Source organism: Phaethon aethereus (assembly GCF_964289735.1).
Source record: "Phaethon aethereus genome assembly, chromosome: 2".
Classification (NCBI taxonomy): domain Eukaryota; kingdom Metazoa; phylum Chordata; class Aves; order Phaethontiformes; family Phaethontidae; genus Phaethon; species Phaethon aethereus.
In genome coordinates, this window is record NC_138582.1 from 78,525,774 (window position 1) to 78,669,952 (window position 144,179).

The 144,179-nt window shown below is 41.2% G+C and overlaps 2 protein-coding genes across 18 annotated transcripts in view; one reads left to right on the plus strand and one right to left on the minus strand.

The window, feature by feature from the left end:
• Positions 1-6,372: 6,372 nt before the first annotated feature.
• FIGNL1 (fidgetin like 1) lies at positions 6,373-71,115 on the plus strand (the record flags this gene model as incomplete). Its single annotated transcript, XM_081996447.1, has 17 exons — positions 6,373-7,232; positions 13,124-13,237; positions 13,913-14,032; positions 20,559-20,693; positions 24,156-24,299; positions 31,976-32,042; positions 34,178-34,272; positions 36,120-36,187; positions 40,767-40,843; positions 44,647-44,666; positions 45,406-45,504; positions 52,850-52,951; positions 57,211-57,419; positions 57,659-57,725; positions 63,202-63,328; positions 64,274-64,462; positions 69,053-71,115. Exons 1-17 carry the CDS (start codon positions 7,032-7,034, stop codon positions 71,113-71,115), a joined length of 3,897 nt encoding a protein of 1,298 aa, XP_081852573.1. The 5' UTR covers positions 6,373-7,031.
• Positions 71,116-92,231: 21,116 nt separating this feature from the next.
• Positions 92,232-144,179, minus strand: part of IKZF1 (IKAROS family zinc finger 1) — a gene marked incomplete at both ends in the record, with an annotated part of 54,170 nt that continues 2,222 nt past the window's right edge. The window contains 7 exons of one of the 17 annotated variants that reach the window (XM_082014528.1): positions 92,232-92,938; positions 97,188-97,322; positions 101,716-101,841; positions 103,395-103,562; positions 108,834-109,094; positions 111,038-111,097; positions 138,464-138,583. In XM_082014528.1, coding sequence (XP_081870654.1) covers positions 92,232-92,938; positions 97,188-97,322; positions 101,716-101,841; positions 103,395-103,562; positions 108,834-109,094; positions 111,038-111,097; positions 138,464-138,583 — 1,577 coding nt within the window. The remainder of the gene's footprint in view (positions 92,939-97,187; positions 97,323-101,715; positions 101,842-103,394; positions 103,563-108,833; positions 109,095-111,037; positions 111,098-138,463; positions 138,584-144,179) is intronic. The other 16 variants (XM_082014538.1, XM_082014537.1, XM_082014543.1 and 13 more) reach the window with 16 other exon arrangements.

Here is a 144,179-nt window from a genome sequence, read left to right on the forward strand (position 1 = left end):
CATATCCGAGAATGTTAATCCCATGTGTATACCTGTTCAGAGCATGCAGTCACTTGAGTGGCATTTCAACTGCATCTGTGTTTCTTTCCTGAAAATAATGTTTCACAGAAGTGGTTCAAAGCACTTGCTTTTACAGCAACAGCCACAGCAGAAATGTCCCGGAGCGTGTAACGCAGACCGGGCGCGTGTGATCAAACAGTCACTGTCAGACTTGTTAATGGAGTTCATGGAGGGAAACACACACCAGCTCCCAGTTAACATAGGCAATGGCCGTTTCTCAGTCAGAGCAGCCTGCCTTTCGGGTAGCTTTTTGTGCCAAGCGTATTTTGGAGGAGGTGTGGGAGGAGGGGGAGATGCTGCTGCTGCATGTTGAATGCAAAGCGCTTGGCTGTGATAGGCTGAGGGGACGTGGGTACTCTGCCTATATATGCTGGCAACAGCATCCTCTGCGCTTTATAGCTGTCACTGAGGAGCAAAGACGGACAGACGAGAAGGAAAAACCTTACCAACTCGCTGTAAGTAACATTTTTGTCCTCAAAGCTTTGTGGTTATTGAATTCAAGTAGGTACATTTGGATTAATGCAACAATTGGTTACTTAGAGTGGGAGCTCAGCTAATGAACTCTGTTATTTTAGGGATAATCCAGGATGCTCAAAAAGCATTTATTTTTAACTGGTTTGCACAATGTAGTGTGCACCTCTCACTTTGTCTTTGCTTGCTTTTACATAAGTTGTATGTATGTCAGCTGTAAGTGTTTATGTACATTTATGCAGAAACCCATGTACCCAAAAGTTTGTATCTTGTCTTTCCAAGTGCAACAGTTCTGAACAACCAAGCAGACCTTGAGAGATTCTCTGCCAAATATTTTGAATAATAAAATTTTCAATATAAATACAATGCATGACTTTTTAGGGTGAGGTTTTCCTCAGAAATAACTGTTTCCCACCACTGTAATCAGACCTCAGAAGGGAAAATTGCTAAGTTGCAGACTCTGCGCCAGCGACAGCAATGAACAAAACCAGCAACTTCTAACTGGGAAATGAAATTTCTAAATAAAATGCAGAGCCTATAACATATATACCTAACACTTGGCTTGTGCAAAGGTAGAAGTACAAATTAGATCCAGTTCCTTTTTATTCATGCTGAAATAAAATTAATCCTGCCATCCTTATTCAGGCAATACTCCTATTGCCAACTGTAGAAGTGTAGAAGTTTAGCCTAACCATAGCAACAAGCTGCAAAAATCTTCAGCTTGTTGGGTTCAATAGCAGAACATCCTCATGGCTTCAGCGGTGTCACTGTGGCACCACAAGCCTTTAAATTACATTATATTGTGCAACTATCAGTTAGCAGAATAGGAAGTGCACTTGTCTTATTTATTGGAAAAATATACAGTTACTACTTTTTTTGAGCCAATGTAGCTATCAGTTTAAGGTGCTATTAATGTGTCTGTGCATTCTTCCTTTCAGTATTTAATAATAGGAGCTGCTAAAAGATTTTATTATGTTAGCTGTTTTTGATTTTACTTTGATGAACTGGAGAACTGGCACTCATAAAATTATACGTCAAATATACCTCTCTCCTCAGTTTTTCTCTTTTTCCTCCTTTTCCTCTTTTTTCTCTTTTTCTTCCGCATAACAAATTTCCTGGTAGTATTTAAATATCTTTTATATTTATATTTAGCTAATGCAAAACCAGATTCTAAACTAATAGAATGCTTTTTAACAGAAATAATGAATAAGCTGAATGTTATCTATATAATATTATACCTATAAATGTATTTAATACTTAATTGTGTGTAAACTGCTTATTTGTATGGTTTAGTTTCAAATTAAGTAGAAAATGGTTTGCAAATGAACATTATTCTGAATATACAATCTAAGACTAACAACAGTTTTCTGTAACTTCACTAAAATAAAATGTTGCCATCTTCTAATTTCAGTGCACTGAGGTAGAAGTAGTTTAAACAAAGCAGCAAAGGGTATGTTAACTTCAGATTGCGTAGTGTACTTGTCCTATGACAAAATAAAGCACAAAGGGTTTATATATGAATAATAAAAAAATACATTGATATAATTTAAGGTTTAACACGATTGTTCTTGTTTTTACCTGAAGTTAAGAGCAAACCTCAATCTTCTCCAGTAAAGTACAACTTGATCTGAAGAAGTATGCAGTGGTGACAATATCCATCAATTCTTGCTGGGAAGAAAAGTACTCAGGCATAATTTATGTTTGGTAAAATTGTATTTTATCAATCAGAGTGAGGTGGTCGATGAATTTGAATACAGACTGTGCTTACAAAGTTGTAGAGGTTGATAATTAGGCAGGGTGACTCCTTGGAAGCTGCGCTCTCCTCACTTGGGGTTCAGCTGGCAGATGTTGAATATGCAGAAATTCATCCTGGGAGGTGTGGGATCACTGAGAGCATGGAGCCTTTAGCGGTCTTTATGGGCCTTCAAGAAAACAGACCACTATTAAATACTTTAGAAAGAGGCTTTAATTTCTCTGTAATTTCCGTTTAGTTTTGGAAACTCGGCCTGTACTATTTTGCACTTGAGGTCGCTCCAACGTAGTGGATATTTCAAGTACACACAGATTGTAACACTCAGCCCTTCAGAAAATATGGATGCTCTCAAACAGTGTTTTCATTTTAGATGCTAAGGGCTGAGTTGTCTGAGGTATTTTGCTGTTTAGAAAATCACATTCTATATTTCAAAAAATATACCAGCATAGAGGCAAGATCTCTATGCATTGTGTTGTTGCATTGTATGTGTGTTGTATGTGCATGTGAGAGGAAGAAGAGAGAAATATTCTGTACTGGTAGAGAGGTGAAGTAATTTGCATTTTTATAGTACTAACCGGTAAGCATCACAATTGTCAGATATTCAGTCTACTGGATGTGGCTTCCATAGCAAGTAATACTTTCAAGCAGATGAAGTGAAATCTATAATGAACAGTTAAGGAAGAGAATAACAATAGGGATGAGAGTGTAAGCGGGTCTTGTCACTCACAGAAGAACAGTTATAAAATATGAGGTGAAAAGGAAAATTTAAATGACCACTGTGTTCCTGCAAGGATTATGCCTTCACAGTTCCCGGTGAGTTTTGTGTACTACAGTAGGTAAGGAATTTTCAGGCAAGGACTGTTAGGAAAGAAGATGCATGGATACCTAAAAATAGATGGATGTTATTTTAATTTCTCAGTATTGTCTTTGGGGGAAAGAAGAATGAAATACTTTGCTTCAGATTGAAGCAGATCAATGTATTTCACTGGATCAAACTGAACTGAAAGTTCATTAGAGGTTAACTAGATATTAGTTTATATCAATTTATAACACTGCTGCAACTGTGGCAGATTTGAGATGGATGGTTCATCCTCCCACTCTTTATGCTTAAGCTTGCTGGTTCAGTTACCTCTCCCATGCAAAACAGTGGGCTTCCCCTGTAATTTAATTCTTCATCCTGAATTTTGAGAACGCTATTGCAACAGTGTTTTATGACAGAAGTAGTGCAGCCAAAACAGTGTTAGGATGAGCCAGGGAACCTCCAGTTCTTGGGAAGAACTATAGTTAGCAAATAACAAATAAGATCTCTGTGATTATCTAAAATGTGTATTTTGTCAGACTGAGTTGACAAATTTCAGTTCCATGGTCATAGGCTGAAACCACAGAATGTGTTACTGATGTTTAGATCTAAATTTTATTGGATTATCCTGATACCCAAAAAAAACTTTGTCCAAACTGCTAATAATAAAAATGACAATAAATTATATCAGCATACTATACAGGAATAAGATGATGCAAATATTACTTGGAATAGAAAGAGATTTCAGATCCAAAAAAATCTAGGTGGTAGAAAAATGGTCACAAGATATATAACATAGTATCTATGTTGTGGTAATATGATAAAGTAAATTTATTTTTGTCTGTGTGTTTGTGAGCTGTTTTGAGCTTTCACATGATGCTATTTAATTTATGCCATTTGATTTATATTTTGGGTAAAGACCAAGCGATCCACAGAAGCTTCTATGTTAAATGATGCCCTATATTTGACTGATACAAAGTAAAGCTAGAGAGTGGTATGGTGATGCTCTTAACCTGTTCTGACATTGTACTGACAGTTCATTGGACCCACAGGTACTGAATGAGATGTTCAGCTGAACTGATCCATGCGTAAAAGTCTGTAGGAACAACTGTAAGTCAGTGGTGAGCAACTGCAGTGCTGGAAACACCGAATCCTCAAGTTCTGAGTCAGTTCGGACTTGGGCAACTCCCACTAATTTGGCAGTTATGGGTTAAATTCGTATTTTCACGGCTTTCATCTCTGAAACCAGAGAAAAAAATAACAGGTTACCACTTGCAAGTTCTTTAGAGCAAGGCTATAGCAATAAACTGACGAATGAAGTAGCATAAAAGAAATAATGACAGCCTAAGTTAAGGGTTAAGTTAGAGATACCTTGAAAAAGAAGTGAAAGTACAATATTTACATTTCTTCTGGCAAAAATGTCTAAACCAAAGAACTGTCCCTTAGGGTGTAATTAGATTGCTGCCACAGAGATGCATATTGATTGCTGCAGTTCATGCTGACTTACTTAGAAGGTGTATTAAAATTTTGAACTGTGATCAAAGATGTGCTAAATGAAGATGCACATAAGATTTTGGTTCATGAAGAACCATGGACTCATCTTGATTGTAAAGGAGTACAAACAAAACTGCTTGCTTAAACACAGTCTTTCAAAGGGGAGGTGACACACACAAAGCTGCCCACCAGAATCCTATGAGGACCGTAATGACTACTGGTAATGCGTTTCCGGCAACTTAGTAGCATGATCTGAGAAAGGTCCTAATTCCCCTTTCAGAAAGGCATAGAGAGAGCCAAATAAACACTTACACGATGGTTAAAGAGAGTAATATAACTCTAACAAGATAGCAACAAGAACAGCTATTCTCTGGGCGGGGCTAGACGTCCCTACTGTGCAGATCCTTGCTTTCCCAAGTGGTTGGTGACCTACAGCAGCACCCTGCCTTCTTAAATAGCAGCAGCAGCTGTGCCACACAAATCCCAGATTCTCTATTTGTAGCAGCAGAGATGTGTCTAGGATGGTGTTTATCAATGATGTCTTTCTTTTGTAATGTGACAGTACTAATTCAAATATAATAAAGACCAAGAGGGTCTCTCTTTTCTCAAAATTATGTCCTCAGTTACAAATCCTTAGCACAAATAACTGATATCTAAGGAATTGTCTCTTAATTACATTAATATTCACAGTGTGCTTCATATCATTATTTCCTTACAAAGTGAAGATCTGAAGGTACGTGAACTAAGCATAGTAATTCTTTACACCAGCAGTAACCTTGTTTCACTTGCCAATTTTCTTACTAGGTCCCAAGGAACAGTATCACTCACTCAATCTGACTGTATAAAGACTCTTGGATTTTTTTTAAATACTGTGGTCTCAACCTTGTATTCACTGAGCACTCAAAATGCACAGCCACATACAGTAAAAAAGATGGGCAGGCCAGGATGGCAGGAGCAGACACCCAAGCAATATGAATTTATGTTTGCACAGCACTTGGCAGGCAAACTGCAGCCCATCTCAGCCGAACCATACAGCGCCTTGGGTGTGCTCACACAGTCTCTGCCTAGCTCGAAGCACACCTAGAACTCCAGCCCAACATCTTGGAAATAGGGACAGCCCCAGGCAAAGAGCTTCCTCACATCTGCCTGCAAAATACAGTACAGATCAACTGTAAGTGAATTCTAATTGAAACCTCAGTAAGAAATAAGGTTTTGTAAATGGCACAGCATGTGCATTTACAGTAAAAGAGTAAGAAGCTAAATTTTGAGGCAAGACAGAAGGCAAGAGGTAGATAAAATGACAGGGCAGCACAGTGGATCACTGTGATAACTGCGATTATTATAGCTTCTTGTTATAAATTATAACAGACACACAGCATGCTGTTTCCTTAGACCTCCTCTTTATAAGGCGGGAGGGAGTTGATTATGTGCCGCGTGACAGTGCCACATCCTTGTGTCAACCAGCAGCAGCAGGGATTAAATCTGTGATACTTGAATCTTCATCGATGTGCCTCTACTGCTCTTCTGTGCTAAAGATACAGCCTATCTGTATTAAGCTAATTTACATCATGACGTAGGCATCAAAGATTTAACAGTGTGATTTACTTCTGTACAATGTCCAGCTAATACTGGAGTGGAGCAGAATGAAATGCTGTGTGGGCATTGGCCTAATATGCAGAAATAACAAAGCATATGGTCTTTTCAAAAAGGCCATATGAGTGTCGTGGTTTAACCCCCAGCCGGCAGCTAAGCCCCACGCAGCTGCTCGCTCACTCCCCCATGGTGGGACGGGGGAGAGAATCAGAAGAGTAAAAGTGAGGAAATTCATGGTTTGAGATAAAGGCAGTTTAACAGGTAAAGCAAAAGCTGCACACACAAGCAAAGCAAAACAAGGAATTCATTCACCACTCCCCATGGTGTTCAGGCAGGCAGGTGTTCAGCCATTTCCAGGGAAGCAGGACTGCATCACGCATAACGGTACTCGGGAAGACAAACACCATCACTCTGAATGTGTCCCCCCCTTCCTTCTTCTTCCTCCAGCTTTATATGCTGAACATGACACCATATGGTATGGAATATCCCTTTGGTCAGTTGGGGTCAGCTGTCCCGGCTGTGTCCCCTCCCAATTTCTTGTGCACCCCCAGCCTACTTGCTGCTGGGGTGGTGTGAGAAGCAGAAAATTCCTTGACTCTGTGTAAGCACTGCTCAGCAATAATGAAAACATCCCTGTGTTATCAACAGTGTTTCCAGCACAAATCCAAAACATAGTCCCATACTAGCTACTATGAAGAAAATTAACTCTATCCCAGTCAAAACCAGCACAATGAGTCATCCTAGAAATCATCTGAGCAACAGGTTTAAAACTAGCATTATTTTCTTTCAGAAGTGACTTCTCTTTTTTTTTTTTTTTTTTTTTAGGGTTTGTCTGATCATAAGTCCTAAATTCTGATACCCATGGATGCTGCAGAGTTCCGCAAGAGAGGGAAGGAGGTGGTGGACTATATTGCAGATTACCTGGAGAAGATAGATAAAAGACAGGTTTTCCCAGATGTGGAACCAGGATATCTAAGGCCCCTCATTCCGGACTGTGCACCCCAGGATCCCGAGAGCTTTGAGGATGTCTTTAAAGACATTGAGAAGATCATTATGCCAGGGGTAAGAAAAATGGATCTGTAGTGTACCGTTCAATACTGCATTTAGATTTTCAAATACTTTAAGCAAAGCGTGGACTGAAGGCTGTGCAGCTAGACCTTACGAACATAAGAATCCATGTTGATTAGCTTTTAGAAGGCAGGAGCCTGCTTACATCCATAGTTAAATATGATCTAACACTTTACACAACTAATGTTTTCTGTTCTTGCTAGAAATAGTCAAATCATTCTTTTGCTTCATGTGAAGCTTGCTTTTGGAAATAATTCCCTTTCCTCCCTTGAACTGGTTAAGGCAAAACTTCATAACTTTCAATTTCATGTGATATTTTTGCTACTTGCAAAGCACAGTAAATATTTTATAAAATAGGATTTTTATTAGTCTGCTGTGCCTAAAGTGTGCCTTCAAGCTGATCTTTAAATGTTAAAATTCTCTTAGGAGACTTCTTTTTATTAGAGAGTTGACTAGAAAGGATTGTCCCCAATACTTGTTCTGTTGACTTACTCTCCTAAATGTCAACTACTTCTAGTACCTTTTACGGCAGATGGCCACTACCTAAATATTAGTCCTTGGGTAGATCAGTGTTGGACAGAGAATGCAAAACAAAGTGTCTGGCATTTGTCCAGTTCTGAATCTTTCTTGTTTTCCCTCTCATGGTATACCTTTTTTATTTTAAATCTATGCTTGTCTCTGAAGGCCTGTAAGTAGCTTGAAGAGGACTGGGTTATTAGTAAATATTAATGAGGAATCTCTCGTTTGAATTTCTGCAGTAACCACTTTGGGTTGCTTCTCTGCATGTAGCTAGGTGATATGATGGCAATGTGACTGGACATGGAACCACTGTTCTGCAAATGTGTTTAGTCAGTGTACTATAATACCAATTCTTTTTCATTGACCAGTGTAAATATTTGATATTCAATATGACCTTATCTTGTTTCCCTTGGAGCCAACCTTGCTGTCCTTTCACAGGCAAAAGCTCCACTGAAGTCAATGGAAATCTCTCCAGTCTTCTCAAAGATTTATGGATGAAGTCTTAAATCCAACAGAATTAAATCAGTGCAGATTAGATAAGAGAATTATGTCACACACATGCAAATACTTTAATTGCTTGCTCATAGATACAATTGCTTTTCCTTTTTCATTGGAGGAAAATACTAACCAATTTTTTTTGTCTGTGAAGTAGAACAGAAAACACTTGGCTTTGAACACTTGAGAACATTCAATAAAATAATATCGAATTAAAAAATAAGGGATGAATCATTTGAGAATAGAAGGTGAGACATTCAATTCCAGTTAAGTCATCAACATGTCATGTTCCCTCTTAGCTAAATTGATTTTTTCTTGGTATTTACATGCCCTGCAAATAAATTTACTTTTACAAAGTGATATATTCTGAAGAAGAAATGCTTTATCCAAAACTTTCCTCTGGTGTGAAATGTTAGTGTTTGTGACACAAAGAGCACAAGTGCATGAATCCCCATTATTATAGTAACTCTGATTCTGTCTGTGTTGTTTATACTAAATACTGAAGATTCACATGAGCACAGAATCACAAAGTCATAGTATAGTAGAGGTTAGATGACACCTCTGGAGATCATTTAGTCCACCCCCACTGCTCAAAGTGGAGTCAGTTAAAGCAGGTTGCTCAGGACCATGTCCAATTGGGTGTTGAATATCTCCAAGGATGAAGTCTTCACAATCTCTCTGTTGTCCTGTTCCAAAGTTGACCACCCTCACCGTAAAAAAGCTTTTTCTCGTGTGTAAGTGGAATCTTCTGTATTTCAGTTGGTACACATTTCTTCTTGTCTTGTCACTGGATACCACTGAGAAGAATCTGGCTTCATCTTCATTACACCCTCCCATGAGGTGTTTATACACATTAACAAGATACCCCCTGAGCTTTCGGCAGGCTGAACAATCCCTGCTCTCTCAGCTTCTTGTCATGACAGGTGCTCCAATCCATTAATCATCTCCATGGCCCTTCACTGGAACCACTCCAGTATGTCCATGTCTTTCTTGTACTGGAGAACCCAGAACTGGACACAGCATTCCAGGTGTGGCCTCACCAGTGCTGAGCAGAAGGGAGAGATCACCTCTTTTGACTTGCTGGCAACAGTTTTTCTAATGTGGCCCAGGATGCTGTTGGCCTTGTTTACTGCAAGGGCACATTGCTGGCTTATGTTCAGCTTGTCCACCAGGACCCCCAGGTCCATTTCTGCAGAGCTGCTTTCCAGCCAGTTGATCCCTGGCCTGTACTGGTGCAGGGGTTTATTCCTCCCCAGGTACAGGATTTTGCATTTCTCTGTTGAACTTCATGAGAGTCCTGTTGGCTCATTTCTGCAGCCTGTTGAGGGTCCCTTTGAATTCCAGCATGACCATACAGTGTACCAAACGTTCCTCCTAGTTTTACATCATCTGCAAAACTGCTGAGGGTGCACTCTGTCCTATCGTCCAGGTCATTAATGAAGATGTTAAACAGTACTGGACATAGTATTGGTTCCTGGGGTACACCACTGGCCTCCAGCTGGACTGTGCCACTGATCACAACCCTATGAGTCTACCAGTTTAGCCAGTTTTCACTCCACTGTCCACTTATGTAGTCCGTATTTCATCAGTGTGTCAGTAAGGGTGTGACAGGAGACAGTACTGAATGTCTTAACAATATCCTGTGCTCTCCCCGTGTCCGCCAAGCCAGCATCTTGTAGAAGGCTGTCGGGTTGCTTAGGTATGATTTCCCCTTCATAAATCTTTGCTGCCTAGCCCCAATCACCCTCTTGTCCCTAATATGTTTGGAAATAGCTTCAAGGTTCTGTCATCTTCCCTGGGACTGAGGTGAGGCCTGTAGTTTCCCAGATCCTCCTTCTAGCCCTCCTTGAAGATAGAAGTGACATTTGCTTTTTTCCAGACCTCAGAAACATTCCCCCGTTGCCATAACCTTTCAAAGATATCTGAGAGTAGTCTCAGTGACATTGTCTAGCTCTTGCAGCACTTGTCAGTGTGTCCCATTAGGCTCCATGGACTCCTATTCACGAGGGAATGTCTTATCTCCATTTTATAAATGAGGAACTGGGCTTCTTCAGAGAGAATGAGTAATACGACAGAGGTCATAAAACCTTGTTTTGCCCATAAGCTATCAGTGGCCCATAAGTGATTCTTGTTTCCTTCACGTTGACATCTTTACTGTGTTAGTTGTGTTCGGATATTTGCTACTTATTGGCTGATTTAAAATGTGAAAATGGTGTTCCTTCAGAGGAGCAAAGATATTGTGTAAAGTAACAATGCAGTATCCATTGCTGTCTTTACCTTATAGGAGAACAAGCATTCATGAGTGGTAAAACTTCTTTATAGAGACTTCTTGTGAGATTGGATGTAGACCTTCAAAAGGCAATCCACTACATGATGCTAAGTTCCTAATAGTAATGCAGGAACTGAGGGAGCAACTGCTAAACTCTGATCTCCACAGCAGGAAGCCAAGGTGGAAGGGATCTGCATATAAAAATATCAGTGGGAGTCACCTTTCTCTCTGAGAGTTGCTTTGTTCTCTTGAAATATATCTCCTTTTTCAGAGCCAAAAATGATCAAGTTTAGTTCTAACTGCAAATAGCAGTACTGAAGACGCTAGTTTTCCTCACATTGAATCTTTTATTCGATGAACTTTCAGCTGAAATACCTATCCTTAGCACGTGGTAAAGGAAGACTCTTGCTTAGACTAAGCAAGCCACAGAAAGACAGACATCCTCAGAAGAAATCTGGGAAATGAAATGTCTCTGAGAAGCATTATAGTGGTAATTATTGAATCCAAGACACTTGTGTATCACTGTTTATCAGCAGAGGGCTGAAAAAACAAGCATCAATTTTGTCACACTCTTTGCAATATTTGACTAAGTGTGTCTGTTCCAACATGGCAAAAGAAATGAATTTTACAGCTGCTTCAAGCAAAGGGGGAAGGGAGGCGGGGAAGAACCGCAGCTGCACTTGCCCTAGGGCTTTTGGCTTTTTCGCTTTGTGTGAGTGGTGCAACTGGAATCTGCTGTGTTTCATCAAACAAATGGCTCCCAGCAAGTACGCAGTTTAACTTGATTAACCCAAGATGAATGTCACAAGTCTTACAGATCACAGAGGATTAGAGCTGGGGAGATGAACAGTGGCAGCCCTGGCTCATTATGGACGTCAGTGAAAGTCTGTGCATGTGGGTCCTATCAGAGACTGCTGTTTATTGGGTATTTTTAAATCTGTTTATTATTTTCATGTGAAGAACCAAGTCCCATTCTATTTTTTTCTGGTTTGTGAAGGAAGGTGTTTGCCACAAGTGCTCTAAAACTTTATTACAGCAAAGAAAGAGATCCTGACCAGATATAAAAGATACAGCTAAAAATGTTCACAGTGGCTTGTCTTTGGATACCTGATTTGAGCAGGTTTTGATCTAGTGACCAGTAAAAGTGAAATCCTGAACATACCAGGTACCGGGCTAGTTTAGACTGTGCAAAATTGTAGTGGATAGGAGTTGGTTTCATATGAAACAGATAGGGGCATCCAAAATATTATATATGGTATTCTACAGCAGAGAAAGAGATATCTGATTCATTGTGTATACAACTGTCTTAACAGTTTCCCCTTAGCATGGAGCATGTTCCTTAAAGAAGAGCTGGTTGTTGGCATGAAAGATATTAGAAGAGGAAATAAAAGGGATGTTTGCAGCACACAGAACTGTGCAGCGCAGTGATCCCTGAGTTAGCTCCAGAACCAGAAACGTTATCACAGACTGGGAGAGAGGGGAGTGTGAAAGGTAAAATTCATTAGAGGTGGGAATGTGGAACAAAACAGTAAGGAAACACTGAGCTCAGGCAAGTGATGCTCTCGAGATGCTCTTACCATCCTCCAGTTGTAACAGAACTCCAGTATTTAAAAAAAAGAAAACAAAATGGTACAAGAAAAGGCTAGGCTTCAATAGCTCAGCAGCTTCTGGATTTCCAGGCAAGGAAAGATCTTACACACATTCTGCTGAATTCTCGTTTATAGTCCATCTGATCCTCTAGAAGCACTTTTTTCTAAAATTTGCCTTTTATCTTGAATGTGAAAGCTGTTTTTGCCAAACATATCGTATCACATTATTTCTACTGAGCATTACAGTGTGGCAGTACATGCCCTGTTTTCAGATTTTGTTAGATTGGAGCTGTGGAGCACTATCAAGTCTCTCACAGATGCATAAAAACTGCTTAGACATTGCATAAGATAATTCTAAATATCGCTGCTGCAGGACAATTGACTACAATTTGTGCAGTTATTGTGTTGTTCTCTCATATTGGTACATATAAAGTGGAATTGTACATATATCACAACTTACTATAGGGAGATGATAGTTTAATTTTCTACGGAAGGTACTGGATACTGGAATGGATTGATTCATTTTGTCATGAGGAGCTGTTTGGCCAGATTCTATGCCTGAATTTTAGCAAATAATGCCAGAGTGTGGGCAGGAGAGTTCTGTGGACCTCTGCTGCACTGAAGACACTCTCGCTAAGTCCGTCACAGGACAGAGATGAAAGAACAAAATACTGGAGTCCCTGAAAGCACAGGCTCAAAAACAGTGCCCTACACAGAAACTCACACTGCCACTGTCCATGCGATTCTTGTCTTCTAGGCAGACAAATGGAGAACTCTGATTTTGGAACTGTTGGGAGGTGGGGGCAAGAACTAATTTATTTCTAATTTGAGTAAAAGATAGATAAAAAATTGAGAAAAAACAAGGTGAGCCTTTCTAAAAAAGGGGATCCTGTGTTACAGCCAGGTAGTTGAGAAGCGTTGACTGGTCCCAACCTCTCATCTTTTCTGATTTTGTGACTATTTGTTTCTGCTTCCTGAATCAGTTAAAAATTACTGTTTTTGCTTTAATACAGATGACTCACTGGCACAGTCCGTACTTTTTTGCCTACTTCCCTGCAGCCTCTTCCTTCCCAGCTCTTCTTGCAGATATGTTGTGTAGTGGAATAGGATGTATGGGCTTCTCTTGGGTAAGTTTACTAGGGTATGTACTGCTATGTGGTAATGGTGTTTCACCTTGCCAAGATTTTAAGCATTTCAGTAACATTCTTCAATGAAATTATTGATTAATAGCAGTGAAGTCACGGCTATTTTTATAGATAAACTTCCTTGACTAATTAAGAGTTTTCACCTGAATGACTCTAGTAATAAAAGGCTATTTCCTCTTAGAAGTTTTGCCCTTGAAAAATCACCAGCATTTAGAATTAGTGGTAGCAGTGCAAACTTACTGGTAATTCATTTAGTAGTATGACTGTTGCCTGTCACCTGGTGTTGTTACTTCTCATCATGTGGACGAATGGAAAACTGTGTTAAAAACCCCCACATTCATATGAGATGGGCATTTCTCGAAGGAGGTTAATACTTGATGTCGAAAAAAAAAATATGAAAGATGCAAATCCCAGCTTTGACATTTGATAATCATGGTTCTCTGTGAGGAACAGTTTGATTTTTTTTTAGTAAGTATTAGAAACAACATGCACAAAATGGTCTTCAGGTCCCTAATTTAGCTGGTGAAGTTAGTCAGTTAGTCTCTTCCTCTATAGTCAAAAGAGAGAGACAGAGAGTTATTCTTGCTCTGGTGGATCCTATTTTTCTTCATGGTCTAGTAGATTAGGTTATTCCCTCTGTTCTATTTTTTAACACAGGCCGCAAGTCCAGCTTGCACGGAGCTGGAGACTGTCATGCTGGATTGGCTAGGGAAGTTGATTAATTTGCCTGAAGAGTTTTTAGCTGGGAAGGATGGCCAAGGTGGAGGAGTCATTCAGGTAAGAGGGGACATGAAAAAAGAATATGGGGTGAGTTTCTGGGCTTCATGATTTTGTAAAACCTTCATATCAAAACACTAATAAAGGAAAGATGTATTTTTTCTGCCACATGGGTTCCTTTCAGATTTTCAGAAAAATTTATGCTCTTTGAGGATGTCCATAGGTGGATAGGATCATTGATGAAAGTAATGGTTTTGTTTTCAGTGCAGCCGAATTCTGAAACGCTCCTCTATGTGAAGAATTGTTAGTAGTTCAACTTAACAGCATAATTTGGGCTTAAAATTCGAATCATAATATTGAAAAATCATATAGGATGGAAATTTTAATTTGTTGATCAAGTGAAGTGAGCTCATACTTACCAGCAATGTGCAGCAATGTTTCATGGCTGAAAATAGAAAAAAAATTCTCAAATAGAAATATATCTGAGGATTTTGAGTACAGCATCATGAAAACTTGTTACAAAGGCTTCTCTGAATTCCACCTTAGACATGTTCAATTATTTACCTTGGTCAGTTTTCAAAAACAGCCTTCCTTTTTCTCAGGAGAAAAGTGTCAGAGATTAAGCAATGGATAAGAACATAGGAGAGAATCTTCTATAAGTAGAATGTAGTAGAAAGTCTATTAATCTTTGTCAAAGAAGTTGAACTTATTTTAAGAAGTTTTCCTTATATAACAAAATGAAATATTGGAATATTAAAATAAAATTAAGAGATGCTTAAAGTTTGAACCTAAACAGTTCCATCAGTAGATAATACCATTTTCAGACTACACTGCAGTATCCAAAATAGAACAAAACCCTGAAACTTTGACGCTGACTGCTTAATGAAAGCCTACAATGTCTGAACAGATTAACTGTACAATAGCAAATATATCATCAGTGAGCAAACTTGCATGCATAATGAAGTGATATTGTTTGTCAGCCAAGGCTCCACTAGCGCATGGTCTTTCTGCAAATGCAGACTCTGCTCACAGCTATTAATCTAACTAAAATAGGTCTCTACTATGAAAAAGACTTAATTTTAAATAGTTGTTCTGTGCTCCTTTGAAAATCTCTGGAGACCGGTCATGGGAGGCCAGGGCACAATCCATTTTATCCTGAAACAGGCTTCTAAAATACATCCGAATTACATGCTAGAAGTGGGGGCTTCTTTCTTTGATCTCAGCTGCAAATGCTTACAGCATATCCCAATGAACTCTTCCCACATCTTCCAAGGCAAGTATGAATTTAACCCAATTGCTATGATTCTCCTAGGCAGAGCTGCACCTACACCAGTGTATTTCCAGAATAACTCCTTACTCATCTGCTTGCTTTGCTAGAATCTTTTTCATTATGTTTACTAGGGAGGGGGTTATGCTCAAGAAATCAAGCTTTCATCATGCGTCTCAACAGCATTTATTTTGTACCAGTGAAAGCAACCAATTGTGCCTGATGGTTATCAGCAGGAAATATTGCCCATCCAGGCTGACAATGCTGGATTGCCCATCATTTTCATCAGAAACCAGTCAGTTTCAAGAATCAAAAGTGAGGTCTGTGTTCCTGCTTACGATGAAGTCATTTGTGCTGCAGATCTTTTTGTCTTGCTCTTGAAACAATAATGATACAAATAAGAAAGCGTGAGGCAAAGACAACATGAGCGTGTGAAAGTGCCAGTCATTCTCTTGGTAAATACCAAGTAATTATTGTGGTATTGGGTAAAACTGAGCCTGGGAAAATTGGCTCTTAATTACATTTGGAAGTTTGTGTCAATACGAAGCACTTTGTTGTTGTGTGCAGGATGACACTTCAATATGGCAAAAGATGAAAGAAAATTTCAGTTCAGAGCTCTGATGGACATGAACATCAGCTCTTGCTGGTATTTCTTCCGCCACTTGAGCCTGCTTGCCATGGCAACCTTTGTTTACTTGTAGTAAAAGGAAAGGTATCATCATCCTTCACTTAATGCAGAATACAGCATTCAAGAGGAGAAAAAAACAGCTTTTAAAAATAAGTGAGAAAGCAACTTTCTTCCTGAAGCATGTATTCTGCTGTTCATTCTAGATAAACTGCTGAAAAGTGTACCTACTTTAAATTTTAAAGAATTTTCTTATTCTGCAAAGAAAAATTATTTTACAGGTAAAACAAAACGAGAGACAGCCTATCTTTGGCCTGGCAAAGAACACTGCTGATTTACCTTTCTTGTCAGTGAGCCAAGTAGTTAAAGAACCATGTTTTTTTTTTCCTCTAAAATATTTTGTGCAAGACTTTAGTGCCGAGTGGCTAGAAGAGCCCAAACCAGGTTCTGCAAATCCTGTAAGTTTCAGTATAAAAAAGGTGACTTACAGAAACTGGGGCAAGGTGAAAAAGCCTACATCTATCTTGAGACCTCCAGAAGCATTTCAAAGTTGCTGGATTCAGGTGCCTTTAGGCTATGTCCCAGCTCTATATCAGGAGGCAAGATTCAGCTGGGCAGCAGGCCCTTTCCTGTTCATCCTTATTTCTGTGTAAGAAAATTCATACAAGAACTGTTGTATACACTTACTATGCACCAGCCTGGATGAACAGCCATGATGCCAGGACGTCTTGTGGCACTCCTCAGAAGGCTGAGGCTATTCTTAAGCCTAAGTCGTTTGCCCACCTAGCAAGGCAGTGTCCAGAATAGCGGGGGCTTAAATTTCCAGATATCAAATTAATGTCTTCTTAACCTTTGGAATTTCCTACAGCCATTTTCTTTTATATATTTGTGTGCATTTCTTTAATATGAATATTCCTTACATGTCCTGGAAGACACTTAACAGTTTTACAGGGCTTTATCATTGCCAAAAAAAAAGAAAGGAAAAAAAGCCATTTTCTCCACATATATTTGAAAGATTTTAATGTATCCCCTTAAATATATATTTTAATAAAAGTAATAATATTATTTCCCACATATTAAATGCAAGGGTGATAGAGTGAACTTTACTGTGAAGAACCCAGGTTTAGAAAGGTTGTTTTGAGTGACTTTCCCAATATGAGATGGAATTAGGTCTTGCACACAGGCTTTACGTTGCCCAACTTCATTATGAGGACGTACAACTTACCTGAAAAACTGTATGAACATCACAGTAAGTTGCAGTGGTTTGCACAAATGAAAAGTATTCTCACCTACTGAATTGCTGGAAAGGGTATTTCAGGCAACATTGTCTGATAGTATACGCTCATTATGCAGGTCTTCTGATTATGTAGCGTTCATTAGAAGATTATATACTGCTTGAAAAAAAAAATAGGAAAAAAACACAGCTTCTTAGAAAATAGGCGATGTTGTTGACTGTAAAACATTCCTTGCATCTGCTGGACACCCAGGACTCGAGTCATCATATTCTATCTCACAGGACTGTCAGGAAGTGCAGGCATATTTTTTTCACTGTTAGTTAGATAATATTGTGCTGAGCATGGGAGAAATTGTTTTTCTAACAAAGACATCATGACAGAGTTTCTCATCAGGAACCTTATGCTTACTTTGTGAGATTCATCTCACGTTTTGTCAGATGAAGTTGAACATACAAGAAGGTACCTTTAGAGGAACCATTTATCTCAGTCCAGAATATTTGCCTAAAATAGATGGAACTATTGCATTCTGGATATGCTTGCCTCTCTCCACTGAATACTAAGGGACCCTAAGCAATTATTTTATCTATCATCTCAGATGTTTAATTTTTTAGACAGATAAAATAAATGAATTGGATCTTGAAAGTTCTTTATGTGTGAGATGGAGATAATTGTGTGCACATGCTCTTGCATCATGAGTTTTGAGAACTACGAGCAGGCATGACTTCTCAGTGTTCAGATATTCCAATGAGTATTCTGAATATCTGGCTACAGACCATATGCAGATTAAGACTCAATGGGGAGATTGCCAAATTATATTTTCTGTAATCAATAGACAGAATTTCCTTCACCCCTTGCCTCCACATGGAAGTTCTATTTTACTTGACCCAAAGAGGGATATTTGTTTTCCAATACCATTCTGTATCTGTAATATTTCCCTCAGTTGCCATAATGCTGTATGCAGCAGCAGCTATAAAAAATGCACAGAAATGTCTCCAGCTCGTGTTTGTGGTCTGATGCGGACCCTGGGGTCTACATTCCTCAAATCCCACACCACTGGAAAGGCAGATAAAATATACTCGCCATGGCAGTACATTTAGTAAATGTTTAGGGACTGTCCTTTTTCCTGCTTACCCCATTCATGAGGCTGTTGAATTTCATCTGGATTGAGTTACTTACTGTTGAGATGTTGACATGTGTAGAAGGCAGCTTTCTCTCATATAAATAACTCAACTAACTTCAGTATTAGAAGAAAATCTGAGGTCACTGCGATCATTCTCATGTATGAAATCTGTAGGATCAGGCCCACCTTCAGGGAAGAATATTTAAACATATGTTGTAATTAGTAAGTATACACAGGTCTTCAACAGAGGGAGGATAGAGGGAGGATAAGAAACATCACTCCAAAATTAGCTTGTTGACACTGGGGATATTTCAGAGACATACTTATTAATATAAGCAACTGTATTCATTACACTGTTACGAGCCTGGCAGAGGAAGATTGACAAGACAGTTGTTCAACTTCGAAAATACCTAAAAACTCGATCTTGCATATGGACACCCAAAACTATTGAAATTTATGAATGTGTGTTTACAAACTGTTACTTATAGTTTAAAAGAGCAATTTAGAGCATGTTTCATCTTCCTGTTGTAGAGGAAACCCATAAAAAGAATTTGGGGGAACTTGTATTCTCTTGTGAAATTTACAGATCAATTGATACAAAAAATTCCCCTCTTCGTTGTCGCAGAGCATCCAAGACACAATTTAAACTCATGTTTTGTGAGTCAAAGTGCAATTTAGAAATAGTGTGTGACTGTTCCTTTCATCTGTGTTTTTGATGAAGAAAACGTACATAACGAATACTTTGAAATGCAGTTAGCTATATTGAATCATAGCTTTTTTGCTTTTTCAATGTTTTTTCTCTTTTAGCCACAATAATTGACTTGCCCGGGGTAACTCTAAATGTTAAATAAATGTTACAATTATGCATGTTGCTCGACAGAAATGAGAGTTGACAGTCAGATTCTGATGGAAGTTAAATGTGCGAAAACCCAGAGTAGCAGAAATCAGCAGTTACTTTGCCATTGTTACTGGTCAGCAAACAAACGGTGCCTGGTTCGAGCGCCTTTTCACATGGTCTGTGAGTCCAGCTCTCTAGCAGTGATTGCAAGGCTGGTGCCTAAACTGAACAAGCGTAGAGATTAAAGAGAGCAGACAGAGGTATCAGGAAGGAGGAGACCGACATCAAATAGAGATTCCTCCCTTGCTGTCACACATATTCTTAAAAAGCATGAGATTGCACAGCTTCTTATATGAAAGTTCTATTAACAACTTCACAAATCCATACATGTGGTGGGTTGACCCTGGCTGGAGGCCAGGTGCCCACCAAAGCCGCTCTGTCACTGCCCCCCTCAGCTGGGCAGGGCAGGAAAATACAAGGAAAGGCTCGTGGGTCGAGGTAAGGGCAGGGACATCACTCAGCAATTACTGTTACGGGCAAAACAGACTTGCCTTGGTGAAACTTAATTTAATTTATTGTCAATCAAATCAGAGTAGGATAATAAGAACTAAAACCAAATCTTAAAACACCTTTCCCCTACCCCTCCTTTTTTCCTGGGCTCAACTTCACTCATGATTTCTCTCCCTCCTCCCCCCGAGCGGCACAGGGGGACGGGGAATGGGGGTTGTGGTCAGTTCTTCACACGCTGTCTCTGCCGCTCCTTCCCCCTCAGGGACAGGACTCCTCACACTCTGCCCTGCCCCAGCCTGGGTGCCCCCACGGGTGCCGTCCTTCAGGAACAGACGGCTCCAGCCTGGGTCCCCCGCGGGGTCACAAGTCCTGCCCGCACCCCTGCTCCAGCCGGGGCTCCTCTCCCCACGGGGCCACAGGCCCTGCCAGGAGCCGGCTCCAGCGCGGGCTGCCCACGGGGTCACGGCCTCCTTCGGGCATCCCCCTGCTGCGGCGTGGGGCCCTCCCCGGGTGCGGGTGCAGATCTGCTCCCCCGTGGAGCTCCATGGCTGCCGGGGCACAGCCGGCCTCACCAGGCTCTTCCCCAGGGGCTGCCGGGGAACCTCTGCTCCGGCGCCTGGAGCCCCTCCTGCCCCTCCTGCTGCCCTGGCCGGGGGGGCTGCAGGGCTGCGGCTCCCACACCTTCTCACTCCTCTCTCCGGCTGCAGTTGGTGTTGCCGGGTGTTTCCCCTCCTTAACCCCGTCACCCCAGAGGCGGTGCCACCGTCGCTGATGGGCTCGGCCTTGGCCAGCGGTGGGTCCCTCTTGGAGCCGCTGGCACTGGCTCTGTTGGGCACAGGGGAAGCTTCTGGCAGCTCCTCACAGAAGCCACCCATGTAGCCCCCCGCTACCAAAAGCTTGCCACACAAACCCAGTACAATACAGAAGAAAACGCTGCTTTTCTTCTTCTGCAATGTCTTCCTTTTGAACCTTCCTTCAATTTGTCCCACAGGGCAGTGCAAGCGAAGCCACCTTGATTTCACTGCTTGCTGCAAGAACAAAAACTATCAGACAGATGCAGTCAGAAAAACCTGAGCTAACAGAAGCAGACATCATGGGCAGGCTGGTGGCCTATACTTCTGATCAGGTGAGTACCTCTCAAAAACATGGAAACGTGAGGTCTATGCTTAACAATTTCAGCCATCTCAATAGGCAGGTGAATTAAGTATAAACTCTTTGGATTGGTGACTATTTGGTTTTGCTTGTTTAAATCTTCTTGTCCATCATAAGCAAGCTGGAATCTCACGTGTGCTACCGTAACACAACGAATAAATATCCGGAGGTCCATGTTATACAAGTAGTGCTTCTTTACAAAAAGAGCTCATTTTATGTAAATACACTTAGAATCACAGAATCATTAAGGTTGGAAAAGACCTTTAAGATCATCAAGTCCAACCGTCAACCCAACACCACCATGCCCACTAAACCGTGTCCTGAAGTGCCACGTCTACACGTTTTTTGAACACCTCCAGTGATGGTGAGTCCACCACTTAGTTTCAGTTGTGTTGAGTAAGTCTAGACCATCTTTTGTTGCATCTAGGCTTGTGTGCCCCTGTGTGTACACGTTATTTTCCTCCTACATACATGTGTAGACAAACACATATACATCTTCCCCCTGTAAGCATGCATGGGTGCAGGTGCATGCACACAGACAGACCTAGTGCATGAATATAAAGCAAATTGGTCATAGTACTTGAAGAAGCCCAAAACATTTTTTTTTTTAAGAAAAAACCTCCTAAGATCTCCATGTATCAATCCAACTAAGAAATCTGTAAGAAAACAGAAAGCATAATCCTTGATTTCTGACTGTGAGTGGTATTTAGCAGACTGAGTTAGGCTAAATTCTCAGCAGGCCAGGATCACAAGAGGCTTTTACTGTTAATGAAAGCAAATTTTAGCCTTGTGAATTCTGCTCCTACCTTTCAGACACACTAATTCTACTGAAGGGCCAAGCAATGTTGTTTCTCTCAGTAGCAGTGACATTTTCTTATCTAAATGTCAATGAGATAGAAGTCTTAGTACATGATGTTTAGTTTAAAGTAATATCTGATTATGCAGAACAAAATGGCTGGGTTTAAGGCTTACCTTGTTTTACTGCTGAGTGTATGTTAAAAAGCACTGGAGAGCAAGTTAAAAGCACACTTGTTCTCTGTTGGTGGGAAGAGGGACTACACTTGTAGGGTGAGAAGAGTCAGGACAAGAAAATATGAGGAAAGATAACTGTTTTCAAAAGGCATAAAAGCTGTTTGTCCTTTTTTGCCCTAAGGTCTGTGTTGCACAGAACGCCAGTCCCAGAGCTCAAACCCTGACCCAGTGATGCGCAAAGCCTTTTACTTGTTTTCATTTTTTGACCCGTATAAGTGGCTGACCTGAAATGAGGACTGACAGGCCTTCCTGCTACTGAAGGTCAGAGGATCTTATGTTTACAGAAGGATTTGCCTTAAGATATTGCTGACCTTTCAAAGCAGATTGTTGTAGAGCTCACCGGTCTTTCTGCATTAAGAACAGACCTGTGTGACTCATAGGCAATAATCCGCAAAAGAAAGTAAGCCTAAGCCGTTCTGTGGGAGAGCAAAACACGGACCGGCAGAGCACAACGCTGCAGGAATGCATTAGAAGGGAGGTAAGAAGTTGGCCAGTAAGGAGACTCAGAGCAGAAAGCTCAACTCAGATCTCATATATCTGGGGAGACCATTTTAGCTTCTCAGCATTTTGGGAATACCTGTATCCCATTTACATAATTTTGCTTTCTGTTAATGAGTACAGAGCAGTACTGGCAACAAAGCTTTCCTCAATAACTACTTGGGGTTTTGGAGACAACAGAAGAGGATCCCCATCTGTTTCAGTGCCTGGGCTATGCTGGCTGAGCCTTCTCTTGCAAGGGACACTGAATGTGAGACCTCAGAGCTGAGAGGAATATCCAGCTACCCCTGACAGTAGACACCTGACTGTTTGGGACCAGGACAGAAGTCAGGATAGTTTTTTGATATTCTCAAATTTTCTCAGACCATTCCCTTCATCAGCCTTTTTTTGGCCGTGTTTCTTTGGCTACTTTAAGCAGCTGCCCACTCATTTCACTGATTTCTCTTTGGTTCCTTGCTCTCCTCCTCAGTACTTTGCTGAGGACTAGGTATTCCATGGAGCAGCAGGTCGCTAAAGATTTGTTACAATGCAAAAGCATCTTGGCAGTTTTAACCTTAAGATTGTGAATGGCTGTAGTTATCAGACAGCCTTACTACAATTTTGGAGACTTGAGAAAGGAATTCTGAGGTTCTGACTGGCTAACAACCTCAGTGTATAAATCATCTACAAAATACCTCTTTCTATTTCACACTTGAATGAAGTATGGGATCGCTATGGTACACACATTGTTTTCTACTTCAAAAGCAGTTAGTTATATTTCAAGTCTAGGCTTCTGTATTTTCTCAAGCTGGTGCCTAATTAGTTTGACAAAGTACTTTAACAAGAGGCATTGCTGAGGTACAAGTTAATAGTGAATCTGCCTTTAAAATGTGTCATTCTAGGGATATGTGAAGTTTAAAGGTAGAAACTTTATCTTCATCTGGTCTTGTTTAATCTAAGTTTGGCCTTAATCTTTCCCATGATTATATGCTAAATTAGAGTAGAATTAGTAAGTGCTCTTGTAGGCACTAGCAAGAACCAACAAGGGTAGGATGGAGCTTATGAATGAGAATAGTCATGAAAAGTGAGGAATTTTTCAAATTAATGATGATTAATGAAATTGTAGAAGTTGGAAGGTAAAACAGTTTTATTTGGTTTTAGTCATGCTCTAAAGGAGAGTCTTTTGTGGCTAAACGTACCTTTTATTGTTAATAGAGTTATTGTAGTATTGTACTTCACAGTTTTATAAGAATTTCTTAGTGGTATCTTTGTTTTTATTTACTGAGATGTACTTTATGTTCTAAAAAATATTATTTTAGGGGAATTCACATAAAATGGGTTATAAATAAAATAACATATTGGGAATGAATGAATGATTGAACCACAATTTATTCAGTAGGTAATCTAAAAAAACAATGGTAATGTAAGAAAATATCTCAGTCTATACCATACTATGATGGCATATCATTTAAGGTTCAGCAAAGCTGTAGGCCCTAAAAATATGCTAGTGAGCAACTGAATCATTATCAGGCAAGCTGATTATCTGCATGTCTTTTGGTTGATTTGGAGCCAAATCCTGAAGCTCTTAATCAATCCTACCTAATTGTGAACCTGTTAATTAAAGCTCTCGCCAAGGTTAATTGAACTCTTGTCTGAATGACGCCATGGCAAGGGTTTCAAGAATACTTCAGTGTTTCCATTAGTGTTTTGTGTGTATGTATATGTATGTATGTATGTGTGTCCGCCTGTCTGTCTGTCTATCTATATGAAAGAGAGAGCGGTAAGTGCCTGTTACATACCAGCAACAGTCCCAGAATCTCAAGTACTGCTCTACTTGAAAGAAATTATTTTTTATTTTCAAATTCAAATGAACATCTTACATTCCAATAAAAGTTATCTGTCTTAAAACCTGCCTCTTTCCTTGTAGGCTCATTCATCAGTGGAAAGGGCTGCATTAATTGGTGGTGTGAAGATTAAACATGTTTCTTCAGATGATACGTTTAGTGTTTGTGGTTCAGCCCTAAAGAAAGTTTTGGATGAAGACAAAGCTTCGGGTCTTATCCCATTCTTTGTGAGTACTGGATTTTAATTAATCAGTGGATTTATTGCTCTGGTAAGCTGTTCTTGACATGAGTAGATGATCTCATCTCTAAGAGAGGGATCAATAGGCAGCATAGGCAGAATACCAGGACAGGTTCCATGAGTGTTCTTCATGCACTTTTCTATGGAATATAAGCAACTCCTTTGCTGGTTGCAATTCTCAGCAAAAATTATGTTTTAACAGGAATTAAAGTTATATTAGACAGTTGAATTAATGCGGGTGAATTTTGTTGTTACATGTAATCCTGCAAGGTTATAATCTCCTAACACTTGAATTCTGAACTGCCTCTTTTACAAAGGTATACTTTTATTTTTCAGGTTCTAACTTACACATAAAACAAATTTAAAGTCAATAAATTAAATGGTGGCATTACAAACTTAAGTATTTTCAAGAAAAAAAAGGTTCTCTCTCTCACTACTTTAGCAAAGGAATCAACCTCCATAACATACCCCAAATATCAGCAACATCAGACATTGTCAGATAGGTATTTGTGAGTATGTGACTTATCTCTAAACAGGTGAGCTATAGGGAATCTGGCTGTGGAAGTTTTAAGGTGTCATCATTTCTCGTTATCTGCCCACTTTCCTTTCCAGAGGTTCCTGCTTCCACAGCAGTCCAGCAAAGCAAATGTTTATACCTCAGAGGCTAAAGCTCATAATCCCCCAGTTTTTGACACAGAACAGTGTCAGATTGGATATAATTCTAAGTTTGTTTCTACTATGAGAAGTACCTGATTGAAAAGAGTATTTGCTTATTCATCAGATCTCCTCCACCTGTCAGTTCAGAATGCCACCTTATTATTTCAAGTTAAATCAAGATTTTACCATTTGTTTTTTCATAGAGTAAATAACCTCTGTTGTGTTTTTGTACGTCATCAACAAAATTTTTTGCTCATTTCCAAGCATTATGCCTCTACAAAACTTGATATAGACCATGATCTGTATAGAGCTATAAAGGGGTCTAATATGCTACCAATAATATGTTTTTGCTGGCCTCCACTGAAGAAAAATTGGAGGAAAAAACCTCCTATTTTAGAAACTGAGAACTTTAGAAACAGGATTTTTTAAGAGAGTCAGAAATATGTCACAATTTTTTCAGAAAAGTCATGTCTGACAACAATTTTTTCTTTCATGTGATAACGTTTTCAAAAGGGCTAACATGAGTTAAATTTCTATTAAATGTTTTCAGAAGAATTAGCAGATTAAGCTTGCTTATAGTCATGGATAAGTGCCAAATAGGACAAGGAAGCTTAAATATCAAGCTCTTCTGAAAATATAATCTTTTTTACTCTTCTTGTTATTAACCTTTAGTGTCTGGTTTTATGCAGTATGAGAATGACTAAGGTGGAAAGTGTTTTTCATATGTGCAGAATGCTGATAATTTCTAGCCTGCCTAAAACTAGCAAGTCCTTGGGATGACTGAGCACATCCCGTCAATTGCTTTCCAACATAAGACGACGATGACTGAGAAACAAAGCACCTAAAAGGCTGCCTGAATGAAGTTTCTTCTGTGGGCTGCACCTGTTGAAGTGGAGATGTGCCATAAGGCATGTTTTATTTCTCTGTTATGTGGTACCCGCTCATAACATCTTATGTAGGATTCTACTTGTTTATCTTACTATTAATTTCAAACAATTACAAGTACAGCAGCATATCACATCTCCATAGACTAATTACAAATTTAGTGTGTTTTTTCCTCATCTCTTGTCCTTTAGCAAAAAAAAAAACGCAACTTGCCCCTCAAAAATATTCATTCCTTATTATTTTTTCCACATGTAGCAAGAAGAAATAAAAAATTCCATTTTATGCATTCAGTTACACTTTTACAAAAGGTGATTTAACTGTTGTTTTTCTTCCTCTGTTTGCTTAGCTGTGCAAAACAGGCTTTCAAAGACAGTAGAGGCTCAGTCTGAGTTAATATGGCCTGTGCCAGGTCTTCCATTTATTTGTATACATAAAACATGTCAGCTTAGATTAAACTAGATCTCATTATCCTTATGGTTGGCCTCTTAACTCAAAAGGTGTGTTAATTCTCTGTCATGCTGAGCAGCAGTCCATGCACTGTATTAGTGCTCCCTTTTCTGGCTTGCAGGTTTCAATAGCCTTTGTTCATTTCTTTTGTTCTTGAGTAGTTTGGTGCTATTTATTTTTTTCTGGTGACAAAGGTAGGCACATTGCCAAGGAAACACCTTACGCCACTTTATTCCTTGTCTCTCTGTATTCACTGATCCTTCACTAAGGAGTGATTCAACATCAAAGCAAAAACTTTAACAGAAGACATTCTGCCTGAAGAGACGCCAGAGATATCATTCCTAATGAAGAGATCTTGGTTGCATCCAAGCTGATGCGGTCTCCCTTACCAGCAAAAAAAAAAGTTTTGTAGGTGATTAAAAAGAAAATGCAAGCAAACTACAATGCCTTATAGGCATGATTCTCCTCTTATATTTAATGAACAAATGAGGAGTCATTATACCGAACTTGATAGAAGTGCTTTGCTTATAGAGGTGAGTGGAGAATCAGGGGTGCATTTGCTTGATGTGAAACAGGTTCTTTCATTAGAGCAATCTGGCAATTACAGGTTTGCTTTTCACATACATAGGATTTGGCAGTCAGCCTTTTTTTGGGAGGGGCATTGTCTTTAAAATAATTCCTATCCACCATCAATATCTTATAGCACTAGTAATTCATATATCGTTTTGTTCAGTGAAGGCTATTGCTCACTAGTGTACCCAGACCTCTACTTTTGTATCCTTTTTTTATTTCTAAGTTCAGACTTATTTTAAGTTGTTTCTTTCAAAATACTTTGACAAAAATTGAAACAGAGATATTTTCATAAAATAAAGCAAAAAGACTGTGCAAACAAAGCAGGTAACCACGGGAGGTATTGAGGCATTGAAGTTGCCACGATTTACCGAGGAGCAATTTCCAAGTATGGCTGATACGCAGTCCTTCATCTGGCCACCAGTTAGGGAGGAGCTTTAAAGCATGTGCTGAAGTCATGTCCATTTCATTAATTATAAACACTAACTGGTGGTTACGCGCGTGCGTAAATGCCTTTCTTGGTTGGGCCCTACGCCCCCAGCTTGAGACAGGCCTCTACGCTGGATGAATGTTGACCGGGATGCTCAGATGTGGAGACCACCAAGTAAAGCACTGCTAAATTCAGATGTAGGGTCTGCTGTGTTCAAGCCTAGTTCACCTGAATGTGTGTAAGCGGCCTGTAAGCTTTATGCTGTCTTTCATAACTCAACACTGGTAAGTTGCAGCTGGCGTGTAAAGAGTACAATATGCTTCAACAACCTCATCCAGTATAAAACTGCTATAACATGATTGCCTTGCTGCTGAGCAAAGGCCCAGCACGAAATCAGAAACCTTTCTGATTCTAGCTGAAATGACTCTTCTGAATGATGATCTGCAGGATATTAAGAAGGAGCCTGTTTGTATCCGGACTCACTCAGGAAACAATAAATCAGAATTAGACTGACAAAGGAGCCATCTTTTCAGTAGAAGTTAACACTTAGATCCTGACCACAGATTCCCATTTGGAAGAAGCATTCTCGAGACATGTACAGATGTCTGGGGCGATGTTTCTTAACCCACAGTTTGTGAATGATTGCTGTTTTGTAAAATAGTGAATGGTGGTTTAGTAAGTGTTGCCGTTTTCTTCAAGCCACAGACATTGTCATGAGTCCAAGCTGGCGAACAACTGAGTAGGAGAAAAAAAAAATACGAGAACATTGAAAGTTCTGCCTCATTTTATTTAATTGCAAATGAAAAGCTTCGTGGTAAAACTGCGCAAAATGTGCCCACATCTTTTTCAAAAGCTGTAGGAGGTCTTCCAGTTGAAAAGATGGAGAGTCATCGCTCTCAGGCACCATAAAGATCCATGCCTGTTCCCTGCCATAGCTCTTGGTTTCAGGAAAGTAATACATGAGATGACTGATGCAAGCATTTTAGCTGCTTTGTATTTGCAGCCAGGGCTGGGTCAAATCCGCCGCGCGCAGCCTGAGAAGGGTAAGGCCTGCAGGCTACGCTGAGCCATGCGCCCCTTTTCTGTGAGGCAGCCTGCCCCCCGCCCCTTGCACAAATGTGATTTTGCCGCTGTTGCACAGGTTACAAATTGAGTTACATTCATTGTGCAGTGCTGAGAGCCCTGACAAGAGCAGATGCTGTCACTTTAAGTGGTTTCTGAGAATTGAAACAAGTCGCTTTGAGGCTTAGGCACCTGCAGAGGGAACAACAAAATTATTTAGAAACTGCGGTGTACTTTACAGAATAAGCCATTACTTAAACAACTACGTTAAGTTCAAACATAACAATATGTTTGAACTCATATCAGCAACATACACCTTATCCTGATTAGAAGGAGGATACTTTAACTGCAGTACAACACTAATATGAGTTCAAACATATGTCAGCAGCAAAATTTTGTTAAATATATATTCAACGTGCTTCTAATCTTCGGAACAGTATTTGTTTCAAACTCAGGTTCATAGTAGCTTGATATGGAAAAAATACTGGATTGTGCCTTTTTTTATTTTAACAATAACTTTTCCTGTAGCCAGTAGTTTTTATTGGTGCAATGAAACATGATTATAGTTATCAATATTGCTGTAATTGTGAAGGTGGGGAAACATGTGCACTGTCAGGGATAAAATGTTTTCAGCGGTTTATATGACTACATTTAATCAGGTCTGCCCTGTAAAAAGGCAGGATATGAGCTCCTCTAAGAGTGTATATAAATTTATATGAATTGAGTACTGAGTACTTTCCATTAAACAGAAAAATTCAGCTCCCTACAACAATTTAAAATATCTCTGATGTATATGGTATAATATACACAAAGTGTACTTAAAAGAGAAGTTTTATCTCTCTAGCAATACATTATTGAATTAGTTCAATATTCTTGGGATGTATGATTTCATATTGCTGGCTTTTTGAATAAATATCCACCTGCCCTTTTTACTGAATGTTTACATTACTGTGGGATTTCCTAGAAATTTTGAAAAATCTAGTTTAATAAGTAGTAAAACAACCATGTCTCGCTTTGCATGAATCCTCTAAAAAACTTGCAAATGAAAATCCCATCACATTTATCCAACTATTTGTCTCATAATCAGATTTTTTTTTTCCCAAGATGTCAGGCCTTTCTAGTGTGCTGTTGCCACTTTATTTCATAGAATGAAAAGAAGAAAAAAAAATCTTGATGGGAAGTGTGAAAAGCAAAAATAAACAAACATGTTAAAACTTCATGAGAAGTTATTGGGAGGACTGTTTAGGGAACCCCCCCGAAGGAAGACCAACTCTTAGTCCTGAGATGTATACAGGACCTGCTTCAAGATGTGACTGGAGATGATTTGTAACAGTCTCCAGTATCCGATAGCTGGTAGAAGTGAGAAAGTCAATAAAATCTCTAGCTTGAAAGCAGGTGACAACTTATGAATGAGAATAAGTGTTCAAGGGAACAAATTAAAGGGTAAAATATTGATAGCTATCAAGCAGTCTGTTTAATTAGAGCAGAAATACTTAGTGCAAAATTGTATCACCTTTTAAAGAAGAAGGAAAAAAGACCCTCCTGAAAAAGCTGTCATCGTCTGAGTAACGGGAACTCCTAGAATTAACGAGGTAGCAGCGAAACGCAGGAGAGACAGCATGTGAATGTCTGAGCTAGAGGAATAGAAAAGAGTGTACACTTGGCAAGTGAAACATGATACTAGGCTAAAACAGAGTATAAGGTTTTTGGCAAACAATTTGCTACTGGCATAATAACATGAAATTCTTTTTCTCAAAAGTAGAAAACTTCTTATGCTAGAGAGACACGAAAAGCTGAAAGCAGATAAGGCCACATCAGGTAACATAAATGTGAGCAAACCCTTTGCTACAGAAGTGCGTACTCACATCACGATGGCTGTAACGGGACAGGCCAAAAGTCTGCCCTGTCCCACACCCTCAAGCCACCAGCTGCACCTCTCAGCTGGGCACCGGCAACACGTCCCCATTGTGCAGCAGCGCTGCAACCAAGGCAGCAATGACAACAACGCGTGCTGCTCTTCAGCGAGGCCATTCTCTAGTAGCACAGGGAGACCTACTGTACTGGACAAACTAAGGAGATGCTTGGGGAATAGAAGGTATGACTTGGTGTGCTGGATGAGCCAGAGAAGTCCCACACAGAGAAGGAACCACTGGAAACACTTCCCAATGGCATCAGCCCTGCTACAAGGGAGAGCAGTGAACCCAAGGGCCCTGCATACCTGCTCGTTATGGAGCTGTGGGACAAAAAGGCACTGTATGGAGGTTTAATGTATAATTGTATCTATGTTTTGCTATGACAGTATGTTTGTTTCTTGAAAGGTCTTAGTGGATGGACAAGTACCGTCTAGGCGTTCCTTTGTTGTCTTACAGGTCTTGCACGAATTCACCGAGGGACGTGTGTGCGCACACACACACAGAGAAATGTAGATGCAGATATATAGGGAAAAACAGTGAAAGCAAAAGATAGTGCATTGACAGTGTACTTGGCAAAAAAAGTAACAGGCAGTACAAAACCAAAAAAATAACATTCTGGATTTGACATATTTATAGTCAACTCCTGGCTGTATTATAGTTTGTGTGTGACCTTGGATAAATGATCTAATTCCTTTGTACTTCAATACTCTAAGTAAAAGCCAGCATACTTTATTTGCCTATTTAAGCTGTAAAATGCCCTTTATTATATAAAAATTCACCACAAGGCAAAAAATCCCAACAGACCCAGCCTTTATTAGTGCTTACAAAAATGAGACGAGGTGTTTAAAACATGAGTGTAGCAATGAAAAATAAAATAATGTCAGTTTATATGCACTTGGTAGTTGTTTTCTGGGGGTATAATTCTAACTGCATATTCCCAGTACATTACCGTAGCTCATTTTCACCTAGCTAACCTTTCCTTCTACTGTGAAACTTCAGCATTTATGTTGCCTCTACTTTTGGCCCACTGGTCATGCAGCAGAATACATTAAATGAGACGTTAACAGAATGAAGGAAGAATGGTTCCAGTATTTTAGGATGAATTTGGGAGAAAAAGTTTCTCTGGAAAAAGTCTTGCAAACCTAATACTGGACATATACTACTAGTGAACAGGTCCCAGGCTGTAGATCTATCGAGAACAAATCAGTTACAAGTCTCTGTCACAGAGCTCTGGCTCTTTAACTCACGCAGTAAGATTTAAGATTCATTCCGTCAACAAGAATTCCAGCACCTTTAAGTTGCTCAGGCTCAGAGCTTGCTTATATACCACAAACTGCAAATCATTTTGATGATAATTGTGTATGTGGGGTTAGTTCTGGGCCAAATGGTAAGCATGTGGAACACATAGAAAATATATGAAATATAGTATTAATATAATACTGTGACTGTATACATTACCTATCAGGGAAATTCATATTAACATTTGATTTTAAGCACTTGTTTCAACGAATGCTTATGGGAGCTTTGCAAAAAAATTAGGTTCTCAGAAGTTCCACTGAAGGATAGGTATTGGCTAAAATGAATTTATTTTGCCCTGTATCATCTATTCTCTCTGTTTATTGTTGCCTTTGCAGACAGTTTTTTTCATTTGATAATTTTCTTTGCTTAATTTTTTTTGCCTTTGTTTTTTTGTCTCTGCAGTTCTGTGCAACACTTGGAACCACACCTTGCTGCTCCTTTGACAAACTGTTAGAACTGGGTCCTATCTGTAAGTCTTTGCTGCTACTTTCTAAAATTGCAGATACCAGTTTAAGCCATGCTGAGTCATTTCCAGGTCATTGTGCAGCATCAGTGTCCAAATCCAATAAGACCACTTAGAGATGAGACCTTCAGTTACAGGTTTTTTTCTAATATTAGGTCAAGCAGCAGGCTTGCATTCTCAAACTGTTAAAGAGTATAGCGGCCACTGCCTCAAGGGAGCTTGAGGGGGTGTATTTTGGAACACTGTCAGGTCAAAAATACTGTAAGTAAGTGCTTCAGTTTGTAACATTTTTTTTCACACTCTTCTACCTGCAAGTGCACCTAGAGCAGTGGTGAAGATGAGGGAGAAACTGAACTCTTAATTCTCCTCTGCACCAAGTGTTTCGTTTCTGTCTGGTTCTAACGGCTCTAAAAAGCAGGGGAATACGCACAAAGTATCCACATGCACTCTCCTTAATCGTTCCTCTCCCTTCCCTGATTTCCTTCCTTGTGCAAGAAAACAAGATGAGTACCAGGGTGTTTAATACAGTGACCGAGGCATGGACTCTTCGTAAGTGTCCCTGTGTTACGGTCTGTGGTGTCAAGCTTTCATCTGCAGCAAGGCTTGGTCAAAAGCATGCACTTGCTGGCTGATGAAAATGCAACAGAAGTGCACCGTATCTATTCAAGTGTACATTTAGAACAGGGCATTTATAGCTGTAAGCAACTGGAAGCAGCCTCATAGAAACACAGCCAGGTTTGATGCTCTGTTAATTTATTCAGGTGGGGCTGAAAACATGGGGGGTTTCTGTGGTGGTGACTTGCCCTGTGAGGTTTTCTACCCTTCAGCACAAGCCCCAGAGACTCAGCTTCTCCCAGTCCTCCTTTCTAAAAAGCTTTCTGGTAGTCTGCTTAGCAGCTAGAGTTTATTTTGCTGTTCAGGCTACTCCTATGGACCTGCCCTAATAAAATAGTGACACCAATACTTTTAGGTATAGCAACTACTCATGTGTTTCACCAGCTGCTCTGAACGAGCTCCTGCTCGTGCAGCAGAGACCAGCAGAAGGATTATACACAACTCAAATCATAAGTCTCATGCTAGCTTTTCTGCATGTAGGTGCATTTTCTTCCTAATATACATGACCAGTAGTCCTATGAATTAAAGACAGTGTCTCAAACCAAGTATATTTAAAAATTAATAATCAGTTAACTTTGAACATCTTTTCAAATAAACCGGTCGTGGATGTTATGAATAATATTTTATTAGCCTTTTCTAGACATTTATGCAAAAAGAAAATGTAGTTCACAAGAATGCAAATTCCAGTATGAACTTGGTGCCCAATCGGAGATCTGTATGGATACACCTCTATATGTGGAAATACCCATCAGAATTATTTGGTGACCAGTGTAAAGGTGTTATATGGGGCTTCAGTCATCAACTCGTAGACCAGAATAATTACCCTGTGCATTAATACAGGTGATCTGTAGCAGAGTGTGAATACTAAATTACAGAGAATACTTGAGAGGCTCATGCTAAAATATTTCTGCAGAAACCATTCAGTGACTAATTAAAACTATCACTTTCTTAACCTTTCAGTGCTTGCTCTTGCATAAGTGTCTCAGTCCTTGAAATAGTTTGCTGTACACAGTTCAAAAGCTGCGTGCTTTTGAATATATATGCACATGCACATGCACATATATCAATATGTAAAAAATACTGTTTAGAAACGTGTATGTGATTCATGAGTTAAAAGTTGGGAGCAAAGCTGAAACTCTAGCTCCTCTTGCTAAAGCAGATAGTTTTTTTACCGTAGAAATGGTAACTATCTCTCTAGATACATCTTTTTAAATTACATTTTATAGTGGTTCTTAAATAAAAATAATTTAATGTTTTATGTTGCTTAATATTAATAAGGTAAACCTAGACACGTAAGGACTCTGTTCCAGTAGAAGTGGGGAGGAAGAAGTTGTTATGTATACATCTTTATGTATTGCTGGAAACCCAGATGGTAGAAACATTTGATCTCTTACTTTAATTTTAAATTGGGAAAATAATAACATCAAAGAAAAATCTCTCAGGCACTTGGTTTCATGCAAATTAATAGGGCTTTTTAATCTGCTGTTTAATTTATTTCCCCTTCAATTACTTCTTTTTTTTTTTAGGTAATAAGGAGAATATCTGGATGCATATTGATGCAGCCTATGCTGGGAGTGCATTTGTCTGCCCTGAATTCAGGCATATTTTAAATGGCGTGGAGGTGAATGAAATGTTTGTTCTCTAGCAGCCTGCTAAAACCTTGCTCTTCCATAGAACTTGTGTGTTTCTCATGCATCCAACATTAATGGCTCTTCTAGAATCTCTGAGTATGCTGCACTTCAGTTTGCACTACAAATCCTTGTATATTCTATTACATTCCTTACGCTTATATAATTTTTACTGGTTTATTCTGGGAGTATGCAAGTTATCTAGTATGTAAAGGCTTGTCATTTGGAATAGCAAGTAGTAGTGAATCAACAAAGTGTCTTACAAAACAGAAATTAGGAAATTTTCCCCAAATATCCAAAAATGCATGTTTATAACACACTAATTCTACATTACACAAAAAAGAAAAAGAAAAGAAGTTCAACAAATTAATGAGCTCATGAAGTCTGATTTTTTAGCTTATATCCTGAAAGTCATTTAGGATACAGCCAGTAGCTGTATCTCAAACAGACAGGGTTTAATAACCAAGAGAGCTAAATGAAATATTCCCCCAACAGCACTCCTGTTCCTTTCTTCCCCCTCGCTGAGCTACTTGGCATTCAGTTGCTTAGATAAGAATACTTCAATTTCCTGCTGCTCCCCTCGGACAGTCAGATAAGTCCTTGTCTTCCATGTCAGTGGAGAAAATATTACTGTTTGGTAAAGCCAGAAGTTTAAACACAGCACTGATAGCTAGTGACTAATGAAGAAATGGAGGGAAACCCCCCTCACAAAGAAAGCATTTCTTTCTGTCTCTTTTTTATCAGCAAATGAAGCTTGTTGTAATTTCCTGTGGGGGAATATTTTTTAAATTATTGTTATTGGTTCCTGAAGGAAATGAAACAGCATCCCTTGTCTGGGCCAGCATTTGTCAAAAGAGTCAATATTTAACAACCATGAATAGGTTTCCTACCTTACATAGTACAGGGGGATAGCTAGATAAATGGATAGACAGACAGACAGACAGATAATCTCCTCTTATGAGAGCAACTGTTAATTGTTTACAAGTGAGAGGGAAGGTTATGAGAAGCAAATGAGAACAGAAAAGTGCTATATGGAGTAGTCAGACCCTGTTGCTGCTAGGCCCCCATCTCTTTTTTAAGGCTTATGGTTTCTGTCTTTGTTAACACACAAAACACGGATGAAGCCTTTCCCACACGATGTCCATCTCTCCATCTTGTTCATCCATCTACCTGGGTTTCCTCTGATGCCACACCTAAATATGTCAAGTAAAATGGACCTGTTACATGATTTATATAAACATGTATCACGAATGTTTATTCTGTGTTGGTTTTTCTTTTGACTTAGATGAAAAAATGACTTCTACTAAAAGAAAATACCCTGTCAGTAAAAAAAAAAAAGTCATTTCCTGTCAGTTGTAATTTTATGAATGAGGGTGATATGCAGATTCTGAACTAAAGATATAATTTGTCTCTCTGTATGAATTCTGTGTGCATATGTTTAATATTCTTGGAAATAGAAAGTTTAGTGAATTGTTATTGGGAATTGGGATATAAACCACAGTGGATGTTCCTCAGTATGCAGATGATTTTTTTAGTTTACACTGAGATATATACTTTTCCATAACATATGTATCTAAAAAGTATAATTGTTAGCAAATGCTCAAAATGTTGATAATACCAATAGCCTAGCTGCACACCTAACCTGAATTCCATTCCCAAAATAAATGAAGATTGAACTACAATAGCCATTAAGTAAGGTGACATCAGCATTATCTATAAAGCCCCAATTCAGGAATTCATTCGTAGTTAAGGTGTACTCAGACAATTTCACAAAGCTGTATCATTAGCACATGGATCCTTTTATTGTTCATAATTTTGTTTTTTATTTATCCATTCTCAGTTTGCAGATTCATTTAACTTTAATCCTCACAAATGGCTCCTGGTGAATTTTGACTGCTCTGCTATGTGGTAAGTATTACAGTAAAAGAAAACATTCCAGGAGACAAAAATAACATGTTAAATTAGTCTGCCTTTCTAGCAGTAGACATTTATTTACATTTCTCTATTGAAATGAGGAGTTCATGTCAATTATTTACAAAATTCACTCTCTCATTTAGTCCCATTTTCAAAAAAAGTAAAATTTAGAAATAGACCTGAGCTCTGTGTTATGTTCCAGAGAGAGAGAAAACCTGAAAAGTCTGCAGATTCATACTTGCTCCATTTCGGGACTGTTCAGAACATAAATGAAAAAAACTTCATTTAAGGATGTTAATGCAATGAACGGAGCTTTTTCTTCTTTTCCATAAAATTTCTTTTTGTTTGAGCCTTGATTCTTCAAAAGCCTTTCTAAAAATTCTTGGGATTTGGCTGATGAAAGGCAATTGTTTTCAAAAAGGGCTATTTATGCAATTTTGTACTGATTTTCAATTTCCCCCGATGACAGCAGAGATGACATTTTGAGATAAAAAGATGCCAAACTAGAAACCAGTAGACATACTTTGAAACAAAGCAAAGTATCATAGCAGTAATAATAACGTCCCATAATAGATGATCCTATTGTATCCCAAACTGGAATCTCCAGAACCTAGTGTCTACCTGCATCACGACTAATGATACTTATTAGCAAAGCAGCTATTGAGTAAATGCAGACTATTTATCAAAATAAATGAAAACTTTAATTTCAGTTATAATAGAACAAAATTTGAAAAAATGAAAAAAGAAGGAAAAACTAATGTTAAAAAAATACTCTAAAACATCATCCAGAAAAAGGTCACCTGATTTAAAAGAAGAATAAATGTGAGACAATGATCACTCAGTTGCTTTTGGTTAACCTTCAGCTCTTTTAAAATCCTCAGCAAAGTTGACTTTTGCACAAATTTGTATATTCTTCAGATAATACATTAAATTTTTGAATTTAAGAGTTTTTCTGATGTAGGCACTTCAAATATTCCAAGCCATAATGAGATTTTTCTTTTCCTTAGAGTAAGTGGCTTACAATTTGATCCCGATTCATCTGTAGTGGCAGTGATTAACCCAAGACTCCAGTTTATAAGTACCTCATAAATAGCCATCTCTCTCTGTATATGGACACAGGGAGAAGATGAAACTCCTTTGCTAGTTTCTCCCTTCTTTTTCTCATCAGTCCAAGTCATTGTTAACAAAGCAGCCACTCAGAAACGAGAAAATACATCATCATTCTCTTTAATGTTTGTAGAACAATTTAGGGGCTAGAGTCCAGTCCCTACCAGTTTAATTTCTCATTAATTCTACCTTCCCCTATAATCTTTTAGAACTATGTTAAAAGTGTTTTACCTGGCTTTCCAGGAAAACAAGGTATATATAATCACACCATCTGGAAAGACTTAGGAAAGTATTTTTCTCCATTTTGTTTCTTTTTTTTAGATAAGCCATTGCATAAAATGCTTGTTTCTGTAAGTAGGAAGATTCCATTACAAGGAATCTCAAGAGACCTTGCAACATACTTCCTTACTCAAAGTGAAAGCTTCACAGCTATAGCCATTCAGGCTTCATTTCAGCCAGGCATTTATGTAGAGGTGTTATTCACTTAATAAAGAATGAAGTATACATTTAAAGTTAAACTCTTTGACTTGAAGCCAAATCCGTCACCTGACTAATTCTAAGGCCCATATCCAAAATTCACCTCATCAACTGTAGCACTGCCTGAAACAGTGAAATGCTTGAAGGAACCTGGTGAGAAAAAGTAACTGTAAAGATCACATAGTCCTCTTAGGACCCATGGGAAGTATTAACCATGATATTGTAATAATACGGAAAGAGTTCAATAAACGGTGAACACCATTTCAGAATCAAATTACGCTGAGACCTGATTAAGCTGAGCCTGGCCTGATGGACAGGCTTCTAAATCACCCAGGCTCCTCAGCACTTTCTCCAACAGACACTCCCATTTCTTTTCCCTGCAAGTTCATTAAGATAATCTATCCATTAGATCTGTAATGTAATTATTTAACTACTAAGTGCAATATGTAGCACTGATGTCGTTTGGAATTTGGAGGCAATTTCATTATAAACCTTTTGTAAAATATTCTCAGACTTCTCAATGTACAGAAAAGAACAGTCAATTTCCCATAAAAAAGGAATTTAATAAAGCCACTCTGAGAGGGGTATATTTTCCATATTCAAATGTTGGGGTCCTTTAGAGACTCTGCCTTGAAAATACCAGTCAGTTTTGCCAGACTTGTTTAATTGGTGCTCTGGAGTATTATAAAATAGGAAGAAGTGTCTTCTTTCAGAGAGAGTGAAAATAATAATCTTGAAATATCTCGGTATTTTTGCTTTTCTAGTACTCTTTTCAGGGTTTCAGTGTTAACTTCTGGTTGGGAGAGTTATTTCAGTATTTGAAAGGAAGGTGCTTATAGGAAATGGTTAACTGTAGATGGAAGTGAAATTTTCCTGTCGGTTTGTAATATGGTCACCTTTTTGGTCATTGTATCTATCAGTTAAAATGGACAGAATAGAGTGAGGCTGTTAAAAGCTGCAGATGTGCAATCCAAGTAAGTCACTTATCACAAATTTTCATTTCCTTATTCACCAGGAATTCTATTGTGCATTTTGTATTATGAGTAGTTAATATGTGAATCTGTGCCACTCAAGGTAGACCTTAGTAGTTTTATTAGCATAACATCAAGCCTTAAAAAAAATTCTAGTTTCAATGACATTTTCGAAATATATATTCAGGATCCTTTGGTCAGCCAGGGGTATTTGCCAAGGAAGTTAAGGACACCACTTCTATCCATTACCAGACCACACAAACACTTACTGCAGAGAAGTTTAAATACATAGGGTGAAATCTAGACATGGTGCCACTCAACTGGTTCATATACATTGATGTGCAGGCTTTGGATTTATGTTAGTAATCCTTTTAGATAGTTTTTCATGGTTGCCAGATTAAGACCTGTGAAGTCGCCAGATGGAACAGACACCATCTTTTAAAAAATCAGTAACATCACTAAGGAAGTGCAAGATGGCAGCATTTTTATAGCTTCTAAGTGACCAGAGGTTGCTGCAGAATAGTTACGTGTTCCATTGTTTGGCACAGCATATTACAGGAGAAGAAATGAAGCTCTCACGAGACAACTAAAGATGTTGCTTTTAACTTGGGTTAGTTGCATATGGAATGAGCTACTGAAACACCAATATATCAAAGTAATCCAATATAGCAAATAAACTACAGTAGAACAACTTAGGGTTTGTTCACAATATCTACCCTAATTTAACCTGCTTTCAGATAACAGTTTCTTCCTTTTGTCCACAGGATATTTTCAAGACACAAATAGATTATCAGTTGTTTTTACTGAGAGTATTCTGAATGTCTTTTAGTATTTTTCTTGTGCATAAGCTTACTTCTCTTCAGCTATGTACTCTCCATACCTGAAGGCAAGTACTTTGTTAACCTTGGTACTCTCCTGACCATTAAAGTGAGAGAAGGGCTTTTTCTTTGAATAAGGTGTTTGATGAGCATAGTCTAGATGTGGATGAGACTGGGAGTGGCCTGTGTGTTTATACATACACACTAAAATGTTGGAAATTAGATTTTTACTTAGAATTTTATAGTAAAACATTTTAAACATTAAAAACCATAAGAAAACGGATGCGCAGAAAATAATACAAGGCTTGGACTTTCGTCATTTAGAGTGTCCCCATGTCGACATAACTATTGCTTACTTTGTGAAATATCTGTAGGCCTAATATAATTATGTAGCAGTCTCTCCCTTTTTGATTTCTGGTTTCTACTTTTTCTGCCTCTACAAACCCCGTCATTTGTAGAGGTCAGTCAGTCTTACACATAGAGCGAAGCATAAACCAGCAAAATCTTGTTGCTACGCACTGGCAAATCATAGCTTATTCCCTCTAAAAGGGACACATTGGCTTTTGAACCTCAGTCCAGTCACACCACCCTCTATCTGGCAACAGTACGGTATGCATCTCAGTTTTACATTGTGCTGTACCATGTCTGACAGCAATTGTCTATTGGATCCAGCCGAGGGCAGGGTGGTAGAAGAGGGAAGCCCGAGTCTGGACCGGGTGGCTTGTCCCTACCAGTGGCTGCTGCTGCCACCACCGCAGCATGGAGGGACAGTGGCCAGCACCCACAAAGCCTCACCGCGGCTGTGCACGGTGTCTAGGAAGCCACGGCTCTTCCCACACAGCTTCGTGCCGCGGTAATTTCAAAGCGACTTCTGTTGACTGCAAACATTAACATTGCTTTAGTTAGTCTCACATTCTGGTGTGAGTGTCTGTCACCATAAAAAGATCCTCCGTGTCTGTTTCTTGTCTGTTTTTAAATATGCAGTCGTGCAGTCATGCTGCCCGTTCCTGCTGAGCCTTACACTTAACTACTTGCAAGTACAGTACTGATACGGCTGTGAAAAAGCGCTGAAAATGGCACAGGCTGTGCTCAGGAAATACGCCAGTTTAAACACATTCAATTTGCATTCACTTCTTGTGGCAATTTAATCCCTTAAATTTTAATTTTTAAATTTCTCTATTTGATTTCTTTTTTATACAGGGTGAGAAAAAGATCAGATTTGACCGGTGCCTTTAAATTAGAACCTCTTTACCTGCAGCATCACCATCAGGAGTCTGGTAATTTTATAATTTAATGAGATTATTATTGTTATTATTTTGTTTGCACACTGATATTTAATGGAAAAAAGGACTTAAGATGAAAACTGAAATTCTTAAAAACCACCTAAGTTGTTTAGGAGCTTATTTCCATTTTCAGAGTGCCCTAGGGAGTTAAGCTTATTGAAGTGCCAACACATGTCTAGTGAGATTTTAGTTAGTATAAAAAGCAATTGAGGGAAAGCCATTTTATAAAGCATTATATTAATACTTTTGTATTGGGATTTCCCCAGCTTCAGACTTACCACTGACTCTTTGTAGGAGTGTTGAGAAAATTCTTGATGATCTTTTGGCAGTCACATAAACATATTATTGCGTGCTGCATATCAAGTCCCTTAACCTGCCTTCCTCAACATATCTTTCTCCAGAATGGTTTCAAGATGCAATTTGTTTTTAACGTTTCTAAAGTCTGTGACCTTTTTTCTTAGCTATTTGTGCAAGGTCTAATTAAACTTTTCAAAAACCCATGTCAGGAGCAAGCACTCCCTGAAACAAAGAAGAAGCAAAGAAGAGGTGAGCTGTGTTTGATACTTGTGCTCTGTTTTGAGTGATAGCTATCTGGGACGTGATCCTGTTGTTCTCACATTCTTACATTGATTGTAGAGAAGACAGTAAGTGCAGGCTATCCATCTTGTACAAAATACTCATGGAAGCTCTTCACAAAATGCTCACAAAGAACTTACAAATCTTAGGCCCTGTACAAAGCTCCTTAATGGATTAGTGCTGCTCCTTGCACATACCTAGCAACTGCAGAGTGGCATTTGCCATCCTGAAGCCTGTTTTTACACATTCGGTTATTAACTGATTAATTGTGAAGAAGGTCACAGCAGTGCAGTGTCAACATGTGGTGCAAATTCCCTCATAACTTTCTCAAGAGGGTGAATCACATGTGGATGTTTTTACCATTTACTCTATCTCGTATTTTTCTTGTAATTGCTGGTGTTCATCTGTGTTTGGAAGTGTATCCTGAGTACTTTTATCTTCTCTCTGTTATGGCTATAAACTCATTATCATTTAAATGAATACCATCCAGAATTCCACCATTCACTAAAAAGCACTAAGAAAAATGGATTCCTGTGCCTTAATCCTGAACTGGCAGAAATTTTGTATTTTATTATTTTTCTACATTTCCAAGCAATGCAAATATAGAAGAGTAAAATGCAGTAACTCTGGAGCTGAGGTTCACCCTCCAAAGGCTAGAATTGTTAAGAAAAAATATGTGCTGGGCTTTTTTTTTGTTTTTAAATGAAAAATACAAGTTATAGCAAATACACGTGAGTCACTAGCTTTTACTTAACGTACATGAAAAATATTTCTCTTCAGGAGAAAAAAATCCAACTTTAACTAACGTGAAAATATGTTCTTGTGACAACTGACAGTGCTGATATGAGAACCTTGGGTCTTCCTCAGGTTAAATAACACCATAAGAAAATCAAACCTTTACTAAAACTAGATGCTTTCAGTAAGGCCACCTAGTTGACCTGAAAACTTTTTCTCCCCTGTTGGATAAGAACTTCTTCAGCCTTCGTCTGCCTTCAGAAGCTGTGATAGCATGTTATGCAATCTGGACATAATGATTTCAAAGAGATCAGCTGATTACTAGCAATCTAGTGATGCTAAATTTTTCTATGCTCTATTCCCCTTTGAAATCAATTTTCCAAAGAGCTGGACAACACTTTTCAAATGCAAATGCGTCTAGTTAAACTGTTAAATCCAATCCACACTTACGCCTTCACTAAAAATAGCCAAATTTGCACAGGTGCTAGGCTGTTACAGTCCCTACTGATCCCTGTGTGATTTATGAGATGTCAGTACTCCTGGAAATATGACTTGTCTAATGGCGGGTCTTATTTTCTGAGTATGTCTCAGGTCTGAGAATTCCCATCATGGTTTACGAGGCAAATGAAGTAGCTTTTTTGAATTCGCTCATCTCTCACTCAAGAATTTAAATGAGCGGAAAAAAATATGTATCTGTGAACAACTACTCTTAATAACCATATGACAATTATGTATGCCCCCAAGGGGAAAGCCTTTATTTTGTCATTAATTATAATTTTATGTGATTTGCATCATCACACCAGGAAGATTATACTGGATTGCCTGGCAACCCAGGATATAGGTCAAATCCCAATGGCAGTGTTAGAAGAATGCAGCTTTATACTCTATTGTGAATGCCACATGTGCTCCCACAATGCAATTCCTCCGGGTTTAATACAGATGTAAGACTAAGGCTTGTAATCAAGGACTAATCATTGATTGCATTCTGCTTCACAGCTCGTGAAAGGCGTTGTTGTGGATCGTTAGACATAGCCCCTTACAGGAAGGCAGGATTATTTATCTGTCACCCGTTGCTTTACTCCCTTTGCTACCAGCCTTGCAGCTATCAAACAAAAATGGCTGCTACAATGCAGAAGAATAGCAATGTTGTCAAATTACCTCGTTGCTGAGCTGAGACAACCATGTTCATTTTCTGAAGTCCAGGAACAGGTTAATGATTGTTGGTTGTTGTGTGGGGTTTTTTTTTTTCATCTGGAAAATTACCTAGTAACAGGTTAAAGAACCAAATGTTATGTGTTGCAGGGAGGAAGAACCATGTTTTTTACCATGTTTTGACTGCGTAGATGAGAGAACATTGGCAAGAGAGCTTGTAACACATGAAATACAGTCTTTTTTTTTTAACGCCTAGAAAATATAAAGGCTGAGAACTACGTAAAGGACATAGGCTGGTCAAATTCAGAAGCTACAGTTCTATACAGTACCTTGTGGTTCACAATTCGAGGAGCCCTTCAACCCCTTCAGCACTTTCCCATGGAATTTAAGTACATATATGAAGCTTATTTTCCACTGCAGAGTAATAAAGCAGAATAAGGCTGCTAAGCAGATGCTTCCACATTTTCCTAAAGAAGTGCTTTGAATTTTACATCAGTTTAGTTTCTTTCACTGGCTTACTGCAAGTAGTCCAGTTTTATGTTACAGTTTCCTTTACTGCACAATCAGTTTATTGCCTGAGTCGAAGAAAAGGTAGCTGCATCTTGACTCTGTATGCTTATGCAAAAGATAACCAATAATGCCCTCTGCTTGCCTCCCTGGACTGCTTTGCGGCTTGGTCAATCCGTGTTTGTAAAGGTCTTTCACTACATCAAATGAAAAGCCATAAAAAAAAGCAGAATACTATTCTTCAAGCAGGAAGAGGTCAATTCTGAGTCAAATTTTCCAGTCACTTATTAGACATGCTGAAGAATTAGCAACAAATATGAGTTAATATAAAAGGTAGTTAGAAGTGGATTAGATTAAAAAGTGTTACCAGTTCACTAGGGTAAAGGTGACATTTCACAGCAGAGAATGAGTGATGAAGTGAGTTTGGGGATTCCGCAAACTGTTTAAAACAAAACTAATAATAGTCATTTTATCTACTACTACTTCTCCTCACAAGAAGAGAATAAACATAGTATTCCATCCATCATCTCCACAGTATCTGCAGTATAACACGAAGGAAAATTGTGTTTCTTCTCCTGTAAACTGTTTACGTTCTTAGTGCTATATTCTGACTAGCTAAGGAATGAAGCTCATTACAAGCACCTTCATTTAGCATGCTGCCAAGTATCCTAACTAGGTATTTAGTGGTCCTGTTGACACTGATGATGCTGAACTTTGTAGCAAACATACAGGATAGCTAAGATACAGCTTTCTGAATAATGTTAGAATGTTTGAAGGCTTTGGCTGTTGTGATGAAGAAATGTGAACATTTTTTCTTTAACTTCCAGGCCTTGTGACAGATTATCGGGTAAGTACAGCATCAGTGTAATAATTACTACTATTACTTGTATATATACTGTTATTTTCAGGACTTTTATTGTCCATTACTGTCATAAACCTAAAAAATCTCATGTTTCTTTCCAGGAAGGATACAGGTTGCTAAATTTTTAACATTCCTCAAGCTGAAACTTTAAACTCTGTTTTTTTGAAAAAAAAAAAGTTTAAAAGCAGACATTGTCTTGCATTGCAATACCTCAAGGTTCAGGCAGTAGAAAGAAATGTCTTAAAGATTTTTTTTTCTTTAACATAGTGAATAATGCAATTTTTAAAGAAAAGCATATGAGTTTTAATCTTTAACCAATAGAAACGCTGTTGTTTGGAAGTGGAAAATGGGCCTGTCATTGTAGATGCTAGCCCCACAACTGTAAACAAGCCAATGTACATGAGCTTCTAAGATACTTATTTTTCTAAAGCCTTCAAGGAGAATTCAAGATACATAAAGAAAATTTGATTTGCCCTGTGACACTTCCATTGTGACACCCACCTCCCTTTCCAATTTTAATTTGAAAATTTTGAGTATTAAACAGTTACACCAGGGCATTAGCCAGGAATAGACATTTCTACTATTATTTGACCCACCTCTAGCAACTGCCTGTAGGATGTGGCAATTGGTACGCTTCAAAATCATTGCAGAATGTACACTTTCTGCAGTGTCACTGCAGCGGTGACTTCTAACATGGGTGCCCTCCCTTCTCCCTGGCTTGCAGCACTGGCAAATCCCCCTGGGCAGAAGGTTCCGCGCCCTGAAGCTCTGGTTCGTGATGAGGATGTATGGGGTCACGGGACTGCAGAAGCACATCCGCAAGGTGACTGGAATTTGCTTTCTTGGGTAACCTGTGGTGGGACAGCACGGGAGAATGAGCTGGCTACCTGTCTACTTCCTATGACTTCTGTACACATCAGAAAGCATGGGCAACAGCTTTTAAACAGCTCAGTTCAATAGGGGTGCTGCTCGTTTGCCCCACGTAGTGTCACAATTTCATATCACGGCAGGATCAAAACTGTCATCTGTTTTGGGGCAATCTTGTGGGAAGACAAATCTAGGAATTTGGAATTTCTACAATGTGGAACCATAGTTCCCTCTCAAATTAAGCCAGAGCATATCCATAGTTTTATTGTGGAAAAACATGTTTATTCATTACTTTATTTTATTAATGAGCATGCATTGATAGCATGTTTAGATTATGATTAAGGGATACAGCAACTTACTGGGCATGTCCTCCTCTGCTGCTTCTTTCTTTCCTGTTTAAAATACAACTTTTTTTTAAAAAAAGAATGTGTACAATTTACAGTTTGTTAACATTGTTATGAATAAGTACCGAGTTTATTCTTGATGTAAAAAGAAGGGCTTTTTCAACCACTAAAAAACACATCTGGCGCCAGTCTAAATTATATATACACTTCCTCTGTAGCAGTAAAGTCAAATTCAAGCATACCTTTCATCTTTATAAAGTAGGGAAGCTTCTATTGAGGGGAGATCCATGACTTGGCTCTAAATATTTACAAAAATGTCCATTAGCTAAGGGTCTGGTCTAGTATACCAAACTCCCTGCAGACACACATTCCTTTCTATTGTAGTAAACAGATTAATTCCTCAGAAAGACTTTTTCCACTGGTGTAAAATCAGTGCATGAGGAAGTCTCTTTTGATTTGGAAAGGTTCTGGGATGGAAGGTATCCTCTTTGCCTCTCATTTTTATCACACTAGAATTTTCAGTTGACTCTACAAATATAAAAATTAGATTTTTATCCTTAATGAGGCTTTCAGAAATAAATTTTGACAACAGTGGCACTCCTGATGTTCTGTTATCCTTGGGCAATCTGATATATTTCCTTCTGATCAAAAATTGCTACAAGGCTTGTTATTGCTTTACTAGGCCACCATTACAGTTTCTAGTGGGATTCTCTCTTGGCTTAGATTTCTGGAGACTGCAATTATTTCAATATGATGCCAAGTTTTTAAGTGGGGCCAAATCTCTGAATGGGAAAATAGAGGGTTGGAAGCTTCATATCAGTTACACGGCCTTTATCAGGCTGGTTTCCACAGGTCAGTATTTACATTCAGCAAGGTCCCCCTTAGCCAAAAAGTGCCTGTCTTCCTATATTTGTAGCTGAAGACCAGGTTTTTATATTTTCTGTGACAACACAGTTCAGGAAGGCTAAGCAAATCAATCTTTTCTTAAAGATACTGACTCCAAAGTAAAACCCCAATATGTTCCCTTATTTGTAAAGGTAATTCAAACAGCTATATTTCCAAGGGCTTGTTGAATTGAGGGTGCACATTTAATATTTCATTAAGGACTAAATTGTTCCCTGAAAAATAAGAGAAAAATAAGTTACGACGTAATGTTTGCAATTTCCAAAGGGCAAGAGGGGTAATTAAGTGCAGAATTTGGCTCACTGTATACATCTGTCAGACTGGAACCATTAAGTTAGTTTCCCCTCATGACCCCTCCCCAGGATGAATGCTGTTTAAATTCAGTGGGTTCCAAAGCAGCTTTAAAAAAAAAAAAACAAACTATCTCTGGCAGTTCTCTGTTGAACTTAAATTTCAAGAAATAATTTAATTTCATTTGCTCCCTGCTCTAGCAGAATTTAAGATACCTCTTGCGAGTTTGCAGACACGTTGGTGAAGTTATAGCAGTAGCTGCAAAGTAACAAGTATAAATGTGTTTCATATCTTGCACGTTTTCCTCTCTCCTCAGGAATTATTGTGGGTTCCGGATATATTGCAATGACTTTTCTTTCGGTAGCGTAGTAATAAAGTATGTAAACCAGCCTGACACTGGTTTATATTTTCAAACCTATAGACAAGTTTCCAAATGAAAAGTAATTTGGAATTTGACTTCACATGTTAACTTTACTTTAATATTGCTTATCCCAGTGCTTGGCCTTGAAAAGTTACTTTCTTTTAAACATGTTGTAGCATCTTGCAAATAACAGTTTTTATATTCCCATTGCTGGCAAAGGCTATCCTGGAAGACAATAACTGGTACCGTACCTTATGTACTTGGGACTTTTAGCTGGGTTTTAAGGGAGCCCCTGTAGATTCCAGAATTACTTCTGCAGCTGCATTTATTACAGTGGGTGATAGAGTGCTCATAGGTAGAATGAGAAGCAACCTAGGAACAGTGGCAGAAGGAGGTATTCCAACCTTCAAGTGGAGAGCAGAGCCGCTGGAGCTGGGGAAGCGGGAAGAAGTGCGCGCTCGCTGTTGTGTTGTTAAGGAGTTGCCCCGGAGAAAGGGCCACACAGTCAGGCAGAAGAGCAGAGGTTTGAAACCGCTCCTTGGGCTGGAACCTGGGGAAGGGGATGCCTATGTTTGGGATGTAGCATGCAGTCGTACACCACGTAGTTTTCTATACGTCAGCATATCTGTGTGTAGGGCACATCATCCCCGTTCAGGCTATACAACAGCAGCTAAGGCATACCTGTTCAGATGCAGACCTGGGCCTTATTGAGAGATTTGGGACCTAGGGTTTCAATTCCTTTCTGAGTTTATAAAAATCACAATACAGATGCTGTGATCACCTAGAAAAAAAGAGAAGACACTTCAGCTCCTAAGTCATAGAAAACTGTAGGAAGATTTATCCAGTATTTATAGACTTCTAGTTAGGCTCCTTTTGCACAGCCAGGTGTTACTTACAAAGTGGTTTGAGATTTTCAACAGTGATGAGCTTCTGACACAATATAGAGGGAAAAACCACTGCATATCCTTAAGAAGCCACCCTACTTGCTGTGTGATTAGCTAACTTCTATATGGAAGACTAAAGATACCTACAACTATCTCTTCACAAACTTCTTTTTTTCTGGATGTAAACTGCCACCAAAAAAATTTGTCTCTTTCATTCTGTTTTCTTTTTTTTTACCTCTTTTATTAGTATGTTTTAAGAAAAAGATGTTTGTTACGTTTGCAGCCTTAGGGTCTGCATCAAAATGACTAGATAAACCACTGCAGCCTGGCACTTGCTTGTACTGAGGAAGGCATTTAGGAACTAAAATATTCCTGGGAGATGACAATGTGTGACTTGGATTTAGATACAGTAACTTTTTCTGTTTTCCAAACCTTCCAGTTATGCACTCTTTTCCCACACACCATGTAATATTAACCTATTGCAAAGTATAGGTTTTAAAGCAGTGGTAAAGGGGAGGACAGTCATCTCAAGGATGTGGGGAGACAAAAATACAAATTTTGGAGGTAAGTCCCAAAGCCACAGAGGATATGTACAAAGCGGGCAAAACCAACAACAATAACAGTCTTCTGGACTGATTCCAAACACTCCGAGTCAATATCAATGTGAAACCCAAATGTCCCATTTGTAAATGGTCCGTTTGCAAACTGCCTGACCATCTGTTACTCCTTTGTTGGTTTAAGTCCTGTCAAAGAGCTCAGAAGTCATTCGAGAAATTTATCAGTTAATATTTTTCTTATGTGATCCCATGAACATTCTGACTCAGATAAATCCTCTGTAGGACCAGAAGAAATCAGTGTACCGCATCCTTCTTTCTTTGCTGAGGATAATGAATTCCATTAAAAATTAACAGCAGAGACCAAGAAACTTGGAACAGCATAAAAACAGCAATGCCAGAGATAGGATTTCAGTTGGAGAGTGGCATAGTCCAAGTGGCTGTTGAGAGGACTCTTTTGACAGCATTTTCCATCAGAGTGTACTGGGATGCAAACTAAGGCAGGCAGAGGTGAAATCTATAGGAGGAAAAGCATGAAGTCATCAAGGCTAGGCAGGTATGTTTATATGCATATACAAACTAATGTACTCTCATGCTTCAGAAAACCTCCCTTCAGTCAAAAACTATTTTAGTTCTTGAAGGCTTTGCCCAAAAATCAAAATTCAAACACCTCAGCACAGAAGCATTTATATTCATACTTGTACTCACACATATACATACGCAAATACACATTTTTTAAAATAGGGACCACTTCTTAATGCCTCAGTTTACTGCTCCCATTAGTGATTAGGTAAGGCATTTCCCTTAATCGTAAATAACCAAATGAAGCGAATCACTTTCTTATTTCCCTTCTCACTACAGAAGGGCAATGGTTATTTACTTGAGAGAGATAGTGATACACAACAATTCCTTACAAGCTTCTTTTCTTCAATCTGCTAAATTTCACTGTGAAGAGAAGGGCTGGTGTTCTGTTCCTATATACCATGACTTTTCAGGCCACTAACGCAGTCCATGTGACTCCACGTTGGGCACCCATGTGTTAAAGGCATTGTACAAATGATACTGAAACAATATGGCAGTTGGTTTGTGTATGTCCGCTTTTTTGTTAAATTATATAAGGGCATTAAATAAAGTAATTTGTAAAGGTTAAATAATATTTGAAGGTCTACTTTGAGTTAATGGTGCTAGGGACACAGCATGACACAAATGTAAAAATCAAAAGCATTTGGAGGCTTAAAATATCCATAGATCAGGCTTGGTATGTACAGAGTCAGCAGAAAACTGAGACCAGCCCGTCAGTTTTTACCTCTCCTTCTTTCCTATCCTTAGTTTCAGTGCCCGTAGTTCTGCAAACAGGACTTTATTTTCACAGTTTACCTGCCTGTCTTGAAAAGTTGAAGCGCTAAAGCCACGTGTGTCCTCCTGTGTGTTATTGCCATGCGCACGTCCAGGGCGTGGGTACAGCCCTTGGACTCACAGAGGCAGGGGTGATACCTAAAAGCCCTCTGGTTTTACAGGGTTTGAATTTCCAGGCTTAATAACGTTTAACTTTATTGGGTTTAATTATGTTTGGTTGCAACAATTTTTGTAAAAGCAATTCAGGATAATGGCTTATGGTTCAAAGGTGCAGGGCCTTGGGTAAGCGTGTGAAGCAAAGCTGTTACAGGTGAAACGTCAGTTAAAGCTCGGCTTTTCCTCCTTCCAGGTCTCTATCATTTAAAACACTTGGTGCCCTCCCGTGGCCGTACAGATTATTGCTACTTGTTAAGACTCGCTATGGATAAAAGTGCTTGCATCCAGACATGAATTCAAAATACTTCCAGAATTTTGATTTGTGTTTCACTGAATATTCTCTGTTTTTCCTTGCTTTTATTTCTTTCAAATTCCTGAAAAATCCTGTAGTGCAAAAAGTGGACATAAATACTTGTTATAAAATGTACAGCATGGGTCTGGAGTTTTCTTGTAGAAACTACTTGCAGTAAGCCAAATCTTAGATTTTTGTTTTATTCAGTTCTTACCCAGGTACATTTTGATTAAATTCAGTTGGTGATTACATTCAGCTGAACAGTTGTGGAATTCTCATCTCATTGAACATGACTTTTTTTATGGCTTTGATTTCCAAGACCTAGTATATGCAGTGTGAAATTTTGCAGAGCTGTGTAAAAGACACCAATTTGGTTAAGGCTATAGAACATGAGGATAGGAGGAGATAGTAAAAGATGATTACAACACGTGTGCATATTTCACACACGTTTTCCATGCATGTATGCGTACAAGTATCTGCATGTATACACATACTTCTGGTCAATTTTCATAGCTGTAAACTCATGCTATTTCTATTAGCAGAACATTAAATGCCTTGGAAAGGATTGGGCATTTTATTGGTCTCGTTCCTGACTCAAAGAGCTTTCAGTCTAATTTTAGAGGGAGATGATAAATGGATGTAACAAACAGCAGAGAGGAAGTGGTAACAGCAGAAAGATTGGCTGGTTGCATAGGGTACCAGTATGCCCAGTCTGAAGGTTTCAAATCAATGTTTTGATTCAATATAAACAACATTTTTCTATTTTAAGAAATAAACAAACATCAGAAAGCTATGATTAAGATTGCAAAATGTGTTTTGGTTTTTTTGTTTTTCTGTAATTTTTGTTTTGTGTTGCTCTTGCCTTTTAGAAAAACGTTCCTGTGAGATGAAACATTCCACATCTAACCCTGGCCCAAAGTGAAATGTTTCTGTTTTGTTTGATATCTGTCCTTGAACTTGTAAAAAGGCAAAGTGCAAAGGAAGGAGAAGACATGGAGTTAGTTGTTTAATTTTATAAAATTATTTGCAATCATAAATACATAATACATGTAATCAAAATAACAAAATGTTGATTTTATAAAAAATAATAAAACAAATACATTAATTCCTTTAAAAGTTAAGGAACTTTAAAAGTTAAGGAACTTTTAAACATCATTTTAGACATTGCTAATAACTTCTGGTGTAGATGGCTATTGCATGAAGACAAACTGTAATTCTAATAGCCAGTTGCTGCTATCTTTTTTTTTTTTTTTTTAGGGTAGTGAGCACTAAACTGATGATAGCCAGTGAGAGGGGGACTGGATAAGGTGCTGCAGGTACCTGATGAGGATATGGGTTCTTTTTTGCCAAGTGCTTTTGAACTCATTTTGTTTGGAAGAAAACAAAATGTGGTATGAGTGTGCAAGCATCACTGACTGATGTTAAGATCTCCCAGCTGAGTATTAGTATGATTGTTGGTATTTTTCCTATTTGTTTGATTTTGGAAAAGCACTGGTTTCCTACGCTTCTAAATAATTGGCTTGGTGTCCAATGTCACTCTTTTTTCCCCAGTAACTTCTGAACAGGTTGGCTGAGATTTGCTCTCCGTTTTCTTGATTATACTGCCATTACCTTTTTTTTCAACTGTACATGAGCACCCAGGTCAGAAGAGTGAGCAAGTTCTCCCCTTCTTCACAGTTATTCTCATATTAAGTGAATTATTCTAAAAAGAGCATCTTTCCAGCTCCTTTTGCACTGGAATTGTGATGATTTTCTCTCCATATATCTGTGCATCTGCCCCTTTCCCCGCAATAGCTTTCGGACTAATTAGCCATTCCCAGCCAAAACCGTCAGTGGTAGAAAACGTGAATAAGAATTATTACAATTATTTACTATTAATATGGTATCATGACAGTTATAAAACTGTGCCAAAATGTTTCATTAAGAAACAGACTAGTACTGCCTAAGATAGACTGAGCTACTAATATAGTAACGGCTCAATATGGTCTCTGGAAGTCATAAACGGGATGTAAGTTAACATAAACAGATGGTGGTATGTGAATATTATCAGATATCAAAAGAGGGAACAGAGAAGAGAGATTTGGTATGGAAACAATTTAGCACATCTTTTCTTGTGATGAATCCAATTATACAACGTAGATACTATCTTTCTGTTCTCAGCACGTCAGGCTGTCACATCAATTTGAACATTTAGTCCTTCAGGATGAAAGATTTGAGATCTGTGCTGAGGTTGTCTTGGGACTGGTCTGTTTTCGGCTGAAGGTAAGGTAGCTAAGCCCTCCTATTTATTCTGTCATGTTTTACAGCAATACAATAACCTGCAATTGAATATAGACTTTGTAGTTAATATACTTAATTATTTTTTAAGGAAAGTAAACGGAGTTCCTGTAGATCAAAACAGATTAAAGAAAGAAGCTTTAGACAATTTCGTTAAAAATTAGTCAAATGCTTAAGAGAAATTCCAGCATATTAGGATATAGAAATATAGTCAAGGCAAACAAATGGTCTACCCAGTCATACAAAATGACTGCTATATTCTATGCTTGATGGGCTTTGATGAAGATTATTGTTTTAATATATTTCCCTAGATATTTGTATATGATGTGTGAGTGTATGTGTGTATATTAGATGTTTCTTGTCAAGTTAATTTTTTATGTTGCATATATTTACTATCCCAATTTTTTAATATATATATATATACGATCATGGATGAAGATTAGAGTAGTAAACACTTTTTAATTGTTTCCTTTAAAGAATACATTTTGATTTATAAAATCCTACAGTCAGACTGGGCAAATTGGAGCAAGATAGGAGTAAGAATGGGTTGCGTGGGAGGCCAGCTTCACAACTGCCCTTGGCCCTGGTCTGATTTTTTTTGCTGACCGTGATCCTTTTGCCCCTCTTGGCTTTTCATTCCCCAAAATCTCTGTAAGTGCCAATCTCATTGACGTAGAGGCCTTGCCCAACAGAAGGTCTGCTGCTCTCCACTCAGAGCATAAGACCTGCAGTAGTTGGGAGGGTTCACTTGTTTAATCAATCAATTACAAGGGGATCAGTGTCTTGTTTTAGCTAAAGAACTCATTTAATAGAGGAGCTTGCAGCCGAAGCCTCTGTAAAGGGCTGGATTGTAACACTGAATCTGAACACCAAGCACTAATAATAGCAGCACCAGTGTTTTCTAGCTTACATGATACCTAAATCAGCTTTTAGCTTTTCTGAAGGCTCACAAGCACATCTTGGCTCCTTCTGGGTAGTGTGGTATTATTACTTTTCACAAATTCTTTTCTTAGTCATTCAGTTGCCCCAGTTACCTCAAGTTTGATGCAATTGGCTGAAGGAGCTAACAAATCTTTAACAGTAAGATAATGGTAAATTCCTCTGGAATAGGAAAATGGTTTTGTTTGAATTTATGTTGTTTAAAACAAAAGATAAAAAAAAAAGATCTGTTGCTAGGGGATCCGATAGATTCCAGAATGTTGAGGTTTTCCAGTAAGTGGAAATGTAAATATAATTTCTTTTCTAACAAGAACTTTGTAAGGATTTTGAGGAATAGGTTCTGTGGCTCTTATTGCTCAATAACAAGATGTTGGTTGTAGTGTGCTCCCTCATGTGGAACAAGCAAACACTAGTTTTGCAGATCCAGAGACAGCTGTTAGTCAGTGCTCTACATTTACTTTAAAGGAACAGTTCTGGTGAAATAGAGCATAGCAACACAGGAATTGTCACTTTTGATCAGAGCAGTCGTTCATCTACATCTGGTCTCCTGTCCCTGATGCTCCAGTGGAAGAAATCAGATCAACAGGGAATGACAATTTTACAATAGGAGGTAAATATTTGACACCTAGCTAAGAAACTTTTGGACAAGTTGTAGAATAAAGGTGTGATTCTGCTGAAAACCAATGTTGCGACAGCAGCGTTTTCATCACTTGCCTTCCCTGTCCAGAAAAAGAAAACAAAACTAACAAGCTTTTAAATGACAAGCGTTTTATAGTTATTTTTGCAACTTTATTTGCTTTTAAAATCAATCTTTCAGAAATCTTCCTGTGGTTTGTGTAATTTGCATTAAAATGCATCTTAAAAGTAGGATACTTGCAATTTTCATGTAGTTACAGTAAAACAAAGGGACAGGGGACTTGAACTCTAATGCTGAACAGCTATAAAAGTATGAAATATTTTTCCTTCCTTTGTTCTTGAGAAATCCTGTTGGTTTTTTTTTTTTTGCTTAGCTGTAACTTTTAATTTTTTTGCTTTTCACACTGTTGACCAGATGGACTAATAATCTGTGATTTTCATATTAGAACTATTTCATCAAATATCAAAGAGGGAATCCAAGTATCATGCCAAAGGGTTAACTTTTGGCCTCCTTGTCATGTCTGCAGATGAATACAAGTCAAGCTAGTAATTTCTCCAAAGGGATGAGAATACTGCCTTATTGAAGCTGACAGACTCAATCAGAGCTGGCTGCTGGCTTCTCAAAGCTCTGGGAGAGGATTAATCACCACTAACTTCAATTTGATGTGACACCCAAGTGTCACAGCAGCCCCTAGGTGCAGCTGTGAGAGTAGAATGGAAGAAAAATACATAAATCTTTCTCCCTCCTCCCCTCACCCCTGCCAAGGGCATTACCTTAACATCATCTAACCTCTTGTATTGCCTAAAAGTTAGTGCTGTGCATTTCATATTAAAGGCAAGGACCATCATTTTATGGATTACCTTTGATAAGAAAGCAGTATATCATTGTCACCATTGACTGACCCATAATGGGTAGGGACTTGCAAAACACCAAAGTTGGTCCTTTTCTTATTTGGGAGCATTCAAGTTGCATAAGTATCTCCTAGAAGACTAAGGCTAAGCCATGAATTTCAAGCTGCCATCCAAATTCCCTAACAACTTGTGCTAAGTCAGAACAAGGTTTTGACTTGGGTTCAGCTCTAACTCAAATATGATCCAAAAACATGAGAATAATACATTTATCCTCAGTGCCAATGGGAAACTGTGTCTCCCTTATGCTTTGTTTTTGTATGGAAAAGGCTAAGCAGGCAAGTCACAACTGCACAGATTTGAGAGAACGTGTTTTCTGATACGGATGTTTTCAAGAAGACATAGGCTGCTGCAGTAACAAAACCACTGCTGAACAGACAGATTTGTCCATTTGTGAGTCCTGTACTGCAGCGTTCAGTAACGGAACATGTAAAAATGCACATGCTTCTAGTGTCTCTTGCAATTCTGTGTTACCAGCAGTGTAATAGAAAGAATAAAGGCTGTACAACAGCTAAGATACTTCCCCAAAGAATAAAATCGTAGCACTCAAGATCAACATGGTATATCCTAGGCTATTACGGCAAACTGCCCAGCAAAGCTGAAGCCATCTCCCGGTCTGGTGATAGAGAAGGTAGACAGATGGGTTCCTCTAATTCGGGTAACAAAGACTGTCAAAGATGTGCAGCTAGCACTTCATCCTGTGTTGCTAAATCAGACAAAAATCCCAAGATTTCTGGGATCTCTTCTTTCATTGTTTTCATTTAAAGCAATTTATTACTGTTTTTGAAAATCTGATGACATCTTTTATTTTATTTTCAAATGCTGATGGACATGAACTAGGAAAACCATTGATCCAACATTAGCTGAACCTGCAAAAGAAGCAGTACTCCTCCGTGCAGTCCAATTCATTTTAAGAGCTGATATTAAGAGCGTAGAGCCACACTAAGGGAAATCCTCACATTCACTATTTCAGCACAAGGAGAATGAAGTACACTAGAAGGAGTTACATTCAATACTGCATGCATGTAGAATCCCTCTGACGTTCTGCAAGATATTGGAACTTTTATATCTTTGTTTCCTGGAATGCAGAAGACTCTCTACTTCCAGTGGGCGGGCCAGTTTACCACTTTCCTAAAATCCCCCCAAAAACCCCACTCCGTAGGATTCTGTGGCAGACACTTCCTATAGAACTTGAGGCAAATACTTTTTTAGGGTTTCTACTGATAGTATGAAGTTACTTATGCCGGGGATACATTACCTTAACTATTTCTTAACTACGGGTAAGATTTCCATCTTCATAGTCAAAAGACTCTCTCACAGCAGCCATGCCTTTTCATGCCTTCACTTAAGAAGACTAGAAGGTTTGTTTACAAAAAAAAATTTGTTTTTAGTATAGTTTATTGCACAACTTCCTTCCACATTTGTTTGACTAGGTTTAAGAAAAGCATCATGAAATAGATGCAATAATGAATGCTTTTACATGAAGCTACATAGGTTATGACCTTAGGTGGCAAAAAAGCAGTCAGCTATCACAAATGCCCCAGTGTGAATGCTGCTTCTAAACCCCAGGTAATCCATAAATCTTTGTGGCTGAAAAATTATCTCTTGTGCCATCATCTTTTGATTGCAAAGCACTGAGAGATGAGAAAGTGGCTGCATGTTACTGGTGGTACTTGGGCTGTGCTGCTTGGTGGGATTTATATATTCCAAACTCGTTTTTGAAATTCATCACCATATCCATTGAATTACAATGATTTCAGGGCTCAAATGAACTAAATAAGGCACTTCTTGAGAGCATAAATGAGGCCAAGAAGATTCATCTGGTCCCATGCCACCTGCGAGAGAAGTTTGTGCTACGTTTTGCTGTTTGTTCCCGCATAGTGGAATCCACCCACATCAAGTTTGCCTGGCAGCACATCTCACAGCTGGCAACTGATCTTCTGAAAACATGGGAGCAAAACCACCACTAGCAAGTAACAGCAGTGAAGTAGCAGTGGGGAGGAGGTAATTAACTGGCTTTCTCTGTCTTGCCAAGTTTTAAGGTAATTAACTGGCTTTCTCTGTCTTGCCAAGTTTTATTTTAGGGGCAGGTGGGAAAGTCAAATTATGAAGGAAAAAAATACAAACCCTGTTGTTATATAGCTAGCTGCAGTAGCAAAAGCCTTGCCAGCAAGTTGTAACCTTAGTCATTCCTTCTCTGTACTGTAGTTTCATCTTGCCTGTTTCCAGGATGCACATAGCCATGGGGACACGAGCTGTCATTTCTTACCAGTTCGTAATCAAGAGCATTTATTGAACCAGGCAATGAAAATGGAAGGGTTAGTGCTCCCTCTGTTGTCTCCATTAACCTCTAGCACACGTGCTCCTTTCTTCACAGATGAAACTGTGAAGTGTTATAACCAATTAATTTAACATTACTATGACTTCAGAAAGAATCCAAGTTGGGGGAAGTTCAGTAATCTGGTTATAACACTGTTCAGGTCCTACCTAAACAGGCATGCACAAATGTTGTTGTCATGATTTGGGGCACTACTGTGTCACGACACTACATGCTGCAGTAATTTTGCAGTTAGGACTTCAAGACTTCCTTCATTACATAGCCAGATAAGGGGGGAGCGAGCACTAAATGAACACTAACTGTCCTTATGGCAGGTTCTCTACTTGCTCCTAAAGGGTTTGCTTTAAAAACAGCCATTTTGCCAAATCTTAGCAAAAAGGTTATGCTGGCTATTGGTTTGCACTTTGATCATTCATAATGAGGCCTCTTAAAAGCTCCTTTTTAAATTTGGTCAAAAGCCATGTGCTACCTGGTATTCTATATTTTTAATCAAGTAATTATAAGCAGCGATTACTTGAAAATAATCTGTAAGCTATGTTCTGTGAAATAGAGTTGTGATTTCTTTTTATGGTTACCATTCTGCTTACTTAATTGTGTAAAATCTTTGACAAAATGTGCTAAGAAATGTGATGGCAAAAATGTTACTCTTTGTTTCTCAAATTAGCTAACAAACAAGATATCAAATTACGATAAAAATAGAAATTAAGAGAAGTAATATCCAAAATATGCTGTGGTCCCCCCATCAGTGGTTTTCTTCCATTAACAGTGAGGCATGGAATATGAAAATATTGGAAAACAATTAGCCTTCAGAGAAAGTCAAATAATGTGTACTTGACACAAACCATTGATAGGTCATCCTGTTAAAGGCAGGTACAATAAAGAGGTGAAATGAAAGTCAGAAACAATCTCTGACTTTAATAAGTACTTCTGCCATTTTGAAAACATAAATTCCAGACAGTTATCTCTACACAAGTAAAAACAAAATAAATAGCTACTCCAAGAAAAATAATCTGTAGGATTCATTTCTACATTTGCATTTGTTTTAATCTTTTCCTTTTACTGCTCAAAGTAACTTCTAAATCATCTTGAAAACTTGCACAATTATTCAGCTTTCTTCCTCCATCCCTTGCAAGTATACTTCCCACATTTGGGAAGTTGCAAGTAGACCATAAAACATGCACGGGGACAGTTAATTTGGCATACAGTCTGCTCCTGCCCACTGTCTTTCCAGAAGGGATTAAAGCACCTGACTATGGACCAGATGGATTTTTCTGGTGATTCCTAATCACCTCACTTTTGCGGTGCAAACTGGGGAAGGATTAGTATTAATGTGTGTGCAAGTGGTACATAAGAAATGTGCATGAATCCTGACACTTAGGAAAAAATGACCAAACTCTGCATTTCCAGCAGGTCAAACTATGCAACTAGGGGAGGCAATGGCATACTGCCCTGCTGTAAGGCTAGCCAGAGGCTATGTTATCCACCCAGATGGAAAAGCTGGTTGCTATTTAAGGAATTGATTTCACAGGTAACAGATGAAGCAAGGGATGACAAATTAATCTGGCAAAAACAAGTAATATTCAAGCAGGTGACTGAAATTTTGATAGCATCATTCTCTTTAGCAGAACCAGTATGACATTAAGCTTTTCTGTAGTAGCACAACGCAATAGATTGGTAGACTGGAGAGAGCAGAAAATGCTGGCAGTTGTTTCCTTTCTCTGTTAGCAGTTTTTTTTAAAACAACATTATTCAGTTCTCATGACTTGGGAATCAGTGTTCATCCACAGGACATATGGTCTACACTGATAAAATTTTACAGCTTTTATATTATGAAAACACTATAATCTAGAAGCCAGAGAAGAATTACACCTTCTCTATGAGACAGACCAGTATTTTGTAGGTGAAAGATATAACCAGGTCTGCCCAGGAAAAAAAATAAAGAGATCAGATTCTGATCAAAGCAATCATAGAGTAAAGCCAGGATAATTCCACTGAAATTAAATGAGTTGAAAATTTGGGCTTATGTGACTGTAACTGAAATTAAAATCTAACTAATAAGTATTGGAAAAGAAAAGCATAAGGTAAGGCAACACTAGACTGAACATAAGAGGATTTTGGTGGAAATCCTCTCCATGGAAACCAGAGCAGAGGTGGATGATGCACGCCTCTGTGAGCCTCAAACTGCTGTAGAACAGGGACGTGGGCAGGATGCACATCCAAACCCAGGAGAGGTGAAAGGCTCTCAACAGCCCAGAATTAGAGATAGGTCCCTCTAGATATTTCTGGGAAAATGTTGCCAAAACTGTCATTCAATTAAACATTTTTCAGCATATCAGTATCACTTTTAGAAGAAGCTGTTGTCCACATACCAAAACTCCTTTTGGCAGAACCTGTAGAATCATAGAATCGTTTGGGTTGGAAGGGACCTCTAAAGGTCATCTAGTCCAACCTCCCCTGAAATGAGCAGGGACATCTTCACCTAGGTCAGGTTGCTCAGAGCCCCATCCAACCTGACCTGGAATGTTTCCAGGGATGGGGCATCTACCACCTCTCTGGGCAACCTGGGCCAGTGTTTCACCACCCTCATTGGGAAAAATGTCTTCCTTATATCTAGTCCAAATCTGCCCTCTTTTAGTTTCAAACCGTTACCCCTTCTTCTATCGCAACAGGCCCTGCTAAAAAGTCTGTCCCATCTTTCTTAGAAGCCCCCTTTAAGTAGTGAAAGGCTGCAATAAGATGTCCCCAGAGCCTTCTCTTCTCCAGGCTGAACAACCCCAACTCTCTCAGCCTGTGCTCATAGGAGAGGTGTTCCATCCCTTTGATCATTTGTGTGGCCTCCTCTCGACCCGCTCCAACAGTCCATGTCTTTCCTGTGCTAAGGGCTCCAGAGCTGGACGCAGGACTTCAGGTGGGGTCTTCCCAGAGTGGAGGAGAGTGGCAGAACCCCCTCCCTCCACCTGCTGGCCACACTGCTTTGGATGCAGCCCAGGTGGCAGTCGGCCTTCTGGGCTGTGAGTGCACATTGCCAGCTCATGTCCAGCTTTTCATCCACCAGTACCCCCATCTCCTTCTCAGCAGGGCTGCTCTCAATCCCTTCATCCCCCATCCTGGATTGAAACCAGGGTTGCCCCAACCCAGGTGCAGGACCCTGCACTTGGCCTTGTTGAACCTCATGAGGTTCACATGGGCCCATTCCTTGAGCTTGTCCAGGTTCCTCTGGATGGCATCCCGTCTCTCAGGTGTGTCAACCGCACCACTCAACTTGGTGTCATCTGCAAACTTGCTGAGGGTGCACTTGATCCCACTATGTCATTGATAAAGATATTAAACAGTACTGGTCCCAATACAGACCCCTGAGGGACACCATTCATTACCGATCTCCATCTGGAGATTGAGCCATTGGCCACTACCCTCTGGATGTGACCATCCAACCAATTCCTCATCCACTGAACAGTCCACCCATCAAAACCACCTCTCCAGTTTAGAGAGAAGGATGTTGTGGGGGACCGTGTCAAAGGCCTTACAGAAGTCCAGAGAGGCAACATCGGTAGCCCTTCCCTTGTCCACTGATGTGGTCACTCCGTCATAGAAGGCCACTGGGTTCGTCAGGCAGGACTTGCCCTTGGTGAAGCCACGCTGGCTGTCTCGAATCACCTCCCTGTCCTCCATGTGCCTCAGCATAGCTTCTAGGAGGATCTGTTCTATGATCTTCCCAGGCACAGAAGTGAGGCTGACACGTACGTAGTTCCCAGGGTCTTCCTAAGTACCCTTTTTTAAAAATGGGTGCAATGTTACCCTTTTTCCAGTCTCCAGGGATTTCACCTGACTGCCAGGACTTTTCAAATATCATGGAGAGTGGCTTGGCAACTGTATCAGCCAATTCCCTCAGGACTCTGCAATGCATCTCGTCAGGTCCATAGACATGTGCATGTTCAGGCTCCTCAGGTGGTCTTGAACCTGACCTTCTCTTTCAGTGGGAGGGACTTTGGTCCTCCAGTCCCTGTCTTGCAGTCCATCCACTGGGAAGAGACACCACCAGTGAAGACTGAGGTAAAGAAGTCTTTCAGTACCTCAGCCTTCCCCTTGTCTGTTGTTAGCAGTTTGCCAGTCTTGCTCATCAGAGCAGTATGCTTCTTTGACCTTCTTCTGGCTGACATACCTGAAGAAGCCCTTATTATTTTTTGCACCCCTTGCCAAGTTCAGCTCCAGTCGTGCCTTGGCCTTCCTGACCCCTCAACCTGGCAGTGTCCCTGTACTCATCCCAGGATACCTGTCCCTGGTTCCACTGCCTGTGCACTTCCTTCTTGCCCTTTAGTTTGACCATGAGGTCTCTACTCAGCCATGATGGTGTCTTTCCTTCCTTTCCTGATTTCTCACACCTGGGGATGGAGAGCTCTTGTGCTCTATGGAAAGCATCCTTAAAGATCTGCCAGCTCCATTCTGCTCCCTTGTCCCTGAGGGCAGCTTCCCAAGGGGTCCTATTGATTGACTCCCTGAAAGAGCTGGAAGTTTGCTTTCCTAAAATTCAGGGTCCTGACTTTACTTTTTGCTTGCCCCATGTCCCTCAGGACTGCAAACTCCAGCAGTGCATGATCACGGTGCAGCCCAGGCTGCCTCCAATCCTGATATCACCAATTAGCTCACTTGTGTTGGTGACCAACAGGTCCAGTATGGCATCCCCTCTGGTAGGGCTGTCTATTACCTGGCACAGGCAGTTATCCTCCATGCACTCCATGAGTCTCCTGGATTGCCTACAGCTCCTGGATTGCCTACAGCCTACTTTTCCAGCAGATGCTGGGGTGGTTGAAGTCCCCCAGCAGGCCGAGAGCCTGTGAGCGTGATGCCTCCTGTAGCTGGAGTGAGGCGGCTTTGTCAATAGACTCTCCTTGGTCAGGTGGCCTGTAGTAGACACCAACCACAAGGTTCCCTTTGTTGCCTCAGTCTCTGATTCTTACCCATAAGCCTTTGACCTGCTCATGGCTATTCCTCAGAGACAGCTCTTTCCACTCTATCCATTTCTTGACGTAGAGGGCAATGCCTCCACCCCTACTTCCTTGCTTGCCCCTTCTGAACAGCCTGTAGGTATTGATGGCTGCACTCCAGTCGTAGGATTCATCTCACCAAGTTTCAGATCCCAACTGAGGATAAGGATTAATTTAAAATATTATAAATGTAGTAAAAGTTTTTTTTGTTGTTGTTTGTAAAGAAGTGACATAAGTAAACCTTCTAATAAACAACAGTGACAAGACCCACAGAATTACATTTCCCCATGGCCAGCTCAATACAGAAACCTGAAGTCCATAGTTCTAGTTTTTCTGAAATTCTGGGATGATTTGAATATGTAATTGGTGAAGGCCTTCTTAGTAATCAGTTTTTCATACCCTCTTTTCCCCCTACGATAATTCCTTTGTAGACTATTGTAGCTCATCTGAAAATGAAATTTGGGCTATGTAACCAACTCAAGAACAAAAGTGTTGAAAAGAACATTGTGAAAGAGGAACATAACTGCTGTTTCTGTTCTGTGGATTTGCAACATATCTGTAAGTGAGAAATACTGTATTTATGAATAGTTAATATGTGAACCTGGATTTATTGTGCCTTGTGTGCAAAAGCTAATACAGTCTGTGCCAATTAATACTGTTTGATGTTAAAAATAATTACAAAATCTCAGAATTGTACTTTAGAAGAATATCCACATCTCACATGAGACAGTGCGGCTACTAGAGGAGGAGGGAAAAAAGTAACTTTTCAGTAACCATGCATATTTTTTTAGAAACTAATAGAGTGCTAGTACAATACTTACGTTCTTAATAATAATGACAGATTATAAATATATTTTATTACTGATGGTGAAATATTGAAAAGATATGTATTTATGAAATTATTGCTAATATATTACACTCTGAACTGCATTATAATTATTAATCTTTTAATTTTCTCTTGCCTTTACATATAAGATTGTGCTTATGATTGTTGGGTTTTTGTTGTTGTTCTTGTCTCCTGTAAGGACACTACATTTGATGAGTAGTACTCATATTGCAGTTGCCTTACAAGAGCAGTCTAAACCTTGAGACATGAGTAAACTTGAATTGCTCAAAGACAGGAGCAAATGAGAAATAAAACTGAGAACCCTGAAGACTGGGTGGTGGGGTCTGATTAAATAAGCACTGATGAATAATATCTACATAGCATATGTGGAGTCTGTATGACCTAAATGGAAAAATAATCAGAGATTTAGTGCTTTTTTATTGTAATTTGTGAGCTGTTGGGTTCCTTTAAAATCTGTATCCAAAGCCTATTAAACAGACATGTAGGTTTTAATTTGCAGCATTAATAAATGGAAACAAAACTACGACTACTCTGTGTTTTTGCTATTACTCAAGCTTTTCCCATTTTATTCATGCGAGATGCACTGTAAGGGGTCTAGCTTCCCCACTCGGGTCACGTCAGTGCCCTGCTTTTCACCATTGGTGACTTTTTCTCAGTGTTCTTTGAACGAACTACTTTGCAAATGAGAGAAGTTTCCCCCTCAGCAACACGAGTCTTAAAATGCCTGGCCAAAACAAAGGTTGATGCTGACCCTTCCACAAAGTTCTGCACAGTCCTGCAGCTGGATCTGCCACTGGAGCCAGCCACCCAGCTTCAGCTTTGCTTTGCAGCTCAGGCGCTGTCAGGTAGGACAAGGCAGCAGCTCATTTCATTCGGCCTGCCTGGCTGCAGCTCCTGTTCCCGCGGGGAGCTTGCAGCTGCAGGCTCCTTCACTCCCTGCCCCTGTGCAACCCAAGGGAAATCAGGCAAGTACGCCTTGGGGGAGAATTTGATGGCAGCAGTTGTTACAAACTATAAATGTTAGCCCAATTTGGTCTTAGATGATAGCTTGCATAGGAGCACAGACAATTTAATGTGCTGTCTGCACTAATGGTATAACAAGCTTGATGTATAACAAAAACCTGACAGTAACTGTAAGAAATATTTCTCATGGGAAATTAAATGTTCACGCACACAGAAGTGACTGTGTTAATAGCAGAGGTGTAACTGCAGCGTATTGTGCTAATTTGCATCTAGTTTGGTGCACTAATTTGAACATGGGTTGGTGTGATCCAGCTAAGAACTCCACGACCAGGTTCAGTTCATAGGATACATCTACCCGGGCCACCATCTTTTGCCCTGTGAGGCATCATCTTATTTACCTCATCCCTCTGCCAGAGAGTCCAGCTACTGCTGCTGAGATCTTTTGCAGAGCTGTTTTCCCAAAAACGCCTGTTCAGCAGCTGTTGCTCCTGAGGCTGTCAGACAGGATCAGCTTGGGACACTGCTGTGGTGGCTGTGGCAGCCTTGCAGCCTGTGCCACGGTGGCAGAGGTGAAACAGGCGGCCGTGGAGGTCAGGTGCCACGTGCGCAAAGGTGCGGGTGCCCATCGCTAGCACCCCAGCCACCAGGTAAGCCGGGGCTGGCACTTGGGCACATCTCCTGTGGAACTTGTCTCCCGTGGAGCTCGACCTGCGCAGAGGGCGGTTGCTGAGGAGAGAGCCCAGGACACCGCTGGCCCACCCACCTCCAAACTGAACGAAGGGCATCCAGGCAGCCTTCTAACTGAAAGGAGAGGAACGAACAGCGGGCAGCTGGGGTATGCTGATGGCAGGCGGCCACCCCACCATTTCGCACAGCCATTGAGTTCGACACAGAAAGAGCCGCAGCACTTCTGCCTCTACAGTCACCTAACGTGTGTCAATGCAGGAGCGTGCCTCCTCGGCCTCCCAGGAATGGCTCGTCTCCATGTTTCCATTTTCTGCTGCTACCGAAAACGGGTAACACAATAAACGCAATAAAAGCTTTTCCGTTGTCTAGCCTCTTCCTTCTTGACTGCTCTGTCAGCTGCAGAACCACGCTGAGGCTACCACAGACGGGCCTCCCGAAGCGTGCATGGGCCTGCCTGGCTACGAGCACCCCGCTGGGCAAGCAACGGACACCGAGTCGCCCGCCCGCCCGCCCGCCCGAGGGCCGGCAGTCGCCAGCGGGGGGCGGGGCGAGGAGGAGAGCGGGGCCTGCGGGACGCGGCGCCACACGCGCCCACCGTCCCGCGCGCCGCGGCCGGGGCGGGGCGAGGCCGGGCCGGCCCGCCTCTTCAAGGCACGGATCCCGCGCCTATTGGAGGGCGTACGCCTCAGGCGCAGCCAATAGGTAGCAGGAAGGCCCGCGTGTGGAGCTCGTTCTCCCGCCCTCTCACTCTCCGACCTTTCCAGAGCGCTGGTAAGCCGTGAGCGGATGACGACAGCGCAGCGAAGCTTCCCACTTTATGCTCGGCCCTCTCTTATGATTTTTGATTGGCTGCGCCTCCCAGAGCCCTGTTATTCGATTGGTGGGCGGGAGCGAGGCGGGTCCTGGGGCAAAGCTGGGCGGGATCCACTGAGGCGGCTGGCGGCGGCTGTGGCTGGTGGGTGTGCGCGCGGTGGCGGGCAGGGGGAGAAGGGGCAGGAGTCGGGCGACTGCCGCGGCCGCGTTTCGGGACCCATCTGCCTTCCCCCACCCCCGCCGAGCGGCTCCCTCGCTCTCCTCGTCCTCCCCTCTGCTCCCCCCGCCCCGCCTCCGCTACAAGGCGCTGAGCCTCGGCCGTTGGCGGCGGTTGGCGACCGCTGCGCCCCCTCCCCTCGGGCATGAGGGCCCTCGCCGCGCTTCCGCGGCTGAGCCCTCACGGGCGGCCCGCGCAGCCCAGCAGATTCCGAGGCGGGGGCGTCCCTTCGCCCCGGTGTGGAGAGACAAAGGCCGCTGGGGAAGCCTCGGGACTCTAGTCTCGGCTTCCCCTCCCCCGGTGTGGTTAGGGGGTTGACTTGCTGGAGGGTGTGCCAGTGGGGGCTCCTGAGCTGAGGGGCCCTGCCCGCCCTGGTTTCTTGCCGGCTGGATGGTATCGGCCTGTGCGTTCTCCGCTGCAGCGCAGAGGGCTAAGCCTTACCCGGGCAGGGCAGCTGGCGTGCTTCCCTTCTGGTTTTCTTGCCTGTGGGCAGGCAGGCTTTCCCCGTGTTTTGAATGGGTGTATATGTTCGTGTATGAACGTAGTGACATCCAGCACGCGTGTCAGGTAGTTACTTACCCCCTCTGTTTGCTTGAGGCCGAGCACTCGCCTGTCAGTGCCTTGATAAACCCTCGACGTTAGACACTTACATGAAAGTATGATGCCCACAATATTTAGGAACAGTTTTGGCTGTTGAAGAAGGACTGACTGTCCATGTACGCATTTGGCTAGCTCTTGGGGAAAAAACAGTAAGGCTATGAGGACAGCTAATAGGAATTAGAATAGGGAGAGAATGTGATATTGGAAGATAATGAAGAACACTCAAATTGAAATTTTAAACTAGCTACCTCTGTTCACTTATGATGACCTCCTCTCAGACCTGTGAAGATGATTACTAAATCTTTAGGTAAAGTGGTGAAGAACCTGAGATTTTCTATTCTGAATGATGTAAATCTATGGAAATATTTAATGGGAACAAATGTCTGATACTAAACTTTTTCTAAACTTAGCTTTTATGTTTAATAAGATGTTAAACGGTGACAGTTTATTTAGTATGCTGTGTAGTAGTTGTTTAGAGAAAAGAAATAAAAGGTTGTAGCCTTCCATCTCTTGTTCACCTGTTGCTCAGCTGTAGATAGATTATGGTGGGAATTTGCACCTCATTCAGTAGGCACAAGTTAGACTTCTCACAGTACAAAAGTGGACAGCAATTTTTCAGAGGGAATCTTATTTTTGTGGTTTTTTTTAAAAATTGGCTTCCCATGTAAAGGCACTGAATTTGCAGGTAAAAGATGTTTTGACTTTTCTAAACAAAATTGGGCTGAAGTTAAAAAAAATCCAAACCAAAATAAGTTATCTCCTTATTGTTTATTATGTGCGTAACTCCTCCTGCCATAATCATATTGTTGTCTTACACCGATGCAAGACTTTTTGAAAGAAAGTAGAGAGAACCTCCCTGCCCCGCCCCATGTTCCTTATTCCTTCAGCTGTCTCCCCAGTCTTGTATGTACATTACATGTGTAAATTAATTGGCACTCATACATGGTTTGCAGCTGATTCAGAAGACTGCAGGTTGCCTTGTATTCTGTGGGAAGGGGTGCAGAATATATCAACCTCTACTTTAACAGTTTGGTTTTTTTAGTAAAGTATTCTCTGGCTGGAACATCCTGTTACATATTGAAGTTAAAAAAAGAGAAATTAGAATTTGATGTATTTCAGTCATATCACATATTAGATGTATGTCCTGTATGGACAGATGAGAAGATCGAAATTACTGTGTGTTAATTGCTTTCTGCAAACCCTGTTGAGGCAATGGGGGGTTTCTCATAATTTTGCTTGCGCCTGTTTCTTTTCTGAAATCATGCATTCTTGACTTGACCAGAAATATCTCTTCACATGATGCGTTGCAGAGAAACGCTGATTTGAAAATACATCATAAATGTGAGCATATCTTTTCAAGTCTAGAAAAATGCTGCTTTCTAGCCAAATGTCATTTTTCCTATTTCTTAAACTAAAAAAATACTGGAGGAATTTAAATCCCACTTTCTAAAACTGAGAAACAAGCATCGCTTTAAAACACACGAGAGCTTTGTTTCTTTAAAATATAAAATGGGGAGATTTTAGTATGTTCTAAATGGAATAAATAGTTTTGGGCATTTGCTATGAATCTGTAAATATTTTCTTAGTCTGAAAGTTTACTAAATTCATTATATTATTCATTTCACTTTTAGCTCCCCTCACAGACTTCACATATAGTTTTATTTATTAGCTTTATTGTTTAATTTTTATTACTATCTCTGCCATAAATGTCATTATTCTGACAGCGATGTATAACGTGGCCTCCTCTGCACTGTGCCGCATTCTGTCAAGGAAGAGTGAAAGCACTGGTGATTTCATTTAACAAGGCCAATTTTTGTTTGGCCATCTGTTACCATTCTTTGCAGTCTACTTACCTCCCCAGGAGACCTCTGGTTAGAAGTAAGCTTTCCTTCCCCCCCCTTCTTCTTTTCTTTCTTTGAACTAGGAAGAAAAGAGAACCTCAGTTGAAATGCCTTTACACCACAAAGCCGGTTGCATTTTGAAAATGGTAAAGTGTCCAGACTGGCTAAGTAGCTTACAAGATCTTCTGCTCTGTTTCTCTCAATTAAAATAATGTATGTTTTCATGTGTATGTATTTAGGAAAGGGGGAAAGCAGGCAAAGCAAATAGCTGTGAAATGTGTTTTATAACAGCAGGTATTTTATGTATGTTTCAGTGGCAGTGATGGAAACCCCCACTCACAGCACCGTCCACCTGAGCGACTGGCAGAAAAGTTACTTTGCTATTACCTCTGGCACCTGCACACCCGGACAGAAGGCAGATGAGTACCGTGCCAAAATCCTGCATATTCAGTATGCATGGGCAAACTCCGAGATCTCTCAGGTCTGTGCTGCCAACCTGTTTAAAACATACGCAGAGAAATACTCTTCAATTATTGACTCTGACAACATCGAGACTGGCTTGAATAACTACGCTGAAAACATTCTGACTTTGGCAAAGTGTCAGCAAAATGACAGTGACAAGTGGCAATCTGCCTTGACAACAGATAATGTATTTGAATTAAAGTGTGTGCAAGAGAGGATGCACACTGGCAAAAATTTCCAGAGCTCTCAGATGGCAGCAACAGATGCCTGTGTACTAGCTGATAAAGGGGTCAGTGCCCCTGCTGCTCCAGATCTTCCTAAACTCAGTATCTGCAGCAGTGACAGAGAGACTGAACTCTGTGCTGGCTCAGCAAAATGTGCTGAGCATCCCTCATCTTCAAAGTCTCTTCAAAGCAGTGTGCCTCCTGTGACCAAAACTTCGGATGTGCTTCCTGCCTCTTCAGCCTCCTTAAACGAACAGCTTCATACAGGCTCCCAGGCATCTCCACTGTTTGGAAGCAAAGAAGCGACAAGTAGTAGTTCCCTGAAAATGTCAGGTGACTGTCGTGATGGACAACATTTGTCTCTTTCCAATCAGTCAGCTGTACCTGCGTGGTCCACAAGTTCTGGGAAAAGAAAAGCGTTTTATGGTCTGGCTGATGAAGGCAGCACAGTGATGCCGAGCCTCGCTGCTTGCCAGGCTTCCATTAGTACAGAAACAAGTAGTTTTTCAGGGTACAGAAACAGAAATGAAGAGAGCGGTGTTCCTGGTTTTAGAACTGCAAAAGAACAGCTGTGGGTGGATCAGCAAAAGAAGTCTCAAAACCCACCCCAGCGTGCACCAGTCTCGTCATATGGAGGTGTAAAAAAGTCACTGGGTGCAGGCAGATCTCGGGGTCCGTTTGGCAAATTTGTTCCTCCAGTTCCAAAACAAGATGGAAATGAAAATGGAGGAACACAGTGTAAACCTCATGCAAGAGGACCAACGGATCCATCGCTGCCTGTAGATGAACGACTGAAAAACATAGAACCAAAAATGATTGAACTCATTATGCACGAGATCATGGACCATGGGCCTCCTGTCAGCTGGGATGACATTGCCGGAGTTGAATTTGCAAAAGCTACGATAAAAGAAATAGTAGTCTGGCCTATGCTGAGGCCAGACATCTTCACTGGCTTACGCGGTCCTCCTAAAGGAATTCTCCTCTTTGGTCCCCCTGGGACTGGCAAGACTCTTATAGGCAAGTGCATCGCGTGCCAGTCTGGAGCGACTTTTTTTAGCATCAGTGCCTCTTCTCTGACTTCCAAATGGGTGGGTGAGGGGGAAAAGATGGTCCGTGCGCTGTTCGCTGTGGCACGATGTCAACAGCCAGCAGTGATTTTCATCGATGAAATTGATTCTCTGTTATCTCAGCGTGGAGATGGGGAGCATGAGTCATCAAGAAGAATAAAAACTGAATTTCTGGTCCAATTAGATGGGGCTGCAACCTCCTCTGAAGATCGTATTCTAGTGGTTGGAGCAACAAATCGACCCCAAGAAATTGATGAAGCTGCCCGAAGGAGGCTAGTGAAGAGACTGTACATTCCTCTTCCAGAAGCCTCAGCTAGGAGGCAGATTGTTACCCGTCTAATGTCAAAGGAGCACTGCTCGCTAGATGAAGAGGAAATTGAACTCATAGTTAAGAAATCAAATGGATTTTCTGGGGCAGACATGACACAGCTCTGCCGAGAAGCTTCTCTGGGCCCTATCCGCAGTCTTCAGTCCATGGACATTGCAACCATCATGCCAGAGCAAGTACGGCCTATTGCTTTTCTGGACTTTGAGAGTGCCTTCAGAACCGTGCGACCTAGCGTCTCCTCGAAGGACCTAGAGCTGTATGAAACCTGGAACCAGATGTTTGGCTGTGGTAGATAACAGCATCCTAACTGTTTCACCAAAACATTTCTCAAGTGCTGCCACATATTAAACCCATGATCATTTTGGGTGTCTGCACTTCTTTTTATTTCTGTCTTTGAAATAAATCTTCTTGTGTTATGCAGGCAGATGTCTAGGCCCTGGCCTGAGGTTTAGCCAGCTGAAAAGACCGTGAGAAACTGCTGGTCACGAAACGAGAAATTGCTGAACACAAGTAACAGAGTGAGAAGCTGACAAAAATTACAGATAGCTGCTGTGAAAGGTGGATGAATTTCACTGATGTTTAAGGGGAAGATGGTCAAACCTCACCTATAATTAAAGGGAGTATTGGGTGGAATCTTGCAAGGCCCACTGGACTCTATCAGTAATGCCACCCAAGGCTGAGGGGACTCAGGTAATGTTATCAGGAGTACCAAATTTGGGTAGGGGTGTAACAAAACTGGGACTGATGGGGAAAAGTTGTTAGGGGCGCATTGTTTGGGAAGAGACAGGAGCAGAGGAAGGAAAGAGTCAAGGTAGATGTGGGAAGATTAGAAGGGGAGATAAATGGGAACGGCCTCACGTAAGCAGTGCTCTTGTCCGACTGAGCCCTGCGCCACATCTCTGCAGTCTATCCCAGCTTCTTATTAAACCTTTTTTCTGACAATTTGCTGCTTGACCTTGCTTTCTGTGCTGCATCTGCATGTGTGGATGTGTGTCACCAGGAGGTCTGGGCACCTGCAACTGGAGAACAGGCCATGGGTCATAGGAGCTGTGGGATCTGAGGGCCAGCCGTGGGCTAGCTAGTGTGTTCAGAGCCAGGTGCCATAGGGATCCTGATGCACATGCAAACTTCACTAACAAAACTCACTTCCAACTTCAAGCTGGGCTAGCTGGCAAGTAGGAGGAGACCAGCACCAGGAAGGAGCCCAGATAGGAGCCAGAGGCAGGTCACAGGGGCTCAGGGTCTGGGCCTGGATATTAGATGATTTTAAATCCCATGGCAATGTTTGAAGGCTCCGTGAGCGTAGTGTCTGTGTGAAGCTGGAGAGTGCAGGGACCGGTGTGTCTCGCTGGTGAGCTTCTGTTCTGTTCAGCTGGACATGAGGGACAAGATGGGGCTGTGTTGTTGGATTTTATGTGAGCACATTCACTGCATATCTGTGTGCTGGTAAAGGCACTGCTCGCCCTGTTTTTGTCTCTGTGTGTGTCTGTGTGTTTGTGTGTATCTGTTGTTTTGGACTAGGGGCTCAGCCTCGCTTCTGGCTGGACCCACAAGTAAAAACAGTGGCAGCTGCATCCATCAAACGAAGATGGGAGAAACTTCAGGCTGAGAGCAAACCCTATCAGGCTGTAGTGGCCAGGAAGGAGAATACTGTGTGCCAACGTGGACTGGGTTCCACTGCTCCTTAAAAAATCTTCATCTAACAATGGTAAAATTCCTAGTTAGCTTGTACTTGGTGTTCTTACCTCAGGTCTGAAAGAAATGCACAGCCTTTTGTTTGCAGAATCTGTCCCCGCCCACTGGCTGGACACAGCTGCCCCTGAATGGAAAATAAATGAAAAGCTTTCTTTTGAATTCTTTTGTTAGCGTGGCAGAGCTGGCTGCTGTGGTGTCCATGCTTTATTTTCAGTTTCTCTAAAGCACTTTTTCTCCTATTGGGGAAAATGCAGAGCTTAAAAGCTAGTCGTACATAGATTTTCTAAAAATGAATACATGCTGTTTAGCACTTTTTTAAAGGCATTTGGGAACTACATGGGGGGGGGATATGAGTTTATAGTGAACCTTTAGTTCAGAATAATTTGGAAGACTTGGCATTTCTTGGAGTTCATTCTTATTTAAACATTTAAAAAGTCTGTTCTATTCTTAGCTTATGTTTTTAGTAAAGTATGGTATGTATTAAAAATTGTTCTTCAGAAATGTAAAAATTCAGGTATGCGGTTTATCTTAATTTCTGAAATACTGAAAGTAGAATAGATTATTTTGTAAGAATAAATGTGTGATGTCCAAATTGATTGACTTTTTTGCCACTTATCTGAAGATTATGAGATTAAATCTGCTCTTACAAGTTTAGTGTTGGAGAGCTGTGAACGTGTACTGGGTAAGACTTTTGCTCTCTCCAAACATCTCTCCAACCCTAGTGAAAACATGTTCTTTAAAATCTTTTCTCAGGCAAGTGAATGAACACTCCAGAGGACTTTAGTTGTTTAGTAAAACCTAAGGGTTGCTCAAGGGTAATAAAACCCTTACGTATGATTAAATAATTGCCTTATTTATGTTGGGAATTATTCTAGTATGCTATGTGAGCATAGTGTGCTCATCTGTGTATCTGCATATTCATATTTTAATGGAAATGGCTCTACTGACAGGACCAGTGAGAATGCAGGTGGTGACTGAGACCTAAAATGACAGGGACTGGGAGAGAAGTGCTGTGCCGCTATGTTTGTCTCCGGCAAAGTGGAACTCATGAACGCGGTAAAAGATAGAACCACAGCACCGGGTAGGAGTATTTTTCCTCCTACTTCTTACATTATTCACTATTTAGCACTCTCTTGCATTACATGAACATGCTTTTGTTTTAGAAAACACATAGAAATAGTGAAAGGGAACATTGGGTACAGTTTCTTCTTTCTCTTTTTTTGGTAATGATGTTGGTAATGCGACTATCTCTTCAGCTATCTAACAACATTCAGGCTTTGCTGCAGGACTCACAAGTCAGCAGGACTTCCAGTATTAGCCCTATCTGTATTTCATAACCCACTATAACAGTGCCACCAAACAAGAGATTAGATCGCCGGTAACGTAATTTCACAAAATACAGAAAATTGCACAGAAGTAGGGCATGGTGGTAATTTAAGGGAAATGGTGCAGATAAATCCACTTTAATGGATCTGTTTAGTGTATGCAGAAACCTATGTACTTCGTTAGTTATTCTTTTTGGCTGGCTGAACTTTGTAAGAAGAAATGCAGGACCCTCCTCTGGTTTTGTGGTTCAGTGACATTTGGTGCACCATCTCTTCGTTTCCCTTAAATAAAGGTAAATAATTGCTGTCCTGGAACGGTGAGGTCTTATTAATAATCCAGGCAATTCAGACTCTTCATTTTCCCGGTGCATCTTGTATTTGAGTTAGCTAAATTGTCTCAGAGCCGTGTGAAATCCCCAGATGAATTTTCATTTATAGCAAACTGTGCCAAGACAAGTGGGTATAAAGCTGATGAAGCAGCAAAGATCCTCATCTGCTACTGGCAAGTGGATGAAAACCTGACTGGCCTCCAAGAGCATCAGTAAGATTGTCCCACTGAAATAAAACAATTTCTGTTTTTCTAATAGAAATTATGGAACTATTCCCAAGCCTGCAAAAAACCTCAACAAACAAATGAACAAAAAACCACTTTTCCTATTAAAATTTATAATTTTGATGGCAGTGAGGGATTGGTCTTGGTGAGCACTTGCATTTGCTAAGCCTTAGGACTGTAGATACACAAACCACTTGTCTTCAAACTTAGGAGTGCGTGTTCCTTTGGCATTTAGCTGAAAGCTCGGGCTCGGGAGTTCTGAAAGAAGGCTCGTGAGTAGTTTTCTTACCTAAAGAGATACTCTGGCACGTTAACCTTGGCTAACAGCCAGGTACTCATGCAGCCCCTCGCTCACTCCCCCTCCTCAGTGGAACAGGGGGTGAAAAAAGGGGATGAGAGAGATCGTGGGTCAAGATAAAGATCACTTACCAGCTATCACTGTGGGCACAACTCACTCGGCTTGGGGAAAGTTAATTTCTTGCCAATTAAAATAAGTTTGGGTAGTGAGAAACACAAAAAAAGGCAACCATTGAAATACCACTATTCCTCCCTGCTGTCCCAGACTCTACTTCACTCCCAACTCTCCTGCCCTGCCACCATGGGGCGGGGGTTATGGTCAGTACACAGCAGTTTCTTGCTGCAGCCCCTTCCCCCTCGTGTTTTTCCTCTGCTCTGCTGTGGGCGCTCCATGGGCCACACTTTTTTCAGGAATATCCACCTGCTCCGGCACGGGCTGCCTGTGGGCTGCGGCGTGGGTATCTGCTCCACCGTCGGTCCGTTGTAACCAGCTGTGTCCCGCACGGGGCAGCCCCTGGCCTCTCCCCGCAGAGGTCAGCCCTGCAGCCCCGCTCCCCAAAACCTTCACACCTGCACCCAACATAGATGCCTTCAGCAAAACAACTCACGTAACTGCAGTGCTTTGTGAAAATGCTGACATAAAATTCCCTAAGACTAGATTTCTTAGCCTTACTTTTTAATATTTTATTGCCATTCGTTATCTTATGTGCAGGAAAGCAATCATGTATGGTGCTGTAAGCAGCTGCAGTACTAGTCGATCTCTAGTACTTGTTTCTGTCCCATTAGGTCAGAAACTTCACATAATCTTGTCTCATCACGTGAAGCCAAAACTGTATTATCACAAAGTTACGGGTCTGGAAAGGACTCTTAAGAAATCATCAAATTTTCACTTCATGCAGGGCGAATTAATTTCTGTGATTCCTGGTGCATGTTTTGCCTAGTTTGTTCTTTAAAACATTCAGTACTTCTAAAAGTCTTGGTCTCTTTTTGGACTTAAACCGTTTTTAGTATTGAATGTTCATACCCACACCAGTGATGATACGAGCAGACTCAGGACTGCCTGTATATGGTATATGCTGCTATGAAAACACAATCTGATAAACACTTAATGTCAGCCATTAGTAAAATGGCTTTCTGGCCTGGATTCCTCTTTAGCAAGATCGAAGACAGGCAAAATTCTTCCCCAACTCCTCCTCTCCGTTGCTGTAATGTAAATGTTTTGTGCCTTATTCTGTCCTTATTGCTCACAGACATGGGGAAGTGTTTAATCATCCCTTTTGCTGCAGATACCTAAAACAGTTGAGATCTGTTGTCACTTGGCGTTGCAACGCTACCTGGACTAATTAAATGTCTCACTCTTCCCCTCTCTTTAATAATGCCCTGTTGGTTAGACTTCTGCTCGCTTCAGTGGATTCACGTCTCTCCTGAGTTGTGATTCTCCGAACTGGACAGTGCCCCTAAGGCCAGGGGTAAAACTGGAGCAGAGCAGAAGGCCTGAACATGGGTGTCAGGGTGGAAGACAGGTGAAGTTTTCACTGGGACTTGGTACTTCGTTTTTCTTTTCAGTTTGTAGGTCACCTTCAGCAAAGTTGTTCTGAAGTGACCGTGTTTGCCCATGTTTCCCAGCTTGGTTTCAGCAGCGAAGTTATGCCATGGACTCTCTCTCTTCCATCACTTAAGTCACTAATGGAAAGCATTGACATTGCTGCAGGAAAGACCCATGTGAAATCGTCATCGATATGGCCTTTCCCATTGTCTAGAACTGCACTTTGAATATGGTTTTACAATTAACTGTGCACTGGTATTACAATAATAATTTCTATCTTAAGAAAATGCCATGCAAGAGTTGTGAAGGACTCACAGAAGGTAAGGTATGTCTTGTATACATATCCACATATTGCCATGGCACATTACCTCTTCTAGAGGACTATTAGGTTGTTTCCTTGCGGTGGGGGAAGGTGCAGCAGCAAGCAAAAGGCCATATTGTTCTCTTTCAGAAGCTGAGGGTGGAGGGAAGCGTGTGACAGCTGCAGGGATACTGAAAAGATAGAGAATCTGCTTTTTGGCTGGCAGAGAGGTGATGATATGCTCCCTCAGCGTAGGTTACTGGGGAAGGGGGAACAACTGCCATTTCTCCACCCGGGCATGACTGGGGTCATTAGCTGGGCAGAGCAGAGGGGACCGGAAACGGGGAACCTTCAGCTGTGCAGGCTCAAGCAGGGGCAAGGCTGCTGCTGTTCTGGGTTTGGCTGTAGCATCACAACCATGTAGTTCATCCTGACTTGGATGTGCGCAGCGCAGATGGTCTCTCAAATTCCCTGGTAACACCCCAAACCTGAGCGTGCCCCTCTGTGAGTTGAGTTAGCTTGTAGACTTCATGGGTAGGGTGGCGTCTTGTGTTCTGCCGTACTTCTGAACACGCCCCGCTTTCCTTTGGCTACCGGTGTATGCAGCATGGTCAAACATCCAAGCTAGAAATACAGCTGGGCTGGGCTGAGCTTTTCACCAAAGCCACGCTGAGGCTTTCCTTACATTGTGCTGATAGAAAATTCCCATTTCAGATTAGCTTGCCTGCTTTTGGAACCGGAATACTGCATCCTGAAATTCCCACTGGGCTTTGTAAAGTGGAAACACCTGGGCAGATGAAACTAAATGATGGGTCTGCTAATGCATTGCTTTGAAAGACCATCTAGAGTAACTGTGTATTTGAGGTTAGGGAAAAAAAAAAAAAAAAGGCTTTTTTTCTTAGAAGTAGATCACAAAATTCCAGACAGTGGCTTGTGGAAATTCCTCCCCAATTCTTACAGTTTTTGAGTTCTGTACTGTGGGTTAAAATGTAATGAGAGGTGAACTTTCTTAGGCTTCTCCTTTTAAATTTAGAGTAGGTTCTATGATTTTTTTACTCTGTTTACTGATATTAATAAAGCTGCCTTTTGATAGCTTTTTACTTAAAGCCAGAGGAAAGGATGTCTGTGTCAGTTGGGATCGTCCTTCCACCTGAACCTGTTACACAGAATAATTTTGGTTTATAGGCATCACCAGTTAGAAATATTACTCCGTGGTGATTAAGACCTACAAGTCTGTTTCTTCCTTTTCCAAATGATTTTATTTTGTGCCAGTTACAACTAGTGACTGCTTATCCTTGCAGATCTGGTGTCACCAATGAAATTTCTTACAAGAGTTGTCATGAAATTTCTTGTATTTGTATATTTAATTCAATATTCTGAAGAAGGAAAACTCGGGCCTTTGTTATTATTTCACCTATGGGTTTTTTTTCCAAATGTGAAAAGAAAAGAAATAAGAAGAGGTGCGAGATATTGACATAGGGAGTTTGAATGCTCTCGATATATTGTATTTCTTGCATAACAATTCTTTGCACTACAGAATGGATATAGATCTGTTATAGTGAAGACTATAGCCATGTAAGTAGAATGAGAGAGACCTGTTTTTTCTTAAATTGTGGAGAATTTTTTTCCAGAGAGGACATAAACTGGTTTCTGCAAGCTGTTCGGGTGGCAGCTTCTCGAAGAATGCTGTAACTTGGCATCAAACTAGAAAAAAGGGAGAAAATTCGAAAAGAATCAACAGAGAAAATTGAAAAGTGTTTTGGGTAAACTGATTATGTGTAAAGATGCAAATAAACGTGTATGCTTTGAGGTTATTAGGGCAATGATGATAACTTTTTCAATATCTGTTGATGGCTGGATGTTGTATAAAAGCGTACATTTAGCGGTGATGGCATAAAATCAGACAAAAGGAAAACTCCACCTTCAAGCAGGTCACAGAAACTCTGGGCAGGTATAGCTACAACACGAGTGAAAGAAGAGGTAGAAAACATGCTTGCAGTGACAAGGGAGAGGAAGTAATAGGTAATTTGTTCCCAGGTCCTGTGATTATTGTGTTATTTTCTGAACATCCCTTGTGATTTTTTTCCACAATTTTAATGATAAATTTAAAAGGTGCCACCCTGCTTATTGTGGTGCCTTACTGTCATATGACAGCAAGTCTCACAGTTGACTGCAAAAATTTAACTGGGATAACTAAAACAATGTGATATCAGAGGTTCCCAGACCAGAAGTTGTCCACCAAAGAAATGCAAGACAAGTCAAAGTGAAATTTTCTGAAACTTTTGCTGTCATTTACTAAAAATAGATACTAATGGTCTGTCTGTAAACGTCTCAGAAGGGACAAACTTGAGCATCTTGGGGACTGACCCATTGTAGTTTCATTCATGAAAATGATTTCTCATGTGCTTTTAAGAATAGTTATGGTAGTATAACTCCCCACATAGTTATGATAGTAAAAACCCCTCCTCTAGTGGCCTCAGAGAAGGGGTAACTCATACCAGAGAAGGTCACCTGTTATCTGTATAACGTAATCCCCATTAAAAAAAAGGTATCTTTTGAGAGTCGTTTTGTCCTTACAGCAGTGGGACAGGAGTACCGCCTTGTTTACGTCGCTGTAGAGGGGTAGAGCCATCGCCTCTAGGTGAGTCCTACTATCCTGGACAAATCTGCTTGCAGTGGTGGCGATGGTACTGCTGCTTCGCACCATCCATGGGCAGGGGGTGTCTTCCCCGCAGCGCTGTCCACAGGAAAAGTTGGGTGGTGGGCAACCTGAGCCAGATGAGCTCGAATGCTTTCGCTAGACGTGCATTTAGGGCAGACTCAGCAAGACTACAAGGTGCCCTGCTCAGCCTATCTTATATTAGAAATTTATGGAGGAAAAAATTATCCCCAAGAAATTCACTCCATTCCAGTAGCAGCAGTCTTTTCAAGGGAAAGGAACACCTCTTGCGGCGTCGACTCGATCTCTTTTATAGCCTGCCACCAGATGGAGATCTTTTCCCAAAGAAGTCCACCCAGTTTCTTAAGGAAAGCTCAAGGGTGGTCAAAGTTATTCTTCCTTCTTTTGTCACTTAAAATCATCCAGTATTAATGACTTGTTACTGGTATTTTATTAAGGATTATTGTTGATTCGTTGGGTGGACTTTTTAAGAAACTTTTTGTGGAGGGAGTTGTGAAAACCAGCCTAGTATCTCTAGAACTCCCTATTTAACAAAGAAAGGATTTTAAAAAATTGATTTTACCTTGTGTCTCAGGCTGTAAGACTACACTGGGGTTGGGAAAAGAGGTGAAAATCCCGATACAGTGCAATTGCGTTGAAACTGATCCTTGATCTTAGGAATTTTAATCGCAGAGTAAATGAGCAGATATGAGCGGTCTCCCAGGCTGAAGATACTGAAAATGCATTGAAATGTAGGTACATAACAGGTGAGTAACAGGGGCTGAGTCCAATTAAGTCAACAGTCTCAGTTCATTTGAGTTTTGCTGGGTAGCAAATGGCATTTGTTGCTTTCTTCGTGTTTTCTCGCAGGTAAAAATCATCAGTGCTGTCGTAACAGGGTGGAACATCTGGCACCGCTCTTACCTCGGCCGTGCAGGGACCTTCCCCTGACCCTCCTGAGAGAAGTCGCAGAAGACAGAACTCCTGCGTGCCGCGTAGTTAGTTAACTTTCTGGGTGATTCCTCTGCTAATGTTCGACTGAGTTGTCTGGGCAGCCTCAGGCATGCTCGTTTGTGGTTGGCACTGTAGAGAGTTTTCGTGACTGAAGAAACCACCCGACTGATTTCTCTGGAGAATTCGTTCTCCAGAGCTGCTGCAGACTTCAGCTCCTTGAGCACATTTCAAGTGAAAATCAGTGATGCCATCTGAGATCATTGATCAAATGTACATAAAACCCCGATTATATTTAGATATAGGTGGCTAATATTGCTCTATCTTCCCGAGTCCTACTGTTTCTCACTTCCCTGCTTTGTGGGTCAGATGCCCTGCAGCCAGTTTACATCAATTCCTGGCACTGTTTTTAAAGGAAGCAAGGGGGAACGGCGTGAGGTCTCGCTTTCTGCCAACAACAGGAAGCGTACGCGCTTTGAGTCAGGCAGCTTGCTTCAGCCATGCCTCCTGCTGAACCAACAAGCTACTGGACTATAGATTCGGTCTTCAGCACGGTAGTGCCACTCGGCAAATCCCTGGAAAGGCAACGGCACGGCGCGGCGGCGAGGGTGGTCGAGGGAGAGCCGTATGGCGCTGCAATTCCCTTTTCTGAAGGGAGCGTTCGCCTTAAAGCCCAGTCGTCTGAGGGAAGAGAGAGGAAATGGTGATACCATCTCACTCTTCTTCTTGCCTGTGGTCTGAACGTGCGCTACTGAAGTCTTGCTAGGGGCGACCGCTGGAGCAGCCTCCTGTGTAACATAGCTGTTCTGCCTATGGGACGGAGAGAGGTGCACTCTCAGATCCTGTGCTCGATTTTTGTGTGTAAAGTGAGCTAAGGTACTCTGGGGGGTCTGGGAATTTGTTATGTAGTGTTGCAAGACTTCCATAAGTCAAACCAAAATCCCTATTTTATTTTTTTTGTTTTCTTCATATATAGTTAAAATTGAAACTAATATGAGGCTACCCTAAAAAAAAAAATTAAATAAATCCCTTCTCTAAAGCATGCATCTTTGCAGGACCTGTTTCCAAGCCCACTTTTTTTATGTTGATTATACATAGCATTCATTAGGTTTGGGGTTTTATTTTCTTACCACTGAAATAAAACTTTTCAGGAAGCTAACTGCAAAAGCCAGTGTTTTTTTACGTTTACCTTCTTCATTCCTCCCAGCGTTTTCCTGATGCAGAGGCAAGCTTAGTCGAAAGAAGCCAAAAATGAGCAAAGTGCAGTTTTCCGAAGAAATTATTTTTCGTATTTGACTGCTCCCCCAATATTTTTTTTTTTTATATCGTGTAAATTTACTTTCCCCTCTCCACTGCCACCAAACCTCTGTGTGTTCCTTTCTTCCACGTATTTCCTCTCCAGCTACAGGCTCGCGACCTCGCCACGGCGCGCTGTGGGGCTGACCGCACCCCCCGTCCGGCAGCGAAGAGGGGAGGCGGGTGAGCGCCCCTGAGGCGGCTGGCTGGGGGCTCAGGGCGGGGGCTGGGGTGCTCCTGCTTCCCTCTGGCGTCGCCCCGTGCCCTTGCTCCAGCTCAGGCCCTCGAGGGGCTGACGGGCCTCGGCAGGCCGCGTCCCAGGCGGGCGACGCCGGCCGTGCGTGGGCCGGGGAAGGGCCCCGGGTGACGTGCTGCCGGGAGGCGGTCGCCGGGGGAGAGCTTAGAAAGCGAGTCCCTGCCAGCCCACCTACGAGAAAGCATTTATTCTGCTTTTCGGGAGAAAACGCTCCACGGGCGACCAGAAAACACCGAGGAAGGCGGGCTGCCTCGCGGCCTGTGTTGGTGCGAAGCAGCGGGGGGCCGTGGCCTGCCGGCCCTGCACGCCTCTTGGCGAGGCGCCGCTGGGGGCTGCTGAACGGCACCAGCCTCCCGCTTCACGCTGCCCCGGCGGCTCTCCCTTGCCCGAGATTAGTGCAACCACGCAAAACCCAAAAATTTTACTGCAGTGATGGGAAAATAAAACCCCAAACCTGGCAAATGCTACGTATAATCGGCATACTTCTTTGAGAAGAAGTAAGGTATTGGTATAATTACAGTATTCGTAATATAAAATTATGCAAGTGGCCAGAGGCTCGGTGGCAAACGTAGCCAGCGCAGTAAGATATGGAGAGGATGGGTTTTTGAGTCGAATATTTCTCTAATTGCAAAGGAAATTAGGCAAGCAGTTTATTTAGGAGAAGCAGAACCAAAAGGAAAGCTCTTCACTTTCCCCCTCTGCACACAGTTTCTCCAGAGAAGCTGTGGTGATCCTGCAAAATTTGACAAGGAGGGTGTAACAAGTCCTTCCCTATTTTCTGGAAATCCCACCCTCTTTCCACAGCTTATCTGAAGTTTCTATTTTGCACGTTGGTATTTGCACAAAGTTTCCAGCAAGGCTTCTGTTTTCTGTTGCAAATTAGCCGGCTGACCAAAGCCATCATAGGTTTCTTTTTCTTTGGCGCATAGTATTTGCACCGGGGCTATCGCCCTGCTGGGTCTTTTCGTTTAGTTATTTATTTTTACCCGAGATAGTGGGGAGGGTAAATAGAGTGATCTCGCATTGTGTGTTTAAGGCTTAGCAGAGCATCCCAATTTGTTAATTGGTTGCCATAAAAGACTGTTATTTGAGTAGCTCCTTACGTGTCCATAGGAGAACTGGAAGAGGGTCTGCAGTGCCATACAGCAGGCCGAGGGCCCCTTTCTTCATAGTGTTTCCCTTTCCTTGCGTTATTTAAAGGCGATCGCAAGGCAAAAGCTGTCTAACTTCACCAACTGATTGTGGAAAGCATTACGTATCTCTGCATGTCTGGCCAAAATATTCTGTATGTTTAGATACTGTAAGAAGTGAAAGGAAAACTGGGAATTGTTGGTTGAAAATATAGAAATTGTTCAGTATTTTGAGTTAGACACATATAGTGTATGTATATATAATATACACACACTTTGATGTCATCTAAAGCCTGATTTGAATTCTTAGACTTGTAGCCTTTTTACAGCTCTTAGGAGTTAGTGCAAGGGTCTGCAAATGTGGATTCTTGCATTTACTACCCGCTGAAGAGGGTAGCCGGAGAGTAAGAAGTGTTAGAACACCTGGCTACCGATCCTGATTTTGTCAAAGTCTTGTTGCAAGATCTTGCGTAAGGAATTTGGGCTTTTTTGTGCTACAATTTCCTTTTCAGGGAAGGGGAAAGGATATAATAGTTTCACAGTAGTGCTGCTGTTTACCAACATTTCAGAAATTGTATTTTGGAAACTATAGAATAAATTTAAAGATAATAAGATGAAATTATATTCATTTTTGGTTCAGAGACACAAAAGAGAATTCCACTTATTGTAATCACCCCCCCCCCCCCCCAAGTCAGGAGCTACACACTGCCTGTATTTGAAACAAAAATGGATATTCTCTAGAACTGTGCATCTCCAGAGACTGGGATATTAAGAAAAAAGTGATTTTTTTAACATTAATGACAACATGAAAAGGATTGTTAAAAAAGATTTACACTATGTGAGCCTCTGCTTTGTCAGGGATTGAAGAAAAAAGGAAGTATGAATGAATAGCGAGAACACCTGCGTTGGCTGTCTGGATTTGGGGGGCGGGGGGCGAGTTGCTAAAGTCCAAAAAAACATAGTTTCAGTTCACAAACTGATTTAACATTTAAGGATAATCAAGAGAAGAGGCCAACTCTTCCATAATATAAAAGACATGCAATTGTTAAGAAGGGTATAATAATTTTTTTTTTTTCCTGAAACGCACGGGTTTTGGCTTTTCTTAATTCCATGGTAATAACCCTTGTGGTAGAGAGCAATTTGTTCACTGCTGAACTTGATGTGTTAATTTTTCCACCCAATCTTCTACCACCCTTCATTTCCCTTCTGGTCTTCCTATCACTTCTGGTACATTTGCCCCTACCTCCAATGACCAAATTACGACTCAGTTATCAAGAACTACTTAACAAAACTCAGGCAGACACCTATAGTCTCCTTCTCCTGGTCTGGGCTTTGGAATTTTTTTGAACATCCTTAATTTTAGGCTCCTTAGTCTGTTAATATTGTGTTTCATGATCTTCCTAAAACCACCCTAGCTTTTCTTCTTGTGCACTCTTTCAGCTGATCAGGATCCGATCTTTCTTTAGGGTCAGTTAAATGCAGCCCAGTTGTGACTGGGGGAGAAGCAGCGTGCTGTGTGTGCGTGAACTGCAGGGCCGGTTAATGCTGTGTGTTCTTCAGCAGCTTGATTATTTTCACTTATTCCGGTTTATTCTGGTTACTGCAGTAGAAACTCTCCTGTCAGGTACTATCATACTAGCAACATTAGACCTTATAAACTGGTTTGTGTCTCAGGCAGCTTACGTTTACAGAGGGGTAGTGAGACAGATGTTTCCAAAGCAGAAGTAATCATTCTAATTTGTACCAATATTTAATGAGTCCAAAAAAAACCCCCTACATATATGCGTATGTGAAGTGCATTTCCCATGTGCATTTGCTAGACTATGCAAATAAAATACTATATATATAATTAGTCTAGAACTAAGTGACTGGATGCGATGCAAAAATGAAGAGTTGGCGAATGTTTCAGAGTGGGACTTCTGAGGTGGGGAGGTAACACATGTGCTGTGCTAAAAAAAAAGTAAAGTTCGTATAACAAAGCTTCTGTTTAGTGCCTGCAAATACGTGTTTTCAGCAGGTATTTATTCCTCTTCTTCTTCTCCAACACAATCAAGAATGGGCCTATATTCTCTCCCATGGCTACGTGCAGGAATCGCCCTAAAATGATAAAGGTTTTTTTTTTTTTGTATACTACAACTGTCAGTGAAACAAAACTGGAGTGTTCGAATCCAGATTTGAACCTCCCTAAATGCTAAGAGCTCTTTGGGTCTCTGTTTTAATTTTTATAATGTATTAAGGCTACAGTATATTTAGTCCTTGTCAATGCAACAGGAACGCTGTGAAGGAAAAGCTGTAGTCAAATAGGCATTACGCTGTCCTTTGAAACAAAATAGGGAGGAATAGGAAAAAAGAAACCCCTCCTTTACTTGTAGTACCTCATATCTACGTGCTAAACTGCCCCCTCAATATTCATGTTATTTTCCCAGATTTTTTAGCAAAGTTTTTTTTTGCGGCGCTGGCGGGTGCAAAGGCTCTGACAGGCTGGTGAGGCTTTGTGGCCAGAGCATCTCCTGGTGCCCCGGGGGCCACGGGCAGAGGTGCTGGGCTCATCCGGGGCTCTCGGCTCGGCTCTCGGCAGTGAGGATCTTACAAAGGGCGTTAGCCTGGGCTGGTGCTCTACCCGTGCCCAGGCCCTGTGAATTCGGGTGCGTGCAAATAGAGGGTATTCGCTCAGGCTCGGTCTTGCTGGGTGTTCACAGGATGACGTGAAGTTTATGGACCTCAAATGGAAAATCGGAGGCAGCTGAAATTGGTCCCTGAAATTTTGACTGACTGCAGAGAGATCAGGGTTCTGGCCCCAAAAGCGTCAGCGGACACCCGCCGAGTCTGCCCTGCCTGCGTGGCGGGTTTCCCTAGAAGACAGCCAAGAGCAACCTCAGGCAAACAGTGGGCTCAAAACTAAAATTTAATCTGGTTGAACATTGAGTGGGAAACAAGAAGTGAAAACTGTCAACTTGTGCCCAGATCCATTCAGATCACTTCTAGGGACAGTTTTGATACCAAATTATCCTTGTTATGCAAATTTCCTCACCAACCGGCTGGTTCCCGGTTATGCATGGGGAGAAGCGGTGGCCACATCTGCTTCCCGTTTTGCCATTTCAGAGACGAGCCATCTGTTTGGCCTCATCCCGAACAGCCTGCTCGCTGCTGATTAACTTCCTCACCCGCCAGCCCCGGGCTCACTGTCTGCTGCAAGGTGTAGATTTTTTTTTTTCTTTTTTTTTTTCCCCCCCCTTCTTCTCTAACTGCTTATAAACCAGAACCTTCACTTCTCTCCCAAGGGACAGGAAGGCGTTGGTTTGTGTGATTTGCAGCCGCCACCAGCGGCAGCGACAGCAGCAGCTGCCCTCTATCACTCACGTGTTTCATACGTGTGGTCGGGACAGATAAAACCGGGAATTGTTCCGTGTCCTGGGACAGGCTTTAAAGCAGTGAGACCTTACTTTATACCCAAAAAAAAAAAAAAAAAAAAGAAAAAAAAAGATGTAATGCTAAATGCAGCAAAAGTCTCGCTGCAGTTACCAGGGATCTGCTCCTTTAGCAAGAGCGGGGTTTCAGCCGTGCTCACCGCATCCTTTTCTTTACGTGTGATGAACTCCTGCCGTCTGCAGCCCGGCTTTGGATTTCTCACTCCTGCCTATCCCGTTTTCAGTGAAACTCTGCAAATTTTTAGCCGTCCTGTTTTCTGAATACCCATCTTCTGGCAGTTATGGCAGGATTTCAGAAACGCTGCATGTCTGCAGCTGCCAGTGACTTTAATGAGAACTGCATGTTCAGCAGCCCTGAAAATTCCAAGTCTGTGTAGCCAAAAAAAGGAGGCATCAAAAAATAAAATTCAGGAACTGGGATAATCGACCTCCTTTAAGATTAAGACTTCTGTGGCCTTCCACAGGCCAGGTCTGAGGGATTTTTTTTCTTTCATGATGCATTCGGACCAGAATTTGTTCTCATGCACCATTTTCCTTCCAGACAAGGAGCTGACTGTGTGTTTTGATGATGGACACGGCCTGGCTGGCCCGTAGCAGGGAAGGATGCCCTGGAGCTCTGACCCACGAGACAGGCAGGAACAGTTTGTTTCAGAAATCAAACATTTTGGTTTTCTAGTTGCAACATTTTCAGCTTGCAAATTGTCGCTGCTGCTGAAACTTGAAGCTTTCAGTGAAAGCTTCTCCTTTATTTTTGACCATCTCACAAGCTGACAAAACCAGTGCATTGGTTTTATATATACCCTCAGTGGACTGGCAAAGTCAGGAGCATCTCTAACCCCTTTTTCCCAAATAAGATGTTGAGCGATTTCCCCCCCGCACCTAAAAAAATAGGAAATTGTTACATTATCAGATCTGTGTGCTCCAGGTCTGGCTCCGAGTTCTCATTTTGATACCTACTAAAAGAATCTTGTGTGTTTTAGTGTGTTTCTTGATTTCAAAGACTAAGTAGAAAATGTTGGTTGCTGAGCACGTCTTAATACTCTTTTGGTGTTTAGATGCTTCTGTCTGGATTGGGAAGCCTGTCTGGGGACTTGAGGCTGAAAATACTCACTCCTGGTAGTTGTGTCAGTATAGCAATTCGTATCTTGGCGCCTACAACAGTTTCTGAGGTAATTTTATCAAGCTATGGGAGTAGGAAGAAATATAAATATGATGTTTTTAAGAAAGTCTTTGAAATGGAATAGATAGATAGCCAGAATAGATTGTTAGGTACACAAACTTGCATGTAAAGCTGTGCATGTCTCTACTTTGGTTCAAGGCTTTAATAACATTGATTGGGAATATTACATTTGGTCTATTTTTGTTGTTATTGTTATTATTTAAACAGACCATCTTTACTTTGCAGAAAAGCCACCTGCTGAAACAGAAATTTGTAGTTAATTATTTCATTTACTGAGAACTAGCTATGATGGCGAACAAGAGAGTTAGGACGTTAAGAGGTTCCTTCTTATAGAAAAGCAGTCATAGTTTATGATGAAACCATATCACAGTAACTTAAGGAAAATTTAGATTTTGGGAACCTGTAAAAGAATTGATTGCAATACCATTAGAGTTTGGTGGGGTTTTTTTAATCTCTCATTTTGTTCATAATAATACGGTTTTACAAATGGAAATATTTCTAAAACTTTATAACCGGTGTTTGCAATAAATACGTGATGTGAAATTTACTGTGCGGGAATCTGAAGGAAACGGGGCCACCTGCAGAGAAATCACCTTCATTGTGGCAAACAGTAGAAACAATTTCTCAGCGTTCTATTTTGAATTACCATGACTCCACATGCAGAAGTAATTGTGTTCTGTAATGGCTCCGGCTGGCTGGCGGGTCGCGAGGAGAGGAAGAATGAGCTCGCCATGATGCGGGCTACAGGTGCGGCAGCAGCGGCCGAGGCCGTGCAGGACGCTCGGCGCTGCCTCGCTGCCCGCGGAGCCGCCCGTCAGCATCTCACCACCCATTGCCCCCACGCGCACAGGGCCTCCCGCTGCCCCGGACGGCTCCTTCGCCCACCGGGAGCATGCCAGGAATGTTCTGGGGTTGGGGTTTTGTTAACCATGTTCTCCTGTCTTAAAAGATGCGTCTCAATTTGCAGACATAATTTAATAACATTTCCGATTTTTATGAAGTTTGCTGCTTTTTTTTTAAATACAATATTCTCAAAGAATGATGAAGTTACAATATAAAATCACAGCAAAAGAAGAAGTGTGTAAGTACAACTTTTCTATTAGAAAAGGCAGTGTCTGGGGAAGGGCTGGGAAGCGGTTATTTTTTTACTTTTTTAAAACGGGTATAAACTTAAAGACATTCACCATATTTACTAAAATATTTACATATTTTAGGGTTCAGCTAAAACCATATCAGGGTATTGCAGCATAGCAAAAAAAGAGAAAGGGGGAGATTACCCTAAACTATTTTTCTGAGGGCACAGTTTTTCGATGTACGCATGCACAACGTCCTAATTTCTTGCCATCCTTTCATATGTTCATAAATAAAATTATTGAAACACTTGTTTCTAAACAAATTGAAGACGATTTTGTGCAAAAAAGAAAAAAACACTGAAAAAAGCAAACCTAAAAAAGCCCCTTCATGAACAGAGAATGCTGTTTGTTCCTGCCTTTAGACTATGCCCTCGGATACACTGTGTCTTAATATACTTACTTATACTACTGTACTTTTTAATATACAACATCAACATATTCTGCTATAGCATAAATAAGAGAACTCCAGACCCAGGAAACAAACCCACTGCGATTGACAGTGCACCATCATGTCATATGAACCATTTTAGATATATACACACATACATATGTATACAAAATGTTAACGATACACAAAACCACAGACAGGGCATGGGCATGTCGACGAGAAAAGCGACACAGAAACTCATACACGTGCGTGTGTGCACAGAGATGTGGCGAAGGCAGTGAACCTACCCGGCAATCGGAAATCACGTTTAGAAGCCAAGTTCAAGGCAGTCTCAAACTCCACTGGAGCTATGCTTGCTTGCACAGTTAATGAACGTGGCTTTCTTTGTGTTGGATTTTAGTAAAAGCAGAGGAACAAACCCACCTGCGTAAGCTTCTGTCCCCTCCCCTTTATAGCTTGGGGCGTCTTAAAATGAAGGGTTAAAAAAAAAATATGGCAAGGGGTATATAGTGGCCTAAATTGAAGAGCAGTAGGAAAGAGGTGTCTGAGCAATAAAAGCAGAGTGTTTCTGTACAGCCAACATCTGACTTCACACAGAGCATTGCAGCAGCGCTGGGAAATTACTTTGTCCCTTCGTGGTTGGTATCAGTCGGAAGTGGAGAGGGCTAAGAACAGCTAGGTGTACCCCTCCCAGCTGTGAAAAAATGAACCCATTTCAACTTTATTAAAAAAAAATTTAAAGGAAACTCATCACCGTAAGCTCCCCGCATGAAGGTCCTCTTCAGGTCGTTCCTATACAAAATATTTGGAAAATATACCTGCCCGGTACAGCCTGCCTTGAAGCTGAGCGTGTAGCAGGCACCGATGGCAAAACCATAGCTGGGGCGTGAAAGTGGCCGGCGATTCCTTGTGCCCAGCCCCTGCACGGCGTCTTGGGCTGAAGGCACCAAGCAACAGTGTCTCTTAAGGCAACCGAGTTGTAATGTGGGAGTAGAGGGGCTTGCCCTTGGGCCTGTCGTTTACGCTACTCATCTTGGAGGGGGCCATTGGCCATCCTGTATGGACTAGCCTACCTGACGTGTACTAGTAATTTGTTTTTGCTGCTGTGGGTGTGTGTATCAGTCTGTGGGTGTTCATACAGAGCATTCACACCTGGTGACAAAGCTCCTAGGGAGGCAGGCATGCCGGCACTGCCAGTGTAAACGCACCTCTGTGCCCATGTGTCTTGTGAAACAAGTGTCTCACGGTTGGCATGAAAGGCTAAGACATGAGGTTGTAAAAGCTTGTATTCGTAATTCGTCGTTTCATCAGTACCGTTCCTCTAACTTCACTGTTGTTGCTCCTGACTTACACCTGCAAAAGCGAAAGCAGAAGAAGGAACTCTGCGTGCCTGCAACAGTATGTATGTATAGGAAATGTATCTCAAATATAGCTACGCATATCAGGCCAGCTTGGCCTAGGTACAAGCGTTCATGGTTCCATCAAATCTCTTTTATAATAAATACATGTGCTTGCATGCACTTGTGGATAGAGAACAGGTTACTGTACGACAAGGCTGCTGGTCTTGTTGGTTATATGATTGTGTTTATTGCAGAATATCCATTTATTATGCAGAGCTGAAGTATTTATACATTAAGGTAATAAGACGGGTTATTTTTATGAATGTTGCCCAGGAAGTATTGCAGCACCAATGACAGGTTTTTAGGTGGCTGCAAAAATTTCTTTTTTGCCCAAGCTTCAAGTACGAGGGTGTTCAGGGAGAGGAATGAACTATTTGGAAGAGGAAGTTAAGTTGAAGCTTTAAAAAAAGTATTTCTTTTATATCAGCTGTGTTTGGGGTTAAAATCTATTTGTCGTGGAAGTTTTTATTCTAACTGAAGTCACAGTATCTGCAGCAGAACCCACCATGGAGAAAGCTCTTGGTGGGCTATACCGCACTCTGCAAAGTGCTGCAGTCTCTGGCCTCCATTCAGTGAAACACTACTTTTTTAACCTTAAGATTGCTTCCACTGAAGTAAAAGCAACTTAAAGCACATGGTGAAATGATCTGTTGAATAGGAAGCCAGGGTTCTCAGCACCTTTGGAGGGCTTGGTCCCTCATGAAACAGCAAGTGCCAGGAAAAAAAAGGAGAAGGCTACAATTTTGACTGGCTGGTTTAATTCATCTCAGTGTTTTAAAAATAACTAAGTAAGTAAGTGCAACACTTACGAGTAGAGTCACAATAGGCCGTCCTACAATAGGACGTCTTCTGTGTAAGCAAAATGGGATTTTTTTTTCATATGTAAGCAAGAGACATTTGAATGTTTTCCAGGCAGTTTAAAAAGATGAAAAATGTGCATAAGGAAACTTTCCCCACACTTATTTCTAGCTAGTACTTTTCTCAACTGGATATCATACTTTCGTAAATAACTAAAACTTAAAAAAGAAACAAAAATTAAATACATTGTAACTTGTTTATGCAGCGAGAGGGAGGGGTTGCTTAATGAAAAGTGGGGCTTTATTGAATAGGGAGAGAAAACATTTATTCAAAGAAGAGCCAAGAATACCCTTTTGCTATACATTAAATGCAGTTCATACTTCACATAGTATGTTACAAGGGTGTTCATTCTATCTGTCACATACTTGCTCGCCTGCCTAGTGACACGGACAAGGCATGCCGTGATGTCAGCACCAGCAGCACCCTTGCAGGTGGAAACATTCTGCTTTTTACCGCCCAAGCAACTCAGAACCCTCTGGCTGGGGGGTCCCATCCCACCCCATCTGTCCGTGAAGTCATCTGAGATGGGCCCCTCCATCTTTAGTTGAGTTTAATCTTCCCAAAAGGGTCAGATAATACCAGGAAGTCAAAAAACATACATCTGGCGTAAGAAAGAGCCCTGCGCTCAGGGTGTTAAGAGAGAAAACTTGGCCACTCCTGCCGGTTGCATCCTCATCGTGCATCCTGCGCATGGGTAACAGTTTTGGCAAGGGAGGTTTGCAAGAAGCATCGGTTAAGGGAAGGGCTTTCAGCTATGTGACTACAAAAGCTCCTACTTACATTATTAAAGGTTTTTGGTGATCAAACATTTTCAGTAAAAACTTTAGTACTCATTTTAGAAAACTGAGTTGCAATGCATGCTACCAAAAGGAAAAATCTTTTCTTGTGGGAGAAGACAGCTGAACTGTTGATTCTCTTGTACTTTTACTGTCCAGCTGACTTGCACTTTGTTGCTGTTGTGGCTCGTGCAGCTCCAGTAGCGCAGCTGTTGAGGCTAGATCTGTGCCGGAGGAGTTTTAACTCATGTGGAAACGGTGCTCCCCTCGAGTTATGTGGGAAGAGAATTCGTACCTGTCCTGGCTGTGGTAGCCACACATGTTGCATTCAAAAGGATCACGGAACCCGTGGCAGCCCATATGGATCGTATACATCACGTGATCCAGGAAGAGGACTCGACAGTGTTCACACTTGTAAACTTTCACTTGCTCCCCATTGCTGCTGATCACTTTGAAAGCATCCTGAGAATTGTCAGTACCTGCCCTCAAGACATCATATTGCCTGTTTTCTTCTTTTATAGAGATGCCATTTCTTGCGTGGGGACCTATGTGGTTTGTCAGGTAAATTAAACCACTGCGTTCCTCATTATTGCTCTCTGTATCTGTTGAGTCTTGGCAGCTGTTGCTGGGAGAGACATCTCGTTCGGAGGAGACAGATTTGGCTTTGGAAAGCAGCAACAAGTTTTCCACAGCGCTGTCCTGAACTGTATGGTTGGAGCGAGCCTGATTGTCCCCCAGAGGTTTGTGGAGCTGATACATGGGGCTGATGACAGGCACCACCTCAGAACCACCTGGCGGTGTCTGGACAAGGGGACGCAAGGACTCTGCCCCCAGGTAACTGATGGCGTTGTTAATGGCCTGGTCTATAACATGCGTCTGCATGATCTCGTTCTCCTTCTCATAGTTGGTGGTGGCATCGTATGGAAGATCGGGCAGACATTTCTCACCTGCAGTGAAAAACAGTCAGGAGTTAAAGGGCTGATTCCTACATGATTAAGGGACTGATCATCATGGATTAATAAAACAGCAACATGGAAGAAAAGAGTTGATCAAATCCACCCCTGAAATTTGGCCTGAGGTACTCATAATTCTCTAATATAGCTGGTCAGAAACATGGTTGGTTGGTGGGGTTTTTTTTAACCTGCAAAATAATTTGAGGCTTTTGGAAAAGTAAATGGTTGAAAACAGATTCTGGAAATAATTATAATGGGACTCATGGGAGCTACAGATGGAGTACTTCATCCTCTCTTTCTCCTTTCTAACAGAATTCCCTCATCTGCTTCCTACAGTGAGCTGAGGCATGCCTTTGTGGTTAGTGAAGACAGTGTACCAGCACACTTACGGTGAGACTGGCCTTCGTGCTTCAGAGCATGGAGCACATTATCAATATTTTTCCCTAAAATATTACAATGTTAGACTGGAAAATTTTATGTTTTAGTTTTACACCTTCAGTTTCTTACAAATAACCCACGTCAGCAATGTGGTCAAATGTCATTTCGGAGAAAAATCAACAAAGACTTAACTTTTCATATTGCCACCTCCCCCCAACACCTTATTTTTAAATAAGCCATGTTAGACACATTACCAGAAGATACTCATGATCCTAGAAATTTTGCGTCAAAAAGTTATCATCTACAGGAACAGCCAAGAAAAACAGCCATGGAAAAAATTTAATTGCATTTGTAGTTGGAATGTGTTTTCCCTATGAGGTAAAAAGCCCTATATAGGGCAATATTACTTGTTACTTGTAACTTCGACTCTGATGTGGGATGCCAAAAGTAAGGGGGGGTACTCCTAATTTTTTAAAAATCAGACTGCACTAATGTATTTCTAGCTGGATACCCTAGTATTGAACGCTGAGTTTCACTACAATTTCTCAAAATTCCTGGACAGATAGGACTAAGCAAAACACAGAAAGTAAAAGTTAGGAGTGGGAGAAACTATTTAAACACACAGATACAATTTTATGAATCTGAACAGTCTTCTCAAACAGTATAAACCTTCAAAGTTGTTATCAGGCCCCTAATAAATTTGTGCAAATGCAAAGGGGTAAAAAAATTCCCACAGGTTCCTAGGGACTACCAATAACACATTGTTTACAGTCCAGATGGATTTTCTAGCTCTGCAGATCTTGGGAAATTCATTGAAAGCCACAAACACCTCTGTAAGGTGCTGTCACCATTTCCTAATCAACATGACATTTGCTGGCAGGCCTTGCAGAGTCCTGATTTATCTGAAAGAAATGCTACTAGGAGCATGGAAAATGTAACCAGATCTGCAAATGAATTTATGAACAATTTCCCACCCAGTTCCTACTCAAATTGACTATTCAAAGTCAATGAAGAGCCCAGAAAACTTCTAGCGTGACACTATTGCAATGATGGGGCTAAAGTGTAGAAAGTCCTGCTGTCTACATTTCCGACAAGATACGGTTTCATGCTAGTTTGTCCAGGCTCTGCAAGCAGAGAAAGAAATACTGAGCATTGCGAAAGTTCCTATAGGGGATGTAGGGTACAGACACCTTCTAGCTGCGCTGCACAAGCTTCTACTTCCTTCTTGTTTCCTTTCCCTATTATTCTGCCAGTTTGAGCACCCCTCTACTGGGGTGCATTCTTTTTTCTTTAGATTTACCCTTTCTAATACTATAATTTTCAGGCAGAGTTTGAGGCTTAAGCTTCAAAATAGGCATTGTGAAATACTCTTGAATTACATATAGAAAAACTCTCCTAATATGAATGTATACTCTTGACTCAAGGAGGAAAAAATGGGGTCGAAATCGTCTATATTCCATGGGCGCTGTATACCACTGAAACGTGGGACTGATCTTCGTTATACACAAAATTTTGGGCATCCAGAAGGCATGATTTTAATAGCTGTTTCTTGGGTAGGATTTGCTTTATGTAGCATAACTAGTTGGTAGTTGGACTGAGAGGATCAAGTGCTCATAAGAAAAATTAATTTCCAAGCAGAGTGTCTGAAAAGACACAAACTTGAGTAAGGCAGGTATCATTTCTATATCTGGGCAATGCAGGTAATACTTGCACTCATTAAAAATAAAAGTTCATTTCATTGGAGCATAAGTAAATTAAACTGCTAATGGTTTGATGCACTCCAACCTTTGCACTGCTCAGAGTTCTGCAGCTGGTACCTAAATAATAAAAATTCACTCAGTGCATGTGGGCTCTTTTTACTTTTCTTGTTTGTTTATTTTTAGTCCCTCTCTTTTCTTTGCTGCCTATTGTTTTAACATGATAAACATGTGTCAACCTCACCTGCAGTTCTCACTTTCTAGTTTGGATGGCCCAGTTCTGCTTTCGGGTCTGGGAGCTATTCCAGTTTGGAATACAGAGAGTATTTTACAGATAACTGGCTTAATTTGGTGAACAGTCTCACTTTTGAAAGGTAATGAATTTAGCCCTGAGAAAAATGAGTGAGGCAGCAGACATTCCTTCCCTTATGCAAAGGATGCCATTTGCTCCTTCTCCCTGGAATTCAGCGTGGGGATTGGGATGACATGGTAATCTACAGGAGCAATAAACATGTTTTATTACCCAAAAGCTCTCATGACCAGCTGGCCCAACCTTGTGTTAATCAGGAATGTACCTATTACATGAAGCAGCAGGTGAGTATTGGAAAGGAAAGGATTTGGGAGCATTTTCTTGTCAGAAAACTTTGTCCTTTTGAAGGTTAGCAAATTTCCATAAATATCTGCTGTCAGTAGGTTGTCTTCCTACACCGCACCCTGAATAACTAACTGACAGGAAACTCTGCCCTCCTAAAACTCGTGGTTAAACTGGCTGTCTTTACTGTTTCTCAGGGTGAGGAGAGAAAAGGAGAATGAAAAAGGCAGTCTACGCCCATGGACACATTGCCTATAGGATACTTGCTAGTGCCTTCTAAATTTTAACGCTTCTGGTCTTCCTGGAGCTTTCATAGAGTTAGTATTTTGCCTACTGCAGTCAGTTATTAGAGTGTCTAAATGAATCAAGTTTGCCTGATAGTCCATGTATTTTTGGTAATTACCTCTACTAAAACTTTTGTCCTTTTATAAGCATAAGCTTTTCTTATCCTTGACTACCTCCTTGAATTGTTGCCTTTGGACTTGAAAACAATCTCGGACTTTCATTTCAAACCTTTTGTTGCACCTCCTGACTTAGCTGAGATTTGTCTTTGTTTCAGAAATACTAATTTCCCTTTCACCCTTGTGTCCTCATTGAAGAAGGTATATTTGGAATTTCTGTCCCATAATCTTTTTTGCCTTGACTTGACTGAAGAACTTCTTAATGTGTGTTTTCTTTCAAAGACTTGAGTTTTCTCTGATTGTGTCTTATAGAATAATATTATAAACAAATGTGCAGAGAATTATAAAAGAATCTAACTAGGCATGAGTATATGCTGTCCTCTGATCTCCCAGGTTTTTATTCATTTAAGACTAATTCTACATAGCTGACAAAATATTGTCTGAGGGTCTCACTATTACAAAACTGATGTAACCACTACTTGGTACAGGCTTACCAAACACAACAATATAGGTGTAGCCTCCATTTTTATAGGTGTAGCCTCCATTTTTTCATTGTTAGGACAAAAACTACTAGGTGCAAATGGGCATGAAGTTTTTGCATCATTTATACAATGTACCCAAAGATCTTTTCATTTAGGTATTATGTGCAGACCTAGGTTTATTGATCATTTTGGGCTGTAAAAATATACAGACTTTATGAGGGGGTGAAGAATATTAGCCAGCCTACGCTCAACTATTCACAAACGCTTTGACAAACACTAATATGCACAGATCTGGATGTCATCCAAGAAATTAATAGAATAACCCTGAAACTACGGTCAAATGCTTTCCCAATAGGAAACTTCTATTCCTATCTTAAGGTTCTTAAGGCAACTTCAAGTGCTTGTCCAGATCTTGTAACAATCTGGTTCATAAGCATTAGAAAAATACAGAAAAAAGACTTAAAATCAATCTCCAGATGTGGAAAATTAAACATGCAGAAATGTATGCTGGAGAAGTTCAGTTGTTTGGTTTTTTTTCCCCAACACATCACTGTATCTGCTTCTATAGAAATAGATATTGCTAATTTAGTAAAACAAGTAAAATCATAAAGCAAAAGTAAAAAATCCTGTGAGATGTTTTTTGGGTTTTGTTTTATTTTATTTTTTAGGAGACAGCAAACGTTTAACTCTTACCAACAAATTTCTGAGGCATAGAGCTCTTACGTTTGGCGACGTTACTTGCTAGTCTATCCAGCACGAGGGATCTTTCTGACCCTATCTTGCACAGGTCTTCAGCCATTTCACTCTGGTTAGTTTCCTCTTTTATGACTGAAATCAAATGACATCAGAAGGGTTAGGCACACTTGTTCCATTTTAATGGAACTATTGTCTTCAGGTTATTGTTTCTCAGCTAATGTCTTTTAGCACCCAACCAGCTGGAAGGAGGAGCAGGCAGAGGCTGATTCTGACTCTTGGTAGCAAAGTCCCTCACGCTGATTAATCTATGCACATGTTCACGTTTCCCTTGTTCGGGATACAAAAATGAGGTTGCAACTGCAAGGCGGCTGCCTGCATGTAACGTCATCACTCCACCCTTGCTCTACAGCGACTCTGTGTTTCCGTGAATAATCGAGGTCCTGGCATTATACTGGGCACAAAGCAGTTCACCTCTTCGCCCTCCCGCTGTCACCCCGCATGGTCCCTCTGCACCTCTCCCGGTGGAACCGCAGGTATGATCATTGCTGCTCTAGCAGGAAAAACGGACAAACTTCTCAACTCCAGCAGTGGAGGATGTATTTGCAAGATACACCAGCCCTTCTCCCCGTGCCCTTTTTTTTTCCCCTGGTAAATACTTCTGGACTTCCTTGATGCAGTTTGAGACTTGAAATGACAATTTAAGTTGCTGAAGTCGCATCTGTAGTGGAGCACTGATTTCCAATACTTAAACCTGTTTCCCAGCCTCCTGCTGCTGCTGAGACACCGTAGAATTAGAAAGGAGCTTAGCTGTGGGGCTCTGGGAAAAGGAGACTATTTCACTTTCACTACATTTTATTTCAGTACTTTCCTGCAGAAACAGAAGGGATGTACCAAAATGCACTGTCAAAACGACAACTATGAAAAACATATGGAAAGGTATTTCTGACTTCCAATGTCTAAAGGAGAGGTGATATGCAGCGAGATCACAGCACAACTGGTTTTTGTTTTTTTCTTTTTTTTTTTTTTTTGGCAAGGGAGGTCAGAGACAGGAGAGAAAGGGATTAATTTTACTTCCACCTGCTACTAAGATATGGATACGTTTCCTGAACTTGTGAGTTGCTATTAAAGGGAGAAGCAGAAGATGATTTTTAGACCTTGCCTCTGCAAGCTTTTTCAGTTAGGTGCAGGACTCCGCTACATTTCGCTTTCTGTGCCTGCTGAGAATTTGTTTTATCACTGGATTTACTGGTTCACAGAACCCATTACTCTGGTACCTGGGTGTTTCTCAATAGTTGAGAACACGCCGTTCCTATGCAATGTTATTTTGGCAATATACCACTGCCACAAAAGGATGGTTGTGAAAGTTTCGTTGTTCCTGAAAGATGCGAAATCAGGGTCTGGTGAATAACTGGAAGGAGCAGGTGAAGTGTCCTAGAAAACAACACTCTGCAACACCAAACAAAAGAGTACACAATGGGTTCTCGAGTCCCTGCTGCAGCAGCACATACTGCAGTGACAGTGAGTCTTATGGAATTATGTCCCAGCCACATAAGATGCTAAAGATTGTGACCAATGCAAGATAGGAGCAGAATTTGGTCATGAAGGTACAGAACAGTGAAGGGCATCGATGGTACCGTGTCATCGCTGAACAAGCACACGCCAGCACCTTGTGCTGGTTAAGGCTCCCAGGTGCCGCTTCAGGAAGGGACTTGCAGAGAATGATTTAAAGCAGCCCATTCAACAGGGAAACAAAAGATTGAATTTTTAGTTAAAAGTTGAAATGATCAATAAATATCTCCTTAGGAGATAATAACATCCCATTGCTAATCAATTCAAGGGAGAGTAAGTTACGTATTCAACTTTCAAACTTTTAAAACTGCTATTAAAAAAAAAAGGGCAAATCGAATTACATACTTATTTCCAGCCTTTGCAACAGAAACCTCCTGAAATTTCCTACCAACCAGATAACTATTTTTCTGTAATTTGGTGTCTGTGAACTGAAAAAAAAAAATTATTTTTCCAAATGAAAATCCACAAGTGACTGAAGAATTGTAACTGACTCTTTTTAAAATTCATAAACTATTTTTTCTGTTACTTTATATAGGCCTGGTAAGACTGCAGCACGCTGCCACTCAACTCAAATGTAAAACTCCAAGTAATATCTTTAAGAGAAGAACTTCACATGGATAGTGAGATTCTAGTCCTCTAAAACAACAATTTTGCCATTAAATTCAGCAGGCTCCTAATTTCATGCTGAATCTCCTTCTCTTAAAGAAAGCAAACAGAAGATAAAATATAAATACAATCTCTTGTTCCCCTCCTTACTTCTCTTTGCTGGATCTTTCCCTTAATTAAGTACTTTCTTAATTGTATTTGTTAGATTTACAAGCTGATGGAAAGCTTCTAGCAGTTTAGGTCCTTTCAACTGACAATTTTTCTATGTATACCGCACAAAGTACTTAAAAAATGCTGTAAAAAGCAATCCTGCTGTAGCAGAATGTCAAATCAGATGCCCTAGAAGATTTTTGTACCAACTTGTTTGAGTCTGGGGAAAAAAAAGAAAAAAAAAAAGGGCCTGAATTATGTCTCTAATAGCTCCATATCACACCCTGATTATAAGAACAGTGGTAGTATAGCTACTTGCTTTTCTAGCTATAACATAGAATGCACTAAAAATCCCAGGGCACCCACTCATTCTCAGCTGTTTCATTGTACATTTTAATCTTTGAGTTTACAAGAGAAATAATGTAAACATGGCAAAACGGTATATTTGTAGTGAAGTAAATAGATTAGAATGCAAAATACTAGGAAAAATGCAGGAAATTTTCATTTTTTAGAAACATAAATAATTGATTTATTAACTGAGTACTAAATTTTTTTGAGTGAAGTCTTTGGCTGGATACAAGGTCTAAATCCTCTGGGTTTTTTTATAATTTGCAAAAGCACTTCTATTATACCAAATAAGGATTTATATGATACTTTCAGTATATGCAAGGAAGAAGTAATTCTTCCAAAGCATTCATGAATTCCCTAATTTTTCATCCCACTAAGATATTAGATATTTAGTCCGAAGCTAATGTAAACTCTCCTGTCATGATTTGCTATAAACAAAGGTCCATCTCTAAAACTGTATTATTTCTTATTAAAGTTTATGATTCCTGACACCGGTTTCGTGTGGACATTTTTGCTTACTAAGACTTTAGTAGTAGTTCAGCTCCTCGTTCACACAGATTTTCATGTTCTGCATGCAGGCATTCAAATCCATGTGCCAGACACTGAAAATTCAAATCCCAAGACAGAATATTTGCTTCTAAATCCTATCACCTCTTTGAGGAATAAGTATTGCTGCCTACTGTATATTACATTGAGCTTTTCTATTTATACTTTCTCCACCCCCTCAATAAAATTAGAAGGGACGCTGCTCAAACATGCTGTCTGCCAGAAGCATCTCAGCTGTACTCACTGCTATCATTATGTGCATATACTTTACATTATTTGATAGCATGTAAAAACATATTCAGGTTCTGTCCAGATATAAAATATTAAATGAGGCATCATTGCAAATAGGTCAGAGAGAACCTCCATTTTTGTCATTTGACAAACCAAATAACACATACTGACAAGATCAAAAAGATACGCAAGAAATGTAACTTACTGGATGGACTTAAACTCCACCACAGAAGCTGGATCATATATTCTCTATCTAAAACTGCACATCAATCTGCAATCAATCCCATATAGATCTTTAGGATCTTTGTTAAAAAAAAAATCCAAATCCGATACCTGCTTGGCCTATTTCTGGGCATAGTTTTTGATTTGATATTCTCTAAGAAATGGACTTTACCTTCACCATAAGACCAGTCTCTCAGAGACGCACAACAGCTCCTCACCTCCCCCCAGTTGTCTTTTAAAGGGGAAGTTGGGAAGAAGGCTGTCAACAAATTATTATCCTTTCTGGACTGTGTCAGTCAAACTTGCTAAATTAAATGCCTCTGGCTTCATGTCCTCTTGCTTGGAAGAGTGAGATCAAAGACAGATGGCTCATCCTTGTTAGATGAGTTGGTCCCTGTGGTCAAGTAAGCCCCTTAAGGCTGTGTCTGGGAGGAGAGGTGCAGTGCAGAATTGCAGAAGATTCTGCAGCCCTACCTAGAACACTGATATTAAGCCTTTATTAAGAATACGTCCACAAGAGTACTGCCATATATGACACCAAACAAAAGGGAAAGCTGGTGAGATGATGTAGCCATACTGTCTTGAGATGGTGAACTGAAATTTTCCATATCTTGCAAGTGTTTTGCTACATGCCTGAGTTTTACTTTGGCTTTTTGTTTCAGCTAAACAAAATGAGACAACAGCCAAATATTTATCAAACTTAGAATAAATCCATATGCCATCTTATGCATATGAGGTGTGTGTGCCTCCCCAATGCAGAAGATGCCACAAACGGTACTACTCTTCCTTTTGCACTCCTTTTTCTGCGTACGTGACAGGACAGCATTAATACCCAAACAGACACGTCTATTACCTGAATAAAGGCTGCTTGAGATATTCATGGTTTGCAGGTAGTTATGACAGCGCTCTTTATGTTCTTCCAAAGAGCTGCGCTGCTTATAGCTGCGACCACAGTATCCACACTTATGGGGTTTGCCAACTGGAGAAAACACAATTAATCGAGAGATTCAGATGAGGTATTCAACAGCATATTAATAACAGTAAGAACAACAAGAAGAAAGACCACCCCAAAAATAAACCTGTACTATGGTGAACTGAAGAAAGATTTTGTCAATTTAAAAAAAATAAAATGGAAAACTAGTTGTATATCTTTACATCAACGGACCAATTCTGTGGGTGCCGCAAACTGATTTCAGATGATTCATATCAGATAACGACTGCGACATTACATCTTCAAAAACAGCATCTACACAAGTCAGAAACTGAGACACCTTCAAAGGTCTGAGTTGCTAGTGCCTAGCTCCCACAGACTGACAACGGGAGAACTGGTGATGTAGGTAGAGGCATCTGCCCACAACTATCCAGCTGTTCGGATGTAAACAGAATCATCCTAACTCTTTTAGGACAATGTTAGATTTCACAGGTTTTCTGCTTCTGGAAATTCAAGAGAAATGGCATGACAAAATTTTTCTGTATTGCACCGATCCAGATGTAGGTAGTTACATGAATTTCACAGTAACAATACAGTTTCATGGACTTCTGGACCCAAATTTTCTGTCTTAGCATGGCAAGACTGTCACCTTATATGTGATTTCACAATTTTAGATGGTTACACAGCTTAACTTTTCAATTTTATTTACAAATTCTCAAGCAAAAATCAAACTCAGACATCCAACTTGTTTTATAATGCATTGATGTCAATTTGCCAATTGCAGGAACTAATCACAATCTACAGTATATGCATTGCCTTTTTAGCTACAGAGTCCTCAGAGTTTGCCAAAAGTATCTAGGTGTATTTTCATGTATACACGAAAAATTATGTTTAAAATTGTGTAGCCGTGAAAATCAGCAAGGGAGAGGGGAGGCAAAGTAGTATTTTAAAGACGTGCTTTCCTGCATTGGGCCAGGATTGAAGATGAGAAGTGGAAATTATTTTGGACATCTGGGACCAACACTAGGGATTTTATTGTTTAATGTGTGTGTTAGAGAAGAATTTCCTTAGTTTTGTGCAACGCTAAAATGTGACTCTGAGGGCTCCCCTTCTGCTATCCAGAACTTGATCCCAAAGCCAACTTCTGCAGGTAAAGTTACCAGTGTCAGTTCCAGCAATGTGTTTTGGAGATCTCCTATCCAAATAACAACTTGCATTTCCAGCTCAGCTTAGGAAATAGGATGAGACAACACTATGCTTTTAAAGGCACTTTAAAGGTGCACGACTGCCAGACTGGAGGTTTTGGAGACTTTGTGACTTAAAGCCTACTGTGTTTAGACCTCCTATTATCTCTATATGTGGATAAATGCCATCCAAACCCTAAAACATTCATCAGCTTTAATTCACGTTCGTAGTTCCATGAAATGGATTACTCACATGAGGCTTGTAAGATGAAACCCTAATACAGAAACTTTTAATCAGACCAGAAGTATGAGAAAAAAACAGAAAAAGATGTCTCCAGTTTGGTGGCCACGAACGCCCCCGTCTCCTCAATGGGTGTGGTGACGGGCACTCCGGGCCAGTTCTGCACCTTCACTCACCCGAGTGAGTCCTCAGGTGTCCTGTGAGGGCGTCCCTGCGACGGCAGGCGTAGTTACACAGGTGACATTTGAAGGGCTTTTCACCTGAGTGCAACTTTATGTGGCGCAGAAGGTTGCCCTTCTGTGTGAAGGAGGCTCCGCACTGATTGCACTGGAAAGGGCGTTCTCCTATGGGGAGAAGGAAAAAAAAATGTGAGAACAAAAAATCTTACGCGGTAACAAGAGAAAGATTTCAGTGAGAAAGTTGTTTTCTCACTGCTGCTCTGTGACTTCCACCAGCTGCAGGTTTGATATAACATGAGGCTTTCAGACTAAACCTGCCAGTTTCTTAATGCTTCACTGGCTGGGTCAATTTGATCTGAAAATCTAATTTTTTTTTTCTAAATCAGAATGGCACATCACAATGCAAATTCAAACTCATTTAAATAAAGTGACTGCAACATTTTGTGTTGAAGAGCCACTCTTCCTGATCAGCAGTTTTGGAATAAACCAATATCCAATTTTGCATGTTGTGGCATTTGGTGGGGTTTTTAATGTGGCTTTTTTCAAAGGGTCTTTAAAATATGCCACTGAAGCAGCAAAATAAAAAGGAAACTCATTAAAAATGCATTTCAGGATCACAAGTTCATTTCAGCGTTACATTCTTATATTTAAATGAAAGGCACTTCATTATAACAGTTATAATAACTTCTTTTCATTTACATTTTCCCTGTATTTTCCCTTTCAATTTCTTCTCCATTACCTGTCTGTCCCTAAGCAGCCAAATCAGGAAAGAGACAGAGAAAGAGAGAGAAAGAAAGAGAGTAAAATCACATAAGTTAAGATAGTGCAAAGGAAGCCCTGTACTTCCATGCCGAGGTCCCAACCCTTCTCTAGGCAAGGTATGAACAGAGGAGCGGCACAAATGGGCTCTGCTGGTCTGCACTTTGGATGGACACAGGGAAAAACTCAAAGAGACACAGCCTTGATTTGTCTAAATTGGTGACTGTTTTTTTTTTTTTTTCATTTAAGATAGATGAGGCCTTTTCTTAAGTCAGTGGGAAATAAAATATGTTGTACCAGGTAGGAGTAAAGGAGAATTTATACATCAGGGCACTCCGTCAGCAGGAACCGCTCCTGCGGGCCCGTTTCTCTGTAGCCCTCAACGGAGTCAAAACAGCCTTTGAAACTCATTTGCTGAATTCTGTTTCTCTTAGGCATAAATGTAATCTGCTATAGTGATTATAATGCATCAACAATATTAGAAACAGCCCAGAGGTGACCTATTCTTAGTTTTTGTTTTCTTTATATAATAATAATATTGAATTTAAAATTTCAGTGCTAAAGTTAAAATATTAAAAAAAAAAAAAAACAACCACAGATTAAACAATTTCTTTCTTCTCTCTCCCTTAACCATCATGTATTATTTTGCACATCTAGGACCAACTTGTATGTCCATAAATGTGCATATACGTGCAGCATGATAATTTTTTACTTTTGGCTAATGCAGTAGAACAGCTGAAAATCAATTAGACAACAACACAATCCTGACCCAAAAATCTGCCAACTCTACCATCAGGGCTGGCATCTTTAGCATTCAGCAAACAGTAAAATGAATCTTCTTTATGGCAAGGTATTTTCATAGGTCAAACTGCTTCAAAGCAGGTCAGCATAGTCCCTGTCGAGCCAAATGAGCTCACTTTCTTTGTCCATCAAGTAGCTGTATTCATCTAAACTATATCTGCAACTGGTACAACTGGAGTGGCCCGCAAAATGCCAGCATTAACCTTGCAGGATTTTGCAATAAGCCTTGCACAGTAGTTGTTAGGGGAAAAAGAAAACAGGTAAGAGTCTGTCTGCTTTACCTCTCAATCTCTGGGGCAGTTACTCAGCGTGGAAGGTATTGTTCAGAAATGGACCGGAACAGTAATGAATAAGTCAGTTTGTCATGGGGGACACAAATTCAGAAGAAATGGTTAATTCTTACTAAACAGCTTTTCTAGCATTCACTTCTGTTATTTTTACTCAGAGGAGCAGAAGAGGAGAAAACAAGGATCGTAGAAGGGTTCCAGGAACGAAATGTAAAGCAAAGTAAGAATGAAACGTATCTGCAGCCTACAGCTCTCGCAATTACAGAGTGAAGTCTTCCACTGGGTGGAGAAGACAGATGGATGGAGCGTTTCAAACGAGACTGCTGCATACCAAATATATCTACAAAACTTAGAGTGGGATCAAATATAAGGGAATCTGCCCTCACGTTGTTGTACAAGGGAAGCGACACCACCGCCGAAAGACCCTGAAACTACGTGTAGCTTGGCCGGCCTTAGTCGCCCATGCTGCAACTACCGGGGTGGGCAACGCCTGCCTTGTGAGCTCCCAGCCCTGCCAGGGTGGAGATGGTCGCTAGTGGAAGCTAAATGGGGAAGGGACAGGATGGAAAGAAAAAATACGTAATCCACCTTTTCTTTAAACAGTCATCTTTGTGTGCTGTTTTCTCCCCGGGCCTGAACAGCACGTGTCTATCCTGGGTGGATTTCACCACACGGTGCGTAGCTGTGAATGAATATGGGCCCAGGAGCAAAATTTGCAACAGGACCCTGAATTACATCAACCACCACCGCCGTGATTTGCAAGCCTTAGTGGGAGGACGGGCCCTGGACTACTTATTCAGTGAAGAATATTTATCATCTTAATTGAAATCTTTTGAATTTCTTAATATAATAGCAAAATCACCTAATACTCAGAGATGTGCGTATCTCTTCTCTTTTTAATGCTCATTCTTCAATGGGCATTAGTTTTCTAAATAAATTTGAGACATTCAGATACAACTAACAAGACATAAGTAAACTAACTGGTGGCTTAAGTTAAAGGAGTGCACATATAAGGAGGGAATATATATGCCTCTGCGAACACACACATATATATGCATATATATACATATGCACACAGGCACACACATAGGTGCATGCTGAGAGAGCCTGAATCTATACCCTGAGGTCTCAGCAGCAGGGAGCAGGAGGGGGTTTCCCTCTCCTTTCCAGATCTCCTTTTTCCGAAACACCAAGCAAGACAGCAGCAAGCTGGAGAAAATCAATGTGCTGAAAACTTTGGGGAAGGAGAGTGAGGACAGTCGGGCATCTGTGAACGGGGTTCGCTCCGCAGACGGGAGCAGGAGGTAAGGCGCTAGGAAGCAGTCGGTGCTGTACAGCTGCTTGCAGGCAGGAGGGGGCAGAAATATCAGGTGCTGTTCTGCCTATCTGCGCTCGGCAGGTGTATTCATGAAAAGTAATAATGCCTTTTATCAGGTCAGGCAGTCATTTTATTTTGGCACTTTAGTGTGCTAGAGTTTTGTTCACTTATCAAATATTTATTTAAGGAAACCTCACTGCATATGCAGGTTTTACATGAATTAGCAGCAAAGTAATTCATTTGCGAGACTTATTCCTTCACCGGGCATATATTGAAATGGGCTTCGGCGTAGGCAGTTAAATGTCTGTAATAGTATATCCCATTTCTACTTTAATTTTCACAGCGCAGCGGGGGAAAAGCAGTCACCCCTATTTCCCCGTGACATCCCTTTCATTTAAACTACCCGCTCCGAGCCTCCACTCCCTTGCCAGCCCCCAAAAAACCACCTGAGCTCCCCACCCGAAGAGGCTGCTCAGGAGAGGAGCTGAGGGTGAGGTGGGAGGGGAAGCAAGCGCTTTCTTCCCACGGAGGGACTCTGGGGCGCAACTTCACGCCCTTCAGTTTTATTCCCTGTAAGAGAAGGGAGCCTTGCCGCGCCAAGTGCAGCTCCTGGGGTGCAGCTTCCACTGCAGGTTTCAGCTGCTTTCCCCGACGAAAAAGAGGGTCCCGTCGGCAAGGGGAGGGCTCTGCAACGGGCGGGGAAGCCGGGGAGCGGCAGCCCTCACGTGGCAGCGCCCCGAGCACCCTTGGCCGGTGTGTGAGCCCCTCTGCCAGGCGGGGGGGCCGGGCAGCTGGAGGTCCCTGCCAGCTGGAGATCCCTGCCAGGGACACCAGTGAGGTGGCCCCCGGGGACGCGGCCACAGGGAGCAGGCATTCCGGCTCGTCCTGCGGAGCCTCAGCCGGCCGGTTCCAACCAGCGCCCTTAGAAACAAAGGCGGCTCTGCCCAGCGCCTCCCTAAAATCAGGCGTGTCCCCCACCCAGGCCATGCAGCCCTGGTGCAAACGCTGCCTCTGACCCTGAGGGACCCCAAACAGATCCTCCGAAGCAGGAACAGCATACTTTTAATAAAACAGCAGCCTCCTTCAAGAAGCACAAAGACTTTTACCCCTGAATACATTTTAAGTTGCAACATTTTATTACAACTACTATAGCATCCTCTTCAAGCCCATGGGTCTGTTGAAAAGGCCTCGTGTCCGAGTCATTTTCCATATACATTTTATCAACGTTTGAAGGATCACATTGACATTCAATTAAAAAAAAAAAAAAAGGAAACAATTGACCAACAATTATTACATCTAGGAAGCAGGCTGCAACCTCTCTTCTGAGAACTAGTTGCGGCTTTTCCAATAAAGATGATTATCTTCTCTTCCCTGACAGAGGGATTTGTCATATTGAATTGAAGAAATAGGCAGTGTAACAGCATTGCTAACTATCAGCAGCACTGCTCCTGAGCGTGGCTAGCCCACGTTACACTAACAGATCGCAAGAGTAGAGTTCAGTTCTTATCCTTTGATTGTGGATGACCTTAGAGTTTAGATTGGTAGCCTAATTTTTAGACAGCTTATGTCAGTTAAGATGAGACTCACCCTGGTCTTTACTTCTTCATTTGTTTCAGCCTCTTCATCTTTTGCACTCTTTGAGACTATTTAGAATTAAAAAATTGAGGCGAGAAGATTCACAGCACTGTATAATGAAAAGCCATCCCTATGGAGCACAACATCTTTACATGTTTCTTGTGTCCCAGTGGAAACCCTTTAGTCCAGATTTGACCAGTGACAATATGAGTTTTTACTCCATGAAACATTTTACATAAAATTAACCCCTTTTTTACTAAGACTGCCAGTACAGTTCCCTTAACATTTTTTTGCCAATCACTTTCACAACCACTGATCCATAATGAGCTTTGTTGCATTGTCGGAAACATTAGAACTGGGTCGATTTCAGAGTTAGCCACAAATGGGTTTTTCTTCAGTAATTCTTAGAAATTAAACAAGACTTCTTTTCTTTTTTTTAAAAGATTTGATTTTTTCATGTAGCTTCAAACCAAAGAAACCGCACGATTTCTAGCCCAATAGATGGACTTCCATCAAGAAGAAATCTCAATTCCTGTGCTGTCCAAAATGGCGTAACAAAATAACCGAGTTCCAAATGCCCACCGATGCTGCATTATCTTACAAGAGGGAACGTGTGCATGATACAGAAAATAAGTCTTAGTTCCTAATATGTGGCCAATTCTTGTCAACTAAAGGAAAAACTGTGGCAGGCCTTACCAGTGTGGCTTCGTTTGTGAACCATGAGCACATTGGGACCGATGCAAATTATCCCACAGATATCACATTTTAGCTTTCCGTTAGGAAGTCGAATGCCTCCAACTCCTGACATAGCCTTGCTGCCTGGGCCATTGTGTGAGCCATTCATTTTCTCTCCCGAGGTATCAAGCATTCGTAAATCCTCCGCACATTCTTCCCCATTCATTTCACAGGCACGCCCATTCTCTTCATCACTCTGAGTCTCTATTTTAATATTACCGGCTGAAAAAAACAATACAGGATGCCACTCAGTTTTGTTACAGAATAAATATGGTGGCAAAGAAACAATCACATCAAAGGAGATAACTTCTAAACAGCAGGTACAATATACCTAAATAACAAAAGCTACAAACATGACTACATTTTCATGGGCAATGCGATGAATTTGTAACATGTGGAGTGATGAACAGCGAATATCAGTAAGACAAATACAAGGCACCCAGGGAGCTGGGAACCCACACAACGTTACAAGTCTGTTCCTAGGTCACTTTGAGATTTTTGCGTTTGTAACATTCATTTTGACAATTCAGGCTTAAAATGAATCCACTTCACATGGATTTGTCCAAAACAATTGTGAAATTAAGTAACACATCAAAGACAATGGATGAAAACAAACTGCAACTGCAACATTCTCCGGTTGGCAGGAAGATCCCAAGGGCTGTACTGAATCCAAATATTTGATTTGCAGTTCTATAGGGTAAGCAAGGACAATGGGAAAGCAGAGTACAAACACTGTTATCAGAAATCAGGGTGGGGAAGGATCGAAGGAAGAATTTAAGAGCAAGAACTAGCATTACAGGGAATTATAGGAGTAATCATTGTGTTTTTAGGACAGGGGGATTAGGATTGCTAAATAAGAGGAGAGAACCTCTACAGCCATGAGCTACTCTTAACAAACAGTCAAATCAGCAAAGGTGGGTGAGAGAACTGTTTTGACTTTATTGGGTAAGTCTTTTGTGTTATAATCCCATAGGTGACAATCACTTGCAGCTAGAATAATTCAGGTATAAATCTGGCATAGCCTCACTACATGTGATAAAACGTAGGTTGGTAAATTTGATCTGATGTGAGCACAGCAAACCTAAACGTTATGGAAAAGGGACAAGATTCAGATCAGTTAATGCCAGCATTCATTCCTCTTCTCTCCACAGGACTGTATGATGTTTTGTGTAGAATAAATAATCTGTGCAGTTATTTCCCTCCTTTCTAATCTGACAATTTTAGTGAAAAAATGGTTCTTCATTAGGCTGAAAAAGACTGTTTCATTGCCCCAAATCTTCCTTTCCTTTCAGTGAAAAACCTCTTCCTTCACCCCACCCCAAAACGGAGAGCATTTACTTTAGCTGCTGAGTACACAAGGGGTCTGTTTCATGCAACAGAGACCAGGCCTTTTCCTTTTGTGGAACAGTAGTTTCATGGTAGCCTTGTTCATAAGTGGTGGTGTAGCAATGACATAATTAAGCTATGGGCAATAATCACCTCAGGAGATGGAAAGACCTTGACATTCATTTGAAATTGAAAGGTTTGACAAACTCTTCTCTGCTATACCCTGCAGCCTGTCAGGTGTCCCAGGAAGATTGCATGGGTGTGACTGACAAGAGTATCTGACTCAAAATCCTACAGGGAAGCACACTGAGTGTAAAGGTGTTCACATTTCTGAACACTGCTGGACCGGACACCTTTTAGAAAGTGTACCAATTTAGGCATTTTAATGATTTTTCAAATATTGCATTTTTAATAGAAAATATGCAAGACAAAATATGTCTTTCATATGCAAGACAGAATGAAAGCACATCATAAATAACAGGTTTTCTTTTAAAATGTATGCCCTAAAAAGCATGTGACAGATTTCCCATAATTCACAGAACCAATTTTTATTCTCCTAGATATAAGAATAATAATTTGAATGTAAATATATTTATACAAAACAATTACAGGCTCCTTGTCTGCCAGGGATTTGGAGAAGGTGGCTTTTGAAGTAGGTATTATGTTAAGTTAAAACAAAATACATGTGGATGAAGCAAAAGATCAGACTACTTAAGCCCTTGAGTAGCATATGCAGACAAACGTACATTACTGAGAAGCGAAATGACACAAACAAAAATCATTAAAGTAGGAACTAGATGGAAATGCTCTGTAGTGAGCTGTGTTTGCAGTATACTTACGGGAAAAAGATTTGGGAATTATTGCATGAAAGTCCCTAAAGCCTTCTGCCCCATATGCAGCTGCAATAAAGAAAGCAAACAGGATGCTGGTTTGTGGTAGCGCTAGCAGTAAATATGAAAGAAGATGGAATTATTGCTATAAGAGAAATACCTAGGAGAAAGACAACACTATCATCACAGAAGCAACACAAGCAGTTTAGGATGAAACAGGAACAGCAGCAGGAGAATCCTGACCTGCCCAGAACGATTCCCATTTGTAAAAATGCCCTTTTCTTCCAAAGCATCCAACAAGTTTTGTCACATTTTCTAAATGCATGACCTCTCTGGGGTGTTCCCCTTGCTCGCAGGTTAGGTCCTGCTGAAGTCAAGAGGAACTGTTGCTAAAGTGTCTCGAAAGAGTCAGCTGGAGCAGAGCACCTAACACAGCCTTCTCCTGCCCCCGGGGAATCCACAGGCCCCTGGAGTGCGAGCTTCCTCTCGGGATTTATTTTTTGCCAACATGCCCTCTCTCTGTGCCAGGGATCTCTTCTTTGTATGTCCTTGTTTCCAGTCACTGCAGTTATAAAAAGTGAAATTGCATTGTTTTCTTCTCACCCCTGCTGGTCTTATGCAACGGAAGAGGAGGGAGTTCAATTATATATATATATTATTGTGTGTATTGACGCATTTTTTGTTTCTATTTCTAAGGCTTGTCCTCACAATGTATCTACACAAAAGGAACTGCAAAAACACACTATGTCCTGCATATTACAAGTAGCCAGGTGCAAATTAACATGCCATGGGGCACACCGATACAAGTAATGATGGAGTTCATTACTTGACATAGGCAATGATAGGGATATTGATCCAGTCAATCTTCACTAAAGCTCTCCGCGGCTATGCCCCTGACCCGCTGTAGCTGTTCTGCTCAGTGAATGTCCCCACACAGACAGGCCAAGCATCCGGGATGCCCTTACAAGCACATCCATTTGGCAGAGCAGCTCATGGCAGGGGCTCGGTTCAGGTGCGGTGCTCATTTTGCCGGCGAGAGCTGCTGGATGATGAGGCCGCCCGCCTCGCCTTGGGTCCCCACAGAGGTTTTATAGGTCTAATTAACAAATAAATCTCTTCATGTTCAAACTTAGCACTTTTTGCAAACCTGTTTTCCAAATGAAAATTAGTGAAAAAAGCCCCACTGATGTAGGAGACACAACAAGAAAGAAATCGCTCCAGTAGAAATTCTAAGGATTTTTATTAAATCTGAATGAGAAATGGGAAGGCAGGCTATACACTTTTTTTTTTTTTCCTGGAGACTTAGATTGAAAATAAAAATCAACAGTGTTTTCTATTTCTTTTGTGAGAGAGGTTCCTGTCCCTCCCTTGCTATAGTCAGGATGTGACACTGATGATGTGACAAATCCCTGGGAATCAGACTTTTCAGATGCACTGATCAAGAACATACTCAGAATTTGTACAGGTTTCTCAAGTTACTTGATACAGTCTTTGTAGAAATAATTTTTGTGCACATCCATATCTATGTACACATACATGCAGATGTTAATTAACTCTATAATAATTCATGGTAACAATTTCTCATTGACTCTTCTAACACCATTAAGACATTACTCATTAATTAATTTACTTCAATCTGGCTAGAGATGACCTTAAAATGCTCTATATTTTACTCTCTTTGTACACATTATTGCAATTCAGGGGAGTTTAATCCAAACCCTTTTTTTGTGTGCAAGGAATGTGGAGTGCACCAGTGTCACTGAACTGACAGCTCTTCTCTGCTCCCTTTTTACCTACCCAGAGTGTAGAAAAGTTACTCAGAAGCAGGGAACTGGGTGGGTCTCTTGTGCTCTCTGACGTTTACTGGGAGCTTCACTCAGGATTTTCTGAAGAGCATTTGAAATTTATGTTACAAAGACCGTGCTGTATTCTATAGTTAAAGGTGGTTTATGTAAGTCTTTGAAAAAAAAAGAAGAATTGACATGTCAAAGGGGGGAAGGGGTCATGATATGATTTATCACTGAAGAGCAGTGTAGCTGGCTCAGCACGAGATTCGGGCTGGGACAGTGGGGAAGGGAGGATGGAGGGCGAGGTGACAGAGTCACACTTCCCTGGAAAGGGTTGACCAACATGGAGAGGGAAAGGAGGCGTTTTGCAATGAAAGAGTTTGAAAGAGTTGGGGTAGTGGGGAGAAAGGAGAAACCAAACAGACCTCCTGGGAAACAGGACGTGGAGGTTGGCTTTCAAAAGACAGAGAAGTAGGCAGCCGGAAAAAAAGGCATGTGAAGAATTAGTAATTTGTTTTCAAACCCTTGCCAATTTACCTTCTCTTATAGCTATGGGACTCCCTCCCAGATGTAAAATCTTTTCAGTTTTGTGAGACTTTGGCACTGGCACAGGTTTAAGAACCTGGGCCAAAATCCTATTTGGAAGGAGGCGTTCATCTCCCAAGTCATATTCTTATCTGGTGGGATTTTTAAGGAAGGAAAAAAGCACAAGACCTGGCTATCAAAGGAATTTAGAGTAACAGTGAAAGATAAATCACACTGAAGCTTCTGGGTCATTTTATAAATAGAGTTCCCTAACTCTCTTAGATTTTTAAAGGGATTTGAGCATCTTTAGTACTTTTATCCCAGTAGATACTTAACTACATCTTGTGGCATATGCCTGCCTTTAAGAAATTGTCCTTCAGCCTTTCTTTGAAAATAACCATGATAGTCTGATTTTTAGTCCAACAACCAACAGCAAAGACCTCTCTTCAAGTTGTTTCAAATAATTTGGCTGCACGTAATTTTTTGTTTGAATGACTCATTTGTTATTCCATGACAAGTCAGAAGTATTTTGTTGATGTTAGTTGATGTTCAAGTGGTAGCTTTAAAGTTGAACAAGAGTTTTTTATTAAGGCACCATAGCTATTGAAGCAGCAGGTAGACGAAGCTGCAGCAATACCTGCATGATTTGAACAGTGGATTAGCACTGTTACGGTGAGAAGGAGAAAACCTTTAACACCATCCTTTCTAAGAAGTTGTAGAAAATATTGCTAAAAAGGCAGAATAAGATTGGAAAAGTCTATCAGGCCAAGATAAATCCCCTCAGCATGCCGACATGTGTCAACAAAAGCAGCCAGGATCTCTTCCTGTTTACATAGGTGCAAAAACCAGAAAACAGAATATTGCCAGCAATTTCACCTGCTATTACTGATAGAATACATAACAGCTATACAGTTTTGTTACAGTGCACCAAATTCTAGCAATTGGCTATACCTCAAATCCAAACCTTCCCCCTTTTCTTTTTACATCATGGTCAGGCACTGTGACATCAGTTCTGTTCTCACCACATTTCTGCAGGTGGAGGATGCCATTCTCAGAAATGCAAGGCACACGAGGAAGTTGTTTGTCCACAGAATATTTAAGGAGTCAGTATTCACTGGGTAGGCTTGACAACAACAGACCAATTCTTTAACTTAAATTATGTTTCCATTAACAGTATTTTTCCCTTATGAGCTTCTGAAGTGACATGAAGAATCATGTAGGTGTAAAAAAGGCCAACAAAAGGTCTGGGCAGAACTACCCTAATTAGTTATGCAATGGCCTCAGCCCTTCTTCAGCAAAATTCAGAGAACACAACACAACATAGGTGGGACTGATTCAAACTAACTAATTATTTAGCTATAGAAAAAGCAGATGCATCCAAGTGCTCTTAAAAACGACTGGTTTGCCCTCTCCTTTCTACATATCGCACTGCATTGCTCAGTTAACCAAGCATTTGTGGTGCCTGCACGTGTAAAATGCTGAAAGTTAGAGGCAGCTCAGAATTGCCTAAAAAGTTAGAGCTGATGATGCAAATCAATTGCTGCGGACAAAAGGAAACACAGCAGTAAATAATGGGGGCTGTGTGCAGCTGTTAAGTAGGGCTTCTGTTAAAACGGGACCCAGCATTCACTGTGTCGCAGGACAGAGGGACCACGCGCACAGCGGGAGGCGAACGTCGGAGGGCGGCGAGGCAGCCCAGCGACAGGGTGCTGGCACCTTACTGTTTTGCTCAAGAGAGCTGTCGTCTGTACCACAGGCTGCAATGCGGCGAAGAGGGGGCAACAGAGAAAAATGAAGGCTTCTCAGTGAGAGGCTCTCAGCTAGCTTTTTAAAGGGAAACAGAAATAACAGAAAGAAGAGTAGTAGCAGGAACCGCTGGGGCACACCTGCAGGTAGAGCAGACTGGTGCCGACGGATAAGGAGATCCTCCCTGTGGGGTCCGGGCTGCCCCTCCTTTGACTCCAAGTGCCAATCAGCCCTTGGCAGACAATTTCTTCCCTACTCTAATTTTGGCTTTCAATCAAATGTATATTATTCCAGAAACACAGGCGCCCCTAGATAAGCTATCTCCCATGGGACAACTCGTGTGTGAGGAGCTCCACCCATATCATCGCCCGTGGCTGCCATTTCCTCCCACTGCTGGGCACCGCGACGCTGTCTGCAGGGAGGTGCCCGGTGTGCCAGAGCCCGTGTCAGCGCCCGCTGGCATGCATGGCTCAGCTTCAGCTGCGTTGCAAAACACATCAACGTGGTTTTCAGGGGGCTACAATGAGATCAAGCCCTAGGGAATGCACACACGTGAACAAAACAACCAACAAAGTTATGTCCTCACTAGGTACAAAAAGTGGCTCTTGCACCATGGTGCAGACTCCCAGTAATCTCCCATTAGTTACCTATGGGAATCCTCTAATGCACCAGTAAAGACAGATAGGTTAAAGACAGGTTCAAGTAATGACCCTGAAATCTACTCACACTTGAAGCTAGGTGTTTTTTATGAATCTTTCTGAATTTGTGTTTCAGCAAGAGACAATCTATAACCAAGCCATGGGGCTGATCTAGTTTGTACTTACTGTCTTTGTTGTGCTACTCGCTGTTACATTTTGTGCTGGATTCAAGTTGAAAAGGACTGTTAACTACCTGGCTGCTTGATGTTCGTCATCTGAGTTACCAGTACAACTAAGTTTTAAAGGCAAGGGGAAGACCATTATCAAGAAAAGCCATGCTAAACCTATTTCTCAAGTTCCACATGTATGTGCAACCCATGCTTCCTCTGTATGAAGTGCTCTACGTCTTTTACTGGCTGCATGATGGAGAAGCTAAGGGAACTGCTGCAGGCTTGCCAGTACCAGACTTTATTGACCCTTTTCTGTTTTGAGAAGTAAGCTGGGAAGATTTTCAAACTGGAGGGAAAGGTTTGCTGACAAAAGATGACAAGAGCAGAGTTTCTCATCCTCAGCATCTTTGTCTCTTCTGCTTCCATTAGATTTTTTTTTTAATGGGGGCATTAAAGGATGAGGAAGTAGAAAATGGGCATTTAGCAAGAAATTTTTAATAAGTAAAGTAACCTCAAGTAACAATACACAACAGCCAGGTAAAAACACTAACATATATGAAAACATTCCCAGCTCACACAGGTATATCTGTGTGGATACACGTGCTTGCATGCCAAGTCTGGCACGTGTGAAGCCGCGTTCTCCAGAAACCCTATAGGCACAAATGTTGTGGCTTATGCTCTTCCCCACACAGAAACAGTTACCCAAGAGAAGCAGAGCCTCAGACACATGATATTCTAACATTTATAAGGCATCCTTCTTTAATCCTTCCACAAAGCATGCTTTGTTGAAATTCATGGGTGTTAACCTGTCCTCAATGCAAGAAAATTCTAACTAATGGCAGTGGCATATGGTAGCCTGGGAGAACATGAAAAGAGTGTGCACCCACAAAAATTAGTGTTTTGGAGAAGAGGAGCAGCTATGTTGAGATTTAACATGAAGACCAAAGAAGCTCCTCACAGATGGGAGAGGCAGGCAGGTTCTTGCATGAAGCCATGTTGTCATGGCTGGAAGTTGTCCTTACCCTGCCGCAACCCTGGCGGTTACTGTGGGGATCCCTAGCCAAGGCAAATGGCTTAACAAATGCAGAAATACAAATGCACAGCTACACACTTAACATGATCAGTTACATTCAAATGATATGAACTGGAGCTAGAAGGGGAATTTTAAGCCTACCTGGTCAAGAGAAAACCTCGTGAAATCTGAACATGGACTGAGGGTATTGGTCAGACCTGTGCCAGCCGAAGACAGCAGTCGTTACCCCACGGAAGAAAGTTACTGCTTGGGAGCTATGAGGTTTCTGCATATGGGTATGCGGTAGGAGGAGGAGGACACAGCTCCTAGGCTCACCCTACAGCCAGCGTGGTGTGTGGTGGGGCATGGGCACAGGCAGGGACATGAACAGTTTTGTGTTGCTTCAGAGCACCTACATTTGCCTTGAATGCAAAGTTAGCCCTTGCAAACCTTCCTCTTTTCACGCTCCAGCTCAGTGAGCTGCTTACACATGTCTAATTTTGTCCCTGGAGTGGCACAGAGCTACCCTGGCTCAGGATCAGGCCCTTCCAAGTCCAACCATGTGAACATTTGATGTGCTGTGCCTTCGCTGTCAGCGAGATGGACGTGGGGACTTTTACCAGGGACTGTTTAGCTACCGTGATGATGGCTTTTCTTGAGTGCTATTTTACGCAAGTGTCCATAGTTCCCCAGCTGTCAAAGGGTCAGTAGATCTAAAATTAGACCATGCAGCTGTGTTTAGGTTTGGGGAGGTGCCTATGGGTGCTGTGCCAAGGCTGTGCACTGTCAGTCTCCTCTTTCGAGAGAGGTCAGAGGATGAAACAAAGAGGAACCTCGCCGTTTCAGCACTTCAGAGGGAATGCTTTATGACAATTTTATCATCTTGTCTACTCAGAAGACAAATTGCAGAGCAGAGTCCTCTGCATCTCCCTCACCAGACAGGGGAAAAAAAACCCCAGGGATACTGAAAGTTTATTTTAGACTAAAACAGATCAAATGTAGTCATCGTTTTATGAGTGATAAAATGGATGATCTCCCTCAGGACTGTGCAAAGAAGGTAATCCTGAGGTAGCCTGCTTTAAATCTGTTAACCCTGAGTGCTCAGTTATTTTTCTAGAAGCAGCCACCTGAGCCTATTGAAGTTGTTTTCTTTTTGGGTTGCAGAAATATTGCCAGAAGGTTTTGTAATGTAAACTGCTGTTTACCTGATTACAGTGTGCTCAACAGTCCAGTGAAAGAAAATTCTAATCTACATCTTCTGGGGAAGAGGCATAAATTGTTCTACACAAATGCTAAAAAATTCTCTGAATGTGGACATACCAGACAGCTCCTGAGGAGAAAAAATATCAGGACGAAAGTAATTCTTTCCCACCGTGTATTGCAGCCAATGCTTTGCTACAGGGACCTGGAGTCCCTCTCAGGCAATCGGTTCTTTGTGCTGAAATGGCAAGAAACCCCAAATGATGCTGGGAGACTCTCAAACACTCAGAGATCTGGATCATTCTGAAAGTCTGCAAACTCAGTTCAGTCCACATTTTTAAAAGACTGCTTGTCTTCCCTCACTTCCTTGGTCATTTTTCATGCCTGCTGTTTCCTTGCTTTTACCTCAGGGAAAATAAGCCCTCCTTCCCTTCCCTGAACAGAATCCAACCCTAACCATATTAGTGCTGTGAGAAGTCATCCCTGGTGTTGGGTGCTTCTTCTGTGAGGCATCCAACAGTTTCAAAATTCTGTACTGATTCCTTGGGTCTTTAAACTCAATGTTAAGAAAAAACCCCAGATTTCACTAGCTTTCTGCAACAGCTAACTAAAAAAGAAGGAAAGATTGTTAAAAAAATCCCAGTTTCTCAGAAAGATGTGGGGAAAAATACGATAGAGGTTCAGGCCAAAGAATTTTCTACATGTAAAAGATATTTCATGAGGAACAGCATCCTAGCTGAACTTCCTAGCTCTGCTCTGCGAGCACACCTCAGCTGTGATTTGAAACTACTGAATTTAAGAGTCTCTATTCCTGCCCTGAAGAGTATCTCCAAAATCAGAAAGGAACCATTGCTGCAAAAGGGAACTCCAAGCTGAGTTTTAGTCGGGTTTCTGGTGCAGGTATCATCATGCCCCCAGAGGAGAAAGGCCAATATGGCAACACACTCAGGCACTGTTTCCTCAAACTCTGAACAACTCTTCAGCAATGCTTAAGGCTGGTGAATGTAAAAGGGTGATTTAAAATTATTTTACTGCTCTCTTGAACAAGAAATCTAACATTTGAAACTCACTGGAAACACAGTCAAGATCACAATCTTCAAACAGTCACAATCACCATGCTGATTATCACTATCTTACATCCAAATGCAACCGTTTTCTTAACATGGAGAGATCAACAAAGCATCCAAGCCAACATGTTGCTAGCAGAGCTTCAAGGGAAAAGGCTTTCAAAATAACAGCTGTTGAATTAAATGGTCTCCATTTGCACCACTCTAGACTAAATCGGCATAAGTAGCCCCAAACCAACTATTATGAACAGGAGAAGCCTACATAACCCAGACCACAGAAACTCTTCCATCAAGGCCTTCACTTCTGGTTGAGATATAGAAGAGAGTAATCTAATATGGTTTAACCAGCATTCAAATACTGCTTGAATGTCTCTAAACTCTTCCACTCATTTCAATATGCCTACCAATTATTTTAACATTTGTCCATCAACAAAAGATTTTTACAAAAGCAACTAATGTTTTGGGGCTTTCCAACTTCAGACACTAATGAAACTAGGCTGTCAGAAAACAGATCAGCCTGGAAAACACTGATCACGGAGAAATCAGACCACTGTCTCAAGTTCCGTATCTGGATTCTGATCATCCAGTCACCTCTGAAAATCAGGACCACCCTCTGTTTAGCATGCACATGCAGGCAGGCATTTGCTAGCTCCTCACAAACTGCCATAACCTGTAAGTTGATCAGTGGAGAAGTAGTTAACAAAAAGGACATATATTGGCATATTCTGATTTCAAAGCTCAGAGCCGATTCAGGCATTGCTTCCCAACCTACAGCAGAGGGATACTATAATCCTTGCTCCACTGCAGCACCCCACAGACTGCAAGCAACTGTGTGGCAGTGGAAAGCCATTTTGAAGCATTTAAATAATTTGGGAGTTTAAGTCTCCTTGACTTTTAGTGGTGTTCAGATTTTTAAGACAACCTTAGCTTCTCATAGCAGGTGGAGAAACAGCAAACCCACACCGAGAATACTGTTGAACTTGAGTCCAATAGCTGAGAAACATCACAGCTTCCCCCTTGTCCGGCTTAACAGGAAACCTCTATCTACTGTTCCTCTAACTCCTTCCACAAACACACAGAGCAGTCTGGACATATTACCCATTTCCTCCCAACCCACAGTTGTTTATCTCCTTAGCATCTGTCATGGCCTAGAAGTTTGGAGTAAGTCCTATACCACTTGCTATGATGTCAATTTAAATCAACTGAGTTGAAAAGCTTCTAGGAGACCCCATATAAAAAAAAAAAGAAAAAAGGAGAGGAGAGGAGAGGAGAGGAGAGGAGAGGAGAGGAGAGGAGTTGGAGCAAAGTCTGTGGAAGTGAGTTTTCCCAGCTGCCTGATATCAGTTTTCTGAAGTGAGTTTTCCCAGCACCTCTTCATTTTCATCCATGGCAACTTTGAAAGGTTTACTTCACACAGACATGGGCACTAAGGATGATTTTTCCTTTGAGGTTTTAAAAAAGTTGTTGTTGTTGAAAGGGCAATGCTATGAGCTGTGCACAATACAGGCCCAGGGGTCTGCTCAGCAGATCTGTCTCTATAGGCAAGTTCAGAAAAACATCAGGGCTAGAAGCCCCATCCCTGGAAACGTTCCAGGTCAGGTCGGATGGGGCTCTGAGCAACCTGATCTAGTTGAAGATGTCCCTGCTCATTGCAGGAGGCTTGGACTAGATGGCCTTTAAAGGTCCCTTCCAACTCAAACTATTCTATGATTCTGTATCTTCTCTGTGGCAGCAGTATCGTGGGAGACCCTTAGACTGGCACAGACTTCCATCTCTCCTTTGCATTCGAGGCCATTCAATTTGGGATTATCTTAAACTATGTGGAAAGCCATTTCCCAAGGTCCCGAGCTGAAAACCTTGTGACTTTCTGTCATTTCTCTTTCCTATTTATAAATCTCTCCCTTCTTTCCCTCAGCCCCCCACTCCTGCCTCTCCACCCTGACCTGCTTCTGCGCACCCCCGGAGGTGAAACCGAAGAGCTGCAGTTGTGACACTGCAGTTTGCGTGTCATATTGTAACTGGGTTTCCACATCCTCCTCACTCTGTTGTAAAAGCACTCGAAGAGGAAGAAGGGCAACTAATGAAATATAGGAAAGCAGGAAAAGAGGAAGCAGCTGAGAGACAGCAGCCCAACTGAAACGCTAAGAATTATGGAGAAGTGACAGAAAGGGAAGCACAGACCAGGAATTATACTTGGTGGCTTAGCAGAAAAAAAAAAAAAATTAAAACAAACAAAAATTATACAGGCTTAGCCTTTTCTGCCTCTGCAGCAATCTTCTAGATCACTATTCCTCTCCAACTTTCACCCACTTCATCCATATTCCCCTTCCCACCTACCTTAAGACAGTTACCAAACCGTGCTGCTCTGTGTGTGGCTGGACTTCACCAAACCTGAACCAGCTATCACCCCCCTCCTTATCTTTGTATCAGCCAAGAGGAGGGACTCCTCAGTTCACTCTCAGAAAGAAAAGAGAGAAATCAAATGTGAAGAAAAGGCCTTAAAATGCCTAGTCTCAGGGTGAGAAGGCTCAATTAGGCAACGGTCTTATTTGCCGAAGGCAGCCACAGAGGACAGAGTGATGGAATAGTACAGGAGGAAATTGGCTAAAGCAGAGCAGGGATTGCCTAACTGGGCAATCCTGCCCGGCTGCCAGCGGATGGAGCGGGCAGTTTAGGAAGTCCTTCCACTGAGCTCATGTACCGTTCTGTCCGGCTCATTAAGAATGAAACTTGGCCGGAGCAGAAAGTGTTTGAATTTCACATGAAGGATTTTCTCTTCTCCATTTGCAGGCAAAAGATATACAAAGCAGAACATGAACCTCTTTAAGAACAGCTTTTTCCACTCTCCCATTTCTCAGGGATTTTTCAGCAAGAATTTGTCTGATAAAGGGCTGAGTAGAAACTGAAAACTTGAGAAATGACCCTCTATAAATATCACAGCACTAATAGTTATGCATCCTTTTTGAGTCAAGCTCCAGTCTTTATCTTATCCGGTGGCTAACTGAATTTTGTAGTTTCTCAGGAAGATAGTGGTGAAATCCCTCATGTAAATGAAGACAGGAGTGTTACACAAAGGTGTAGTGCGGTATAATTATTTGTTCATCACTGCATGAAAGCTATCCTGTTGGAAGAGCTCGTTCAAAACCATTTGTGGCTATTCCCCCAAAGAGGAGGAGGCTGTCAGGAGGTGATAAGAAATGGGTATTAGTGAGGCTTCACTTTCTTTGAAACATTCTTGCACGAAGAATATCAACAGGCTCAGCTATTTTCCCTACCATTTATCTGTGAATTAGGAAATATCTTCCAGGCCACTCCATCAGTGTTTAGTTCTTCAGCAAAAGTTAACGTGCTTTGGGACATGCGGGACAGAGAGATGACTTTACCTGCGTAGGAAGGAGTTAGCAGTTTCCTCTTTTGAACAGCAAGAGTCCCTTAGACATGGTGACTGTTGTGAGACCTGCACTGCATGTCCCGTCCTGCCGCTCTGACTGCTCTTACACTTCCCTACAGACACAGCACCAATACAGTTCACAGTGGCATAGTTTATATGCTGCATTATTTTTCTAGGGACGGCAGGGTGACCAAGCTGTGTAACACCCATGCACATGTATGTGAGAGGGACTATGACCATTGTGAAGGCTTTGCCTAGCGTGGCATGTCCTACCTATTACAGAGAAAGGCTGGTATATATTTTGGGTTTGAGGAGGATGACCTGCCTTCTTCTGGCTTTACTAGTTCTGGTCTGTTTTTAACTTCAGTGGAGCCCCTCTTGATTTAGTTTAGCATTTCCAAAGACAAAAACCAGTCATGCAGCTGTTCAAGAAACAATGCTATATATGTCAAGTCAAATGAGCATTCTCAGAGAGAACTTAACTATGGATGTTCTCCACAGCAAATGGACACAATTTTTCTATTTGAATTTGGATGAGGAAGGTCAAGCACAAGAGGCAAAAATATGATAATTTTCCTGTCACGCCAGTCATAGTGTTACCTACTGTTAAACCAGGACAGCTGGAAACAGCTAAGCATTGGCCTCTGCTGCAGTCCTAGCCATAGGGAGAGGCATGAGTAGTTTGCTTGGTTAAGGAGCAATACCACAAGGGGATTTCATGCTGATGTAAGCTTGGAAAATAGAGAACATTAAGTAGCAATAAAAATGGGCAATACTTGGTCCAGAACTATTCTCAGTTTCTCACCAATTATAACTAATACTTATCTTTTAATAATTCTCTTCCTTACGAACAGTAGCCCTTTGCTTCAGCCTACAGAGAATTCGATAACAAGCAAAATTTTATGGCCTCAAAGAGGCACAGGGCACTGGATGCAGACTGAGGAAATCTAGGTTTAATTCCTAGCTCGGCCACAGACTTCCTGTGTGGCCATGGGAAAGGCACTTAATCCATCATGTGCCCTTACTTCCCCATCTACACATTTTTCAATTCTTTTTTAATGGGGATAAGAATTTTTTTTTTTTTATGGGGAAACTCAAAAGCTGTGTTGCTGTCTAGAGTGATTCCTACATCTGAGTATATGCCTCTCAAGTATCCTAGCACATGAGGCTGAAATCTGGCCATGCACTGGCCACCCTCTGGGCATGAGTCCCACAGAAGGTGATTAGAGACCATGGGGCAGGCAGCAGTTATAGCTCGAGAGGCTTCATCACTTAGGTATTTGTGAAAATGCTACCCATAATCTGTGATGTGTCCTACAGATTTATACAAAGGTAGAATTATTGTCCAGCCTGATAAACCCCAGTTACACCCATAAAATACTGAATATGAAGTGCTTGGAGCCCTCAGCCAGCTCTCCCTTATCTGGCATTGCTCATGGTCAAAAAGTATAATTTTTCTTCCTCTGCAGACTAATGATGCAGAAGCAGGAAAGGAATGATATTTTTCCTCAGCTGGCCTTTCCCTGTACTACCACTCTGTTCCAAGAGAGATGTAAAAATCCCAAAGGCAACTACCTCAAGAAAAATAGGATAAGCAAGCTGTTTAAAATAACCAAACCAGTTTCCCGCCACACTGCAGCCAGCATGGCAGAAGCTATCAGTGGTCTGAGAAAGGAAACAAAAGAGGGGCTCAGCCTGGACCTTTTTTGTAGGAAGTGACTAAATACTGAAAACTGTCATCTCCAGTTCAGCTTCGTAGTGCTTCTCATACATGTTCAGTTATAAGGTGTGAAATCTCACTCCAAAAACAAATTGCTAGAGGTTTGGGGTTTTTTTTTAATAATGCAAAAGACCTTCAGAAACATCTTAGCAAAAAGAAAAGCCCGGATGAAAGTATGGATTTGGCCACCTGAAATTTGGGCTTATATCCCAACTTTATGCTCAGTGGCCCACCTTCCCAGGACCAGCCTCGCTCACTGCTCTGTCACATCGGCACCAGGCTGCAATTCCGCTCTTCGCACTGGCATGACCTGGGAATCCTGCCTGTCCAAATCAGGCACGGAGCTGGAAATCAGCCCTCCCCTTTTTCCAAAAGTCCAAGCGATACAGTGAATTGCTCCTCTGTACTAAGATCTAGACTAGTTAGAAGTCAGGAAATTAATTATTTCCTGATTCCCAAAATGATCTAATCATTCAGTGGCAATACTTCTTTTATTCCCTCATGTACCATCACCAGATCCTTTATTTATTTATGTTTACCTGTTTTATATTTTTCACTCTCACTTTTCAAGCTAGAGAGACATATTATTTAAAATAAAGCTGAGTACTTTGAACCAAACCAATCCCACCATACCCTGGAAGAACACACAAGACTGTTTTTCTGCAGCTATCAGAAAACCAAATTTGCTGTCTGGTATCCAGAATACTATTTATGGGTTAGATTCCGCAGCACAATTGATTACATCTTGTTGTGCCCTATCTCACACTTACCTCAGCTAGGAATTGTAAGGCTTAATTAATCAATCATGTATATAAAGCCTTAATTAGACTGTAAGCTCTTTGGGGTGTGCTGTTGGTGTTTGTGCAACTAGATCATCAGATGTGGTGATCAACAGAGCTCTGTTCCTTTTCCAGGAACCTTGTGCCACAACACAAATTCATAGATAAAAATGACAAAACAATTGGAGAGAAATGGCAGTAGAAACACCCAAAGCTTAATTCAATCCCCTTCCCAGTCTTACATAAACAGTGAGAGCTAATGTGGACAGAAGACGTGCAATTATACACAACTAGAACAAGATCTGTGCTGTGAAAACTAGCGCCAGGCATTCAGAGAGTGATCAAAACTTGGCCTCCCATAAGGGTTAATGATCTGTTCAGACTATTGGCGTTGGCATTTCCTGCCCACTCAGCATTTATGGAATATTTGAAAGTGTCTAACAGGCAAAGTTTCTGTCAAACTTCCTCTCTGCTCCTAGTCGTGTGTCCTTTTACTTGGAGGAATCCCTTTGTTGCTCTTTAAAGCATCTGCCCAGTTTATGTTTAAAGTGCTTTTCAAATATTGCAAAGGAACAGATATTGTGTTGCATTTTTACCAAACACGAAGGATTCTAAGCGTAGAAACACCCAAATGTGTGTCCTAATGTGCTATTACACATTAGGAAACCTTCTTTCCCATGAACTGCCAAGTTGCAACTCCTTGTGACTACCAAGCCAGAGACAATGCATCAGTACCACTCAATCCAGGACTCATAACGCACCTAAATTTCATACGAACACCCAGACAGTGTGGCTGGACTAAGAGTGAGGCAAATGGAAAGTGTGAAGAATCTTCCCCACTAAAATGCAAAGCAGCTCTACAGAAGTCGCTATTTCTTATTAGCCAAGGTAAACTTAGCTAATGTTTAGCTGTGCCATTGCCATGCTGCACTGTGGACTATAGGGTGAGGTCAAGAAAGCAAATGAAATCCTGCTAACGCCACCACCTAGGAACACATACAACTGGAAAGACACTTTGGGCTATTGGGTTATACAGGCTGAACCAGGTCACAGCCAGGCAAGTTTGTCAGAGGCTGCAATAAGTGTGCAGACTTGGTCTTTGGAAAATTAACCTTTACCTGGTAAACTGGTCAGCAGCCAGAGACAAAAATATGGGACTGACAAATGGCCTTTTATCCATTTGGAGGAGAGCATCTCGCGGAGAGTTGCTTCCGCCTTGTTCAACACAAAAAAAGACAAAATCATGCTGGCTGAATATTTCTGAGCACATAAGGCACTCAAATCCCAGTGTCCCCAGTATCCTACTGGTGGGCCTTTGGACTCTTTGAAACTGTTAGACATCAGGATTGTCACTTGCACCAGAGCAGTGCTGAGAGCTCTCCTTGCCACCAGGACAAATGCAGCACGGCTCATCCACAGCTTCAAATTCCTTTACCTCGAAGGCACCACGCAGTCCTGGTGAAGCCGATGTGAGCCACTGGCTCCTGCCCTTGGGGTAACGTGCTTCTCAAGTGTTTGTAGAAGAGAACATTAAAACTTTCATTTTCTGTTGTCATCCTTTTTATCGAATGAATGTGCAGCATCTGTTAGTAGTGCAGGATGGTGGCATGCTGCGGCAAACCTTCCCAGCAAGTCTTGTGAAAGTTGTTTCTGCTGATGCAAATGTGCTATTTGCTAGAGCTCCCTGTTGCTATCTGGTAACTGCCATCCTATGCCTGAATGTGAAAAACACAACCCGCAGCCCAGAATGTGTGGATCGCCGTGTTCTCAGGAAGTATGCAACTAATATAACTATTTGTGCTCTGTCTCACTAAGGGTAAAAAAGAGGGGTGAAAAACCCCCACCATTGCACAGCAAACACCAGTCCTCACAGCGGAAGGCCGGGGACTGCATTTCGCACAACTAGCCTGGCCTTTCTGAGGGAGTATATTTTCCTGCAGCTCCCCAAGATATGCTTAAGGAGATTCCCCAACTATCACTGTCGCTTTTGGGATGGAAGAGCAGAAGGGTCCATCACTATATCTGTTACAGTGGTTCTTTTAATCAAGTTTTCCTATTCGTTAGCTCAGTTAGCTACTGAAACATCTCTAAGAAAGTTATCAAGTTAGGCATGCATCAGCTTTTAATGGAAACCTGTATCTCAAATGAGAGATATAAGATACTATATCTGCATTTTCTGTTAGATTATTTCAATACATCAGCCATCTATCCTTCTGCTGGGAGGATCAGACATCCCCTTCACTGTGCAATCCTAAATTTGGTGTAGGACTGTGAAAGAACCTTCTGGAAAAGCCATTTCGTCAATGTATACCTCTCTCTCCATTACAGACCTTAAGTGAATAACACTGTAAGAAATTAAGCGAATAAAACATCTGAACATGGGAAGGAACAGCATTTAAGAACTGTGGAGGAGGATGGTGACAGCCCATGTAGCGCTTCACTGCTGAGGCTGCAGCGGGGGGCAGGAGAGCCTTTCCTGGGCATCGCCCTGGGCGAAGAATGACAGTGGGAAGGATTGAGAGGGGGTGTGTGTCTCTCTCTCCTTTCCCCAGCTCCCCCTTTCTTCATGAACTCCTTGCTGGTCCTTTTAGTACCGTGACCTCATCTGCCTTCACAGCCGCCTCAGCCCGGCAGCTCTACACAGACTGTAAAAGCCACAACAGGGTACAAGCTAGTCTTCCTCAGCTGCTGCCCACTTCCCAAATGGAATTTACACTTAGGTTTCTTATAGGGATACAGACAAATTAGCAGGAACTAACCTTTTCCTCTTTTACATTTGAAAAAAAAAATTTTTTTATGACGTGCATTTATTTTGCAGAGTATATGTTTGATAGGTCTTTTCTTTCCCTCTTAAAAAGAATGAAAAGCTCAGGTCTTTTGCATACAGGTGCTGTTTTTTAGTTTTTTACACAGACGTACACACAGAGGAATTTGACTTTGCAGGCATATCATTTAATGTGTGCTGACAGACATACCTTTGTATGTACATGTGTGTATGTGTGTGCATTTACACATGTAAAAGAGAGAAAATGGAATAAATTGTTCCTGCTGTCTGGAAAATACACTGCCATTACAAACTTCAAAGGGAGCATTAAAGAGAAGAAATGAATTACAAAAAGTTTTAGAACTGAAAAATATTTTTGCATTGTCTCCTTCATACCAAGGGCTAAATCATGCGTTGTATCAATCAATCTCTTTCATGGCACACAGAAAAGGGCTTATTAGCAATGGTTACACTGTATAGCAAATGTACAGACTCATTAATGTGAAATTACAGAATAAACAATATCAGACTTCTCTAGTCTGTTTTGCAAGGAGAAAAAAAATTCCACTTAACACCACAATAAGCGCATGATAGGGTACCAATTTTGCTAGGATCTACTAGCAATGTGGTGGCAAGATTAAACAAATGTGTTGCCACACCAGAGGTAATGCCTCATTACCGTTGTTCTTTCCTCGTCTTTTATATGTGTTGGGCTCCAAAGCCACTGAAGTGTTTTGCTAGCACAATTACAATTTCTCATTTTTATTTCTACTCATCATTACATGGAGAAATGGGCAGGAAGCTCAACCCCTCCCCAGAAAAGCCTAGTTCCCGTTTGACTTGTAGATAAATTGTTGTAGGTCCACACCTGCAGCAGACGAAGTCCCAGTGACCATGCTGGCCATCAGGGCTTCCCCACCTCCCCTCCAGCATCCAGGGATGGGAGGGGCCAGTTACATGATTTGGATTCTGGGAGGAAAAAGGATGAATCCCAACTCAGAAAGGAAGGTGCCATGTCAGCGCAGAAGGGGTGTTCTCACCTCTTCGCCCCTGGCTTCAGCCTGGGGAAGGCAGGAGAGGTGCTCTGCTTAGGAGAGGCAGAGACATTCACAGCCTGAATTGTGAATACAGCCAGCTGGGCGTCGGGGTGGATCATGGACAATCTGATACTACCCTCAGCCACATAAGGTGTTTTCGTTCTCTTTGCAAATCTGGGCACAAAAACTGAGCAGTGGGTCTCAGTCCATCCCACAATAAAGCAAATAAATTTTTCATAGTGAATTCTACATATGCATGTGGTGTTCTCCCCTGAAAATAAATTCTTGTAAGGAAAGACCCAGAAAGATATCTCTGAAACCTAGATGCAGCACGAGGGATGCAGAAATGGCAGTGTTCCCTAGCTGGCAGTCGCCATTTCGGTGCTAATGAAACCATCCCACTTCAACACCAACCACTGCCACCACTTCCGAGCATTGCAACACCTATTCACAGCAGGAAAAAACAAGCTCAATAACTCAGTCCGTATAATGCTGAGATGCACAGTTCTGCAAGTGAAAAAGGACTGACCTCCCTCCCAAAAAACCCTAAGCCGTCATTACAAATCCAAATGCAAAGCTCTTAGCTTAGACAAAACCCAAAATACAAAAACCACCAAAGATTTGGGAAGTTCAAATCCATAGCAGGGATGTTGGCTGATCACAGCTTCTTACAAATACAGGATGCTTTTAAATGATGAAATATGGAGAATGAATATTTCCTCTTCTATTAATTGCAACACAAGCTGAAAGTGTCACCAACTTTAGTTAAAACCCACCTTTCCATTGCATTAAATATTTCTGTTATGTTACTTAATCAGCAGGGAGGGAAAAATCATATACAGATGCTATCTGTTATATGAAGGAATTAACAACTCCTTTTAAAGCTCTCTCTTTTTCTTTTTTTTTTTTTTTTTTTAAAAAAAGGAGGGGTTAGGCGAGTTCTTATGTTGTTCCATAAAATAATCTAGAAGTTACTGAAAACTCTGGTAAGAGCCACTTCCTCAGAAATAACATTTCCAGGGTAAAAAAAAAAAAGTTTATGTGAAAGTTCGCCTTACTCTTTAGTCTCTTCTCTTTATTTTTTTTTCTTTTTAAACTCTGATATGTAGCTTGGAAGAATGGAAGTCAATTCATTCTGTCACATTTCCCCACTTTTGCTACATATATTACACTTCTCAAATGAGATAATTTTGGACTGTCTTTGGGGGAGGAGAAACAGGGGAAATGGAAGGTGAAAACCAAAGAGCACAACATGGACCTTAACTGTTCTTTTTGGATCAGCCCTGTTTTGGTTGGAAATCGAGAGTAATTCTGTGGTTGTTCTGCATTTACTAATTTTCTGCAAACCTTCAATGGGGTTCTTAATTCCATTTTTAGGTATGGATTTTGGCTTGTTATGCTTGAAATCTTATTTAGATCAAAGGAGTGGGAATTACTCACATCCAAAAATCCCACTTGGTGCCTGTTACTATGGCTGATGGTGGAACAACAGATTAGATACCTCTTGGGATCTCTTCTTATGCCTATAACTTAGACACCTAAATGCTTCTGGGAAACGTGTCCCCAGACTGCAATGGATACAAGAACTAGGCACTACTCCTAATTTAAAAATGTGTAAAAGCCAAAGAAAGAGAAGCACACACCAAATGGGTTACTTTACTAGGAATTACATTCCTGCATGTGCACCTTTACCACACAGAATTCAACAATGGGGAGGGAGGGAGCAGCAGAAAGTGTCTCACATTGCAGGCTGCAGGTCTAACCTGCCTTTGGGCTGCTGCTCTGCTGGCTGGTTTGGTCAGCTAGGTGAGGTAGGACAGGGTTTCCAACAAGTCCTCTCTGGAAACCAAAATCCTGGGGTGCTGGATAATCCACCTTCACAAGTTAACAGCCTGTTGTGGTCACACTTCTTCACCATAAATGACATGCTGAGGGTGAGCCTGCACTGGTTGCTCTGGCACACCTACTGCACGTGGGGCAAAGGTGTTTTCGGAGACACCATCTTCTGAGGCTTCAAGAAAGCTCATGTAGTGAGCTCAAGAGAAAGGTCTCTGTCCTGCTGCAATGAGTGGTGTTTGCTCCTGGCTTTAGGACTACAGCTGCAAAAAGGAGCTCCCCTCCATCCCCGTCTCTTTGCCATCAAGGGCTTGCTCTACGCTGGGGAACCCTGTGGTGGCACGGCCACACTGTAGATCCTTCCCTGCAAACCTCTAGAGCGGAGATGCAGCCGCAGTGGCACTGTGTTTGCACATTTTGCTGTGGGACAGAGCTTGGCAGCTCACACCTGAGGAGAGAGCATCACAGCAGGTCCTCTACAGCCAGAAACCCTCTCCTCCCAGGGAGGCACCATCATGGGGGTTGAAATTACAGAAATGTGAGGAGAGGCTGAACAAAATTGAAAAAACATCTTGTTCCAAAACAGCACCTCTGTAGAGGCAGGTGGTCCCTATTGCTGCGCCTCAGTCCAGTGGTTAAGCTTTTCACTCAAGGTGCACTCCTGAAGAGCACTCAGGTTGAATGAGAACTTGCACAAGGGAAAAAGCAAGCCTACAACAAAGAGCAAGCAAGATACAATACAGAGTAGGGGGATGGCTGGTGTTGGGAGGTCCGTCCAACCTTTTGATGCAGAGTCATTCCCTTAAAATAACCTTGAGGTTTAGCAGGCTGCAGTTATAGAGGTTCTCCCTAGCTTAAAATATGTCCCCCTTCCAGCCAGAGCCCTCTACTTCTGAGTTGTGCTGCAGCCATGGCTGAGATCCTGCTAGATAATTTTAACTCCCAAGCTAGAATGGGTCTTATCTCTGAGGCACATCTCTTCTGCTGAGATAAAGACAACTTCCTCTAGCTGCAGATTAGATCAGCAGGCTCAGTATCTGTACCTAAAAGCCACACAGCTAAACGCGCTGCATCTCTCCAGTTCAAACAACGCTTGCCACTTTCTCAGCGCTGAAGAAACAGAACTCGCACAGCTCCCAGGCTGTCCCTGGCTTTTGCACTGATGTTCCCCTCTGAAGACATAGCAGTACCCAGCAGGTGCTCATGAAATCGGCCACAGCTCCGCAAAGCTACACAGCTCTGGAGAAAGAAGGGAATAAAACCCATAGCTTCAGCACCCACTGCCGCACAGTCCAACAGAAACCATACTCCTACCAATCAGGCCAGGTTTTGGAAAAACTCATCACAAATCTAAATAGAATTCACTGGGAAAGTACAACTCTCTTTTAGGACCAATTCTGTTCTCAAGGACTTGATTTTATCGCGCGCTGCGGTTGCATCGGAGGACAAATTTTTAGGCGCTTGCTTAGAGAGTGGCTCTGCCCTGGCTTTGCACCGGCCGAGTTAACTGCTCTAATGCAGCACAGCCTACACCGGGACCGTGCCGGCTCTCCTTTCCAGACTGGCTCACCCTCCCTTTGAGAAACTACTTGCAAGTTTGTGTTGAAAATGTTCACCCTCTGTTACTTGCAGCCAGCATTTTTAAATTTGATAAAGGAATTTGCCTTCAGTAAGAGGGCTGTTTCCCACTCGTCTTGTGAAAATTCTTGCGCATTTTGCTAAGTCCCAGGTCATTACACAGAGCAGAGCTTGTCGCTGGCAGTGTGGCTACTTCCTCAGCTTCCCAATGTCCCCGTGTACCTGGGTCTTCTGTGCGTCACTCTAGCACACTGTTTCAGACTATGCACATGGAAAATGTACCTTTGAAGCCTGGTATATACCATAAATACCATACAGCATACATAAAGACATTAATGAAATTTGTCACATGCCTTCTCCCACTAAACCACCCCCATCCTCCTCTATACAAATTCCCAGAAGAGTTTTGCATGTAAAATGAAACTAATCCTCACAAAAATATCTCCTGCGTTCCCCTTAAAAACAGGCCAGTCATACTGGCGGGGTTTCAGAACATGCAATACCAGTCCGTACTGGGGATTGGTACTTTGGGGCTAGAAATAGGGGCTTCAGACCAAACAAAAGGGGAGATTCCCAACTTCCCTATTTTTAAAAGTTCCTAAAATATTTTAGTTACAAGTTTTTCAATTCCTTCAGAAGCCTCCTCAGTTGGACTTTCAAGCCCTGTTTCATTGTGGAGGATTAAAGACAATTCTTAAAGCTCCTCAAACCATCTTGAAAAAATTTTTCTCTCTGCTGTCAGAGCCAGTAGGGCTACATCAGGTGAGACAGCAGTTATCAGCAATTATTTACAAAGGCTTATCAGCTCCTATGCACTTTCATACTTTTGAGCAGCAGAGATGTCCGTCTGAAACCTGAGCAAGTAAAACACATTGCACAGCCCTCCAGGTTACTTTAGTTCTCTGAATGATTACGTGCCCACATGCACACATGTCACAAGTGCATTTTATTAGTCATATACAACACAGTGCCTTTGTAGCCACCGAACTCCTCCAGGCGGAGCGCGGAAAGATGTTTAGCTCTGGCAGGTTTTTTCCTCAGCCCCTTTGCTGCCCTGCAGAAGTGCCGGAGCAGCAGCGAGCTGGACCTGTCTCAAGAACAGGACCCATTTTGCAAGCTGGGGTGGGGCACTTCCCCTTTCGGCTTTTCTCCCTTCTCCCCTCCATCTGCAGCCTTTCCACACTCTCGCTCTGCCTCCACCCAGCTATGTGTGAGTTGCAGCAGATTGGTGTAATGGCAAGCTGTTGTGGTTGGCCTGGTGGCCCCTCAGCAACTCTTGTGTCCATGCTCTCAAATGGTTGAGCTCCTTTTAAGGAAATAAAATACCGAAGCAGCTCAGAGCGAGGACACTTGCCTGCACCAGTAACTAGCTACTCGTGCAGGTTACCACCTCTGAATGCCCATGACCGGGAGGGAAGACCCTATGATGCGAAGGCAACACCAGGTTCCTGGTGACGCCAGGCACTGAGGCTCTGCAGCTACATGGCCTTCTGCTTCAGTAACGGGGTTGCGGGAGGGAGGTAACATCAGTCACTTGACATTTCCCATTGGAGGTGAAAAATATCAAAAAGCTCTATCCTTTTAAAGTCCCCTCCCATACTAGCATCCTTTATTTTAAACAAATAGAGAGTTTCTAAATTCATACAAATCTCATCTGTCTTCTACTGATGTCTAGGATCACCTCGATCACCTTTGACTTGTTACTTCTGTCAGTTGTCCAACAGTTTCAACCCAGTTTTGTGAGATGACTTCTCCCTACCTCTTCCTCTCAGAAAGAAGAATATCTGTACACATTACATATTCCAAGTCCAGACTGTAATCTGTGGCTATGCTGGTGATCACTTTTTTCAGTGAGAACCCCTTGACTACTTCTGTGTTGGAAGTCTAAATGATCATCTTCAGCATCAGAATGCTGCCAGTGCAGAAATGGTGAGCCCACAGCCTCTTTCCGAGGCCAGTAACACCATGAGATGGCTTTTTTTTTTTTATCCATCGATGGCCAGCTACAGTATGAGGAATTATGGATAAAGGAAGGCACTGCTTGATTTTCTAGGCAAACACTACCACTGCAGCAAATGGCTTTTCTGCATGAAGTAGTGTCTGAGCTGCAGCTCCCTGAATCATTAGCTTCCCACACATGGCTTGAATTAGGATGCAGTCCCAGGGCAGAAACAGACCTAAATTGCAACTGTCTACCACATACAGGATGTTCAGTACTGTTTATCCACAAAAGGTGCATGCAACATTTAACCTGAAACTTGAACGGAGACAGTAAGAACCAACAGAAGATACTTCAAACCAACTCCTATGCTATAGCAACATGCTAATTCCTAATGGAAAGGAATTTTAGTGAGATGCGTATTTCTAAATAACTTGGACCAAAATTTCAAAAGGATATTTAGGAGAGATGGTAAAAGAGACTCCAGTGCCTTAAAGAGACATGAATATCTAGCTCTTTGCTCATCTGAAAATGTTCCCTGCGTTTCCTAGAAAAACTAAAGGTAGAGCAGGTGGGTGAGCAGAGTAAAAAAATAAAATAATAAAAAAGTTATACCTGCCAGATCAGCCTGACAAGGAAATTTGGGGTGGAGAATAGGACAAGGAAGGAAGAAGATCTAGTGGACAGAGCAGCAGAAATGATGTTTGGAGGAGGAAGCCGCTCCACACATAGTGGCATTCTGGGAGTTACAACATTAAAAACATAGCAAGCTCATCAAGCAAATGAAGAAATGTAGCAGTGAACAGAACATGTATTTTAATATGTTTCTACTTTGCTGTGCTGGTTGGGGTTATCACTAGAAACTGTTGATGACTTTGCTTCTGCAAATTACCTTTTTACAGCCATTTATCATTTTCGCATTGGTCAGAAGCGACCCATGTCTTGGATGCCTCTGCCTGGGAACACGAGTGAAAGCATACATTTCATGAAACTCTAGATGCCTCCCTTCTGAAATTTACACCCTTTCTCATCATTTTAAGTGAGACACTCAAAAATCGAAGGCACGAAATAAAATCTGGCAAGTGAACAGAGTACTTTTTAACTTCTGAAGTCTACTACACCTTCACTCTCAGAACCGGAGAGGTATTTTAAACGGTCCTCTCGATCAGGTCCATAGCACCACATTCAAGTCTTAGTCTAGGGTTGGAAGAAGCAAGAAAGGAGGTACTTGAAAACACGTGGAGGAGCTAGACCCTACCTTTCTTTTCTGAAAATAACGTTTCCCCTAGTCTTTGACCTTTAAAATGCTAAACTGATGAAAGAGGTAATTAAACTTTTGATTCCAGGATTAAAGGTTTCATGAGGTGTTACTACAAATCTGAGTAAGCAAACGGTCATTTGAGCATTTCTATCTCAGAGGCTGATTAAAATTAACAACAGATTTCTCACCTAATTTTAGTAAGATGAGGTATATACTCTTTTTATTTAAGAAATCTGCAATTTCCTTTGCTACCTCTATAACACTACATGTACAAAAATGTCCTCCAGAGCCTAGTGGCCTTCTTCCATAAGTGTCTGACTCAAAGAATCCTTCCTCAGTGCATGCCGGATGGACAGCTGATCTCTCAGAGCGTTACAGGTTAAGTGGAATGCACTGTAAATCACATGTTGAAATACAGCAAAGTGCATAGGGGATTCCCTTTTGACAAAGGAAACAGGTGAGACATTAGGAAAGTAATATAGAGAAAAATTGTTGCCTGCTTGTATCTGCTCATATGCGTCGCCTGTCAGTTATCATAGGCCACAGTCTATCTCCCAGCTACAAGACTTATATAATATCAGTGGGTCTTTACAATACTCTCCTGCCTATCTATCGTTCTTCAAACTAGTTTTTCAGATCACCCTTTTCTACCTAAGTTTGGTGATAAATAGTGGTGAGAAAGAGCTCTTAGGACTTGGAGATGACAGTGTTGCACTGAACACCAAGCCTGCCTATGCTGCCATGCCACTGCCTACATAGAAAGACAATCCCCTTCATCCCTAATAGATCTATGGGATCATATAGGCCACACACCACTCCTAAAGCATTGCTTTATCCCTAACAGATTTTCTTTTGATGGTGATCCAGAATGTGCATAGCAATCATACGGCTCCTGATATGTTTGGGGTATGTGTTCAGACACTTTTTGTAAAAAAGGAGAATTAATTTTTTCAGTATACTGTTTTCAAAAAGTTAGTTTAGGGCTAGAAAAAGCAGCAGAAGAGGTAAAAGTGTATGCAGTTTTACAGAAAAGACAAACATTGCAAGTACTGGAGTTGATACCTACAGTTAAGATCTTCCATAAAACAGGGTACTGTGAATTGTCTTTGTTTCTGTTGACTATGGTAAATATCTCACTACAAGATGTTACCCTTCAAAACCAGAGAGCTATGGGTAGAGAAAATGGCTGTAGAAGAAATGTTGAAGTCAGGACATGGAAAATCTAATTTATTGCTGAGTGCACAAAGTAAAACTAATAAGAACAACAGAGGGAACTTATCATGTTTAGAACACCAAAAATAACATTTTCTCCTTCTTTTGTTACAGTAACTTCTAGTATGTGTTTATATTACATATAATTGAAGTATTGGGAGAATTGTTGCATCATCAGCAAATATAAATCTCACCTTTGCTGGTTCTGTATGATATTTGTGAGGTGAAGTAAATTCAATGCAATCAAAAATCCTTTTTGTTTGTTTGGGTTTCAACATGGGATTTTTAAAAAATTATTATTATTTTTTAAATCAAGGCTTAAATATTTGTGGGGTTTAGTTACAGTTTAGTTTAGTTTAGTTTAGTTTAGTTTAGTTTAGTTTAGTTTAGTGGGAAAAAGGAGGCTTAACTCACTTTATTGGGTTGATACACAAACGGTAAAGGCAAGATTTTGTTCAAAGAGTTTTGGACTGAGAAACAAAGCACTAGGTAAGTGATCAGATTATTAAATAACATTTTTAAAAATTAATTTGTTCATAAGGTATGTCAATATGTATGTAGGGGCTGAACTTTACGCTCACATTTTTGGTAAGAGGGGATCAAGTTGTAAATAAAGCCAAGATACATAAGATGCTGCATTCTCTATTAGCTAGGGATGGAGTTTGGGATTAGGGTCTATTCCTAATGCTGACACCATCCTGCTGGTTTACCTTGATGTGGTTGTTTTGCCTGTGCCTCCCTTTTCACCTACCATGCCTTATTGGACTTCCTTAGACAAAATTATCATTTAAAGGCATGTGCAATCTTTCTGTAAACATTCTTCTACCCCGACCCTCATTCTTAAAATAGGAATTTAAAAATGATGAGCAATACTTTTATTTGTGGATAAACAAACTTATTTTGATAGTCACTCCTCTCCTGAAATATTTTTATCATATAGGGCATTGATCACAACATTCTGGGAGTCACTGTGCGCTTTTTTTGCTTTTTTTTTCCCTACTAGTAAATAAGCATCATGCTCAAGTAATGTAATCTAGTCTTTTTTAGTGGGCTACATGTGAGCTGATGAATGTAGTAGTCAGCAGCATTGCTAGACCTTGGTGTGGAGTCTGAGATCCCTAAGAAAAATCAGCATTTTGCAAAATCATCTCTGAACAATCAATTATTTTAATCCAACAGACTTTATCGATTGTGGACTTGTACCTAGAAGAACAAAACTCAAGCGTTTTCTAAAGTTCTCCCAGTTAAAATAATCAAGGGTGAATGAAGATCATATATTGGAATCTGAAACATATGAACACTATGTGTGTTCTAATATGGCATTTCTGGAAAAATATGAATAGCAGATAACACACAAGGTAGCATTCAAATTAGTAATAAAAATAAAAAAACCTGAGAGTTTACTGATTTTTTGTTTTATCTGAGTTCAGATAATTTTGACCTGGAACCACAGATTTAATTCCATTTCGTATGCAGAATGAAAACCATCTTTCCAGGGCAGAATTTCATGCTATCTGTCATGGTTTAGAAATAAGGTAAAGAACAGGATCTTTATAACTTCTCTGCGGATGAAAAGGCTTGCTTTCCTTCAAAATGCCTTTCCCAAAGAGAAGATTGGACAAAACCCACTAAGCACCTGAGTAATCCTGTGCTGAACAAGATGAAAAAGCACAGGACCTGCTTGTATACCAGTTTCCTATGTAGTACTTAGATATTATTGGCATATTATATTATGTACTAATATTTCTTATCAGAGTGGACTAGTCATCTTACCCAAGACTCTCTCATTCTTAGCACTCTGTTGTCCTCCAGTACTAGTTGAAAGGTCTTCTGGTACAGGCATTGGTTCATCTGCATCATCTGGGACATCACTAATTGGAGGACTTTCCTTTCCTAGTAGTGAAGAAAGTAGCATCAGTGAGTCATCAGAAGAGCCTCATTTCCAAATACCATAAAAGGAACCACAAACCAAGTAAAACTTAACAAAAAATCTAAATACTACTAAAAAGCATGACATTCTTAGGACCAAAACCTGCTGTCCTGCAGAGATGTTTTCTTTTGACTACAGAGGAATTACATTTGGGAAAAGAATACATGGCCAATGTCTCTTCCAAATTTACTGAAGTCTGGATACACAGTTATCAGTCTTACCCTTTTGGATATTTGTAACACACATGGATATTTTTCAGCTGCTATGCTCAGAAGATCCAGTTTAGCCAATGTAGACTGACAGATTACAGCAGTTATCAAACAGTCATCTTTTGTAAACCTCTTCTTTCTTCCACAAATGCTCCTTGAGAGCACATCCAGTTTTGCTTCAATGACATAGTGAAGTCTAACGCACAAGTATTCTGGGGTTCTAACAGAACTACCCAAAAAATAAAATTTTATCTCCAGCTAAAAATTCAACTACATCTTCAGGAAGCTTCACTAATACCCACAGAAAAAGCTTTGGCTGGTCCTTGTGCCTACAAGTAATTAAGTGCCTGTAGCTCCTGGGACTTCCTAAAACATGTACAATTAGCAGAGGTCAGTCAAAACACGACTTCCAGGGTTTTATGGTCTTTTATTTGTAAAGAGGAGACAAACCCCAGTATCTTGTGTACACAAGGTTTTGCAGAAGAAAACAGTCTGGTGCTTTAGCACGTTGTAAGTATTATGGAACTGTTTTAGTGCCAAATGCAACACAATAAGGAAAACAACACTCTTGCTAAGTATTGCCCTGCCAGAAATGGTGAGATTTCTTGGTTTAGCTCTCAGTCACAGCATACATGTCCTGCCCACAGTACTATCCCTGCCTTGCAGCGATTTTTTTAAAATTACTTCACACATCTGTAACAAAAGCATGCCTTGGAAACAACTACAAAAAGAATTATCTAAGTGATTAGTTTCATTGGCTGTTACTAAAAGGCTGGACTTTGCATTAATAGCAAAGAATGGAATAGGCCCAGAGCAGGATTTGAATGTAATAATGTTCACATAAGGCCTTTATCTCCAAAATGGAAATGTTACCAATTTACACTATTAGATATCCCATGGCAATCAACACACCAGCAAGGGCAGTAATTTCATGGCACAAAGGCCTAGCAAATTAATGTTTTTTCTAATGAGACTTCCCTCATTAACACACAAACATTAATTAATTCTGATATCACTTCTCAGAAAAGGAAAAGTTAAACCAAATACAGCTTACTCAGAGTGACAACAGTCTGGCGATGCCAGTTACGGATTTGACCTGAAAGAAGAAAATTTCTTCCTCCCAACCTGGATGGAGCAAAGCATCGTGTTTTCCAATCTATACTGATCGTGATGGGATGGAAATGACCGGTAGGTTTAAGTCATCTTCCAAAATAGCTGGTTTGGGTTGTTTGCACAAATCTAGGTTTAAATGAACGGAATGAGTGGGTGACTACATTTCTTAATGATGCGTCTATCAGGCTGTGGAATAATCTCTGAGCAGGGGTGGTGGGAGCGGCATCAGGTGGACCACCTAAAACTGCAGCCAGAGCACTCAAGGGTAAGGGAGGAATAGTACTGCACTGACCGAGGGACCGACTAGATGATTTCATAATGTCCCCTCCATCTCCAGCTTCTGTGGGGGATTCTGCAATGGGCAAAATCACACCCACTGGATGCGAGTGCGTGAGCCAAGGTGGATTGCGTAAATGGAAAAGGCTGACTATGGATTTTACAGCAGAGGAAAGTAAAAGCAGGAAGTAATTTCATTAAAACAGTTTTTGCCATTCACTCTTTACCTCCTTGTTTAGTTATTCCTGTAGTTTTCTGGGATGTAAGGAACTTAAAGAACTGCCAGAAACTTTCCAACGCAAGTCCCATCTTGCCAAGCTGAGGTATCTCTTACAGATGGGATATAGGGGTGAGGAGACACAGCCGAAATATTTCAGCTTTTTCAACACTTCTCCCCTCCCCCAACAAAACAACAACAAGAAACCAGAAGTTTAATCAGAGGGCAAGAAGTAGTCTGGTCAGAATCAGCTCTCTTGACACTACATGTGGGTTAAGGAAATTTGTCAAAAAGTAATAGTAATCAAAAGCCACCTGCACCTTCCCAGGTTCAAACTGTGCTCCCAGGTACAACAACAGAAGTCAATGCTTTGACCTGGTCTGGATTCAGAAGAACACTTATCCTAAAAACCTGAAGGCTTTTTTGGCCACAAGCCAACAGAAACACATACTACCAGACCTATGAGATAACAGATAGCAAACAAAATCAAAACTTTCTTAGTGTGTAATTAGGCATCCTACAATAAACAGGCTAAGTAGGATGCTTTGAAGATAAGTCAAAGCAGTCTTTTGGAATAGAAACCTGTTAGTAGATCAGTATTTTCACAGTTTATGGTGAACTGTTTGGTTCACTAAACAGATATCAATCTTCTACTTGTTAAATTAATAACCATTTGCCCAGGTGGCATGAATCAGACTAGCCTTGCGGACTTGGTGGGGCAGAAGCTGGAGATCTGGTATGCTTCCCTCTTTGCAGGAGACTGCAGTTGAGAAAACTTAGCAAACAGTAAGCTTTAATGACCCATTTCATATCATTTGATTTCTTCCTGTTACACATGATCGAGAAATCCCTGCTTGCAAAAACACAGGGTAAAAATAGTGGATTTAAAAGAGATATATTTGTTGAATTCTGTTTCTTGGATTCTAAAGCATGATATTTGTATTTCATGCCTTAAGTACATCTAAATTGTTACACCATGGTAGGTTCACTACTGCATGGTAATCTTACAGATATGCAATCTCACTAACATACTTTTGCCAAAGAATTTAGAAATGGAAAGAGGGCGGGGGAGGAAAGGAGGGAACAGTTGCCTATTTAATTTCTAATGGGCATGTCCAGAACAATAACTGGGTGAAGGGATGGAGCTAAAAAAAAACCCACCTAGTGGCAAGTACTGGGGTAAATTATTAAAATGTCACATAACAGAGCAAAGTACCATGAATTTATTCCATTCACATTTTATACTTCTGTTCAAAAATAAGAAGTGAAGAATAAGCGGTGAAATCTAGGCTTGGGGTGGGGTGTGTCTTATTTTTTTTTAATTAGTTTTATGAAGAGCCACCTGACATATGAAACAAAAAAGGCAAGGGAGCTGTAGAGCTGAAGTTCTGTTTCTGGCACTGCCACCGATTCATGGTGTCCTTGGTTAAGTCATAAATAGAGATAACTTCAACTGCAGGCTGTATCATACAGTCCCCCAATTCATCCTGAAGCTCTGAAAGATGGTCTCAGATTTCCAAACACTGTCATTTCTCTATGAAAATGGTCGGAGAAGTGTCTGACCTATCAATGGTGCCTGGTAAGACCCTCATCTTCTCTCTACTTGAGTTTCCTCATCTCTGCCCTAGCAGCGTAGTTAAAGACATGAAGAGAGAGAGGAAGGGAACAAAGTGCCCAGCCCAGTAAAGTTTTGTGCATCCTTTTTTCCTACTAAAGTCTGTAGCCTGGTGTTTCTTTAACATCTCCACTCAGTTCTGAAAGCAATTCAGTTCATGTCAGGATGGTGCTGCTGGAGCTACGACTGTTAAAAAGAAAGCCAGGGCAGGGTTTCTTACAGAAGTCTCATTCTCTGCCTTTTTACAAACTAACGTTGGGTGTATTTACTACCTGAGGGTTGTTTCCTATGGAAACACTAGAATCCCTGGAGAAGTTACGCCAGAAAAGCAACACACATTTTTCTGGATGAGAGTCACAAACAAGTTCACATCCCCTTCTCACTAACAGAACCTCAAACCTCCAGCGAGGAGAAGAGTCGCTCTGGGATGGGAGCTAGGCTCTCAGGTGGCAGCTACTAGCCCAGGATACACTCATTTCCACCTTGCCAGGACCTAGCAAGAACATCAAATGCAAAACTCTGCTTCCTGCTTTTGCAGAGCACGGCACAACCTGGTCGGTGCTAGGGGATCTTTCTATGTCAGATGTGGAAACATTTCTACTGTTTTGTCACCTTCCTTAACTGTTAAACCCTAGAACTGAGAAAAAAAAAGAAAAAAGAAAAAAAAAGGCAGGAAAAATACTGCTTGTTAAGTGAGATATTATCTGCGTTTTCTGACTCTCTTGTACGGGTGTCGGATACCATTTGGTTAAATGTATGTCAGCTCTCTCCTCATTTCAGAACTGCAACTGCTTGCCTCATGAAATATCAGTTTCAGGAGAAAAATAAAAAGTGTGAACTCTGTGCGGGTCACACAGTATTTCAGTTCCTCTAGGAGCCAGCCATGCCTGGATTCCCAGAAGCGGGAATGCCTGTGCGGACGCAGGGTTTGGCTCACTCCCGCTAGTTTTGTATTCTTTTGGCCTGGCTCGCCCCTGCCACACCTGAATAAAACGCATGGCTGCAAAACACCATGTTTGAGCTGAGAAGACTCTTTCTAGACACCTATTTTATTTCTGGGTTAAAAAACAAACCAAAACAAAAAACCCAAAGAAATGTCCCAAACTGATTTTATTTTTTAATTTATTGTTTTTTAAAACGCAACCAAATGTACTAGTGAACCAAGTCACCTAATTCTGTAGGCTCAGAGAGTATGCTACATCTGATGAGCATCACTCACAGAGCAGAAGAAATAAATAAAAGTGTTTTTCATCTGACAAGAATATCTCACACTCATGAAACTGTGCAATGGTCTAACTGGTTCACAAGATATAGTAGAGCTTCCTCATCATGCAAGGAAGCATCCTAGAAGCATGCAGAAGCCCAGGAGGAGGAGGAGGAGAGGAGGGGGAAAAGTCCTTTCTGGATTCACCAGGCAATGAGAAACAACTAGGTTATACCCCTGTACCTTCAGATCCTCTACTTTTGAGGTCTAGTAAGAGCTTACAAAGAGCCAATATCTGTGGAACCTAACCTGACAAACTCCTGTTTCCACAAGGCTGAGTTCACACACAACTCAGATCATAAATGAAATAAAATTATCAAGTTTGTTCTTTGGCCAGTTGTTCACAAATGCAGAAAACAACCCAATACAACTCACAGCCTCTGCTCACAGAAAGTACCAGATGCTCAGTGACAAGAACAGCAGGAATAGTTCAAAGCAGATTTTTTTTTTTCTGTAATCCATTTATGTAGGTCTTCCTCTTATCAGAAGTTAAATTCTTCTTACACTGATATATATATATATATATTTTTTTTTTAAGAGAACCCTCTTTCAGTACTATTCCCATCAGCATGATTTGCTAGAAAAGCTAAAGGGCACAGCAAAGTACTACAGTGGTTCAAATCCTGGAAAACTTAGAGAGCTACAAGTTATATACATATCTACATATATTCTGTAGATATTTACATATACACAAACATTCAAAATGGCAAAGTTTCTTGCAAATCTTCCCTTTTGAGGGGAGAGGCAGACCATAAGGAAGGCAAAGCGTGTGACCTTCTAATCCACTCCTGGACTGAAGGCAGCATCTCCCGCACCGCTCCTCCCCATGTCAAAAAGGGAAAAAAAGCAATGCTCTGGTAAGAGG